Source organism: Symphalangus syndactylus, chromosome 3 (genome assembly GCF_028878055.3).
Source record: "Symphalangus syndactylus isolate Jambi chromosome 3, NHGRI_mSymSyn1-v2.1_pri, whole genome shotgun sequence".
Classification (NCBI taxonomy): Eukaryota; Metazoa; Chordata; class Mammalia; order Primates; family Hylobatidae; genus Symphalangus; species Symphalangus syndactylus.
In genome coordinates, this window is record NC_072425.2 from 127,097,991 (window position 1) to 127,242,169 (window position 144,179).

Genomic DNA, 144,179 nt, shown 5'->3' on the forward strand with positions numbered 1-144,179 from the left:
CATTGCGATCACCCTGTCAGGAGTGTAGGCAGATGGGGAAAGAGGAAGATGGCAACTGACTTTAAAAGATCCTTCTCCATCTCTCTCACAACTTAATATACAGACTTGTGATACCGTTTTCCAGATTGGTAGCAGGAAACGCCAAGCGGTGAGAGGGGTGGCGCAGGGAATATTTTAATCAAGGATTACAAGGATTGAGCAATGCCAGGCTCTGGAGGCCTAGCAGGAAGTTAGAAGGGGATTGTCAGGCCACAGCTTGTGCTCCTTGAACTCCTAAGGAGTTTGAGACCAGCCTGGGCAACATGGCAAAACCCCGTCTCTACTGAAAATACAAAACTAGCCGGGTGTGGTGGCACACACCTGTAGTCCCAGCTCCTCGGGAGGCTGAGGTGAGAGAATGGTTTAAGCCTGAGAGGTGGAGGTTGCAGTGAGCTGAGATCTTGCCACGGTACTCCAGCCAGGGTGACAGAGCCAGCCCCTGTCGCAAACAACAACAACACGACAACTTATTGAATGAATGAATAGGAGAATGGTAATTCTCTCGGGTAATCCTGTTCCTCATTGCCATGGGCTGAGGTTTCTCAGAACTTGTACCGAGTCTCTTCATTTCTGCCTTTAGGAAAACTTTTGACAACCATCCCTCAAGGCCAGGTAAGCAGGCTGTCCAGGGTAACAGGACATATGAATAGCATTGCTGCATTTAATTAAACCAGAAGGAACTGAAGATGAGTTCTGAGCATCTACAGATTCTATGTATTTGGGGAGGAATAAAATAAAATATCTATGTTACAGAGAGCAAATCATTCTTTTACAGGTTTCAGAATTAAAATCCAGGGAGGCTAAATGATTTGCCCAAAGTCATGCAGCAGAAAATGGCAGAGTTGGCCTTATAATGCGACTCATCTCAAACCAATGCTAGGCACAGCCAGACCACAGGAGTCAGCCCACTGTGAGGACAGTGAAGGGTGATAACTCAAGCTTGCTAATGTGGGTTACCCACAGCTTGGTTCAACCATCAACTAAAAAACAGGCACTGATGAAGAAATAGTGGGTACAGGGTGCAACAGGCCTGAGTGTACACCCTCAGGACCTGCTAGCTCCTCTCAGAGGTGGCGATGCAGCCCAGTGCCCAGTCTACATGGAGGGAGGAGCACTCCAGGTGAGAAGCTCTACTTGGCTTGCCATCTGCTATTAATAGATGTATATCTGTATCTATAGATACTAGAAAAGTTCTTGCTCTGTCACCCAGGCTGGAGCGCAGCGGCACAATCACAGCTCACTGCAGCTGCAAACTCCTCGACTCAAGTGATCCTCCCACCCCAGTCTCCTACATAGCTGGGACTACAGGTACATGCTACCAGCCCAGCCAATTTATTTTTCTGTAGAGAAAGTGTCCCACTATGATGCTCAGACTGGTCTCCAACTCCTAGTCTCAAGCGATCCTTCTGCCTCTGCCTCTGCCTCCCAAAGTGCTGGGATCACAGGCATAAGCCACTGCACCCAGACTATCTGCTATATTTTTAAGGCTGGTGAAGCCATTACAAATAACACTCAGATGACCTTTTTTTCTCTGCCACTGCTCTATTACCTGGTCACTTCTGTCCTGCATTTCTCCTGGAGTCATCAGGCCCACTGAAGGGGCCAGGGCAGCAGGCCACAGTCCGTCACCAAGCCTGGCTTTAGGCCACCATGATTGTTTTCCCCAGAGTTGCAATTCAGCAGGAGTAGGCAAGACCTACGCCAGGTGAAATGGCACCCTGGACTACAGGGCTCTGGCCATGCTGCTACTGATGCTTAGGACTGGGCCATGCTTTGTGTTGGGAGGGCTGTCCTGTGCATTATAGGATGTTTTCCAGCATCCCAGGCCTATCCCTGCTAGATGTCAGTGCCACACACACACCCAAATCTCAGCAATCACAAACGTCCCCAGACATGTCCCCTGGAAGACCACTGGTGTGCAAGATACAGATACCGTAGAATAACGGGAGGGAGAGGGAGCACATGAGAGCCCAAGGGCAGAGGGGATGATGGAACAATCTGGCGCTGGAGACGGAGTTAATCTGAGCACTGTGGCAGCAACAGGGATGTTCACCAAATCTTCCCTTTGCTCTCCTGCCTTTCCCATCCCCCTTGTAGCCAAGAGAACTCGCTACATGACTAGTTCTGACCATGAAATATTGGCAGAAGAGACAGGTGTCATTCCCAAGCCCAGGCGGTGAACAGCCCTGTGGGGTTCTCCAGCCTCTGTCTCCCTGACATGGTGCCTAAGAGGTCATATGTTCCTCCTGGTGTAGGGAAATCCAGGTCCCTGAGGGACTGTGCAGAGCAACATGCCCCCAAATGAACAGAGAGCAAGGCATGGGCCTCTAAGGTGTAAGCCTTGTGGGGTGGGTGGTAGAGCCTCACCTGCTCTGACTGATGGAAATGGGCAGAGGGAAGAAGGGAAACCCCTTCTGATGGGGGTGGGAGGCCTGAAGGAAGCCCCGGAGATGGGAAAGTCCTAGAGGGGACTGGCTCTACTGGAACAGCCACACTGTGCCAGGAAGTTGCAAAAACTTGTTGCAGGTGGGAGGCGGGGTGTGCAGCAGGCAGCCCACTCACAGAGGCTGGAGTGAAGGATGTGTGGTCAACAACAAGGGTGATCAGAGGAGAGACATTTTTAGGAATTCATTGCATTTGTGGAGTAAAAGAAAGCAGACATGACACATAGTACCTACTGAATGATGTCAATTATATAAAGTGCAAGCCAGATAAAACATACCTACCTATTAGAGTCTGAGACGGTGCTGACCTTGGAGGGAGGGCTAGGGCCTGAGAAAAGTACTAGGGATGTCTGCAGGGATGCACACTCTGCTCTGGCCTTTTCCTGAATCCACTGGCATTCATCACACGGTTCCCTAACCTGCAAATGTTTGTACTTTTACACTTCAATGACAAGTCATTAAAATCCACTAGCCCCATCATTATTAAAAAGTCTTTATTTGTGCACAGTGCTGTACAAGGTTTTATCCAAGGAGAACTGAGCATGTCTCAAACTCTGTTTTAAAATAGCCATTTCAGGGCTGATGTACAGCTGCCGTTGACTCATCTTGCTTTCTGCATAGAACAGAAATGAGGATAATCCATAACTATTTGTTTCTCCCCAAGGCCGTGGGCTAGAAGAGGATATTGATTTGTAAGAATTACTCATGCTGACTGAGGACTGTTTGCCAGCCCCAGGTTAGCAAAGGAGGCCCAGCTGACTCAGACAGCCTTGAGAACATTGGGTTCTTCTGGAGTTTGAGGGAACAATAACAGAACGCCTTCTCTTAGCCAAGTGTTCCTTGGGTCTTCAGTGTGGTCTCCAGTCCAGCAGCCTCGGTTTCACTTGGTAACTTGTCTGAAATGCAAATTCTTGGGCCCCACTCCTGACATGCTGAATCAGAAACTCTGGTAGCGATGCCCAGCACGTGTGTTTTCACAACTCCTGCAGGCAGTTCTGCTGCACATTCGAGTGAGAACCATGGGCTAAATCCATTGAGAAACAAAGCAAAAGAAGACGGTGAAGCTGTCAGACCACTTTCATCCTTGATAAAGCTAGCACTAGAGAATGTGGGCTTACGCCTGTGGCGACTGGGCTTTCTAATACTGAACCCCAGACTTGCCCCTCCCAGGTGGGAGCCTGGCCTCTGTGAAACTATGGCATGGAAGAGCAGACTATGGCATGGAGGTGCTTATGCTTCCTGCAGACAGCTTATTCCCCAAAGGAAAATCCGGGAACAGGACTAGGCTACAAACCCACCAGTCAAGCAACTCATTCCACCTGCCTGGAAACAAACGAGTGGACCACCAGGGAAAGGGTTTGGTGCTGATTGACAACTGTTGCATCCACACTGGAGGAGGGAAGCCCCCCCAAACCAATGCATTTCGTAAGTATTAGTGACTAGCTTCCCCGCTTTGTGTTGCTCCACCCATCAGCTTTGGGCTTACACAGTTGGGAAAAGAACTTGACCAGGACTGACATCTGATAGTTACAGAAGCACTCTTCATGGGTCACTGCCCAGCCTGATCGGTGTGGGCAATTCACGGGTGAAGAAAAGTGGGTTCTTGTTCTGAGGCTTCAGCTTCCCACCAGAGCATCCCAATGATAAACACACATTGCAGTCTTTCTGCCCTGTGCAGAAGAGAGCCAAGAAGAAACCCAGCCAACAGGGCATGAAAAGTGAGAGCTGAGTATGTTCTGTTTCCTCAGAAAGGGTTTGACTAGGTGGTGCTTTGACCTGTCATTATCTTAATGCATTTTTTGGTATCTGAATATAAGCAATCTTCATCACTCTTTTTTTTTTTTCCCCACAAGATGGTGAATTACAGGCTTCTAGCATGCCTCAGCCACTTGGAGATAGCAAAATAGTGCATAAAGATCAATTCTGTGAGCTTTAAGATGGAAAATGGGAATCCACCAGCATAACAAAACACACCCCAGATCCCAAGGAGAAGGTAGGCAGGCAGCCCCCATGATGGCACCCAGCCAATAAAAGTGAGTGACGCCCCAGAACCTAGGAGGGTCAGAGAGTCCCTCATGGCCCATCTTTCCACAGGGTTTCCATACAACCCAGGCCAAGGGAGAGCACTGCATTTCTCCCAAGCCCTGGAGCTAACTTAGGAAGCTGCCTGGACACGGAAAAGTGGCAGATATTTTCCCAGACCCGGGATCAAGAGAAGGATGCCACTTTTAATCCAGGCTCATACAAAGTCAGTCATGCTTTGGTGACCCTGGCAGTGTAGCCATGCAGTCATTTTAGTCTCAGGTTAGAGACTGGAGCGTTTGCTCTGGAGCAGGGCAGGGGCCTCCACAGCCAGCACTGGGCAGCAAATGTGGAAGGTGTCCCAGCAGTAGGCACTGGAATTGTGCTCTCCTCTGTCACAGGCCTGGAGCAGGAGGAGGGCTGCCACGGCCACAGTTTCTCGTGGGCAAAAAGATTTGTAGTCATAGCCAACTTGGCACCCTGGAACTGCCTGCATGTGTAATTGCTGGGTGCCTTAGAGATCGTGGCACAGCAGGGCCCTCTCTACTCTACCCCCAGACATATCTCCAGGCATTTGGAGCACCTGCTCACCTGAACTAACAGCCTAAGCTGCTCCACTCTTCCTGAGTGAGTCCTTGGTGTAGCAGGGCCCTCTTTGCTCCACTCAGGGAGACCTCCAGGCATTTGGAGCACCTGCTTCCATGGATTAGCAGCCTGGATCACCCCATCCTTCCTGTATGGAGTTTGTGGTGCAGGAGGCGCTCTCTTTGCTCCATGCCCAGGCAGATCTCCAGGCACATAGAGGACCTTCCTACCCAGATTGATAGCCTGAGTCACTCCACCCTTCCTGAGCAGAGATCATGGTGCAGGGGGCCATTTTTGATCCTTCAGGCAGATCTCCAGCAATCTGGAGCACCCACTCACTCTCCTGGAGTAGGAGTTTAGGATGCCCCCACTCCCTGTGCAGAGAACTTGGAGCTGAGAAGTTTCCCAGCTCCATATCTAGGCACACCTCTGGGTGCTTGGTGGCTGCCCATTGGACCTCTTCCTCTGCACTGGTGCTTATGCTTGCCATTAGGGGGCCTGTAAGCAGTCCTTCCTAGTCCAGCCCCACTTATCTTGGTCCTGTCCATCCACCCATCTTGGTCTCCCCTTCCGGGGGCTGAGCAGGGAGCTCGGACCATGGTGCACTGCACAGATCAACCCATTGCCTGAGGAAAAAAGAGAGCTTCTTCCAGTAACAAGGATCAAGTATACACCCATCTGTGCTGGCTGCAGCTGGCTTTTATGCATAAGTGCCATCCACTGGCCTGTAGGTCAAACCACACTGCCCAATATAAAACCTGCTAACAGATGTGCATAGGGCTATTCATAAAAAGAACGAAAGAATGGCATTAGCCGGGCATGGTGGCTCATGCCTGTAATCCCAGAACTTTGGGAGGCCGAGGCAGGCAGATCACTTAAGGTCAGGGGTTCAAGACCAGCCTGGCCAAGATGGCGAAACCCCATCTCTACCAAAAATACAAAAATTAACCAGGCATGATGGTGTGCCCTTGTGATACCAGCTACTCGGGAGGTTGAGGCAGGAGAATCACTTGAACCTAGGAGGCAGAGGTTGCAGTGAGCCAAGATCACACCACTGCACTCCAGCCTGGGCAACAAGAGCGAGACTCTGTCTCAAAATAATAATAATGATATAATGGCATTCACAGGAAACTGGATGGAGCTGGAGACCGTTATTTTAAGTGAAATAACTCCAGAATGGAAAAGCAAACATCGTAAGTTCTCACTTATAAGTGGGAGCTAAGCTATGAGGATGCAAAGGCCTAAGAATGATACAATGGACTTTGGGAACTTGGGGGGAAGGATGGGAGGAGGGTGGGGGATAAAAGACTACATATTGGGTAACAGTGTACACTGCTCGGGTGATGGGTGGACCTAAATCTCAGAAATCTCCACTAAAGAACTTATTCATGTAACCAAACACCACTAACAGGCTAACAGGGAACTTCTCAGCAGAAACCTTACAAGCCAGGAAAGACTGGGGGCTTTTTATGGCATTCTCAAAGAAATTCCAACAAAGATGCTATATCCTACCAAACTAAGCTTTAGAAGCAAAGAAGAAATAACCTCTTTTATAGACAAGCAATCACTAAGAGAATTTTTTTACCACCAGACCAGACTTACAAGAGATCCTTAAGGGTGTTCTAAACATGGAAATGAAGAACAATACCTATCACCACAAACCACTCGTACATACATGGCTCGCAGACCCTATAAAGCAACCGCACAATAGAAACTACAAAATAGCCAGCTAATAACTTCACGATAGGATCCAAACTTCACATATCAACATTAACATTGAATGTCAATGTTCTGAATGCCCCACATAAAAGGCACAGAGTGACAAATTAGATTTTAAAAAAACCACAAGACCCATACATATACTATCCTCAAGAGACCCACCAACATGTAATGACACCCATAGATTCAAAGCAAAGGGTTGGAGGAAGATCTATCATGCAAATGGAAAATAAACGAGAGCAGAAGTCAATAGTTTTATATCAGATAAAACAAACTTTAAATGAACAACAGTTAAAAAAAAAAAAAGACAAGGGCATTACATAATGACAAAGGGATCAATTCAATAAGAGACTTAATTATCCTGAACATATATATGCACCCAACATTGGAGCATCCAGCTTAATAAAACAAATACTTCCGGACTATGAAAAGACTTAGACAGCCACACAATAATTGTGGGGTCCTTTAACACTCCACCAACGGCATTAGATCATCAAGGCAGAAAACTAAAAAATTTTAGACTTAAATTTGACATTTGATCAATGGGGCCTAACAGACATCTACAGACTATTCTACCCATCAATCACAGAATATACGTTCTTCTCATCTACATACAGAAAATACTGTAACATTGACCACACGCTCAGCCAAAAAGCAAGTTTCAATAAATTAAAAAACCTGAAGTCATGCCAATCATACTCTAGAACTACAGTGGAAGAAAAACAGAAATCAATACAAAGAAGATCTCTCAAAACCACACAATTACATGGAAATTAAACAGCTTGCTCCTGAATGACTTTTCAGTAAACAATAAAATAAAGGCAGGAATCAAAAAAATTCTTTCGGCCAGGTGGTGGCTCATGCCTGTAATCCCACCACTTTGGGAGGCCGAGGCAGACAGATCACCTGAGTTCAGGAGTTCAAGACCAGCCTGACCGACATTGAGAAACTCCATCTCTACTAAAAATACAGAATTAGCCAGGTGTGGTGGCACATGCCTGTAATCTCAGCTACTTGGGAGGCTGAGGCAGGAGAATCGCTTGAACCCAGGAAGCAGAGGATGTGGTGAGCCGAGATCGTGCCATTGCACTCCAGCCTAGGCAACAAGAGCGAAACTCCATCTCAAAAAAATGAAAAAAGTATTTGGAATACATGAAAACAGAGACACACATACCAAAATTTCTGTGATGCAACAAAAGCAGTGTTAAGAGGAAAGTTTATAGCACTAAATGCCTACTTCTTTGGAAGGCCAAGGTGGGTGGATTACTTGAGGTCAGGAGTTCGAGACCAGCCTGGCCAACATGGTGAAACCCCGTCTCTACTAAAAATACAAAAATTAGACGGGCATTGTGGTGCATGCCTGTAATCCTAGCTACTCAGGAGGCTGAGGCAGAATTGCTTGAACCTGGGAAGCAGAGGCTGCAGTAAGCCGGAGGCTGCAGTGAGCCGAGATTTTGCCACTGTACTTCAGCCCAGGTGATAGGGAGCAAGTCTCCATCTTAAATAAATAAATAAATAAATAAATAAAAATGCTTACATCAAGAAGATGGAAATATCTCAAATTAACAATCTAACATCATACCTAGAGGAACTAGAAAAACAAGAACTAATCCCCAAACTAGCAGGAAAAAAGAAATAACTAAAATCAGAGCCGAACTGACATTGGGACCCTAAAATCCATACAAAAGATCAACAAAACCAAAAGTTGGTTGTTTGAAAGAATAAAAATGATCAATAGACCACTACCTAGATTAACAGAAAAAAAAGAGATGATCCAAATAAGCACAATCAGAAATGAGAAAGGTGACATTACAACTGATCCCACAGAAATACAAAAGATCTTCAGAGACTATTATCAACATATCTGTGAGCACAAACTAGAAAATCAAGAGGAAATGGATAAATTCTTGGACACACATAACCTCCCAAGATTGAATCAGGAAGAAATCGAAACTCTGAATAGAGCAGTATCAAGTTTCAAAATTGAATCAGTAATAAAAAACCCAGCAGCCAAGAAAAGCTCTGGACCAGATGGATTCACAGCTGAATTCTACCAGATGTACAAAGAAAAGTTAATACCAATTCTACTGAAACTATACCCAAAAATTGAGGAAGAGGGAATCCCCCCAACTCATTCTATGGAGCCAGCACAACCCTGATACTAACACCTGGCAAAGACACAACAACAAAAAAAAAACTACAGACTAATATCCCTGATGAACACAGACACAAAATCCAAAACAAAATACCAGCAAATCAAACCCAGTTAATTCACCATGATCAAGTCAGCTATATTACTGGGATGGCAAGGCTGGTTTAAGACACACAAATCAATAAGTATGATTCACCAGATAAACAGAATTAAAAACAAAAACGATATTATTATCTTAACAGATGCAGAAAAATCTTTTGATAAAATCCAATATCCCTTCATGATAAAAATCTTAAACAGAGTAGGCATTGAAGGAACATATCTCAAAATAATAAGAGCCATCTATAACAAACCCACACTGAACAGGCAAAAGCTGGAAGGATTCCCCTTATGAACAGGAACAAGACAAGGATGCCCACTCTTACCACACCTATTCAGCATAGTACTTGAAGACTTAGCAAGAGCAATCAGGTGCCAGGCGCAGTGGCTCATGCCTGTAATCCCAGCACTTTGGGAGGCCAAAGCAGGTAAATCACCTGAGGTCATGAGTTCAAGACCAGTCTGGCCAACATGGCGAAACCCCATCTCTACCAAAATTACAAAAATTAGCCAGGTGTGGTGCTGTGTGCCTGTAGTCCCAGCTACTCAGGAGGCTGAGGCAGGAGAATAGGTCGAACCTGGGAGGTGGAGGTTGTAGTGAGCCGAGATCGTGCCACTGCACTCCAGCCTGGGTGACAGAGGAGACTCTGTCTCAAAGAAAACAAAAATTAAAATAAATCGTAGATGATCCAAACAAAGGGAAAAACATTCCATGCTCATGGATAGGAAGAATCAATATTATTAAAATGGCCATACTGCCCAAAGCCATGTACAGATTCAATACTATCCTTATCAAACTACCAAGGTCATTTTTCACAGAATTAGAAAAAGCTATTCTAAAATTCATATTGAACCAAGAAAGAACCCAAATAGGCAGAGCAATCCAAAGCAAAAAGAACAAAATCAGAGGCATCACATAACCCAGCTTCAAACTATACTGTAAGGCTGCCATAACCAAAACAGCATATGAGTATAGAAACAGACACACAGACCAGTGGAACACAGTAGAGAACCCAGAAATAAAGCTACACACCTACAACCATCTGATCTTTGACAAAGTTGACAAAAATAAGCCGTGGGGAAAGCACTCCCTATTAATAAATGGTGTTGGGATAACTGGCTATCTATATGCAAAAGAATGAAACTAGACCACTACCTTTCACCATATACAAAAAGTAACTCAAGCTGGATTAAAGATTTAAATGTAAGACCTCAAATTATAAAAATTCTAGAAGAAAACCTAGCCCTAGCAAAGAATTTATGGCTAAGTCCTCAAAAGCAATTGCAGCAAAAGCAAAAATTGACAAGTGGAACCTAATTTAACTAAAGAGCTTCTGCACAGCAAGCGAAACTATCAACAGAATAAGCAGACAATCTGCAGAATGGGAGAAAATATTCCCAAACTATGCATCTGATAAAGGTTTAATATCCAGAGTCTCTGAAAAATTTAAATCATTCAAGAAGCAAAAAACAAATAACTCCATTAAAAAGTAGGTAGAGGACATGAACAGACACTTCTCAAAAGAAGACATACAAGCAACTACAAACGTACGAAAAAATGTTCCACATCACTAATTACCAGAGAAATGCAAATCAAAACCACAATGAGATACCATCTCACAGTAGTCTGAGTGGTTAGGTATTGAAAAGTCAAAAAAAAAAAAAAAAAAAAGATGCTGGTGAGGTGTGGAGAAAGGGAATGCTTATAGACTGTTGGTGGGAATGTAAATTAGTTAGCCACTGTGGAAAGCAGTTTGGAGATTTCTCAAAGAACTTAAAACAGAACTATCATTTGACCCAGTAATACCATCACTGGGTATATATTTAAAAGAAAAGAAATCACTCTACCAAAAAGACACATGCACTTATATGGTCACCACAGCAGTACGCACAATAGCAAAGATATGGAATCAACCTAGGTGCCCATCAACAGTGGACTGGATAAAAAAAATGTGGTACATACACACCATGGAATACTATGCAGCCATAAAAAAGGATGAGATCATGTCCTTTACAGCAACATGAATGCAGCTGGAGGCCATCATTCTAAGCAAATTAACATAGGAACAGAAAACCAAATACCACATATTTTCACTTCTAAGTTGGAGCTAAACATTGAGTACACATGGACATTAAGATGGGAACAATAGACATTGGGGACTACTAGAGATGGGAGAGAGGGTTGGGGGCAGGGGTTGAAAAACCACCTATTGGGTAGTATGCTCACTACCCAGGTGACAGGATCATTCATACCACAAACCTCAGCATCATGCAATAAATTCATGTAACAAACCTACACATGTACACCCTACATCTAAAATAAATCTTGAAATTATAAAACAAAACAGAATAAACTATTTTCTCCTCTCAACTGCACATTTTTGCCATCTAATGACTTCCTCTTTAACATGAAAATTATGCTACTCCTTTCCCTTTTCCAAAGAAGAGACTCTAACGACAAAAAGAACCTTAGAAATCATTTAGTCCAAACACCTCATTTTACAGCAGAGGAATCAGAGGCCCTGAGAGTTGGAGTGACTTGTCCAAATTCCAACTACTAATTAGTGGCAGAGCCGCAGCAAATGCCCAGGTTTTAACACCTACGGGCTGAAAACTCTCAATCCTTCACAGCTTCATAAACTAAACTTTTGATTATACAGCATTATTTCTAATTGGGATTCTCTCTTACTGCACTGTAAACCGAAGCAATTGGTAATTTGTCCCATATATTTTATAATAATGTCCCTTCATATCACCAGTCCTGGCTAGAAAAACCCATATGTAGAAAAGGTTTTTGCCCAGTGCATTGCACAGGAATTAGCTGTTGAAGGCAGTGGCCCATACTGTGCCCTCTTTATCTTTTGACCTGGAGCCTCAGGTTCCCTGATATATCTATTAAAAGGTGAGAGTAAGAACAGATGTGGCACAACTGTTCAGAGTTACTTGTTCAATGTTTTAAAGAGCTTGACAGATGATTTCCTCAACTCTCTTCCAGACTGTATTTTTTAATACACAAAAAGTAATCTTGCAAGAGCTGTTTGCCCCTGCCATAGGATAACAACAGGCTGGAGTGCAGTGGCGCAATCCTGACACACAGTAACCTCCGCCTCCCAGGTTCAAGCGATTCTCCTGCCTCGGTCTCGCGAGTAGCTGACTACAGGCACCTCCTACCACACCCAGCCAATTTATGTATTTTTAGTAGAGACGGGGTTTTGCCATGTTGGCCAGGCTGGTCTGGAACTCCTGACCTCAACTGATCCGCCCACCTCAGCCTCCCAAAGTGCTGGGATTACAGGGGTGAGTCACTGCACCAAGCCGGATATTATAACTTTTCATTTCGTTGCATTCCCAGGTCTTATGACTGAATGATTTTATGCCAACTTCCACTTATAATCAAGGAGAGGCCTGAGAAACCATAACTTGATAAGAAACCACAACTATGTGGTTATCCTTTAAGTTATAAAAGTGCCTGATAACCAAAGATTTCACATAAATTACAAGAGACCACTTTGGGAATAAATATTCCTTGATATTAGACAAACAATATCGTATCTGCCTAGTGAAAGGTTATTTTGTTTATATGTCCCCTGTAGGAGGAGGTTGTCTCTAAAATAACTAGACTTAATATCCTTGAAAAACATCAGTGACAGATGGAAAATTCTATGTCATGTTGGCATATTTTGTAGGGTTTTTCTGAAAATCCTTAAGGGGTACCTTTGTGCCCAGCAAATACCTGTCAAATAATCACAGCACAACATACTCTTGAAGGCTGTAAGAGTGACTTTTTTTGTTGTTTTTTGTTTTGTTTTGTTTTGTTTTGTCTGAGACAGGGTCTCACTTTGTTGCCCAGGCTGGGGCGCAGTGGTGCGATCTCAGCTCACTGCAACCTCCACCTCCCGGGTTCAAGCGATTCTCCTGCCTCAGCCTCCCGAGTAGCTGGGACTACAGGCACCCACCACCATGCCCAGCTAATTTTTGTATTTTCAAACATACAAAATTTTCACAACGGGGTTTCACCATGTTGGCCAGGATGGTCTCGCTCTCTTGACCTCGTGACCCATCCGCCTCAGCCTCCCAAAGTGCTGGGATTACAGGCATGAGCCACTGTGCCTGGCCAGAGTGACTGTTAATGCAGCTGACTCATGTCACCATCTGTCACCCAATCCTCTAAGCTTCGGTCCTTGGACATTCAAAACACCTCAAAGTGCCAGGACTAGTGCCATCTTATGAATTAATAATGCTGCTTCACGTCCCAGCTCTGCCACTGAACTCTCCTCAACCCTCTTTCTCCAAACACTGGCCAGGTCCGAAGTAACTGAAATCAGAGAAGATGGGAACCTGAGATGGGGCAGGCAAGTGATATGCACCGCCTACCACCAGGATGCAGAATCAAGTGCGCAGTAAGGCTCAGGCTGATGTTAGAATATATTTATTGCTACATTTATATACAATTATACAAACAGCCCAGACAGGAAAGAAATGTTGCATCGATTTCTGCAGATTCCACCAACATGTGCACAGAAATGGAGCTGTTCACCACTGAGTTTGCTCTTGGATTGAAGCCAAATGTAAGTCACATACATTTTTTGAAAAAGTGGGAAATTCTTGGAAATCCTCTCCACAGATTCTTCCTTACAAGCTAGTCATGCAGAAAAAAGTGGGTTATCAGAAGCTGATGCCTTCCAGCATCTGTTTGGGGGATAGAGTCTTGAAGATGGGGTACAGTAGATGCTGGCTTGGGACTGCAGGGTGCCGTGCGAAGTCCCAAGTCCTGGCCCATCTTGCTAAGGTCTGTCTTTAGGAAAAGCAATTGAGAGGGGTCTGGAGAGAAAGAGAATAGCAAGAAAGGGAAATCCAACAGTAAACTGAGAAGAGGAGAGAACCATGAGCCAGGGCCCTGGGTAAGGGAATACTGGTCCATCCAGTTCCAGCTGAGATTGCAGACTTTGGGGGATATACACATTCAGAACACCAGGTATGTCCTTATCCTAAAGCTTCCCATATGTCAGTAGCCAGGGGCCTGCATGAAGACACAGAAAGTGAATAGGAAAGTCAGGCAAGAAAGAAGAAAACTCAACTCGAACACTCGTATTATCAACATTCAGTTGAAAAGGCATGACCCTGAATGTCTTTGCACATTTTCTAAGTTAACATTTAGTCATGGTTAGTTGATGGTTGAGTGATGAAGGGGAATGGAATGCCGGTGAGGAAATGTAATGATGTACAGATTGTGTCAAAATAAAGGTGCATCCACAAACTCTACACTCTGACCTCAGCCTGGTTAGAAATACTTTTGGCCTCAAAAGGAGTCTCACATACAGATTTTGCAATGTTCTGATCCAGAATTATGATGTGGATATAAGATCACGGTATAAACACTCTCTCTTTCATGTCACAGTCACATACACCATAGTGACGTGAATCCCAAAAGAAATTGTTGAGCAGCCACAGGGCATGTGTGCTTAGGAAATGAGTTCACCTTATTTACACCAGCTCCGTCTGACCCACCTCAGGCCCCTTCCCACCTCGGGAATCCAGGAGGGAGGACCTGCAGATTGGGTTTACTCTGGCCGCCTCAGCTAAAATCAGCTCAGAGCCTCAGAGAAACGTCTGAAGGTTGAGAAAAAAAGCCCATGAGTCTAAATACACCAGACTGTGCCAGCCTTTGGGGCTGATTAGTAATTTGGGTACAGTCTGGTCCCAAGGCTGCAGGGGTTCTATTCATGAGGAAACCCATCAGTTCTATCTTGTTCATGGCTTTATTTTATTTTTGAGACAGGGTCGTGCTCTGTCACCCAGGCTGGAGTGCAGGGGTGTGATCTTGACTCACTGCAGCCTTAACCTCCTGGGCTTAAGCAATTCTCCCACCTCAGCTTCCCGTGTAGCTAGGACCACAGGCATGTGCCACTATGCTCAGATAACTTTTTGTATTTTTTGGAGAGCCAAGGTTTTGCCGTGTTGCCCAGGCTGGTCTCAAACTCCTGAGTTCATGCAACCCACCTGTCTCAGCCTCCAAATATGCTGGGATTACAGGCACAAGCCATAGCACCTGGCCTGTCCATGGCTTTAGATGTCACGTTTAATTCCTTAATGTCACCATAGTCCTACAGGCCCCTAGTCACGAGGAAGATAGGATGACAGTGCTGTGATGAAGCCCTGGGGGCAGTGGGAGAAGGACCAGAACATCACTCAAGAGTCCCTGTTCTTTCTCTTGGGTCAAAAATTTTATAATCAACTATGGAGAGGCCCAGCAGTTCTTCCAAGGCTGCCAACTATGTGACTCCTCAAGCCGGAGGATGTGGCAATCACCAACTCTGTGGATCCCTTTATAAATTCATGTCTAGATAATTCAAAATCTCTTTCTGTCATTTGATCTTGACTTTTCATTCAGAAACTTTCTTTTCCTACTTCTGACGACAATAGCTCAGAGTCAAACTCACTCAAAGGATTTGCTCTAAAAAGAACATTAACAGATGAAAATCAAGGAGGAAAAATTATAAAAGATCAGGTAGATTTTACTTTGGGGAGTTTTACTAGTTGACAAAATGGAAAGAGTTACATCAATGAATTTCTGCACTGGAAGAAATGGCTAAAAATAAATAGCTAAGAAGAGTATTGTTTGCGGCAACCTATGGCACATTAAGAATGTGCTTTAACCCAGGATTTTAGCTCAAATATCAGAAATAAGACAAGCTGGATTCTCAGCTAGACCTGTTTCAAAGAGAGTGAGAGCAAACGACGATGGATGTGTCGTAGCGTTTCAAGTGGACTTTGAAACAATGAAAGTGTTTTGGTAGCGTCATGAAATAGCAGAGAGAATCTGGCACGACCTTAAACTCATTTCAGGGCAGGCCAAATTCAAGGCCAAAGAAGCAAATTGCTTCTAAAAGTTCCCTACCCTAAATGAACACATGTGACCATTTTTTTGTCACATAAATAAGTCTAAAACATAATATTTCTATAAAGAACATTGGTTCTACATCTTTAAGTATTATCTCAAATATATTGACATTTAGCTAGAAGGAGGTTCAGAGAACTTTGGGAAGCTTAATCAGCAAGTTGGGGGAACTCAAGATTTACAACATAAACAACACTGTTGTGGTTTTATTCAGAAATGGAATGAGTCAAATAGTCTCTGCCAAAAAAAAAAAAAAAAGAATTTAAAAACAACCTGTTATCATGGTAATCATATTGAAAAATGATTTTTAAATATTACCAAATTCAGGTCAGTACATAATACTATATTAACCTAGCTTATTAACCAATTCTTTAATTCCTCTACTCCAGGAATCCCCAACCCCTGGGCCGAGGACCAGTACCGGCGTGTGGCCTGTTACGAACTGGGTGGCATAGCAGAAGCTGAGCGGTGAACAAGCATTACGGACTGAGCTCCGCCTCTTGTCAGATCTGCAGCAGCATTAGATTCTCAAAGGAGCGAACCCTATTGTGAATTGCGCATGCGAGGGTTCCACGTTGCACGCTCCTTTATGGGAATCTAATGCCTGATGATTTGAGGTGGAACAGTTTCACCCCAAAACCATCCCCTCCACCCCTCAACCCCACTCCCAGCCCGTGGAGAATTTGTCTTCCATGAAACCAGTCCTTGGTGCAAAAAGGTTGGGGGCCACTGTTCTACTCAATGTGCATGTACGAAACTTCATTTTTAAGTAAATCTGAATATGTCTTTTTTTTTTTTTGAGACGGAGTCTCGCTGTCATCCAGGATGGAGTGCAGTGGTGCCATCTCGGCTCACTGCAACCTGTGCCTCCTGGATTCAAGCAATTCTTCTGCCTCAGCCTCCGAAGTAGCTGGGACTACAGGCATGCACCACCACTCCTGGCTAATTTTTTTTTGTATTTTTAGTAGAGATGGGGTTTCACCATGTTGGCCAGGCTAGTCTCGAACTCCTGACCTCAGGTGATCCACCTGCCTCCACCTCTTAAAGTGCTGGGATTATAGGCATGAGCTACCGCACCGGGCCTGAATATGGATTTTTTAAAAAGAAGAAAAACCTCCCAGCAGAACACAAGTGTCATAAGAGAACTTGCACCATAATACTTTCATTCTCAATGCTCGAGAGGGCTCTTTCTAAAGGTAAGAGAATCCTCTGAAGTAGGAGGTCCAATCAGCTCACCAAGATTACAGGTAAAACATCATTTTAACAAATTCTAGCTCACCTCAAAATTATTAAATTGGAGGATGATGTTCTTCATTGGCAAAGAGCCCAAGAGATGCAAACTATTGGGAAAGAACCTGGAAGGGATGGAATCAGAGGCTGTAAAGATAGAGGTCGCTCTCGATCAGTTCCTTTGACTTGAAATCCACAGGTCCTGTGGATGAACAGGTTCAGATTTTATGAGGTCCCACCAGCATCCTGGCAGTGGAAGGTGTGGCAGGTCTAGTGGGCAGGTGAGCTGGCCCTGGCCACAGCTGCCAGTTGTACTTACCTAGTGAGGGAGGGAGCCTTCTTCCTAAGGGTTACATTTGCTTTATGCTGCTTTGGCAAGAGCGCATCTGGAACAATGCATACAGTTTGGGTCCCCACCTTTCAAAAGAGACATTAAGAGGTTAGAAAGCATTTAGCAAAAGAACACAGTAGGAAGCTGAATGGGCAGGTTCACTGCTTGCTCAGCACATTGCAACATCAGGGCGCCCTTGTCAGCCTGGATTATGTAGGGCTTGTTATTGTCAAACTGTCTGCCTAATCTTTAACCTCTTTTTTTTTCCAGTCCACCTTTGAAACTCCACGATTAGACTGTGGAAATAAGAATAACTTTAAACCTTCCTTTTAAATAGATGCTAGACTTCAAATAGTGCAGCAACTCTACACAAGCTAACTAGTCTCTTTCAATAATAAAACCTATAATTTAGAATAGTAGGTCTTGTCTTAAAGCCATAAAAATCAGAACTTCATGTCATTCAGTAATGCGTTCTACCAGATTTTATATTTTATTTGAAGTTGTCTTTTTTATTAACCTAGGCATTGTTAAAGTTATTTTCAGGTAGCAACCAGACTAATGGATCCAAAATACTTTGTAGTGACTACTCTGAAATCAATAGTTGCTATGCTTTTGAATAAGCAAATTCTCAGTACCTGCCTACTAAAAGACTGGATAGGTTAAGACAAACAAACCATGAAAACTACCTCCTCTGCAGACACGTTGGCATTGCCAGAATTAAAGAGGACAATTTCAGCCCTACTCTCTCTGGTCTGTCTTCCTCAGCTGACTCACCTGCCATTCTCCGATATATCCCTTAGAGATAAAACAAAGTCAGAATTAACGCAACAAAGAAACTGCTAAACCAGCCAAGCTTATCCATGAGTCAGTTCCCTGACTGGGGAGAACACTGGTTATAGTATTTTCTAACCTTGTGGGTAAAACAATTAGAAATGCAGTTACTAGCAATCTGTATCTTACGAATGAGTTATGTACCAAAAGGGCAGCTGTGGTGGGCTGTTTCCCACGGAAACCACGTCATGAAGAGTGATTTTGTTTCTAGGCAGTTTAACCCATAATGAAAAACTGAGTCTTTGCAGTAGAATACAGTAGAAACTCCAAATTTGTCAAAGATTGTAATAAAGGAATATAGAAACAATGACATTTATTAACGGTTTTATAATTCTTCTTTAATACTTGAGCTTGATGTTAACCTGGGCAGAAATAATTCGACAGTTCAATAGTACCTGAAATTTAAGAACATTTTAAAGGGAATTTTAACTATTTTCAAAGACTTTGAAGGTTAGTCTGGCTGGCACTTTATTGTATGAAATGTCATTTCAGGCTGAGTAATTCCAGCACTTTGGGAGGCCGAGGCAGAGATCACCTGAGGTCGGGAGTTCGAGATCAGCCTGACCAACATGGAGAAACCCCGTCTCTACTAAAAATAAAAAAATTAACCGGGCATGGTGGCGCATGCCTGTAATTACAACTACTCGGGAGGCTGAGGTAGGAGAATCGCTTGAACCTGGGAGATGGAGGTTGCGGTGAGCTGAGATCGGGCCATTACACTCTAGCCTGGGCAAGAAGAGCAAAACTCCCGTCTCAAAAAAAAAAAAAGAAACGTCATTTCAAAATGTATAGCTGTAGTTTTTCCATAGTCACTAGTAGTATTATTCTCACTGTGATTAACTAGTAGTACTATTCACGTAGATTTAGACTCATAAAGGAGCAGAGAGAGCAAAGGAAGAGAGTTATTTTTCATGAACATAATGAGAAAATTTAGGAGAGCATGAGAAAGGAGGATTTGGGCATAAAGTTAATAGATGAAAGGCACAAGAGAGGGAATAGAACTGAAGGAGAAAACTGCATGTATGAGTTTCCCTAATGGGGAAAGAAAGATGAAGAGACGTCTGAAATTTCCAAGCTTTGCCACCAGGTGGCGCCATGAGATTAGATGACAGTATTTTAGCTGACGGCGCAACTGAAGGGTAGTGAGGGTGAGATACATAAAAATCACATGGACTGAATATTCACAACACAGGAGGCTCAGGATTTGTGAAGCGGTAAGCCATGGGTTAGAATATATATCAAGTTATATCAAGAATATACATTAAATTATGTGTTAGAATATATAATAAGGAACACAAACCTAGTTGAACTTATTTTTTAAGATATTGTCTCACTCTGTCACCCAGGCTGGAGTGCAATGGCGCCGTCTTGGTTCACTGCAACCTCTACCTCCAGGGTTCCAGCAGTTCCTGTCTCAGCTTCCTAGGTAGCTGGGATTACAGGCACATGCCACCACACCCGGCTAATTTTTTTTTTATTATTTTTTTTTATTTTCAGTAGAGTTAAGGTTTCCCATGTTGGCTAGGCTGCTCTCAAACTCCTGACTTCAGGTGATCCGCCCGCCTTGGCCTCCCAAAGTTCTGGGATTACAGGTATGAGCCACTGCGCCCAGCCTAGTTTAACATTTTAAAGAATCTATTTATCTAGTACAGGCCATGGCTCACACCTGTAATCCCAGCACTTTGGCAGGCTGAGGCTGGGGGTGGATCACCTGAGGTTAGGAGTTTAAGACCAGCCTGGCCAACATGGGGAAACCCCATCTCTACTAAAAACACAAAAAATTACCCGGGCATGGTGGCCTGCACCTGTAGTCCCAGTTACTCTGGAGGCTGAGACAGGAATCGCTTGAATCCTGGAGGCAGAAGCTGCAGTGAGCCAAGATCATGCCACTTGCACTCCAGCCTGGGCAACAGAGCAAGACTTCATCTCAAAAAAAATAAAATCTGTCTAGTTTAGTATATTAACAATTTTTTTTTAGACAGGGTTTTGCTCTGTCCTCCAAACTGGAGTGCAGTGACATGATCACGGTTTACTGAAGCCTCAACCTCCCAGGCACAAGCAATCCTCCCACCTTAGCCTCTCGAGAAGCTGGGACCACAGGTGTGCTTCACTGCACCTGGATAATTTTTTTTTTCTTTCTATATTTTTTGTTTTTTGGTAGGGGGAGGTGGGGAGATGAGGTCTCACTATGTTGCCCAGGCTGGTCTTGATCTCCTGGGCTCAAGCAATCCTCCAGGGATTACAAGCATGAGCTGCTGCACTCAGCCAACAGTTTTTTTTTTTTTTTAAAGTAAACACACACAAATGGAGCAGACATATGAAAAGGTGCTCAACATCATTGAGCTTCAGAGAAATGCAAACCAAAACTGCAATGAGATAATCATCCTACTTCAGTTAAGATGGCTTTTATCCTATTAAGACAGGTAATAACAAATGCTGGTGAGGATGTGAAGAAAAGGGAACCTTTGTACACTGTTGGTGGGACTGTAAATTAGTACAACCACTGTAGAGAACAGTTTGGAGTCTCCTCAAAAAACTAAAAATGGAGCTACCATATGATCCAGCAACCCCACTACTGTGTATATACCCCCCAAAAAGAAAATCATTCTATCAGAAAGATACCTGCACTCCCATATTAACTGCAACACTACTCACAATAGCCAAGATTTGGAAGCAACGTAAGTGTGCATCAACAGATGAATGGATAAAGAAAATGTGGTACTTGCACACAGTGGAGTACTAGTCAGCCATTAAAAAAATGAGATCCTGTCATTTGCAACGACATGGATGGAACTGGAGATCACTAATGTTCAGTTAAATAAGCCAGGCACAGAAGGACAAAAATTGTATGTTCTCACTGATTTGTGGGATTTAAAAATCAAAATAATTAAACTCATGGAGATAGAGAGTAAAAGCATGGTTACCAGAGGGTAAGATGGGTAGTGGGGAAGCAGGAGGTTGGGAGGTGAGAATTGTTAATGGGTAAAAAAAAAAAAAAAAAAGAAAGAATGAATAAGACCTAGTATTTGATAGCACAACAAGGTGACTATAATCAATAATAATTTAATTGTACATTTAAAAATAACTAAAAGGGTATAATTAGATTATCTGTAAAACAAAGGAGAAAAGCTTGAGGGGATGGATACCCCATTTTCCATATGTGATTATTACACATTGCATCCTTGTATCAAAATTAAATATATACACTTCTGTGCCCACAAAAATTAAAAATAAATTTTTTAAATAAAATTTTAGTAGCATCATCTACAAAAAAGTTTTAAAAATTAAAGTACACACACACGGTTACATCAATATATTCAGAAATTGTGTTTAATAAATTTAAAACCCTCTAGTTAAGAAAAAACTCTTAGAAAAATATGTGTATATATATATGTAAAAGGAAGTTTCACTAATCTGATAAAAGTCATGTACTAAAAATTAGTCAGGCTGGTGCCATGCGCCTGTAGTCCCAGCTATTTAGGAGGCTGAGGTGGGAGGATCACTTGAGCCTGGGAGATGGAGGGTGCAGTGAGCCGAGATAGCGCCACTGCACTCCAGCCTGAGTGACAGAGTGAGACCCTGTCTCAAACAAGAAAAGAAATGAGACATCACTTATGTTCCATATGGGACTGAAAGTTGCAGCCAGTCAACTCAGTAAGAAACAGAATAAAAGTTTTATGGATGGAGAAGACTGAAAACTATAATTATTTGCAGCAAATGAAGAAAGTCTGTGTAGAAAGCTCAAAAGACTTCACAAATTATTAGAAACGGTGAGAATGAAACAAGGTTCCTTAATTTAAGGTCAGCAAAAAAAAAAAATCAACTGCATTCTCCACACCAGCCAGAAATAGTTTTCAAATGTAACTCTGAAAACGACAGCAAAAAATAAGATGCTTAATAATAAATCTAACAAAATAAATACATGATCTTAATGCAAAAATTTAAACAACTTTACTGAATGGCATCAAGGAAGACTTGGTGGAAAGACATTGCATATTCATGATTAGGAATGCTTAATATTGTACAGCTGTAATTACTTTTCTTTCTTTTTCTTTCTTTTTTTTTTTTTTTGAGACAGAGTTTCACTCTTGTTGCCCAGGCTAGAGTGCAATAGCACAAACTCGGCTCATTGCAACTTCTGCCTCCTGGGTTCAAGCGATTCTCCTGCCTCAGCCTCCCGAGTAGCTGCGATTACAGGCACACGCCACCATGCCCAGCTAATTTTTATATTTGTAGTAGAGACAGGGCTTCACCATGTTGGTCAGGCTGGTCTCGAACTCCTGACCTCGTGATCTGCCTGCTTTGGCCTCCCAAAGTGCTGGGATTACAGGCGTGAGCTACCGTGCCCGGCCGTACAGCTGTAATTTCTTACCAAATTAATCTGTTAATACATTTCCAAGCAAAAGTCCCCAAAGTATTTTTTTCCCGTACAGGTTACACGAATTAATGCAGAAGAACAAAGAACCAAAATTACTCAGGAGCTTATTTTACAAACAAGGTGTAGCAACTTTTTAAGAAAGCTCAACTAGATATCAAGACTTGTTAAAAGGCAAAGACTGTAGTAATTAAGACAGAATAGTATTGACACAGGGATAGAAACACTGACCAATGCAACAGATGAGAGTATAACAGAACAGAGGAAGAAATATGAAAGAAATGGCAATGGGATCAATAGGAAAAGGATGAACTGTTAAAGTATCAAGACAACTAGTCATCTAGACAAGAAAAATAAAATAAAATTGGATCCATACTTCATACCATGCACAAAAGTTATTTATAGCTGGACTAAAGATTTAAATGTAAAAATAACCAAACTTTTAGAAGAAAATATAGGAAAATATCTTCATGACATAAAGTGAGAGAATAATTTCTTAAAACAAGACACACACAGGAAAAAATCCCCACAAATTATAAGGAAAGTAATTTATAAATTAAGCTACAAGAAACTGTAAAACGTTTACCTATCCAAAAAAAAAAAATACTGGTAACAATCCAAATGTCCACCATCGGGGGAACTGATAAATTGTAGTGCACTCATAAAATAAATACAGCAGTGAAAATGAACCACAGCTATATTCATCAAAATGGATATGCATGTGTGTGTAATAAAACTATGTTTTGAGAACTTCATCATGGATTACAAAAAAAAAACTTTTTATAAAGTTCATGTGTGCACAAAACTAGGCATTATATTGTTGTAGATACAAACACAGATAGTAAAAGCAAAGAAAAGGATGACGTGATGGAGAGGAACATGCAGTGCCAGTTACTGGCAACATACTATTTTTCAAACTGATACATGAGTATCTAACATATATACATATATTCCATCATTTATATTTCTACTAGATGCATTTCATTCTCTAATACTGTTATAAATGAATCTCTAGTTTTTAAGTGTTTAAAAACAGGAAGTAATGGAGGAAAAATACTACAATAGATGGGGAAGTTATGAATTTTGTTCCAAATATCTTTGGTCTTTGGACCATTCGAATTTCAAAGGTCTCAAAGAAACTATGTAGAAGTCAATAGTTACTCTAAGAACACTGAGTAAAAGAAGCAACTGTGTTATTTCCACAGTATTGGGTTCGAGTGAGACCCAGTTGAGCAATTCTCAAAATGTGGTCCCAAAATAGCAGCATCAGACTCACCTTTAAAACATGCGCTTATTTTATTTTTTTGTGGCATGGTCTCGCTCTGTTGCCCAGGCTGGAGTGCAGTGGCATGATCTCAGCTCACTGCAACCTCCACCTCCTGAGGTTCAGCCAATTCTCATGCCTCAGCCTCCCTAGTAGCAAGGATTACAGGTGTGCACCATGATGCCCAACTAATTTTTGTATTTTTGGTAGAGACAGTGTTTCACCACATTGGCCAGGCTGGTCTCGAACTCCTGGCCTCAAGTGATCCGCCCGCCTCAGCCTTCCAACATGCTGGGATTACAGGCCTGAGCCACCACACCTGGCCATAAATGCACATTCTTGAGCAGCTGCATAGATCTACTGAATGTGAAACCTGAGGAGGGCACCCTGCAATCCTTGTTTTAACAAGCCCTCCAGGTGATTCTGATGCACGCTAGTGTGAGAACCACTGCCAAAAGTTGTTCAAATATCTAAGAAATCCCTTCATTATAACAAAATAAGACCTCCCTAGGGTCACATCAAAATATTAACAGTCATCCAGACAGAAAGACACAGCACTGGCCCTTAGGAGAACATTAGTTTTTAAAAACCTTTAACTCAGGAGGCTCATGGGCCAAACCCAACTTCCCATCTGTTTTTGTACAGAATGTGATTTAAGAACGTTTTTTACCTTTTTTTTTTTTAAACAAATCAGAGGAAGAATATTTTGTGACACATGAATTATATGAAATTCAGAGTTGTGTCCATAAATAAAATTTTATGGGAACACAAACATGCTCATTCATTTACATATAGCTGCTTATGCACTACACAACAGCAGAATTGTATAGCTGGGACAGACAACTGGCCTGCAAAGTCCAAAATGTTTAGTATCTGGGCCTTTTCATAAAGATAATTTGCCCTGTTTGCTCTAATTTGATAGAATCTACTAGTCTAAAAGCAAAATATAATTATAGTAATTTCCTGTTGAAAACGCAATTTTCATTTTTATTACACACAGGCAAAAATCTAATAAAGAATCATAAGGGCCGGGCGCGGTGGCTCACGCTTGTAATCCCAGCACTTTGGGAGGCCGAGGCAGGCGGATCACGAGGTCAGGAGATCGAGACCACGGTGAAACCCCGTCTCTACTAAAAATACAAAAAAATTAGCCGGGCGTGGTGGCGGGCGCCTGTAGTCCCAGCTACTCGGAGAGGCTGAGGCAGGAGAATGGCGTGAACCTGGGAGGCGGAGCTTGCAGTGAGCCGAGATTGCGCCACTGCACTCCAGTCTGGGCGACAGAGCGAGACTCCGTCTCAAAAAAAAAAAAAAAAAGAATCATAAGGAAGTTGAATCAGATTTTTTTTTTTAATAGAGACGGGGCACCATGTTGTCCCGGCTGGTCTCAAACTCCTGGGCTCAGGTGGTCTCCCACCTTGGCCTCTCAAAGTGCTGGGGTTACAGGCATGAGCCACCATGCCCGGCCCAGATCTATTTTTATCTACAAAGCCATTCAAATAATCCGCACAGAGCATCTGAAAAATGTTCCTAGTTATGCTTTCTCTCTTCAAATTTCTAATAAATGCCAAAGAATTGCACAAAGAATTGACTCGTACATTTCAATGAAATACTCATTCAATTCTGAAACATCGTTCTGAAAACGAATGTAGCATTCTCTTCCTGCATTTATTCAGGAGGTTAACTCAAACTATAAGCCTGTCTCAAATGCTGTCTGATAACTTCATTTTTCAGCTCTCACAGTGGCCTCCCTCCTTGCTGGCTCTCTTCCACATGCTAAAACTCACCAAGAGCCTTCTTCCCTTTGATCCTCAACCTCCTGAATTTTCTCCAGACTGAGTTCAGTTCTTATCACTGAAGACTTGCTCACTGAGCTCCTGAATTATTTTATTTAACACCTATCCACATCCATCTTCACTTCTCCAATTTCAACTTTCCTCTAGATTTCGAGTATTTATTGAGCACAGACTCTTCTTTGATTTCTAGGGCTTTAACAGTCAATTATTAATTTAAAAAAATAGACAGGCGTGGAGGCTAATGCCTATAATCCCAACACTTTGGGAGGCTGAGTCAGGCCGATCACTTGAGGCCAGGAGTTCAAGACCACCCTGGCCAACATTATGAAACCCCGTCTCTATAAAAATACAAAAATTACCTGGGGGTGGTGGCGGCCACCTGTAATCACAGCTACTCCAGAGGCTGACGCAGAAGAATCATTTGAACCCAGGAGGCACAGGTTGCAGTGAACAGAGATCGCGTCACTGCACTTTAGCTTGGGCAACAAGAGCGAAACTCTGTCTCAAAGTAATAATTTTTTTTTTTTTTTTTTTTTTTTTTTTTTTTTTTTTTTTTTTTTTGAAACGGAGTCTTGCTCTGTCACCCAGGCTGGAGTGCAGTGGCACAATCTCGGCTCACTGCAAACTCCGCCTCCCGGGTTCATGCCATTCTCCTGCCTCAGCCTCTCCGAGTAGCTGGGACTACAGGCGCCCGCCACCACGCCCGGCTAATTTTTTGTATTTTTTTTTAGTAGAGACGGGGTTTCACCGTGGTCTCGATCTCCTGACCTCGTGATCCGCCCGCCTCGGCCTCCCAAAGTGCTGGGATTACAAGCGTGAGCCACCGCGCCCGGCCTCAAAGTAATAATTTTAAAAAATATAATGCTTTCAGCTGGGCGCAGTGGCTTATGCCTGTAATCCCAGCACTTTGAGAGGCCGAGGTGGGAGGATCACGAGGTCAGGGGATTGAGACAATCCTAGCTAACATGGTGAAACCCTGCCTCTACTTAAAAAATACAAAACATTGGCCAGGCATGGTCGGCGGGCGCCTGTAGTCCCAGCTACTCGGGAGGCTGAGGCAGGAGAATGGCGTGAACCCGGGAGGTGGAGGTTGCAGTGAGCTGAGATCGTGCCACTGAACTCCAGCCTGGGCAACAGAGCGAGACTCCACCTCAAAAAATATATAAATACATAAAATAATAATAATAATGTTTTCCCTCCCCTCCAAGAGTAAATCATATATTTCAACTTTAAATCTTTAAGCTATATTGACCTCATCTTGAAAACAGGAGCACTAAACTGGATAGACTAGAGTTACAAGCCCACATGCAGTGGTTCAAGGAGGCTGGTCTTCAATCTGGTGGGTTTGATCAGGTCACTACCACTCTGTATTCAAGTCGAACTTAAGATTTAAAGCAGTCTTCTTTGGCCTATAAATCAATCGATACATTCACTTTGAGTTATGCAGACAAAATAATCCTTCCAAGAGCAAGTAAACATGTCTCAGTTGGCTTTAAACTGGAAAGGTCATGTTTTGTAATAAAAAAAGATAAGGGCTTTCCCTTCTAAGAAAACCAAAATCCAAATGCGGAGTCTGCCACTGTGGTTGTCCTTGGGCAGGTTACCTAGCTGTAAAATGGAATACCTTCAAGGACAGCTGCAGCCTTTATGATGTCTTTGTGTGGATAAGGAAACAGTGCCCCTTGCTCAGGCAGATGCAGCCATTTAGCCCCAGGGTACAGTCTGTTGAGAAGAATACAAACTACACTCACACTTCCATCCCTGCACCTCTGTTCCTCAAACTTCTCTTGAATTTACCTTTGCTTAGCTCGATTCTGGTAGCAATGTTTTTGTCCTACAGGGCCAAACTGCTCAGTGGACATTGGCCTAGATCTTGTAGGCTTCTCACCATGGCTTAGGAAGCTCCTGTGATCTGGCTCTTCCTCAACTTCCTCTCACACATCACTCTCCTCTGGGATCACTTGGCTCTGGACATGCCACCTTTCTGTCTTTTCCATGAACAAGTGAAGCTCTTTCTTGCCTCAAAGTATTTGCATATGTTGTTCCCTCTACCTGGAATTTTAAAGCAAAGCTGTAAATTGGTGTCCAGCGGGCTACTTCTGGCAAGCAGGTGTACCTAGTTTGGCTTGCAAAACTTTTTCTAGTTTTTTTTTTTTTGAAACAGGGTCTCGCTCTGTTGCTCAGGCTGGAGTGCAGTGGCACAAACACAGCTCACTGCAGCCTCAACCTCCTGGGCTGAAGTGATCCTCCCACCTCAGCCTCCCAAGTAGCTGAGACTACAGGTGCGCTACCACACCAATTTTTTTTTCTTTTTTTAAATAGAGAGGAGGTCTCACTATGTCGCCCAGACTGGTCTCACATTCCTGGCGTCAAGTGATCCTCTCACCTCAGCCTCCCAAAGTGCTGGGATCACAAGTGTCAGCCACCATACCAGGCCCTAATTTTATTTTTAATTTTTGTAGAGTTGAGATCTTGCTATGTTGCCCAGGCTGGTCTTGAGCTCCTGGACTCAAGCAATCCTCCCACCTCAGCCTCCCAAATTGCTGGGATTACAGGTGTAAACCACTGCATTGAAATAGCTGACATGTATAATCTGAAAGACTTCACATAAAAATTACATTTCAACTCAAATATAGTATATTTGAATGCTTTTCTTCTAAAAGCCATTTTCTGGCTTATCTTGGAAGATCACAAGGTATAGCAACACAGTGCCTACCTACCCCATATGTAAAGAGCTGATGCCCTCCCTCTTCCTCACTCTTCCAACAGGGCAGGAGACTCCTGACTAGACACACTCCCCACCAGGCCCAGGGCACTCTTTTCATCTGTCTGGCATTTGCATCTACCATCTTGATTTAAACAGAGGAACAAGAGGAGCTGGCCTTTTCCTCCTTCAGGTAGCAACTTACATGCCACTTGTCAGAGACTTTTTCTTACCTCCTGTCCTTGATTACATTTTCTTCTAACTCAGTCCCTTGTTTCTTTCATAGTTTTAAGTGGATATAAAATTGCTGTTTTTATAGCTCAGGGATGGTTAAATATCAGTAACTGCACATGATTCAACCTAGTAATGCAATTTGTATTAATTATTCTGTTTTCCAGTGTTCGTGTTTTCCTACTGGAATTCAGTTCATTAGGGCAGGGACTTGGCTACTATGATATTCTGAATGACTAGCACACAGCGCCTGTCAAGCGCTAACATATTTGGATGAATAAATGGAAGGACTCCTCCCACCAAAAGTCCTTAGCAGCTCCAGAACGTACACAAAGTCCATCTTCACCTCTCCTGAGGAGAGCAGCCCAAGATAGAAACAGACTTTCCTAACCGACAGCCCAAGGCAGTGCTACCAGACCTCCTCACCCTCTACTCATACAGCGGATACCTTTGGCTCTAGTGCTGGAAATTACTCCTAAAGCATGATAGATTCTGAAACTCCTCTGTGAATCAGCATCAAGACCACTATTGAACTGAACATCCACTGAGATATGCCCTTGTCCCTAAAGGCAAGGGGTAGGGAGGAGATGGTACTTGTTCCTGAGGTGACTGCTGACAATTACAATAACCTCTATACCTTGTCAATGTTAGCAAGAGGTTGGTCACTACCTAGCTCTGAGTGCCTCTTGTTACTCGTCTCATTGTCATAATTATTTCTTAACTCTTCTGTTTCTTCCTCTAGATGATGTTTTAAATTATTTATGATGTATTAAATTACTTACGAATCAGAGCCTAACTTGAGGCATCTAATAAATGTTTAATGAATGAATAACATTATTTGAATGGATGACATCACTCAAGTGCTTCGTGGAGCCTATTTACTATAGATGGCAAATACGGGAACAGATTTTCACTTTACTAGGCATAATCTCACTTACTTGAGCAGGGGTATAGAGTGGGGCTCATGCCAACATGTCAGATTTAGACATATGGAGCTGAGAGAGGACACTGTTAGAGACAGCATTTTCTTGTTCTTGTTATTCTTGGAACATAAGAATTATGTGTAGATTTGGGGAAAACACTTTGCAGAAGAAACACAGTTAAGTGACAACTATTCTAACTCAAAGAAATTGCTCTTTTCAATGATCTTCTTGTTGCTGAAACCAGTTTACATTTTAAACATTGTAATAGATTTTTCTCCCCGTGTGGCACTGGTGGTCACATGCAGTCACCTTTCTGTCCTACATGTCTGTGGGGTCCTCTCTTGCTTTGGCAGTTACTTCATGTTGGCACTCTCCAAGGTCCTATACTAAACCCACCAATTCTTTCCTTACACTTTCCCTTTGGGAAATTTCATCTGACATTCATTCCATCAGCATTCCAAACTCAAATTGTCCAAAAAGAAATGTCACAGGCACACCCAAACCTGCTATCCCTCATGATTTTCTAGTATTTCACAGCACTACCTTCTGAATCTCAAACTTTACGTTTTCAATACAAATGGACAGTCCCAGCACACTCCACATCCTTTTGTGACTTGATGTATTTGCATATGCAGTTCCTTCTTTCCAGAAACTTCCCTATCTTTGCCTCCTCGATTAAGAGTAACTCGTCCTGAAAGACTTGGCTTAGGGATCATCTCCTACAGGAAGCCTTCCCTGGAGCTCTGCAGTAAGATCAGGTGCCTTCCTTCTGAGCTCTCAGAGCTCATCTATCGATTCATTTATTAAATAGGAGCATCTATGGCATTCCAGGCACTGCTCTAGGCCCTAGGCATATACCAGTGTACACAACGGTAACATTACTGCCCTCATGGAGCTTACATTCTAGTGGGGTGAGACAGATACAATACAAATATGTAAATATATAGTATGCTAGATGGTAAGTGCTACAGAGAAAAATAAAGGCAAGAAATGGGTACGAGATACTTGGGGAAGGTATAATTTTAAATAGGGTTGTAAGAAGCGGCCTCATTGAGGCAGCATTTAAGCAGATTCCTGGAGGTGGCAAGGGAGTGAGTCATAACAATATCTGGGAAAATGTCTTCCAAGCTGAGTAAGAGGAGTTGGACCAGCTGGCTGCTTTAAAGAATAACAGGGAAGCCAGTGTGACTTCAATTTAACCAGAGAAGAGGAAATCTGCAGAGGAGGCCCAAGAGCTTTGGCAGGGACCAGAATAGATTAGGCTGCAAATGACCACTGAAAAGAACATGGCTTTTACCTGGAGATGGGAAACCTCGGAAAGATTTTGAGCACAAGTGACATGGTCTGATTTACCTGTTGTAAGATCTTAAAAGACTGTAAAATGGCAAAGAGGAAATCAAGAAAACAGAATGGAAGTCTTTTGCAATAATCCAGGCAATTCTGTGGGTGGAACACTGATGGCTGTGGAGGATGAAGTGGTCATATTCTGGATACATTATATATCCTGAATGCTGGGCCAACAGATTTGTGATTGGACTGGATGGAGATTATGAGAGAGTCATAGATGTGGTCAAGGTTTTGGCCTAATTAGCTGGAATAAGGGACTTACCATTCATCAACTGAGAAGGGGAAGACTGAGGCAGGAGCAAGTTTAAGGAGGGAAGATCTTGAGTTTAACATAAGTTTGAGATGCTTATTAGATATCAAACTGGAAATGTTATGTAGAGAGATATATACATCTGAAGTTCAGGGGAGAATTTGATTAGAGATTTAAGTCTCTCAGCCTACAGGTGGTATTTAAAGCAATGACACTGGATAAGGTCACTAAGAGATCCTAATGTAGACAGAAGGACGGAGACTTGGCACACTATAATATTAAGGGGTTGAGGAAGGAACCTCACTTATTCATAACACACAAACACATATTAATTATGTATTTTGTGTACCGGGAGAAAACCATAAACTATTTACTGCTTAGGAGCATGTCTTTCTTATCTCCATATGCTTTGCATAGGCCTGGCACACACTCAACAAACATAGGGAGTGATACCTTCTAAGAGAATCATAACTAGAATCCTTAAAAGGTAAACAAAACATATTAAAAAATGGAACCCAAAGGACTTGGCTACAAATATGAACATTCATAATACTGACAGATGAAAACCAAAATGACAGAAGTTACTATTTATTAACATTTCCAATATGCCAAGGCTGTAAACAAAGTATTTCATGTTTATTATTACAATCAACACTCACAAGATTAATAGTGTTAACTTCTGTTTGATGAGACAACTCAGGCTCAAATGGCAGAGTGGATTCCCAAGGTCTCAGAAGTGGCCAGGCCAAGATTCAAACCCGATGTGGGAATCTAAAACCCATGCAGTTACCTCAACATCATGGTGCCTCACAGCTATCCCAAAGATTTCTCTTATTTTTTTTGAAACACAGTTTTGCTCGTCACCCAAACTGCACTCGGATCACTGCAACGTCCGCCTCCTGGATTCAAGCGATTCTCCTGCCTCAACCTCCCGAGTAGCTGGGATTATAAGCGCCTGCCACCACATCTGGCTAATTTTTGTATTTTTAGTAGAGTAGGGTTCCACCATGTTGGCCAGGCTGGTGTCGAACTCCTGACCTCAGGTGATCCGCCCGCCTTGGCCTCCCAAAGGGCCGGGATTACAGGCATGAGCCACCGCGCCTGGCCCCAGAGATTCTCTTAATGCCTGTCAGACTATGTATCTAATGTGCTGTGAACTGATAAAACCTGGATCTAAACAGCCTCTGTAAAAAAAAAAAAAAAAAAAAACAAAACATTTGTTGAAAAAGCAGGAAAATTTGGTACGGGATCCCTATACCCCTAATTTGGGGATAACCATGGGCTAGAGTCTGTATTTTGACTCCTGACAGTTTCTAAGCATGCCTAGAAAAACCATGCAGAGACAGGATCAGACCTCAGTGGCAGCGACTGGCTAAAAGAGCAATGGCAAGATGGTGACCATTACAGGCTAAGCCCTTCTGAATCTCTCTGGTACACAAATGAAGAATGTAATGTGACTCTTGGGGAAAAGGACTAGGGAGAGGGAAATCACAAATTACTAAGATTGATGTTTCTTCTATGTTATTAACATGAACTATCATTAGCACTTTTGAAACAAATCCTAGGCTGTACTCCCCCAAAATACTTGTGGTGCAAGAAAATCATTTAAGAACTAAGATCAGGCTGGGTGTGGTGGCTCACGCCTGTAATCCCAGCACTTTGGGAGGCTGAGGGGGGCAGATCACTTGAAGCCAGAAGTTTGAGACCAGGCTCGCCAACATGGTGAAACCCCATCTCTACTAAAAATACAAAAATTAGCCAGGTGTGGTGGCACATGCCTGTGGTCCCAGCTATTCAGGAGGCTGAGGCAGAAGAATCGCTTGAACCCAGGAGGTGGAAGCTGCAGTGACCCGAGAGTGCACCACTGTTCTCCAGCCTGGGCAACAGAGCAAGACCCTGTCTCCAAAACACACACACACACACACACACACACACACGAACTAAGATAAAAGTTTATAGACACAAGAACAATATCTGATCTAAAACCTAAGCTCTAAAATCAAAGAACATTTCCTTAGCTTCATCAAGAAATATCATATGAATAAACACTGAATCAAAGTGACCTAAAGTTGAACTAAGTGGCCTCTCATTTCTCTATCTCCTGCACATTTTATCTCAGTTTTTCTTCTGGCACTTAACTACCATACTTTCTGTACCTCAATCTGAGTCCAGGACTCAAATCCCTGATTAACTACAATTTTCTTGGCAGAGTCGCAAAGTCTCATCTATTCATCTATCTCCCATAATTCCAACAGTGCACAAACAGCAATTGCTCTGAAAATCACTGATTGAATGACTCTGAATGCAAATGTATATTATGTCTATATATGTCTTATTTTATGGAAAAGGGAATAAACATCATGCCTTCTTTTCTCCTAATTCAGCATTCCTTTCATAGTACTATTAAACTGAAAATATTTTAAATATCTAATTTTTAAGAGCTAAAACATAATGGTTGAAAAATAAGAGGTGGCAGACAACATTTTCCTATCTGTATACATCTCATTAGTTATCTAGAAGACATACTTACTTGCAGTCTTCCCAATGCTTGAGAACATTCCAAAAATTTACATACCTTAACCGCCTGTAAAGATGCAAACCTACTTTTACAATGGATACATTTCACACAAAGCCTTTTATACAGCTTATGCCCCCCAAATTCATTTTAAATATCCTTAAGAGTACATTAGACTATATCCAGAGGATTAGGTTCTAGATTCTAATTCCAGGTCTTATATTGTCTGGCACAAAGCTTTTACAAAATGGAAGTATTATCTCAGCTTATTTTAAGAATGCATATAAATTACTAAATGGACCGGGCACGGTGGCTCATAATCACAGCACTTTGGGAGGCCAAGGCAGGCGGATCACAAGGTCAGGAAATCGAGACCATCCCGGCTAACACGGTAAAACCCCGTCTCTACTAAAAATACAAAAACTTAGCCGGGCATGGTGGCGGACGCCTGTAGTCCCAGCTACTTGAGAGGCTGAGGCAGGAGAATGGCGTGAACCCGGGAGGCGGAGCTTGCAGTGAGCCGAGATCGCGCCACTGCACTCCATCCAGCCTGGGCGACAAAGCCAGAATCCCGACTCAAATAAATGGATGAATGAATGAATGAATGAATGAATGAACGAACGAACGAACAGGGATTTATATTGTACCCATCAACAAAAACGACTACTTTTAAAAGATGTTAATATTTCTTGAAAAATGACAGGCAGTTTAACCAACCTAAAGGTTTTAAGAAACCCAAGTGAGCTACTATCAAGTACATTTGCAAATATTAATGGAATTAAAAAGTAAACTATTATTTACTTTTACATACAATGAATGATTATATGTCCTTCAACAGCAAATGCTTTAAAAATACACAAATTTTAGGCTGGGCATGGTGGCTCACACCTGTAATCCCAGCACTTTGGGAGGCCAAGCGGGACCGATCACTTGAAGTCAGGAGGTCAAAACCAGCATGGCCTGCATGGTGAAACCCTGTCTCTACCAAAAATACAAAAAATTAGCCAGGCGCAGTGGCGGGCACCTGTGGTCCCAGCTGCTCTGGAGGCTGACGCAGAAGAATGGCGTGAATCCGGGAGGCGGAGCTTGCAGGGAGCCGAGATCGCCCCACTGTACTCCAGCCTGGGCGACACAGCGAGACGCCGTCTCAAAAAATAATAATAATAATAAAAATTAAAAAATTAGCCAGGCATGGTGGCACACACCCTTATTCCCAGCTACTTGGGAGGCTAAGGCAGGAGAATCGCTTGAACCCGAGAAGTGAAAGTCGCACCGCACCAAAATCGCACCACTGCACTCCAGTCTGGGCAACAGAGCGAGACTCTGTCTCAAAAAAATGAGAACTAGGTTGTATTAGGAATTGTCTGAGAGAAACAATCAAAAGTAAGAAGGAAAAAAAAATCTAAGATGTCATTTGGGTATAAGCAGATGAATCAACTCATACCTCTAGCAAAAGCTAAATTGATGAGCACAATCAAGTAGTTTTCAACTTTTAAAAAATCTAGGCCGGGAGCAGTGGCTCACGCCTGTAATCCCAGCACTTTCGGAGGCCGAGGTGGGCGGATCACCTGAGGTCAGGAGTTTGAGACTAGCCTGACCAACATGGAGAATGGAGAAAACCCGTCTCTACTAATACAAAAATTAGCCAGGCATGGTGGCGCATGCCTGTAATCCCAGCTACTTGGGAGGCTGAGGCACAAGAATCACTTGAACCCAGGAGGCCGAGGTTGTGGTGAGCTGAGATAGCACCATTGCACTCCAGCCTGGGCAACAAGAGTGAAAATTCCATCTCAAAAAAAAAAAAAAAGAAAGAAAGAAATCTATAGAAATTTCCAAAGTGATTTGTTTAGAGTCGTCACAGCCAGGAAATAATTGTGTCTGTATATTCTGAGATAATCTCTGAGTTGTGTTTTGGTGAACATAATCCTTTCATAATGAGCTGAGTTATTTTTCTAACCCCAAACTGTTTAAAAAAAAAACCCTTTGAATTTCTTCTAAAAGCCAGTACATTATGATGGTCATCTGAGAGCAAAAAGAAGTTTGATAAACTATTGTTATAAGCATTACTCTAAGGTTAATAGTTTTCAACTATAAACTAGTATTAATAATTCAAACATACACAGATATTAAGCCTCGGTTAGGCATACATTTTTGTGAAGATAATGGATCTAGAATGGAAGTGTCCATAATCTGAATCCAGAGAAATGCTCTCAAAAAGGACAATCTGATTCAGAACTATAAAATCAGTTATAAAAGCTACAGTACGAGAGTATAAGACTTGGAATTAGAACCCAGAACCAAATTCATTTGTTCTTGCATGTCTTTAATTTCTACTTCTATTGTGCCACTAAAGAACCCATTCCCAAAAAGTCATGGATAAAAGAAAAGAAACTGAGGTTTTAAGTGTCTCAAAAGAGGTCAGCTGGAAAATAAGTTCAAAAGAAAATACATTACCACAAACATGAACAATATAGCAAACATGAGAGCAAATTACACTTAAGATATTTCCTTTATCAGAATTTCCTTTAAATTCATTCCCATGGCCACGGCCTTTCTTAGGCTAACTACAGTAGACATAGCTCTTCTATTATGCTATCTCCTCTGCACTTTCTAGTATACTTTACATCACAACACGAGTTTTCTTTTTCAAGCAAGTTTATTATTCCCTCCTGTAGCTGTGCCTTCCAAAGCTATCAGTTGTCCTCAAATCAAACTAAACCATCTAAACATAGGATTCAAGGCTCCATAAATTCCTGGGCCCAACCCACTCCAGCTTTATCATCCTACAGTCAATGCACACTGGCTCACATTTCCTATCTATTTACTTTCATTTCTACAGTCTAGAGACTAACCACTATACGTATTCTCTCTTCTGTTGTGCCTTTTTGTAACACCTTCTTCATTAAAAACTATTTTTCCTCTTCAAAAGAACACAAACACCAAAAGCACAGGCAACAACAAAAAAATTGGACTTCATCAAAATTAAAAACTTTCGTGCATCAAAGAAAACTACACTATACCAAGGGTGAAAAGGCAATTCACAATGGGAAAAAAGATTAGGAACTCATATCTGAAAAGGAATATTCCAAATCCTGGGATAATGGATTAATATTTTGAATCCCAAATATAAAGAATTCCTACAACAGAAAAATAAACAATTTTAAAAATGGGCAAAACTTGAATAGACATTTCTCCAAAAATGATATATAAATGGCCAATAAACACATGAAAAAACATCTAACTTCTTTTATGATCTGAGAAATGTATCAAAGGAAAATGCAAGTCAAAACCACAATAAGGTACTGCTTTACCATTAGGATGGCTATCATCAAAATCAAGCAAGCAAGCAAATAAGCAAACAAACAAAAAACCCAGAAAATAACAATCGTTAGTGAGGATGTGGCAAAATTAGAACCTTGTGTGCTGCTATGTGAATATAAAATGGTGCTTCTGCTGTGGAAAATATCATGACAATTCCTCAAAAAATTAAACACAGGGCCAGGTGCGGTGGCTGACACCTGTAATCCCAGCACTTTGGGAGGCCAAGGCAGGCAGATCACCTGAGGTTGGGAGTTCAAGACCAGCCTAACCAACATGGAGAAATCCTGTCTCTACTAAAAAAAGAAAAAAGAAAAAAACACAAAATTAGCAGGGCATGGTGGTGCATGCCTGTAATCCTAGCTACTCGGAAGGCTGAGGCAGGAAAATCGCTTGAACCCAGGAGGCACAGGTTGCAGTGAGCCAAAATCGCGTCATTGCACTCCAGCCTGGGCAACAAGAGCAAAACTCCATCTCAAAAAAAAAATTAAACACAGAATTAACATATGACCAAACAATTCCATTTCGGTACCCCAAAGAACTGAAAGCAGGGACTCTAAGATATTTGTACACCAATGTTCAAAGCAGCAATATTCAGAGTAGTCAAATGATAGCGGTAATTTAAGCATCCATCAATAACAGATAAAAGGATAAAATATGGTATATGCATACAACGGAATATTGCTTAGCTTTAAAAAGGAATAAAATTCTGATACATACCACAACATAAATGAACCTTGAAAACATTATGCTAAGTGAAATAAACCAGACACGAAAGGACAAATACTGTACGAGTTCACTTTTATGAGGTAATTAGAAACATCAAATTTATAGAGACAGAAAGTAGAACAGTGGTCACCAAGGACTGGGGAGGAGGGGGGAATGGGGCATTACCATTTAATGGGTGCAGGCTTCAGTCTGGGAAGATGAAAACGTCCTGGAGATGGATGGTGGTGACGGTTACACAACAATGTGAATGTACTTAATGGCACTGAACTGTACACTTAAAAAATGGTTAAAATGATCAATTTTATGTATATTTTACCACAATAAAAAAAGATTCAACTGAAAACTTTTAACTTTATTAATCTTCTCAATATTTAACACAGATATTATCAACTTATTTGACTGGTCAGTTGGGTCTGAAATGAGTCTTCCTAGGTTAGAAAAACTTTTCAAATTAGAGACTCTTAGGATAACTTTATTAACTGGTGTTTAAAATTTGGCCTATGAAATGAAAATTAAGTAATTTATCAGAAAATAAGCATACCTGAGAAACATATACTGAGTATTCATTCATATTCCCTGTCAGTTACTAATTTTCCTGCTTATTGATCTTCCTTTTATTGTGTAAGTTTCCTTCATCTCAAAACTGTTTTTACGAAAATAGCTAAAATTTAAAAGTAAATAATTAGGTTAAATGCAATGATAGCATAGAGAATTCAAATGCTAGACTTGAATTTCATAGACTTTTCAATATATATAAAAGGAAAGTGAGGGAGGAGATATATTCCCTTATTATTCTAAAAAATACATGATTCCTAAGTCTAAAACAATATAAAACATCATATTTAAGTTGAAAAAAAAAGAGATATCATAGCATATATTGTAACACAGTACAAGAAGAATTTCATATAATAAATCCATGTTTTATCAAAAGAAACTTTTCCAAAAATAGTCACATAAATAATCTCAGAAATTCTGATCGCATATTACCACTAGGAAGATGGACATTTGGCTATACTGATTTAGTAAGTAAAAAACTAAAACCAGTATCACTATTTTTAGGAGCAAACTAAATGGCATGCATAAATATAAAAATGAATCCAAATATTTAAAATAATTATTAAATAAAAGTCAAGAACAATTAGAATAGTGTGGTAAAAATAACAAGTTGCACTGATAGAAGCAACTAGCTAGCTACAAACATGGAGGAATCTGGGCATACAAATAACAGGAATCAACAATATGGCATTGCCATTTTAAAAGAAATGATATTGTAATAGATAAATGCAAATGATCTAAGGCTAAGATAAATTAATATCTGAAGTCCCTTATATAGGCCAAAACAAAGGGTCACAATCATCCTAATCTTGCTTCTAAGTCCTTGAATATAGCCAGCTCTTAATAAAAATGTATTGGCTAAATGACAACCATTAAATAAGAACCTGGAGCCATCGAGTAGTTAGGGATCTCCACAGCCAAAACATAAACCTGAATGCAAAGGATATGTCATGGGGTATCACCTTAGTCAAGATTGTTCATGTAAAAATTGTATAGGAAATACTTCAACTCCTAAAGTAGTCCATATAACCCCAAATCAGAAAACTCTTCTATCACAGAGGTTAAGGGAAGTCAAAGTATTGAGGAGATAAATGGCAATTTTAACAGATAAACGTAAATCTGAGTGTCTACTACCCAAATGGAAAGTAGCTGAACCACACAGCCATGATCTTTCCACAGGGAAAATGGTAGTTCTTATATCTTGATAGATGGACATAGTAAGAGGTAGGTCTACTAAGGAAAAATTGGGAGTTAAAATTATTTAATTGGAAAAGCTAAGGATAAGAATGTGGTAATCTTTAACATATGGAACATGATTGTGAGCCAGCTTTTCCTAGTTACTACCATAGACAGTGAGGAGTCAGGCTGCCTGAATATTTCATAAAGTTATCAAACACATTTGCAGAATCCAAAGAGCTTTTGTATGAGCTAGAATACTGTCATTCCATGTGACAGACCACATTAGAATATCTGATAGTTTAAAAAATGGAAGTGGTACAAACTAAGAAAATGCTAAAGTTCTGTTCATTTAGAACAGACTTAAGAGAGGAACCTAACAGTACAGCTCCACACTGAACTGTTTTCTCTTATTCTTACTAAGCTTTGGTTTACTCATTAGTTCAGTATGTTAATGATAAGTTAGTAATCCCTTAGACTTTAGTTTCAAGCTTTAACTTTTAAGACTAATTGTTTTTATTGTGCCTGTGTAAAATGGGACGCCTGTGAATTTAAAAAATTATTTTCATTTCTAAAAACATTAACAATCAACAAGGTGATCAATACTGGGACAGAATACAGTGGGATTAAAAAAAAAACACAATAATATTGAAACACTTCTAATGATAAGAGTGACTTCCAATAAAATCTAACATAACTTTATAAGGGGCCATTCCAGTTCTTAAAAACTCTAATTAGACATAAAGCAAAATATTATTTAAAATTCCATTTTCTGACAGGATCAGAGTAAAAAAAATCACTATGTGTCCTTGAGAACAGAAATAATAAAGTGACAGTTAAATATTACTATCAACAAAAACATCTAGCTTTTACTATTTTTATAGATTTATCACTTATTTAAGTTAAAAATTAGTAAGAAGACTTAAAAAAGGCAATTTCTAGATTTATAGTAACTGCTCTATAATATAGCTTCAAAATAACATGTACTTAAATAAATATACTTAGCATACAGTTCTTTAAAGAATGTTGAAATGTTAATAGATGAATCAATGACAAGAAACTATATCTTCCTCAGGAAAAAGAAACTAACCACTATACAATAAAGGCAATGATTGGAAACCCTAAATTACGTTTTGTTGTCAAGAAAGTCAATTTAATAATTTAACTTTTCCACAGAATTAATCACTATTACTTCCATACCAAAGAGGTATCATTTGGGGGAAAGAGTAGATCAATGAGGATTTAAAATTATTTCCTATCTACTTCTTACTTTTAAGTTGTGGTGATTTATGGCTGTGATAAAGATTGTAATTTTCAAGAAATATACAAGAAATCTATGTTAAATAACAACAGTGGACCTTGAAGGCATGAGCTTTTGTCACTTTATTGTTAACCAATGAATATTATCCAAAATTAGAGATGTAATTGTAACTTAATTGTACAACACAAAATTATGCTAATGGTAAAAGCCTACTGGGATTTACCAAATACTCATTAGTGTATTTTTACATTGACTATATGAACATGTGCTCGCGACTGCTAATAAGTTATAATTGGTTTAATCTCTAAGAAATCCATATTGCAAATGGTTCTTGTTTAGAAAAATTCACACAGCCTTAAAAATGGATTAAATCCATTTTAATCCTAATCTACAAATAGATCATAAACAGCAAAATATAACTGATAATTTTTCAATACTGTATCAAACTGATGTAGCTATGGTAGTGCACATAATTCAAAATGAGGAAAATTAACAAAAATCCAATGAAAGTTCAGGTTTTTATCTATTATGGCAATTGCTTTAAAGTGAACATTTATGTTTCAAAACATGAATAGGAGGGTCCACCATCCATTCCTTTGATGTACTGCAAGTAGGAACACTCTCTTCCATAGGATTCTGAAGCATGTGCACAACCATGGTACAACAGTCACTTCAAGATTAACCAGCTATGTTTTGTCCTACAAAGTTCAAAAAATATATTAAACGCAACCTTTCTTTTTCATGTCTGCCCAGATTAATCCTTTTTAAGTCAGCAAAATCAAAAAAGCACAAGAGATATTTTCAGACACAACTTGAATCTACTGTGCATGAAAATGTTTAATAAAATGGCAATTTTAATAGATAAATGTAAATTTGACTGTGTAATACCAAATGGAAAGTAGCTGAACCACACAGAGAAAACAAGGCTTTATGTATCTCCAAATTTAGCTGTTTTACAATAAGCAAAGTATTAGAACAGGTGAATATTAGAACTTCCTTCTAACTGGAAAGATTTATTCAGTAAGCTATAACCGAAATTAATATAAACTAAAATTATAATTTCTAAAATAAGAACAAACCAAATTTAAGTATTTTTAGTCACAGATTGAAAAAAAATAAGCACAGTGATCTAGAAACCAAATATACTGATTATGTAAGTATCGTATCAAGGTACAGACATTCTTCATACGCTACAAGGTTAGCATTTCTCTCTCTCTCTCTCTCATACACACGCAGAGTACACACACTCACACACACAGTCTCTCTCTCATTCTCTCTCTTGCTCAGCCATACGACACCCCTCCAGGATGATGGTATACCAGTAAGGAGCTTACAATTTTAATACAAATCAGAATCCCACAGTTTGACTCGACAAAAAGGCAGTTAAAAATTTAGCACTCTTAAGATATTCTGAAGGAAAATGAAATTTCGAAAGTATTTCTTGATGATCGAGGCTATGATTATGAATTATAAAACATATAGCTTACACACTACATTGTGTTTGAACAACCAGTCATCACAGGTGTAGCAGTGAGGTAGTATTGTTGTCCCCTCCTCGGGACTGATGTTTTTATATGCTGCCCTTCCAGAAAGATCCAGGTTTTAAAAAATAATTAACATTAGTTACCAACAAATGTATATTTTCTTTTTTTTATTAATCATCTGCTTTTCTAAATCAGTCTATAAAAGAACAAAACTTTTAAAATCTTGTAGAGGCTGTTTCATCAGTAAACTCTCCTAGGGAGCTACCACTGCTGTCTAAACCTCTGTGAAATGGTAGGCAAAAAAAGCCATCAAAGAATTACAGGAGATAAAACACCAATCAATGTAAGCTGTTAAAGATGACTGTGATTAAATAACCAAATATCAAATATCCAATAAGGTAATTAAATTTAGATTAAAAAAAACCCACCAGCTGTACATAATTATTAAATGTTCTAATCTCTTTCATGATTCATAGCCATATTCTACATGATGATCAAAGACTGTCCACTGTGCTACCTACCATCATTTTAAACACTGCCTGATCTGTATGATGGTGGAACTATGGCTATGGACATGGCAGATAAGAGAAGGGCATACTGAGAAAATGTGAGTGAGAGAGAATGTGGAAACACAGGTTAAATATGGAAGGGGCAAGGGAAACCCATTAAAATGTTCACCATTATCCTTTAAAATGTACACAGAACTGAAACCACACATACACATTTGTCAGACGTGATAATTAGTGTTAATCTTCAACAGAAAAAAAAAAAAAAGAAAAAAATGTGAAAGGAGGCAATGGAACACCATTCTCCATTCCCTGGACCAAAAGAAAAAAGAAAACCAAGCATGATATCATACTGCCTTAATGTTGAAGAGCTCCCCTTAAACTTGTCTTTTAGCTAGCACAGTCAAACTGGTGTAAGTGCTTTGGCAAGGTGGGATGCATTCCATCATATCTGCAAAGGCCTGCTTTTCTCTGTTGGTGGTTCAGCTTATGAAGAACATATATGCAAAATAACAGCTCTCACATTGCTTCAAACTCATCGATACGCTGCTTTGTATTGCCTTGTCGAATCTGTCGCAGAGTCTTGTACTTATCACGGCCTGCTTTAACATTCTCAGCATGAAGAACATCATTTTGTGTTTTCTTGGTTTCATCTCTGGCTTGGGCTAATTCTGAACTTAATGCCTATTTAAAAAATAAAAAGTATAACTATTATTTTTTTCTTAGATTTAAAAAAATTTATGAAAATGGCTTTAAGATGCAAAAATATATATTTCAAATCATTTCCACTGTGAAACCTTTTTCTTCAGTGTGTAAGTTTGTTTTAGTAATAGTGGTGGCAGTGGTAAGGGAGGAATACACATGACATTCCACATTTATCAACCATGGTATTTTGTACATTATTCTAAATTTCCTTAACTTTCTCATCTAATACTTGAAATGGCTAAAAAGTTCAATGTAGCCATCATAGACTAACATTACTATGAGATTTAAAATCTATACCTCAAGGGAAGCCTTCTCCAAAAGTCTTAATATATTTATTGTAGCTATCATCTCATTTTCTTTTAATATTTAAAGATTTTAACAATAAAATATTAGATAACTTACTGGGAAAAAAGAAAGCTCATAATATTAAAATCCTCTACTTTGACCTAGTTATGTCCATGTAATATACTGACCTTTTGCCAATATAAAATCTGAACAAATAATTAAGATTATGCAATGTCTTAAACATAGTATATTAACTATCATTCTTTCCAATGTACATTTTATTTTATTTTTTTGAGACAGAGTCACTTAACTACTGTCCAGACTGGAGTGCAGTGGCATGATCTCGGCTCACTGCAACCTCCACCTCCCAGGTTCCAGCAATACCTCAGCCTCCCAAGTAACTGAGATTATAGGCTCATACCGCCATACCCAGCTAATTTTTGTATTTTTGGTAGAGGCAGAGTTTCACCATGTTGGCCAGGCTGGTCTTGAACTCCTGGCCTCAAGCAATCCACCTGCCTCGGGCTCCCAGAGTGCTGGGATTACAGGTGTGAGCCACTGCACCTGGCCCTCAATGGACATATTATTGATCAAAAACTAAATTCACATGTTTTTCAACATGACATTAGAATACTTTCTACCTTTTAAAATGGGTCAAGCTGTAATTAAATAACTCACTAGTTAAGGTCTGATTATACAAAGCTAACAGATATTTGCTAATTTCTTCACAACGGAAGAAATGAAATAACATGACTATAGGCCAAACACCCACAAACCAATCACAAGGGCAGCCAGTATTAAAACTTCTATATTCTTTTTAACTAAGTTTGTCTAAGATGGGGAAAATGCAAATTATATTTCAAATGCGCATTATATTTCAAATGCGCATACAACTGCAAATTTTAAATACCTGAAGTTGTTTCTTAACACGCTCATTTTTCTGTGTTTCGGTTACACGTTCTTCCTCGCTTCTATGGTTCATTACCCCTTCATTTGATAATTCAGCACTAGCTTCAGCATTATTCTCATCGTGTTCATCATGTTCGTTTTCTGTTGGAGGAATGACTGGTGGTGGCGGAGGTGGAGCAGGGGCAGACATCACAGTTTTTAACTCTTCTTTGGTCTTTTCCAAGTCTTCCTGGGCTGCAAAAGCCTGACCATTAAAAATACATTTATGAGCAACTTACTTCAAAAATTAATAATCAAAACAATCAAGTTATACTCCCTTTTTAACAGAAACTGTATTTCAAGGTAATGAAAATAAGCCCTATTTATGAAACTTTTATTTTCATAAAAGAATGCCAACAGGTAAAAGAGAAAATCAAAAACATTATTATGCAAACCCTATTAGAATTACTAACTGTGAGCTTCAAGTCAGTGACAGGTTAAAAGAAAAATAAGCACACATGCAAAAGAACTATTAATTCTGGCAAGGATTATCAATTGTTTGCTAAAACTGTTGTACAAATAGTTGACGAGAAATGGATATTCATATAATGCCTAAGAATCTCACACCCAATAGATTTTATTTGAGCCACAAGGGGAAAATGTAACCAAATAATGGAGGAATGAGACTGTCGTTACTCAAATCCAATGATCACTAAAAAATACTAATGGTGAGTTAACAAGATATTAAGTGTCTTCTGATATGATACAACCTGAAATATCTAACATCACCAATTATTTGGGTGACCATATTATCTTGGTTTACCTGGAAAAGTCCTGTTACACTGTTGTCCTGGTGTAATTATGAACAATACCCCCTTTTCCTCAAAAGTACTCCAGTTTAGATGTTCAATTATATGGAAGTCTCACCTCTGATGCACTGTAGTCAAAAACATTTAATTTGAATTCCCCAGGTTCTAGATCTAACTTCTGGTTCAAAGGAAATACTGGAGTTAAAGGATAAGGTCGATGACACAAGGAAGTAACTAAACAAATATAGGAGGTGAGACATTCTGTAGGTCCCTTCAATAAATCAAAATAATAAAAAGACAAACTGCCCTCCATTAAAAGAGACTTACAGCAAATAGAGACAATGTAAAGTCCTCTGAACACTTGTCTGGCAAATTAGCTATGAGACTTTTTGGGAAATTCTTAATATAGTCTAATATTCTGGGACGAAAATTGACTAAAATGAAACAGTACATACCGTAAGATTTCATGTTGAATATATAAACAGGAAGTATCCTGGAAGGATATGTACTAAGGTTTTGCAGTATTGCCCCTAGTTTATGGGAATACAATTGTCTTTTGTGTGCATTTTCTAATTTTCTGTAATTCACAGACTTGATATCTGTAATATGCTAATTTTTTAAAGTTTGTGTCTCTAAATTTCACAAATCATCCCTAAAAGGGATCTAAAAAATTCTAATAACAAAGTAGAGTAACTAGGAAATTAACAGTGGCATTCCTTTTGTAGTTTTATTTATATACAACTAATTTTCAATACATCTAAAATTACCCAATGAAATTTAAACTGCTACAAAGATTTACTTAAGAGTGAAAGAAAACTGTTTTCTGTATAAGTACATTTTATTGTAGAAAAATCATCTTCTAAAACTAAATATCATCTTTGGGGGTAAAAAAATTATCTTTTCATTTAAGAGTTAATGTTGTTTGAATTAAACTCTCATTATCTTATATTCCCCCACCCTCCAACCAAAGCCTGATTTTACAATTGTGTGCTACTTTAGACAACAGTGGTTTCATCTACTTAGGACTCATATTAGAAACCTCGGTATCAGCTGCTCACAGTGGCTTACACCTAAAATCCCAGCACTTTGGGGGCTGAGATGGGAGGGCTGCTTGAGGCCAGCAGTTCGAGACCAACCTGGGTTACACAGCAAGACCTCCATTCTCAACAAAAATAAAAATGATGGTGCATGCCTGTAGTCTCAGCTACTGCAGAGGCTGAGGTGGGAGGATCCCTTGAGCCCAGGAGTTCAAGGCTGCAATGAATTATGATTGTGCCACTGCACTCCAGCCTGGGACACAGAGTAAGACCATGTCTCTAAAAAAATAAAAATAATTCAACTTCATATCCAATCACTGGTTCCCATGCCTTTTTGTGTCTACCATAAAATGTCTCTTATCTCTTCCCATTCCTCTTTATTCTCATTTCCACATCCTCAGTTTGGGTCTTTATCTCTTAAGTATCCACTATCCCAATCCTTTCTTCACACTGATCACTACATGGTTTTTATAAAATCGTATCTGATCATGTTACAATCCTGTTTTGAAATCTTCTAAGCCCCAAGTCAATCGATACTCCCACTGCCTTGCTGTAGCAGAGCATTTATTTAAAGCCTTTCACAATTCCCTATTATCAAACTTGAGGGCCACATCTCCCAACATTTCTGAACAACACTAAGCCTCAGCTGCTTATTGGTTATCCTCAAATCTATTACATACATTCATACTTCCTATACTCATTCAGTTCCCTCTGTCTAGAATGACCACTTCTTCAGTCTCTAAATATTCCCAATCTTACATCCCAATCTTTCATACCCCCAAAATTTAATTCATTATTCAAGACCCAGCTTAAACGTATATGGGTCTCCCGACAACTCCCTGGTCCCCACAGAAATTAATCAACTCTTCTGTGTTCCCAAAGTACTTGGTTTATATCCATAGATAAATATTTACAATACACATAACACAAGTATCTTTCCTACTCTAAATTATGACAGTATCTTATACTTATCTCTACATAGCATAATCCTGGGTACAAAAGCTATTCAATAAAAGCTAGTAAATGAATAAATGATTACTTTGTGTTGCCACTCAGTAGCTTCCTCTTCCTTTTTCTTCTTGGCTTCTTCTAGAAGTGCAATCTTGGCAGTGAATTCAGCAAGTTCTGCTGCCTAAAGTAAACAATATAATTCCAAGATTAAAATAACATATTTTGAATAATCTTATAAGTCAACAAAGCTTTAATGCACATGCTTAGGCTGTTTATGTTTTTCTTAGCCTTCCATTTAAAAAAATACAGTATTTCTTAAGATCTTAAATAGCTTATTTACAGTAAGTCCTTTAGGTAATGAGCTAAGGAGACAAAATTAAAAGATTACTATTATTCTACAGACTAGTTAATCCTGCTTTCAGTAGCAGGAACTTAAAATGTGTAACTTAAAAGCTTTTTAAAAAAATTTCCATCAATAAACTATCTGTTAAAGTCCACAAAAGAGAAAATATTTATCTAACGCTATATACTTTAAATGGCACTTTGTCAAATCATCTAATACCCCAATAATCCTAACAGGTAGTATCATTAACAGGTAGTATCATTCCTCCTTCTTTTTTTTCAGACAGTCTCACTCTGTTGCCCAGACTGGAGCCCAGTGGCACGATCTCAGCTCACCGCAACCTCCGCCTGCCAGGTTCAAGCAATACTCCTGCCTCAGCCTCCAAGTAGCTGGGATTACAGGCGTGCACCACTGTGCCTGGCTAATTTTGTATTTTTAGTAGACACGGTTTCGCCACGTTGGTCAGGGTGGTCTTGAATTCCTGACCTCAGGTGATCCACCTGCCTCGGCCTCCCAAAATGCTGGGATTACAGGCGTGAGCCACTGTGCCCGGCCATCATTCCTCTTTTCAAAAGGAGGGAACTGAGGCTCAGAAAGACCCAAGGACACATACATAGCAAGTACATGTGTGAACGAATATTTAAATCCAGGATCTTTTAAGTGACATGCTTACACCTAATTATTTGCAAGTCCACTAAATAAAAAAAAAGCCCAACCAATTATGGCCTGTAGTTATCTCATAGGAACTATAACATATTAATTTATCTAAAGCAAAAGACGCCAACTGACTTATTGCGGAACCTGTCCAACGTCAAAGTGAATCAGAACCTTTTGCTGACAGTAGACTCCATTTACAAATCATCTATAGAAAAATATCTTATTCTTTTGTGTTTTTAGGTTTTTGTTTAGGCAGAAATAAATTTTTTAGGTTTTTGTCCACACTTTGTTATTAAGTTACATGTTATCTTTGGCTTGCTCTCCAGAAAGCACAAAATGGTTGCTTTTTGTTTTTTCTTTTTAGAAGGTTCACTCTATGTTTTTATTTAAATTTTTTTCTCTAAGAAGACAGTTCCTTACTAGCTGCTCCTGATTCTTCATCTGGTCAGCAGCTTGTTTTGCTATGGCAGACTTCGCCTCTTCAGCAGCTCGACGCTCCTTTTCAAGCCGTTCTGCTTCTTCTTTTGCTCGTTTTCGTTCTTGATCCAGTTCTAGAGCTTTTCGAGTCTGTTCTTCTAGTTCTGTGAAATATGTGTATTCCCCCCAACAGTGATTAATTCCAATCATTCTCATTATCAAAAGAAGCTAAAATAGTAGCAAGAAATCAAATCTGTTCAATTTCTAAAAATTAGCACACATGTAAATACACATATACCTCTTTGTTTTCTTGAGACAGGGTCTCGCTCTGTTGCCCAGGCTGGAGTGCAGTGGCACGATCATAGCCCACTGCAGCCTCGAACTCATGGGCTCAAGCAATCCTCCTGCCTCAGCCTTCCAAGTAGCTAGGACTACAGGCGCTATACCTCGTTTCCAACTTGGCAAAAGCCTAATAATTTTTAAAGAGAAATGAAAATCTTTTGCAATTCAAGTTATGTAAAAAGGCTACAAGCACGTAACTATTCTATTTTTAAAAAATAATCTCTCCATCTAAAGTTTTGACCTCAGTAAACAAATTGCCATGTTTTAGAAATCTATAATACATTTTAAAACTTCCATTAAGCTTTTACTTATCTAAACTAATAAGTAAATCCAAGAAATTAAGATTGAAAACAGTATTTACTGACCCCAAAATAGGAATTTTGATGTGAATTATATGAATTATTGAAAAATGTGAGTTATTGGTATATATTCATTCCTACAGCATGAAGATAAGTAATATTGGGAGATAAATAACATGAATTTTAATCCTAGGTGTATAGATCGCTAAATCAACTCTCTTTTCTTATTCCAATGAGTTGAACAGGAAAGGAAAATAAATTTTTAAGACAGTTTAACAGTACTAACTTTAAATATTATTTTGACAATTATTTAAGCCCTGTGACAGAAGACAACAGAATGCCACCTACTAAGACAGTACAAGGTCCTACAAAGAATGATTCTCCCTTACTGTATACTAAGAAAATCTATATGTCATGAAATTTGAAAGCTAACTGTAACTTACAAGCTTTTACTTACTGTTCTTAATTTTGTTGGTCTTGATCAGAACTAGTTAATTGCAGTTAAGACTTGGAAGGTTTTAGGCCAGGTGTTGTGGCTCATGACTGTAATCCCAGCACTTTGGGAGACTGAGGTGGGTGGATCATTTGAGGTCAGGAGTTTGAGACCAGACTGGTCAACCTGGTGAAATCCCATCTCTATTAAAAATACAAAAATTAGCCAGGCATGGTGGTGGGCGCCTGTAATCCTAGCTACTTGGGGAGGCTGAGGCAGAAGAATCGCTTGAACCCAGGAGGCGGAGGCTGCAGTGAGCCAAGATTGCAGCACTGCACTCCAGCCTGGGTGAGGGAGCAAGACTCTGTCTTAAAAAAAAAAAAAAAAAAAAAAAACACTTGGAAGGTTTTGAGAGGGTTGTAGAAGAATGACTCTTTGGTTAGGCTCACGCCTGTAATCCCAGCACTTTTGCAGGGAAAGGTGGGAAGACTGCCTGAGACCAGGAGCTTGAGACCAGTCTGGTCAACAGCGTGAGACACCATCTCTTCTTAAAAACTAAAATTAAAAAGAAAAATCAGTAGCCACTTATATATACCAACAGTAAACAATCTGAAAAATAAACCAAGAAAGCAATTCCATTTACAATAGCCACAAAAAAAAAAAAAAAAAGAAAAGGAAAACACCTAGGAATCAATCTAACCAAAGAAGTGAAACAAGGACATTGGTCTAGGCAAAGATTTTTTGTGTAAGACCTCAAAGACACAGGCAAAGAGAGATAATGGGTATTACATCAAGCTAAAAAGCTCTGTACAGCAAAAGAAACAACCAACAAGGTGAAGAGACAAACAAAGAACAGAAGAAAGTGTCTACAAACTGTCCATCTAAAAAAAGACGAATAACCAGAATATATAAAGAGCTCAAACTCGATAGCAGAAAACCAAATAATCTCATTTACAAACGGGCAAAACATCTGAACTGACATTTCTCAAAAGACGTACAAATGGCCAAAAGCTATATGAAAAAAATGTTAATCACTATAATCACAGAAATATAAATCAAAACCACAATGAGCTATCATCTCACCCCAGTCAAAATGGCTTGTATCAAAAAGACAGGCAAGGCTGGGCAAGGTGGCTGACGCCTGTAAATCTCAGGACTTTGGGATTTACAAAAATCAGCTGGGCATGGTGGCACATGTAATCCCAGTTACTTGGGTGGCAGAGGCTAAGAATCACTTGAACCTGGGAGGTGGAGGTTGCCTGGGTGATAGAGGAAGACTCTGTTTAAAAAAAAAAAAAAAAGAAGGCAGTAACAGATGCTGGCGGGGATGTAGAGAAAAGGAACACTCATACACTGTTGGTGGGAATGCAAATTAGTAAGGCCGCTATGTAGAACAATATAGACAGTCCTCAAAAAACTGAAACTACGGAATTACCATAGTATCCAGCAATATCACTACTGCGTGTATATATCCAAAACAAAGGAAATCAATATATTGGAGATAGCTGTACTCCTATGTTTATTGCAGCACTATTCACAATGGCCAAAACATGAAGTCAACCTAAGTACCCATCAATAAATGAATGGATAAAGAAAATGTGGTATATACACTATGGAATATTATTCAGCCATAAAAATAAATGAAATCCTGTCATCTGCAGCAGTATGGATGGAACTGGAAGCCACTATGTTAAGTGAAATAAACCAAGCACAGAAAGACAACTATTGCATGTTCTCACTCATATGTCAGAGCTAAATCTCATAAAGATAAATAAACTAGTGGTTACCAAAGGCCAGGAAGTGGGTGGGGGGAGTTGAGGGGAGGAAAAAAAGAATATAAATGTATTTATTACTACTGAACTGTACACTTAAAAACAGTAAAGATGGCCAGGCACGGTGGTTCATGCCTGTACTCCTAGCACTTTGGGAGGCCGAGGTGGGCAGATCATCTCAGGTCAGGAGTTCGAGACCAGCCTGGCCAACATGGCAAAACCGCGTATCTACTAAAAATACAAAAAATTAGATGGGTGTGGTGGCGAGCGCCTGTAACCCCAGCTACTCAGGAGGCTGAGGCAGCAGAATCACTTAAACCCAGGAGGCAGAGGTTGCAGTGAGCCGAGATCACACCACTGCACTCCAGCCTAGGTGACAGAGTGAGACTGTCTCTAAAAAAAAAAAAAAAAAAAAAAAAAAAGGTAAAGATGTGTACATTCTGTATTATATGTGTATATTTTACCTCAATAAAAAATAAATAATATAAAAATTCTATGTGGCTATTTGGCTATAAAGACAAAATGTATACAGCACTGGAGGTTACCATAGCGATATTCTACGATTACTCATTTTAGTATCTGCCTTCTAAAATTTTGATAATCAAGCTGGCCTATCAAACTTTTCTTTCTTTCTCTTTTTTTATTTGAGATGGAGCCTCATTCTATTGCCCAGGCTGGAGTGCAGTGGCACGATCTCAGCTCACTGCAACCTCTGCCTCCCGGGTTCAAGCAATTCTCCTGCCTCAGCCTCCGGAGTAGCTGGGATTACAGACGTGTGTCACCATGCCCAGCTAATTTTTGTATTTTTAGTAGAGACGGGGTTTCACAATGTTTGCCAGGCTGGTCTCGAACTCCCGACCTCAGGTGATCCACCCGCCTTGGCCTCCCAAAGTGCTGGGATTACAGGTGTGAGCTACTGCACCCAGCCTCAAACTTTAATGATTAATTATTTTCATCTGATTGATATATAAAACACCCACAAAGCTCATGGTTTTATCTTCCATCTAAACAAGCAAACAAATCACTAAAGAATTGAAAGTAGGGTCTCAAAGCAATACCTGAACATCCATGTTCATAACAGCATTATTCACAATAACTAAAACACAAAAGCAACCTGATAACAGATAAGCAAAATGTGGTATACAAATAGGATATCATTCAGCCTTAAAGGAAATCCTGACATATGCTACAACGTGGATGAACCTTGCAGACATTATGTTAAGTGAAATAGGCCAGTCACAAAAAAACAAATACTGTATGATACCAGTTATACAGGTAGAATACTCAAAATCACAAAGACAAAAAGTAGAATTGTGGTTGCCAGGGGTTGTGGGGAGGGGGGAAATGGGGATTGTTTAATGGGTGCAGAGTTTTAGTTTTACAAGATGAAAAGAATTATGTAGCTGGATAGTGGTGATGGCTGCACAACATTCCCAAAATATTTTGCATCAGTGAACTACATTACTTAAAAAGGCAAAAAACTGGCCGGGCACGGTGGCTCATGCCTGTAATCCCAGCACTTTGGGAAGCCGAGGCGGGCGGATCACATGAGGTCAGGAGTTCAAGATCAGGCTGGCCAACATGGTGAAACCCCGTTTCTAATAAAAATACCAAATAAGCCGGACGTGGTGGCAGGCACCTGTAATCAGGCAGGAGAATCGCTTGAACCCGGGACGCGGAGGTTGCAGTGACCTGAGATTGCACAATCGCACTCCAGCCTAGGGGACAAGAGCAAGACTTTGTCTCAAAAAATTAAAAAAAAAAAAAAAAAAAAGCCAAAAACTTCAATGCTTTATTTTCTCTCATAATAAAAATTGTTTCTGTATTATGAGATAAAAAAGAGAAATAAGTCTGGGTTACAAAGTTAAATTCTGAAACATTCCCCAATATTCATTTTACCAGCTTTTTGTAATAAATGACAGATAAGGCAACAGGTATTTTGTGATATATGAAGAATTGTATAAAAGTGTAAGTTTTAAAAAATGTTTAAAATGAACTCTGAAAACATCAGGTCTCCTCCAGTCCCTTCTAAAAAAGGAAGGTTTTTAACAGTCATATATCCCATAAATGGTTTCTGCTCTTTCCTCTCCAATTAACTGAGTTAATACAGGAGTTAGCCAACTATGGCTCATGGAGCAAACCCAATCCAATGGTTTTTTTTTGTTTTTTGTTTTGGTAAATTAAGTTTGACTGGAACATAGCCACCCTCATTTGTTTAGGTATTATATTACACAGCTGCTTTCACACTGCAATAGCAGAGCTGAATAGCTGGGACAGAGACCATGTGGTCTGTAAAGCATGAAATATTTATCATCATTGGTAATCAAGAAAATAAACTACAGACAGAGTATCCTAATCCAAAAATCTGAACTCCAAATTACTCCAAAATCCTAAATTTTTTCAGCATTTGCATGACACTCAAGGGGAATGCTTACTGACAGCAGTTCAGATTTTGGAATTTTGAATGAGGGATGCTCAACCAGTAAGTATAATGCAAATATTCCAAAATTTAAAAAAAAGAAAAAAACCAAAAACCAAAAACCTGAAATCTAAAACACTCTGGTCCCCAAGTATTTAAGATAAGGGATACTCAACCTGTATATTCACTATATACTCACCAGAATGGCTAACAAAACCAAACCCTAACAATAAAAACTAGTGGAAGAAGTGGTAAGGACATAGAGCAAATGTACTTTCAATCACTAGTAACAGGAATAAAACTGATCCATGGCTGGGCGCAGTGGCTCAAGCCTGTAATCCAGCAATTTGGGAGGCCAGGCAGATCACTTGAGGCCAGGAGTTGGAGACCAGCCTGGCCAACAAGTGTATAACCCTGTCTCTACTGAAAATATAAAAATTAGCTGAGCGTGGTGGTGCACATCTGTAATCCCAGCTACTCAGGAGGCTGAGGTATGAGAATCGCTTGAAGCTCAGAGACTGAGGCTGCAGTGAACTGGGATCATGCCACTGCACTCCAGCCTGCGTGACAGAGCAAGATCTTGACTCAAGAAAAAAAAAAAAAAAAAAGAAAAGAATAGATGCAATATGCATGTCCAAAAAGCACAAAGACACTCAACATCACCAGGTATTAGAGATATGCAATAAAAACTATAAAATACCACTTCACACCCATTAAGATCACTATAATCCAAAAGACAAACATTAACAAGTACTGGTGAAATGTGGAGAAATCAAACTTGCTGGTGGGAATGTAATATGGTACAGTCACTTTAGAAACCAATGTGGCAGCTCCTCAAAAAGTTAAATACAGTTACCACATGACCCAGCAATTCCACTCCTTAGGTTACACCCAAAAGAAATGAGGACATAGGAAGAACAAAAACCCACATAACAAATGTTCATAACAGCATTAGTCACCTTAGTTAAATAGTGGAAACAATAAAAAACATCAGATTTCAAACAAATAAATAAAATATACCATATCCATAAAATGAGTTCAAGACCAGACTGACCAACATGGTGAAACCCCGTCTCTACTAAAAACATAAAAATTAGCTGGGTGTGGTGGTGGATGCCTGTAATCCCAGCTACTCAGGAGGCTGAGACAGAAGAATTGCCTGAACCTGGAAGGCGGGGGTTGCAGCAAGCCAAGATCATGCCATTTGCACTCCAACCTGGGGCAACAGAGTGAGACTCTGGCTCAAAAAAAAAAAGAGTGGAGTGCTGATAAATGCCACAATATAAACGAACCTTTAAAATATTATATTTAAAAAAAGAAGCCAGTCACAAAAGAGCACATTTTGCATGATTTCCATTCATATGATTGTCTAGAACAGACAAATCTTTAGAGAAAGATTCATGGTTGTCTACGGCAGAGAGAAGGGGTACTGAGAAGAAATGGGAGTGACCACTAATGGGTATGGCATTTCTTTTTGGGATAATGAAAATGTTCTAAAATTGATTATGATGATAGCTGTACAACTTTGTGAATATACTAAAAACCCTTAAACTGTATACTTCAAATGGGTAATTACATGGTATGTAAATTGTAAGCTATATCTCAACAAAGCTATTAGAAAACAACAAACAAAACTAATCTCTATATGATGGTATAAGTCAGAATGACAGAAATCACATTTGAAGTTAAAAGAAAAAGAGAAAAGGAGACTGTGTGAGGGCACATAATTTTCTCTATCATGTTCGGGGCACTTATGGGAGTAAATTCACTTTGTAAAAATTGAGCCTCATACTTGAGAAATACGTATATTACTGTATCTGTACTTCAAAGATTTTTTTTTTTTTTCTTGAGACAGTCTTGCTCTGTCATCCAGGCAGAAGCGCAGTAGTGCAGTCTTGGCTCATTGCCAACTCTGCCTCCTGGGTTCAAGTGATTCTCCTGCCTTGGCCTCCCTAGTAGCTGGGATTACAGGCACCTGCTAATTTTGTAATTTTAGTAGAGATTTACACTCCACCGTGTTAGCCAGGCTGGTCTTAAACTCCTGACTTCAAGTGATCTGCCCGCCTCAGCCTCCCAAAGTGCTGGGATTACAGGCATGAGCCACCACGCCCGGCCAAATTTTTTGTTTTTTAAAAAATACAACTATAAGGCTGGGTGCAATGGCTCATGCCTATAATCCCAGCACTTTGGGAGGCCAAATGCGGGAGAATCACTTTGAGCCCAGGAGTTTGAGGCTACAGTAAACCTTGATCACACCCACTGCACTCCAGCCTGTGCAACAGAGTGAGAATCTGTCTCACCAAAAGAACCCAACTAGAAATTTTCTTTTTAATCTCAGAATGCTAAATTAGGGATTATTTCCATTTTAGAAATTAGGATCCTAAGGAAGTTAAGATATTAAAATGACTTGCTTATAGTCATATTCTAAGTTAATGACAGAAGTAAAGCTTTTTAAAATTGTAAACAATATATATCTAAATTAGACGCTCCCCTCCTACCCACAACTACTGCTTTCATCACATTATCATGTTTCCTTTCCTTGTAACACTTAAAACTATGTAAAATAATTGTATTATTTAATATATTGCTTTGTCTTCCCCCAATAAAATGTAAACTCTAAGAGAATAGGAACTGTTTTTGTCCAGTACTATAATCTCAATACTTTTAGAAAGGTGCCTAGTACACACAAGGTGTATCCAAAATGAATGAAATCATTATACCAACTCTTTTCTGTGGTTTGTCTTCTTGAAGATGGAATTCACTTTGATATTTGCTGGGACAGTAACTGAATGCAGGTCTGGTGCTCTATATACAGATATTTCATTTTTTTTGAGACAGGGTCTCACTCTGTTGCTCAGGCTGGAGTGATCCTCCCACCTCTCAGCCTCCTGAGTAGCTAATATGACAGGCATATGCCACCACACCTAGCTCACTTTTATTTTTTGGAGAGATAAGATCTCACTATGTTGCCCAGGCTGGCCTTAAACTCCTGGATTTTAGCAATCCTCCTGCCTCAACCTCCTAAAGTGCTGGGATTACAGGCATGAGCCACCGCACCCAGCCTAGGTTATTGCTATTTATTCTCCTAGAAGTATTATTTCTAATCCTCTTGGAATTGAAATGATCAATCAGCTTGAGCATTTATAGCAATCTTTGTGGCTTTCCCCTCTAGCTACTCTCCCTTACAATTATTCTACTCATTGCTCAAGAGTACGTCTCCACCACAGCAGGCTGGTGTGAGAAATTAAAATATATCTTAAATAAGACTGAGTATCCCTAATCCAAAAAACATGAAATCTGAAATGCTACAAAATCCAAAACTTTTTAAGCACCAACATGACATTCAAAGAAAATGCCCAGGGCCAGGCATGGTGGCTCACGCCTGTAATCCCAGCACTTTAGGAGGCCGAGGCGGGTGGATCACTTGAAGTCAGGAGGTCAAGACCAGTCTGGCCAACATGGCAAAACCCTCTCTCTACTAAAAACACAAAAATTAGCTGGGCCTGGTGAAGTACGCCTGTAATCCCAGCTACTTGAGAGGTTCAGGCAGGAGAATAGCTTGAGCTGAGATCATGCCACTGTACTCCAGCACGGATGACAGAGTAAGACTGTGTCTCAAAAAAAAAAAAAAAAAAGCTCCGATTTTGGATTTTCAGATTTGAAATGCTCAGTAGGACAATGCAAATATCCCAAACTCGGAATATTTCTGTTTCCAAGCATTTTCAACAAGGGATATTCAACCTGTGTTGGCTATTTCCAACAGAAATGAATAGCTTGTTTTACCAATTGTAAGAAAGCAGGTTATTAAATAGAGCTTTTATAAAGAGTGTAGACTTTATGTTACCCCTGAGAGCCTGCTGCTTAGAGGAGAAAAACATTTTATTCATGCAATACTTTTTTTTTCTTGCTTTCTCCACTATTTGCTGAGTGAAAGTAGTATATCCTAAAGTTACTTAATATAAACCACATATTATAAATCTAGTGTATCCTTTCTATATACAGTAGCACTTTGGTTATATATTGCCTAAGAAGTAAGTTCTTCCAAACGTATTACCAAAAACAAACAAAAAACATTATAACATGTCTATGTGTTATTTTCTAGTAGAATGAAGTAAAATATTTTTAGGAATTGAGTTCCAAAAAAGTTCATATAGTCAGAATAGCTTAAATTACTTTAAATTACTTAAATGCCTTACTCATACAGCCATAAAGCACTGCACACTTTTGTTTAAATGCCATAATGTATTGGATATGTTTTTTGTTTATAAAGCCCATATATACATTTACAATTATTTAAGAATACATATGAAAAATAATTTGCATGTTTAAAATAAAAAACTAAAAAAAGAAAAATATCTGCATGTTTAAGAGAAACATCAGCACTGTATAAATGAATGTGCCTTAGTGAAACATGTTTATGATGTGATTCCACTAAGTATTAATTTGGCAATTAAATATACAATTGTCCTATATAACAAATAAGGTTTAAGAGTAGTAAAAAATAAATACCACTATCTGACAAAAGAGCAATAATAATTTTTAATACATTTTCAAAAAGAAACTTTTACCTTTCTGGGCTTTAATTGTTTGCTCTTCAATTTGTTTTAGACGTTCCATTAGCTCTTCCTTTTCACGTTCTATTCTTTCCTTTTCCTTTTCTGCTATTTCTCTTTTCTTCTTTTCATTCTCTAATTGTGCCCTTAAAAGGAATTGCAATTGCTGTTACAAATTAATAAACAGAAACATTATTCATGTGATGGAATACTACTCTGCCATAAAAAGGAACAAAATAATGTCTTTTGCAGCAACTTGGATGAAGCTGGAGGCCATGATTCTAAGTGAAGTAACTCAGAACATATAAATGCCATATGTTCTCACTTATAAGTGTGAGCTAAGCTATGAGGACGCAAAGACAGAGTAATATAATCAACTTTGGTGACTTGAGAGGCAATGGTTGGGAATGGGGTGAGGGACAAAAGACTACATATTGGGTATAGCGTACATTGCTCATGTGACAGGTGCACTAAAATCTCAGAATTCACCATGATAGAACCCATTCATGTAACCAAAAACCACCTATATTCCAAAAACTATTGAAATAAAATAATAATAATTGGAAATAGTATTCATGTGAAACCTAAGAACTGAATCAACTAAGAAGAAACGACAGCATAAATATTTTAACAGGGTTTTCACTGTATTACACTTGTGTTCAAAATAGCATATGTAGTTAAAATTACAGGACTATGACATACATACGCTCACGTATGTACATACATGTGCTAGGTTCCAATGTATTACTTACTGTGGGTTCACAATAAAGACCACTGAGACTATTTTTAAAAAATATTAAAAACTTAGACATTTAGGAACATCTTTGAAGGATGAGTTTACAAAACTGCTAGTAAAGTATAACTGTTGAATATATATTCCTGTGTACAGAACATGCTTATAAGGCACACTTTAATGTGGGAAAAATCAGATTTACCATTTGCATACGGGAAGAACTCTGACAACAAATTAAATGTCAGCACCAAAAGAGTTAACCACACAGTTGCCATGCCCCAAGAAAATGTCTTCTTTAGATTAACCGGAGACCTCCACTGGGGAAATAATAAAGGACTGAAGGGAGCAAACAACTTTGCTTTGTTTGTTTAAGATACATAAGGCATGTATCTTAAAACATACATACATCTTTGTATGTTTAAGATACATAAGGCATGTATCTTAAAACAGGGAGGGCAACAATTTTCAATCCTTAAAAATGAATTAATCCAAGTTTAATTTCTTGGGTAGTACCCATTTATGCCTAGATACAAGATGACAAATCAATTTCACCTCCTTTCACAATTCCATTAGAATGCTAGTAGATGGCTAATGATCTTAAAAAATATCATCAGAGCTCAGTGGGAAAAAATGCCTTGATCATTTAGCTGCATCTGCCATGGGCCTGATGAGAGTGTTTCTTTTAAATACTGCCAAATTCATTCACCAAACATCTACCAAGAGCCTACCATGCGTCAGAATCTATGTTAGGGGCAAAAATGTAAAGAGAAATAAAAGTCACATGGAGAAACTCTATTATCAGACAATATTGTTTACTTAAGTTGAATCAATATTCAAATCACTAATAACTTAAAACATCAGTTATGATTTCATCTCTGAAATTTATCTGAGTATGCTTTAATGTTCCACAAAAAGAGCACTGCCACCTGCTGTCAATTCTGAATTTCAAGCACAAAACCCTGTAGTTTCTCAACTTGCAGTCTCTGATAAACTTATCAGCAAAGTTTTGCTATCAAAGATTTCGCCCTCATTTATAAACCTAAATTTTAAAATTCCTGCAGCTCCTAGATACCCATTTGCCCCTAAAACAGAAAAGAGAGCTTACCTTTGGGACAAACAGGTAGAGGTGTCACAAGTCAGTAAGAGGTCAAACACTGATGGTGACCTCCTAGTGCATGCACCAAGCCAAAACATAAAGGGTCACCACACCTTACTGCTGGTTGAATGAATCCTCCCACCATTTAATAATCTAGAGAAGCTGGGCATGGTGGCTCATGCCTGAGATCCCACCACATTGGGAGGCAAAGGCGGGAAGACTGCCTGAGGTTAGGAGTCCAAGACCAGGGCAACATAGCGAGACCTCACCTCTTCTAAAAATAAGAATAAAAAATTAGCCAGGCATGGTGGTGTGTACCAATAGTCCTGGTTACTCAGGAGGCTAAGGTGCGAGGATCACTTGTGCCCAGGTCAACACTGCAGTGAGCTATGATCATGCCACTGTGCTCCAGCCTGGCAGGCAACTGAGCAAGACCCTGTCAAATAAAAAACAAAAAAACTAGGGCCTGGTGGTCACTCATGCAAGGGAAGCTCCATCTCTGTTCTGGAGTTCCCTATGCCTATGGGGTACTTTCACAACAGCAAGGAGGAAGAGCCAATAACTATTCCTAACCCCAGTACTTGGGCTCACTCTGCAGGACATTCACCTCTTTCTCTTTATCCTATTTCAATTTATAAAGCATATACAGGCAGAGAGATTTAAGGAGATACAAGCTTCCACACTTCTAGAAGATGTGAGTTTAAGGGAAAGTTTGTGTTTCCCAATCTCTCCGAGCAAAAGAAAGGCCTGGTGGCCCCCGCAGTGGCTGCTGACCTTTCTGTGTTCTTTAGATAGCTAAAACATCAGGCTTTGTGTGAAAGCAAAAGAAGCAAAAGCACAGTACTTTTCAAGTAATTGCTAGTAAGGCCAAAAGCTATTCTTTTCCATGCCAGGTTGTCTGCCACCCTAGGATGTTGATTAGACTACCCAATCACTCCCCAGCCTCTATGCAATCACAGCCAGTTCTGCCACAGTTCCCAAGCCAACTACCTCCCTCCCTCCTTTCCCAAGGTCCCAAGACAATTCTCGAGGACTTACACTGCAAACCAGATCTCAACCAGAAGGCTACCATCATATTCCACCAACTAAGAGCCTTTCAGACCCAGCTCTGGCATATATGGCCCTTTCTGCAGATGGATGTGCTGGTTTTATTTAGCTTTTCCCTACTGATGTTTCATTTGTTCTTCAAGGATGGAGGTGAAGGAGATATGGAAGCAGAAAAAAAGAATCAAGATAATCTGGCCATATGCAAGTTGGGAGGGGGTGGAGAATGGTCTTCCTACAGAAAAATGGAATAAGTATACAGCAGATATTTAACCTGATTATAATATTTAAAACATGTTGTAGTTTACTGTACTCTGTGAGGCTCGTATCTCACATTTTACAAGAATCCTACCCTGACGACAGCCATCTCCAGCCAACACTTCATTCAAATAATACAAATGCCTTCAGCCCTTAACATCACTCAGTGATACCTAGTTTTTGTAGGCCTGTCTTGTCTCCTTTATGAAACCAGATCTTGCTGCTCCCCTAAATGCTGTTCATTTTAGAGGATCTCACTGGCCCATAGGCACACCACACATTTTTATCTCTACATATTCATCTATGTTGGCTTCTTCTTCTTATCTCTTGCTCTCTCTAACCTTCAAGCCTCAGTCCCACTTTCCTCATGAAGTCTTTTGTGATTACTGTAACAATAGATGCAGATATTTTTATTTGGAGTTTGGGTTTGAAAACACTCATTTCAACGCAGTTGTTCTATTTCAAGGACATAAATCACATTAATAAACTATTATTCCTTGTATTAATATGCAAAAAATTACTTTAGAATATCTTACTTTTTAAAGATCAGATGGGTCCAATTACATTTTTCTTCCATGAATATTAAAAACATATCCAACTTAGTTTATAATAATATTAGGAATTATTATAATGGCTATTGTTTATTAAGTACCGGGTTCTTTGCTAAATGCCTGTATACCACTGTCGTGATTTCTTACAAAAAGGTAAGAATATTATTTTCATAGTAAGAGCAAGGAAACACAGGCTCAAAATTATCTGTTTGGTTGAGTGTTAGAAAAGGAGCCAAGCCCAGATTTATCTAGTTCCAAAACCTGTGTTCTTTGTATGACACTAGCCAGCCTTGGTGCAGAATCTCCCACAGCTAACCTACAATTGGTACACGGGTATGCAACTCTAAAATGTAAACTTGGGGCTTTCAGTTTTCACATGTGGAAACAATTTTAGCCATACAAAAATGAGCAAAAATTATGAGTCATAATTCGATTTGGATGCCAATAATTTAAGACCTTCAAAAACTACATGGAATGTAACCACTCATAGTGTATAAGGTCATTTTCATTGCCAAAAAACCCCAAGGTTATAAAAATTATAGTGAGTAAATATAGCCAAATATACCAAAGTATTGTAGGGAAAGAAGTCTCTTTGCTACTCTCTCCCAACTACTGTTCTTGCCCAAGAGAGTCCAGCAGCACAGGCAGCATACCTCTGAGCATTCTCCCAGGTATGTCTGCTGGCTACTTTGCCAATGGGCCTAATCAAAATTGTTTCCACACAGACAGCTGCCATTTCTCTGTCTCTGACCTGTAAAGCAGGGAATAAATGACTCAGCATGCCATTTCTGAAAGACTGCCAATTCCTAGATGACTAGAATAATGTATCTCCTAGGCATTCAAACTGAATAAAAGTTACTGAATTCCAACTGATTATAAAGCAGTCAATAAATGCTTACTGATGAAGAGCTCTAATATTTATCCAGGAGAACTACGGATTACTGTGCCAAAAAAGAAACTTAAGTCTTCCACTTCCATCTAAGCCTTAGAGTAACTAAAATATAGCAAATCCAAATGATACTAAGTAAACATACTACCTGTACTAGAAGCAATACAGTACTCCTCTATAAGCCATGAAATAAAGGACATATAGATAAATATAGTAAGTTGAGAATGTAAATAATATATCAACATTATGAATGAGCAGAACAGTTAGGCATACTATAGAGTGATGAGTATGAGATACAGGAACTGTATATAAAATAGTTCCTCATTTATCTCATGCTAGAAGACCTTTAAGAGACAGTGAAATCTTTAAGACGATTTAAAAAAATTAAGCAGAAACTAAAAGAAGTCTTCTCTTTGACAGAGGCAAATACAAGGCTATGTGGATAAGAACGTACTGTATAGAAAGTAAAGCCCAATAAAGAGTATTTTTAAAAAGCATTTAAGATTAGAACCACAATGTAATGCTAAAGCACATGACCACAATAAAAAAGGACAGAGCCCATCAAAGTAACAATCCAACTCATTACTCTTTTTTTTTTTTTAAGAGAAAGGGTTTTACTATGTTGCACGTTGCCTGTTGCCCCGATTGTCTTCAAACTCCTGTGCTCAAGCAATCCTCCTGCCTCAGTCTCCCAAGTAGCTGAGACTATAGGCACATGCCACCATGCTCAGCTCACCAACTCAGTATCTTTAATGAAGGGATTAGTAATTACTGACAAGCTTCATACCCATATAAAAAATGTTTTTGTTATGTGGTTAACTTCTCTAAGGAAGATAATTTGACTTAATATTACAAAATAGGTAAAAATCAATAAAATCTCTTACACAGAACAGTTGCTGAATAAGAAAAAAAATCATTCAATATAAAACCTAAAACTATAGCAGCAAAATGGTATCTTGCAGATGGCTTCCTTCTAGATACAAAGTACCTTATATCCAATATTTAAAATATATATATTTAGGGCTCTTCAATTTTTTTTTAAGGACTTACTCTATTTCTTAGACTATCACGTTGTTCCATAAAGATTTATTCAATAAAGGTTAACTTTAGTTGGCCTCTAAATTTTTTCAAGTAAAGCACAAAGTTGAAATTAATCTAAAACCAGATTTGGGAATTAATGTCACTGGACCCAGTAATCTGATTCCAGGGTTGATATAAATTTTATTCACTATCATTCAATTTTAAAAATTATCAATTTAATATATTTAACAGTTTCTTTTTTAAGTCTAAGAGAAACAGAGTTAAAAAGATTAGGGTCTTTGGCAGGGAGTACTGATGTTACCCTACTTGGCACAGTGACATTTCAGTTGTGTTCTACAATGTCACTGACATTGTTTCAAAGTTAAATATTCAGCACATTCTTACCCTGAAAAAATTAAGAAATAAAAGTCACAAGCAAAACAATTTTGAAAGTTTCAAACTACTATATCTAAAACAATGTCTATCAGTGAAAAGCAAGAAATGAGTCACAAAAAGCTATTTTCTTCGAGACATCTGTCGAAGATTTCTAAATTGAAAATTATACATACTAGTTTTAAAGGATAGAGTGATAATACTGTCTTTGAATTTTAATATAATGAAAATATTAATAAATACAAATTTAAGGTACATTTAAAAAACTGAGCAGTCTTAAATTTTAGATAGCCTACTCCTATCAATTAAAAGTGAAAGGTCATAAACTCCATACCTTTCCAACTGCTTCTGATGTTTCTCCTCCCTAGCCTGAGCTTTCATCTGTTGTACTTCAATAGTATCAGGCTTCCTTCTTCGCATGTACAGTTCATGGTTTCCCATACATAAGGCCAAAATCCGCTTATTGATTCTCAGACGAGGTGCATAAAAAACAAAATCCTAAACATAAAGTATTCTGAATTTAAAATCTTCCTGAAGGATACTGTCTCTCATAACAATCTGTACTAAATTTTAATGTGAGGTACGAATTTTAATGTCATATTACACATAGTTTAGAAATAAGAAATCATACAATTTCATAACTCCCAGTGAGGATGACATACTTTCACATAACTGGTTCCTCACCTTTTCATATCCTACCAGTTTTGTAAAGAGGCTAATATTCTTATCCTTGCAATACATTAAATGTCATTTATTCCTTTTTGTTCTCCAAAGTAACTATGAGCACCTGTTCCTTATACACCATTTGCCATTAATGTCAAAATTGGTTCTTCTTTCATGGCTGTAGAGTTTTTTTTAACCTAGAATTGTTCTTTTTTTTTTTTTTTGAGACAGAGTCTCGCTGTCATCCAGGCTGGAGTGCAGTGTGCCATCTCAGTGCACTCCAACCTCTGTCTCCAGGGTTCAAGAAATTCTCATGCCTCAGCCTCCCTAGTAGCTGGGATTACAGGCACGCACCACCACATCTGACTAATATTTGTATTTTCAGTAGAGATGAGGTTTCACCACGTTGGCCAGGCTGGTCATGAACTCCTCATCTCAGGTGATCTGCTCCTCTCCAGCCTCCCAAAGTGCTGGGATTATGGTCCTGAACCATCGCACCCAGCCTGTTCTCCTTACTTTTTTACCTTTTCAGTAACTAACAGGGTTAGGATACTAGAGTATACTTGACATTAGAGGAACTTTAAAAATCTATTTAAATAAAAAGATTTCTTAAGTTCAAGGCTTCAAGTTACAAAAATACAAAGTTTATAAAGCAAAACTGCATAAATGAAGTTAATTTAGAATAGGGCTACCTCTACTACATTCTAGCCACCAATGAAGAAACACTTTAAAATTGTTTCTTAGGAATGGTGATTGTTTTCATTAGCCTCCTAATAAATATTATCTATTTATAACTGAATCTCAAATAAAATAAAATTCTAATATTTACATCTTACTTTAAAAAATTAAAGCTTTGGATTTTTATTAACATATATTATTTCATCACTGGGAAAGCTGACCTATGGAAAGAGAATGGTCCTCAGAAGCAATTTAATAAATGAACACTGTTATTCTTCAAGTGATATCATGGGAAACTAGCAGATATTAAACAGTTAACACACAAAATATTAAAGAAATTACTTACAGGTGCCTTTTTGTCGATTGGCTTTATAACAAATTTTTTGTCATTAAATGAAATATTTCTGATTTCACTCCAGGGAAAACCAATTTTAGGTGTTAACCTTAAAAAATGAGAGCATCTCCTTAATTAAAGGCAGGAAACAATGAATAAAATTCCTGTTTAGGACCTAAACTGACTGAATGACCAATCTTAAGAGTTCCAGATTTTCAAAATGTATTAACTTATTCATAACTACAGTTGACCTTATCTTTTAAGGGGAAAACTGATAAATCACATAAAACAAATAACTGTCCAAAGATTTCATAAATGTGTCATGAACCTTAAAAGCAGTATATTTTCCTAAAATTACCTAGAAAAACTACCTAGTGACCCGAGTGTAGAACTAAGCCACCTGGGGTTTGAACTAGCTGTTCAGTTTTTATTCTGTTTGGATTCAAGCTACAACTACAGTTTAAATATGTGTAAGAAGGGGGAAGAAAAAAAAAGGCCTTTATAACGTCCATGTGAATTATGGGCAAGTTACTGCAGATAAAAAAACAGTACTTCCTTCCTGCGTTTAATTTGAAAATGTCTGGATATTCATGAATATACTAAAAATACTTAATTTTCAGTATATTTTGAAAGAATCTTATGGTATATGAATTATATCTCAACTTAATTTTAAACACATACATAAATATTTGGATAAATAATAGAGATGGAATTCAAACTCTTGAGACTATACACAGCAGTTGCCTCCTTTTTACCACCCTACAAACAAAGATATAGCGAATCATATTGGAATAAGTGATTTTGTTTCTGCCTTTTCATGTATTTTACTGTTTCAAACTACCTATCAAATGCATCACTATTGTCCTATTGTCCTAATAACTAAGAGTGAGAAATGATTTTGACACCTATACTGGCCAGAAGACATCTTTTAGCCAGGCTTCTGACAACACAGCATGAATTTTTACCTATTTATATTCCTTTTAGTTCTCAAGCAGAGTAGGTACTGCAGCACAGCAGAGTCTTTTCTACATAAAACATTCTTTACTCAATAAGCATATTAGAGGGCCCTCTAATGGCCCCTGATATAAGTCAAAGTAACATGCTTAAAACGGAGACTGCAGGAATGCAACACAGTATTTCAGAGAACACTATGTTACGTTTATATGCTACTTTGAAAAATTCTAAAGCAATTGCCTCATATAATTCTCACAACACTCTTGTGAGGTAAGCCTGGAAGCTAATACAGTAACTTTTTTAACATTTAAAAAAATTGCTCCAATATGTGCCAGAACAACAATAACCAAAAAAATTAAGAAGCCAGGCACAGTGGCTCACGCCTGTAATCTCAGCACTGGAGAAGGCAGAGGCGTGAGAATTGCTAGAGGCCAGGAGTTCGAGACCAGCCTGGGCAACATAGCAAGATCCCAACAAAAAAAAAAGATTCAGTTTACAAAAATTAGTCTTGAAGTCATTTTTGCTTTTCAAAAATTTCTCTTCTGAATGATGTAACGTTCTAACTTGCTTTGTAATAAAAACATGAGAAGATATTAGGGTAAAAATAGTAAAATGCACTTGTTTGGAATCACATATGCTTTGAAATTAATATTTTATTAGGTATCTGTAGTAATAAAAATTAAAATTCTGGAGCCAACCTAGAATAAAGAATAATGCCTTAGGAAAAGGCATTAATTACTGGCATAGACTTGCATGCTTATGTGGTATGGTAAATAAATTAAAGTCTAAGACAATCATAGTTATTAATCCTGAAAAGAGTCTGATGTATTTTATATCGCATGTGTATGTGTATAATATACCACCTCTATATAGTATTTACCCATGTATTTGTATAGTATATATATGTATATGTAAAATACATATATTATACATATAATAAAATATTGATGAATTATATATGTATAATAAAAAAGATTTGGTCAATTTCAAGATATAATTACAGTGTTCAGTATGTGTAATACAGGGATATTCTATTGTATTAATGTCCAAACATATTCAAAACAATTCCTATATATAAATGTTCAAAAAAATCCTCTAAGATATAATAGACATATTTATTAAATCCATTCTCTCATTGCTCCTGATTTCTTATGTATGTTCAATTTCAATCTATTTGTCAAGCATAATAGCATTTTAAAGAATTATTTCTCACCTATCGAGAAATAATTTTAATTTTAATTAAGTTACTAGACATAACTCACAAGAGCTAAAGCAGCACAATTCAAACAAAAGTCAATCATCTCATTTGATAAATACACTGAAAAGTAAAACTCTGAAACTGCAAGGTGATAAGAAAATGGAGGTAAAATATCTACAAGTCTATGTGTCATTAACTAATCTTTTAGTTTGAAAATAGTAAGGGTAATCAAGACAAGAAACTACTCTGAAAAACAGGACATAAGATTAAAGTCATTTGGACCACTGAACAATGACTAGTTCACTATGCAACTAATTTACTTACTTGTCATCATGCTCATAAATATTCAGACCCAAAGCATCAACACCTAGCCACAATTCAGTTCCTTTTTTATTTTTTATTTCAAAATAGTTGACTCCATACATTTCTAGATCTTGTGCAATCTTCAGGTATTCCATCATAGAATCCTCCCTGTTGAAATAAAACTAAATGTAATATATTTAAGTAGGAGCATATCAAACTAAAGTTGCAAAATACCTGAAATTAAAAATTAGTACTTTACATAAGTCAAATAACCTTTTGGAAATAATGTAATAGTAAATGTTACGACATGAAACTACTTTGAAGGAAAAAAGAAAACACAGAAAATAGCTACCCAAATACCTTAACATTCCTCTATGTTCTTCATGCCAGTTCTGTATTCTTTCTTCCCACTGTTCTTTTGTTAGTTTGTGTTGTTCCAATACACTGAGGACCAAAAAAAAAAAAAAAAAATTATAATGCCTTGATGATTCAAAAGCATACACTTTAAAAGTAGAGAATCCTTTCAGTAACTTGACTGTGGTAGTTGTCAGACAAATTAATACACATGATGAAACTGCATAGAACTAAATTCCATACACACAGAAATGAGTGCAGGTAAAACTGATGCAATCTGAATAAGGTGGCTACACTGTACCAATGTCAGTATCTTGTCTGTAATATTGTACTGTAGTTACACAAGATGTTACCATCAGGGAATGCTGGGAGAAGGATACCAGGGATCTCTCTTATTTTTTACAATTGCATCACAATAATCAGTAATTATCTCAAAGTTAAAAGTGTCTAGGATCCTTACATTCCTTGAAATAATACTTGCTCCATAAAGTGATTATCAAGATAGCTTATAGGAACCCAAATAGTTCAAAGGAATAAAATATTAGATTAAAAAGTGGCTCATTGTTAATAGAAAAAGACCTGACTGAAAACCAGAATTCTTGGGCCCTAATTCTTCCTTTATGTATTTACTTTTTTGCTACTAATTTTGTTGTTTTATGTAAGCAATACTTTCAATTAAAAAGTAGAGTGAAGGCTGGGCGCGGTGGCTCACGCTTGTAATCCCAGCACTTTGGGAGGCCGAGGCAGGCGGATCACGAGGTCAGGAGATCGAGACCACGATGAAACCCCGTTTCTACTAAAAATACAAAAAAAAAATTAGCCGGGCATGGTGGCGGGCGCCTGTAGTCCCAGCTACTCGGAGAGGCTGAGGCAGGAGAATGGCGTGAACCCGGGAGGCGGGGCTTGCAGTGAGCCGAGATTGCGCCACTGCACTCCAGCCTGGGCGACAGAGCAAGACTCCGTCTCAAAAAAAAAAAAAAAAAGTAGAGTGAAAAGTCATACTCCAGTCCAATACTCCCCAAATAACTTGTTTTTGTATCCTTCCAGTGTTCTTAATTCAAGTGTGAGCAAATACATTTTTTTTTTTTTTAGATGGCGTCTCGCTCTGTTGCCCAGGCTGGAGTGCAGTGGCACAATCTTGGCTCACTGCAACCTCTGCTTCCTGGGTTCAAGTGATTCTCCTGTCTCAACCTCCCAAGTAGCTGGGATTATAGGTGTGTGCCACGATGCTCTCGGCCTCCCGCGTAGCTGGGATTACAGGTGTCCGCCATAATGCCTGGCTAATTTTTCTTTTTTGTGTTTTTTTGGTATTTTTAGTAGAGACGGGGTTTCGCCATGTTGGCCAGGTTGGTCTGGAACTCCTGACCTCAAGTGATCCACCTGCCTCGGCCTCCTCAAGTGCTGGGATTACAGACATGAACCACTACGCCCAGCCAAATACAAACATTATATTCTACTGCTACTATTTTAACACCAAATCAGCAAAGTCAACATGATAAGTTACCTACTATGCACACTACAGTTTATGATTTCTATTCTCTTTGGCTCATATGATAATTATTCACCTTTATTTACCAGATCCTACTTTACTGAGAGCAGAAGCAGTGATGTTAAAATATTACTGTTTTACTATATAAAAAATCTTGCATGAAACCCAAGGATTTCTTGGCAGTATAAAGGAATGATAAAATCTCCCCCTGGATAAGTTACCTACTACTTAGAGTAGATTCCTTAAAGGGGTCTCAGACATACTGTTATGTTCTTATTATATACTCTGCTCCTTTCTATACGCATCTTTTCCAAGCTCTTGCTTTTGGGGAGAAGAGTTTTATTTTCCTTCTTAGAGAGCTTAGGTTTCCATAGTTTCTTGTCTTTCTTGCTGTCTGGCCTCTGGGCTCACAGACAGGCATGCAATCAGCCTTGGAGACATCACCCAGTGCAGTCGATTGCTTACCATAATTATATGCCCAATGCCAGTACTAAAGAGGGCCTCAAAAATTTGTAGAGTGAATAAATGAATTAATCAATTTTTCCCAACCCCTAGTTTTTCTTCTTTTTCAGAGACAACTTTCCTTTATGGGCTGTCCATTATACACTAACCTCAATTTCCATACGTGACATCCACTGCCCCCAGTCTACCATAATCTGGCTCAAACACCCAATACTCTATGGAAACTGCTCCTCTTCTTTTTTTTTTTTTTTCTTAAGACAGAGTTACACTCTTGTTGCCTAGGCTGGAGTGCAATGGCATGATCTCGGCTCACTGCAAACTCCACCTCTCGGGTTCAAGCGATTCTCCTGCCTCAGCCTCCCAAGTAGCTAGGATTACAGGCATGCACCACCATGCCCAGCTAATTTTGTATTTTTAGTAGAGACGGGGTTTCTCCATTTTGGTTAGGCTGGTCTCGAACTCCCAGCCTCAGGTGATCCGCCCACCTCGGCCTCCCAAAGTGCTGAAATTACAGGTGTGAGCCACCACGCCCAGCCGGAAACTGCTCTTCTAAGGTCACTACCAATCTCCTTATTCCAACAGATACATTAGTTCTCCTCATATTTGACCTCTTGATACTATTTGGCAGTGCTGACCATTCTCTCCATTAAAGTATTCTTTTACCTTGGCTTCCATGATATAACACTCTTCTGGTATTATTCTTGTTTTCTGAGACGGAGTCTCACTCTGTCGCCCAGGCTGGAGTGCAGTGGCGCCATCTTGGCTCACTGCAACCTCTGCCTCCCGGGTTCCAGTGATTCTCATGTCTCAGATTCCTGAGTAGCTGGGATTACAAGCATGTGCCACCATGCCCAGCCATCTTCTAGTATAGAATTATTCTTGAATCTCTGGCCATTTTGTCTCAGTACAGTTGTCCCTCCATATCCATAAAGGATTGGTTCCAAGACTCCCCGTGGATACCAAAAACTGTGGATGCTCAAGTCCCTGATATAAAATGGTGCAATATTTGCATATAACCTATGCACATCCTCTTGTATACTTTCAATCATCTCTAGGCTAATAATACTAATACACCATATTATTACTACTATGTAGGATAATAATACACTAATACACTACAAATGCTATGTATTGTTATCCTGTATTTTTAAGATTTTGTACCTTTTCATTGCTGTGTTATTTTATTTTTTTTCAAATATTTTCAAACTGTGGTTGGTTGGCTCTGTGAATGCAGAACCCAAAGACAAAAGCTGAGGTTCAACAAGATCTGTCCTAGGTCTTTTTCTCATTTTGTATGTACTTGGTAGGTTGATCTCTTTCATTCTCATGGTTTAATTACCATCTATTCACTGATTACTCCCAAAACTGTATCTATAGTCCAAGACTGTTCTAAAAGGTCTGTACCCACATATGCAAATAAATACTAGATATCTCTCTTGGTTATACTGCACATATTTCAAACTCAATAGGTTCAAAACTGAATTCATCTTCCCCCTCAAATGTATTTTTTCTTCCACTCATTTTGATAAAAAGTATTACCAAATACCCAGCCACCCAAGTCAGAAACCTGGTAAGTAAAAGTTTATGTATATCCAGCTCTTTTCAAAGGGAAGCAATACTATCTGGTGGAGCTAATTATCTATACCACAAGAGCTAAACTTTTCTACAGTAAGAACAGATTGCTGATTTGGGTTTTTCAATACAAGAAATCAGAATGTATCAGAATCACTAAATTATTTTATTTGATTTGTTATCACCAAATAACCTAATTACTCATTTCCTCCCCAGATTGTACTTAGATACTGAGAAATAGCGTCCTATATACCATACTGGAATAAGCCAATCACTGTGAAAATATCCTCTCTGTTCTAAACAGAAAATAAAAAAAAAATGGTATTCTAACTTTATGACTAAGTCTCATTTAAGTTTAGATGGCTTGAATTAGTCCTCCATGGAATATCAACTCTGAAGGAACAAATGACCTACGAAATTAAGGAATAAATCTTGAAATGGGCATTTGCACTAGCAACCACAAGCAACCCTATCTAAAGCATTTAGCCACCTTCCTTCTTTTTAAACAGAGTAGATTAGAGCACACATGTATTTAAAATAAACTGTGCTTGTGTGTTATTGTAGTGTTTAAGAATTTTTTTAATTACATGAGTTATGAAATGTAAGCCAATTACTTCATCTGCTGCTCAATCAAACAGCAATCTGGCTTAACAATGAAAGATCAATGCTGTACTTGTTTAGATAAAGCATTCCTATTTAACATTTAAAAAAAATTTTTAAGTAATTCTGATTATAAAACAAAAGGTAATGCTTATATGAAATGAAATTCCACCATAACAGTCTGATTACTCAATTCAGTAGTCTAAGATGAAGAATGTTAGGTTAGAATAACATTCAAAACCAAAAGAATATAAACAGACTATCAAATATCTCATATTCCTGACTGTCTTGGTGAACAACTTACATAATTCTATCCTTTTCCAAGGTGACCACTATTGCTACAAAATTAAAGGGCGGAACACTGTAACATTTAATAATTAAATTTTGGCCAAGCATGGTGACTCACACATATAATCCCAGCACTTTGGGAGGCCGAGGCAGGTGGATCGTTTGAGATCAGGAGTTTGAGACCAGCCTGACCAACATGGTGAAACCCCATCTCCACTAAAAATGCAAAAATTAGCCGGGTGTGGTTGTGCGTGCCTGTAATCCCAGCTGCTCAGGAGACTGAGGCAGGAGAATCGCTTGAATCCGGGAGGCAGAGATAGCAGTGAGCTGAGATCGTGCCACTGCACTCCAGCCTGGGCGACAGAGCAAGACTCTGTCTCAAAGAAAAAAAAAAATTAAAAAGTAATATTTGACGTTTCATTTTCTAGATTCCATCAATAATACTGCCAAATAACACTTGTATCACACCTGACAATTAAAACTGTAAATCATACAGTTCATTAATTATAATCATAAGCTAGAAGGTAGCCAGAGCAGGATTATTATCCCCACTTTGCAGATTTAGATACTGAGCTCAGAGATTTTAGGTCACGTACCTAAGGTCACATATATAGCAAAGGGTGGAATCAGTACTCAAAATGTAGGTCTTCTGGTAATTTTTTCCTATGCCATATTATTTTAAAGTAGCCATTATAGAAGCAGCAGTACACTGTAGATAAGAACAATGCACCAGCCTAGGAGTCTGAAAACCTAGTTTAATAAGCCTTTTCAGAAAGTCAGAAAATTCAGCCAGGAGCAGTGGCTCACGCCTGTAATCCCAGCACTTTCGGAGACCAAGGAGGGAGGACCACTTGAGGTCAGGAGTTCGAGACCAGCCTGGCCAACACAGTGATACCCTGTCTCTACTAAAAATACAAAAATTAGCTAGGCATGGTGGTGGATGCCTGTAATCCCAGCTACTCGGGAGGCTGAGGCAGGAGAATCACTTGAACCTGAGGGGCAGACTCCAATCTCAGCGAGCTGAGACTGCACTGCTGCACTCCAGCCTGGGTGACAGAGTGAGGCTCTATCTCGGCGGGGGCGGTGGGGGGGGGGGACGTCAGGGAATTCTATGAAGAAAACACAGCCTGCCACTTACTCTCACTTACTTATTAAGCACCTGCCTGTGTTAGAATTTGTACCAAGCAGCAACAGTCACATCCTTTCCTCAAGTCCAGATTATCACTGCCTCCATTTATTACTTATAAGGAAAGAAGAGATAGATCAACCTTAGGTAATTATAGAGCATATAAATCTATGGAGGTGCTAGGTAATGATTTTTATAAGTATACCCCATGATCCAGCTGGCAACTTAAAAATCTGAAGAAAAAAAAAAAAGGCCAAGTGCGGTGGCTCATGCCTGTAATCCCAGCACTTTGGGAGGCTGAGGCGGGCAGATCACTTGAGCTCAGCAGTTTGAGACCAGCCTGGGCAACATGATGAAACCCCATCTCAATGAAAAACACATTAAAAAAAAAATTAGCAGGTATAATGGCATGTGCCTATAGACCCAGCTACTCAGGAGGCTGAGGTGGAAGGATGGCTTGAACCCAGGAGGCAGAGGTTGCAGTGGGCTGAGATCACGCCACTGCACTCCAGCATGGGTGACAGGTCCAAACCCTGTCTCCAAAACAAAAAAAAAAAAACCTGAAAAACATTTTATTTATAGACTTCTAGAATATAATTTTCAGACAATATAATGCAAACGCATGTTTCACTTACCGCTGGGGTAGCAGTCTATCATTAGCCAGGTAGCCTGGCTTATGAATCTCTTTATTATAATCTCCATACTTGGCTTGGACAGCATAGGAAGCCAAAAGAACTGCAGTTTCTGGAGGGCAATATATCTCATCATTTAAGATGGCTTCTTTAACTTGCAAGAAGAAAAGTCTCTGGGTTATTTCTTGAATTAATTCCTCAGAAACATCTTCAGGAAAGAATTTAGCTCTAAACTTGAACTGTAAAGGATTCTCTTTTTTAACATCCTGCTGTGTCACCTGGAAAAGTAATTTCAAGTATAATCAACAAAAATCTTAAGTTTACAATAATTAGACCTAGTCACATCAAATTCTTTTTGGAAGAAAATGAAAAGTGAAATAGATTCTAAATCTATGAAGATTTTAGTGTGTAATATTCTAAATCTGTAAACAAATATATGTGATAAAAGATTCTATGCTCGTGAATGTGACCTATAACTCAGATTCTAATAACCAAATTGAAAACTTTTTTCCATATTATTGAGAAGCTTATCCTACAGATATTTACATCAAAATTGAAGTACTCAGTATGCCATTTGTAATACCTGCTTTAATATTTGTTATAGGCTAAGTTTTCAAATAGGAAAAGTAAGCATTTTTTTCTTTTTTTTTTTTGAGATGGTAAGCTGATGGTGCCTGACTGAATTAAAAAAAACATGGTACCTCATAATGATTAACAGATAACTACAAAAGGAAGCCTGGAATCAGTCAGACTTAGCTTTTCCAGCACAAATTCATGATAACTTCAACTTAACATAATTATTAGTTTAATGTTATCGTACATATTTTACCTTTTTATTTAGTTTAAGCCACGTAGAATAACCTTTGCTGTCTACATACTGCAGCCCAAAAAACCAGACCTCACGCAAACCGACTGTTTTCACCACCTAAAACACAACAACAACAACAACAAAAAAACAATTTCAGTCCAACATACACATTGTGTCTAGATGATACACTTCCGAAGGAGAACAAAACTACATAAGTATACGTATATTCCTTTGCCATAGAAAAGGCTTTTCCTAAATTTAAGATACTAAAGGAACATTTTTGAAAACTCAAATTCAAGTTTTCTATACTCAATTTTTCTTTTTTTTTTGAGAAGAAGTTTTTGTTTTTTTTTTTTTGTTCTTGTCACCCAGGCTGGAGTGCAATGGCACAATCTCGGCTCACTGCAACTTCCGTCTCCATTCAAGTGATTCTCCCCCCTCAGCCTCCAAAGTAGCTGTGATTACAGGCATGCACCACCACGCCTAACTAATTTTTTGTATTTTTAGTAGAGATGGGGTTTCACCATGTTGGCCAGGTTGGTCTCGAACTCCTGACCTCAGGTGATCTGCCTGCCTTGGCCTCCCAAAGTCTTGGGATTATAGGTGTAAGCCACTGCACCTGGCCTCTAATCCTCAATTTTGTAGTGTCACTTCAATCCTCTTAATTGATCCACTTTTTCATACCTCCTTTTCCTTATCTATCATGACCTCAACAATAACAAGAGTCTCAAAAAAAAAAAAATATATATATATATATATATATATATATATATATAGTTTTCATAATCATACGTTCCAATTTCTATTTACCCCCACAAGTACCCTATTGGTATATTTAGGGCAAATGGTATCATTTTGGTGATAAGAAAAGTGTCTGATATATTCCATGTTCTACCTTCACTGAGCAAGAAACCATTCTTAGAACATACCATAAATTCCACCCTTCTACATTTTTGCTGATGTTTTTTCCTCTGCCTAGAATGGGTCTTCTGTATTTTTATGACTTATTGAACAATTTATTCTTTAAGGACCAGCTCAACTAACGTGCCTTCTGTGAATAAAGCTCTCCTACCATCTAGATAAAATTAATCACTTGTTCCCTGATATTCCCATAGGACTTTATCTATCCTGCTATTAGAAAATTTATTCTATCATAATTGTGTTATAGCAGTGTGTCTATTTAACCTCCTTGACTGCTTATGGACAGAGATTATTGATTTATGTGTCTTAAAATCCATAGCATCTCACAGGATGATTAGCCTGTGGTAGACAGTCAAAAGTAAGACTAAGTAGGCCAGTCGTGGTGGCTCATGTCTGTAATCCCAGCACTTTGGGAGGCCGAGGCGGACGGATCACAAGGTCAGGAGATCAAGACCATCCTGACTAACACAGTGAAACTTCATTGCTACTAAAAATACAAACAAAAAAAAAAATTAGCCGGGCATGGTGGCATGCACCTGTAGTCCCAGTCACTTGGGAGGCAGAGGCAGGAGAATGGCGTGAACCCGGGAGGCGGAGCTTGCAGTGAGCCGAGATCGTGCCACTGCACTCCAGCCTGGACGACAGAGCAAGACTCCATCTCAAAAAAAAAAAAGAAAAGAAAGTAAGAGTAAATAAAGTGGTGGAGTTAGGATACACACCCAGGACTTACCCACACCTAACAAAAGCGTATGTTTTTTAAAAAAATCTATATTTAAAATAAAATGAGGAAAATGATCCAGGGGAGGTAAAAGTTCATCAACATTTTAAAAGCTTTACAGAAAGATTCAATATCAGTTCTTAAATAATAAACATTCTTGGTTTTTTGTGGGATTTTTTTGCTTATTTTTTTTTAAAGACAGGGTCTCACTCTGTACCCATAATGGAGTACAGTGGTGTGATTCACGGCTCACTGGAGCCTTGACCTCCTGGGCTGAAGCAATCCTCCTGCCTCAGCCTCCTGAATGGCTGGGACCACAGGCGCATTCCACCACACCTAGTTAATGTTTTTTTTGTTTTGTTTTGTTTTGTTTTGTTTTCTGTAGAGGCAGGGGTCTTGCTATGTCTAAGACTAATCTTAAACTCCTGGCCTCAAGTGATCCTCCCACTTCAGCCTCTCAAAATGCTGGGATTATAGATGCAAGCCACTGTGCTTGGCCCTTGGTTTGTTGGTTTGTTTGTTTGTTTTGAGACAGGGTCTCACTCTGTCACCCAGGCTGGAGTGCAGTGGTGCAATCTCAGTTCACTGCAACCTCCACCCCCACCCCGGGCTCAAGTGATCCTCCCACGTCAGCCTCCCGAGTAGCTGGGACCACAGGCATGCACCACCAAACCTAGCTAATTTTTTATACTTTCAGTAGAGATAGGGTCTCACTATGTTGCCCAGGCTGGTCTTGATCTCCTGAGCTCAAGCGATCTGCCCACCTCAGCCTCCCAAAGTGTTGGGATTATAGGCATGAGCCATCATGCCCAGCCTGTTTTTTAAAAAATAATCTTAAAACATTTGGTGGGGCAGGGTGGCTCACACCTATACCAGCACTTTGGGAGGCCAAGGCGGCTAGATCACTTGAGGCTAAGAGTTCAAGACCAGCCTGGTAAACATGGTGAAACCCCATCTCTACTAAAAATACAAAAATTAGCCAGGTATGGTGGTGCACACCCATAATCCCAGTTACTCAGGAGGCTGAGACAGGAGAATCGCTTGAGCCCAGGAGGTGGAGGCTGCAGTGAGCCGAGTTTGCGCCATTGCACTCCAGCCTGGGTGCCAGATCAAGACTCCATCTCAAAACACACACACACACACACACACGCACACACACACACACAATAATCTGAAAACATTCCAGGCTTTTGGTTTCAAGACAGCAAACTAAACCCTTCCATTTACTTTCCCACTCTTGAAAATTTTCACTGAAATGACAGAAAAAAAGAAAAAAAACACTGGCTGGGCACAGTGGCTCACATCTGTGATCCCAACACTTTAGGAGGCCAAGGCAGGAGGAGCTCAGGAGTTTCAGAACAGCCTGGGCAACGTAAGGAGACCTTGTCTCTTTAAAAAAAAAAAAAAAAAAAAATTAGCTGAGTAGTCAGGCAAATCTGTAGTTTTAGCTAATCAGGAGGCTGAGGTGGTAGGATCACTTGAGTTCAGGAGGTCAAGGCTGCAGTGAGCTGTGATTATGCCACTGCACTCCAGCCTCAGTGACAGAGCAAGACCCTGTCTAAAAAAAAAAAAAAAAATTAAAAATAAGAAAAAAGCATTCAGAAAATGTTACCATCAAAAAAGCAAAAAGTGGGCCAGGCATGGTGGCTCATGCCTGTAATCTCAGCACTTTGGGAGGCTGAGGTAGGTGGATCACAAGGTCAAGAGTTCAAAACCAGCCTGGCCAACATGGTGACACTCCATCTCTACTAAAAACACAAAAATTAGCCAGGCGTGGTGGCAAGCGCCTGTAATCCCAGCTACTCAGGAGGCTGACGTAGAGAACGCCTGAACCTGGGAGGTGGAGGCTGCATTGCATTGAGCTGAGATCGCGCCACTGTACTCCAGCCTGGGTGACAAAGTAAGACTCTGCCTCGAAAAAAAAAAAAGTAAAAAGTGAGACATTTCTAGAAGATGTGGAATATAAAGTCTCATACTGATAATGTAAAAGCTGATCAATGTCAAACAATGAAAAATTCAATGTGGACAAAAGGAGATTCCAAATAATCTGACTTTGGTAAAAGATAGGTTGCCCCAGCAGTGCCATGGAAAACATTCAAGCTTGGAATGGCAGGAGTAGTAATGTACAGGTCAAAAGCAGCAGAGAGAAGTATAACAAAGCAGCTGGACTCAGCTTCTGCCTCCACACTCTGTGAGATTCACAATGCTAAGTAAAAGGGAGATGCTCCACAGTGGGCACAAGGGATAATAGCTTAACTAACTTTAGACTATTACACAAATACGAGGAACAAGAAAGCTCAGCTGTGAAATTCCCTAAAAGGCCCTATCCCCCCAGTGGTTCTCTACTTCTTCAGAAGGTGCTCCTAGAATGCTTTTTTTTAATTAATATATTTTAGTGAGGCTGTCCTTTGAGCTCCCATAAACTTTTGATCACATACTTTTAGAAGTGAATCTGCTTGGGCACACAACTATAACATATGTATATTTATTTACAAGTTACATACTATCATGCTAATACACTATAAAGCATATATTTTTAAAAATTTTTTAAAATACATATTATACATACATATATATATATTTTTAATTTATTTATTTATTTTTTTGCCCAAACTGAAGTGCAGACCGCAACCTCCACCTTCTGGGTTTCAGCAGTTCTCCCACCTCAGCCTCCTGAGTAGCTGGGATTACAAGTGTGCACCACCACACCCAGCTAATGTTTGTATTTCTAGTAGAGACAGAGTTTTGCAATATTGGACACAAAAAGGTACAGCAAAAATACGGTATTACACTCTTGAACTCCTGACCTCAAGTAATCCTCCCGCCTTGGCCTCCCAAAGTGCTGGGATTACAGGCGTGGGCCACCAAGTCTAGCCTAAAAATATATTTTAATACTTCTTTCACCCTAACAGATGTTCTTGCACACTCTTTGGGGGTATGAACACTCTGTACACTAATCCCACAAGAAGCAGCTAAAGGAGGAGGCTAGTCAAGAAAAAAGTCAGCAAGAAGCAAACCAAAGGACTTCAAGCACTCAGAGATCGCACCAAACACAGAGCAGCTGGCCTCGATCTAACATCATAATTAGACGTGGGGCTTTACTACACATGGACTCATGTAGCTATGTGCTCTCATTTCAGAGGACCCAGTTTACCCTTGGCTTGACCTGAACCTGCCAGCTTATCCCACACACACTACATACAAAAGTAAAGTCTGCATTTTTTGATCCGTGCATTTGAGTTCAAGGTAAGTTCATCATTGCATTTGAGTTCAAGGAAAGCAGTCAGGACATAGAACAGGGACTAAAGAACTGCTGAGAAGAGTCCATAACAGATAACAATACTCAATAATCTAGACCAGGCTGGACGGTGGCTCACGCCTGTACTCCAGGCACTGTGGGAGGCCGAGGCAGGCGGATCACTTGAGCTCAGAAGTTCAAGACCAGCCTGGGAAACATGACGAAATCCCATCTCTACCAAAAATACAAAAAAAAAATTAGCCGGGCATGGTGGAGCACACTTGTAGTCCCAGCTACTCAAGAGGCTGAGGTGGGGGGATCGCTTCAGCCTGGGAGGCAGAGGTTGCAGTGAGCCAAGATCACACCACTGCATTCCAGCCTGGGGCGACAGGAGTGAGAGCCTATCTAAACAAAAAAATTTTTTTAATAAAGAAATAAGTAATAATCTGGACCATTTACAATATGAATTGGGTGTGCGTGCGTGTGTGTGTGTGTGTGTGTGTGTGTGCGTGTAGTCAGGGTTGCTTAACAAAGGGGTTACATTCTGAGAAACATATCGTTAGACAATTGCATCATCGTATGAACATCATAGAGTATACTTAAACAAACCTAAATGGTATAGCCTACTACGCACCTAGACTAAATGGTAGCCTGTTGCTCCTAGGCTACAAACCTGTACAGCATGTTACTATATTGAATACTATAGGCAACTCTAACACAACTGTTAAGTATTTGTGTATTTAAACGTATCTAAACATAGAAAAGGTATACTAAAAATATGGTATTACACTCTTACGGGACCACTGTTGCATAAGTGGCCCGTCATTGATCGAAATGTCATTATGCGGCACAGGACACTGTATTTATCTACATAAATAGAAAGAGATACACACAAAACTATCAAATACTGTTCTACGCACTTTACATAGATTTTCATTTAACTCTCACAATAAACCTCTGAAGAAGTAATGTTACCATCATCCTAATTGTACAAACGAGAAAAATAAGGCAAAGAGATTAATTTGTCCAAAGTCAAACAGCTACAACTACAACTACTGCAGGCAGTGTGACTCCAGTGCCCACACTTCTAAACCACTATACATCACTGCCCTATAATAAATGAGGTTTCATTTTCCTATATCCAAGTGAAAGTAATTCTACTTAATAAAAAACAAGTTTTATTTCTTAGTATCCAATACCAAAAAGGATAACTTGCTGATTAGTTTTTGGCTGCCACAAACATTTCACTTACTATAAATAACATTTCAATTTGCTATGAAGTACAATAAATGCTAACTCTATTCACATTTTTTTCAAATAAGATAGACTATATATTGACAAACAGGAGGCACAGAAGAATCAACAGAAGTGGATATTATATCAGAACAAAAGTGATTTGGAAAAAAGAAAAAACTGGAGATTGGTTCACAAGGTATGGTGAACTTAGCTCTTTATGATTTTGCTTTAAAATTTTGCACATCCACACAAAAAGCTTTGCATCATCCAAAACGACCTTATCAGGACTTTTAAATTTATGAATTACCAAATCAGGAGATTAAGTATATTATTTGTCAGGAGAATAAACAACTTTACAGAATTTAGAATTTTTATTTCATCAGATTCGAATCTGTATTTGACAGAATAACAACTAACAAAACCAAGGTATCTAGTGTTACTTACTGCTGAAATGCTAGAAACTCTTTCATTCTTTAAGATCAAGTTATTCTGACTACAGGCTATTGCTCTCCTGCTCCTAAGAAAAGGTGTATGTAAAGTTTATGTAAAAGTTATCCTCCTCTAAGTTTCATGCCATGCATGATATATAACACCTTCCTCTCTCTTGGCAACAGTTTCTTCATGTTCTTACTTAATCCCTGGGGCCAATCTCTTACCTCGTTTTCTCAGCAAAACTTGCTTACATTGCAATACAACATTATCTGGGAAGCTTAAATTTTAAAATACTGATGATTTAGAGTAGGCCCAGACAATTAAATCAGCATCTCTGGAAGGGGTTTCCAAGCACTGTCTCCTCTCCCTTTTTTTAAAGCTCCACAGGTGACTAATGCGCACTCAAGACTGAGAAGAAAGATAAGATCAGTAGTCCCAGTTCCTTAACATACCGGATACCTGACCTCCATATCCCAACCTTTGCCTCATACATTATGAACCTATGACACCAAATTGTTGTTAGTGATCTCTGTATAGCCTATACAGGTTGAGCATCCCTAATCCAAAAATCCAAAATCCGAAATGCTGCAAAATCTGAAACCTCTTCAGTACAAACATGACTCTACAAGTGGAAAGTTCCACACCTAACCTAACATGATGGGTCACAGTCAAAACTCAGTATAAATTTTATTTCATGCACAAAATTATTTAAAGTATTTTATAAAATTACCTTCAGCCTATGTGTATAAGTTGTACACAAAACATAAATGAATTTTGTGTTTAGACTTGGGTCCCATCCCCAAGATATCTCATTATACATATGCAAATATTCCAAAATCTGAAAACATCCAAAATCTTCTGGTCCCAAGCATTTTGGATAAGGGATGCTTTCAACCTGTAATTCCCTATGCCTTTTGCTCCTGCTGTTCCTTCTGCCCAGGATTCCTACTCATTTCACTCAACAACTTTGTGGATTATCCTTGAATCCCTTTTAGTCACCATCACAATGATTCTCATAGATGTTAAATAAATGCCTGCTGAAAATTATTTTCAAGAAGTCCTCTCCCACAAATGTAGGAATGTGAAAGAATAAAGAATATCCCTACTGCTGTAGTAGGGATATCTGAATAGCTACTATGAAAAATTCCAAGTGGTACACTGTTGGATTATCAGCAAAAGTACAGAAAAACAGAGAAAGAGGTATGCAACAACATTCACACTATGGTGTCAAAAGTTGCATATTTCATGCAGTTTAATAATACCTGGTCAAAAAGTTGTTTGCCAGTTGTATTGGGCTGAATGGCAAATTCCAGCTCAGCATCCATTGTGGTTACTCTTACATTGATCTGTAATAAAAATAAAAGGAATAATAAGTAGAAGAGAAGTTATTAGGCATGAGAAAACTTTTATGATTTTCTTTATTAAAGTAATAAAGTTTTATTTTAATCACAAGAAATCTTAAATCTATTTGAAAAACAAAGAGCTTATAAAGTTCTCATTTAGGAACATCTATTGAATATTTAACATATACTGGGCACTAAGCTATGGGCTTTCCATACTCTCATTTAGCCCTTGCTATAATACTAGGAGATACTACCTTTATTTCTACAGAAACGCAAAGAGTTTCCATTATTCACCTAAGGACACATGGATATTAAAAGGCAGAGCAAGAGCTGGACATGGTGCCTCACACCTTTAGTCCCAGCACTTTGGAAGGCCAAGGTGGGAGGATCTCTTGAAGCCAGGAGTTTGAGACCAGCCTGGGGAACACAGTAAGACTATGAAAAATTTAAAAATTAGTTGGGTGTGGTGGCATGTGCCTATTATTTCCAGGAAGCTGAGGTGGGAGGATCACTTGAGCCTAGGAGTTTGAGGGCTGCCGTGAGCTATGATTGTACTACTGAACTTCAGCCTGCACAACAGAGCAAGACCCTGCCTCCAAAAACAAAACAAAACAAAAAAGGCAAAGTAGGTATTTAAATTGAGGTCTAACTCCAAATTCTTTGAATGTGATTCATTATCCCATATTTCTTTCAACATGAAAATCAGATTTCATTTTATTCATACTTTAAATACATTCTTCACTTTAGGAAAGCATTTATCTACAGTGCTTTATTTGCTAGATTCTATTTTTTGTTGTTTTTAGAGACAGGATCTCACTATGCTGTGCTCAGGCTGGAGGGCAGTGGCCATTCATGGGTGCAATCACGGCACGTTGCAACCTTGATCTCCTGGACGCAAGTCTATACTCCCACCTCAATCTACCAAGCAGCTAGGAGCACAGGCGTGTGCCGCCATGCCTAGCTCCAAACTCTATTTTAAATAATAATTTTATTGTGTAAATACCTTTCTAATATCTCAAAAACTTAACATGCCTTACCAAAATAATTTTACCACAGAATAGCATCTTCACCTAGAATTCTTCACGTGATCCAAATATATCTTTTTAGCTTTTTAAATTATTTTATCTTTTATTAACTTATTTCTCCTTTAATTTTCCCACCCTTCATTTGCTGTTTCTGTATCTATTCTCTAACAATCTTTACTTTTCCCTTAACCAGTATAAACCTGTAGCGATTTCTACTAACATTGTTTCTGTAACAACTGTATTTAAAATTTTATATTAATATGTATTACTGCATTTGTTTTTATGTATCTTTTTCCATCAGCCTGTTGGTTTACTGAGGACACAGCTTGTGCCATTTTATCTTTCTAACTTTAACTCACACTATAAAAACTCTAAATCAGACTTATTTCCCCATATGTCTAACAATCACAACCTCAGCACGTTATAGCTTTCACCTGGAATAACTTCTGTAATCAAATCTTAGATTCATCCTTCTTTAAAACAATCCTATTTTTTTCTTTTCTAAAACTGTATCTTATCAAGAAATGATATATACAAAACATCTGTCATATGTAAACAATGAAGAATAATAAAACGAAACCCATAAATCTACCATCCAACTGAATAACAACAAATGGTAAATAATGTTGCATATACCACTGTATTTGTGCTTTGTAAATACCAACAGGTAATCACTAACCTAAATTTTGTTATTCTCTTGCTTTTAAAAAAAAATGGTTCTAACATAAAAATACGTATCTGTATGTAAAATAGCTTCATTTTTCTTGATTTTTAGCTGTATTATAACTGCACGATATTTGTTGATCAAGTTTTCCTTCTTGATATGGGCAATGCTTACACGGGTATATTCACTTTACGAAAATTCATCAACTACATACTTTTTTTTCCCTGTTGCCTAGGTTGGAGCACAGTGGCACAATCCCAGCTCACTGCAGCCTCAACCTCCCGGGCTCAAGCGATCCTACCGCCTCAGCCTCTTGAGTGGCTGGGACTACTGTACTACACACTTCTCATATATTCTGTTTGGTATGTATATTCTACTTCAATAAATTCTTTAAAATTGCACTATAGTAGTTTAATTTTTCACAGTGTGTTTCTAAGATTCATTGATGTTTTTGTAATTAGAATTTTCACTGCTATGCAACATTCTGCATGTGGCCAGACAAAAATTTACTCACCCATTTTCCTGTCAATGAACACTGTCTCCAATTTTTTGGCTATTAAGAACAATACTGCTATGAACATTCTTGTACATGTCTCCGAGTGTCAGAATTTCTCCAAAATATACTCAGAATTCTTGAGTAATGAAGTGTGAGCACACCTTCTACTTTTATCACATAATGCTGAATTGTACAGTGTAACTGTGTCAACGTATACTCCCGTCAGCATTGTATAAGAATTCTTGCTGTTCTATATTTCCAGGAACAGTGGGCATTATCAGATTTATTAATATCCGACAATTCAGTTAGCAGAAAATGGTATCTCAATATGGTATTAAAGTGGGATCCTCGATGCTGATGACGTCCACATTTCTATACATGGCATGTGCATACAGAATTCTAAGATGGCCCCTGGTGTCATGCTCATGATTACGTTGCATTACATGATTAAAGAGATTTTGCCGAAGTACTTAAGATTACTAATCAGCTGACTTTAGAACAGGAAGATTATCTAGGAGGGCCTAAGCTAATCAATTTATCTGGCTACCTGCAGAATAAGTTACACCTTGATTTCAGCCTTATAAGACTTTGCAGCAGGGAACTCAGTCACAGCATCCCAGATTTCTAACCTATAAAACTGTGGGATAATACATGGGTGCTGTTTTATAACACTAAATTTGTGGTAATTGGTCATAGACCAATGGAAAACTAATACAATATGTTTAACTGACCACTCATTCTCATCTGCGAATGTTCACACATATGGCTTATTTTTCTACTGGGTTGTTTTTTCTTACTTTAACGTGGGAAGTCTTTATATATTCTTGATACTGATCCTTTGTCAGTTATTTCTTACAAGAGAACCTCCCATATTGTGGCTCGTCATTTTACTTTCTCCATAGTGTCCTTTATGATAAATTGACATTCTTAATTTTAATGTTGAATTTATAAATATTTTACACACAGATACCAATTTTTTACCATCCTTTTTTTTTTTTTTTTTTTTGAGAAAGCATCTCACTCTGTCGCCCAGGCTAGTGTGCAGTGACGCGATCTCAGCTCACTGCAACCTCCGCCTTCCAGGTTCAAGTGATTCTCTTGCCACAGCCTCCCAAGTAGCTGGGATTACAGGTATGTACCACCATGCCTGACTATTTTTTGTATTTTTAGTATAAACGGGGTTTCACAATGTTGGCCAGGCTGGTCTCGAACTCCTGACCTCAAGTGAGCCACCTGCCTCAGCCTCCCAAAGTGTTGAGATTACAGGCATCAGCCACTGCACCCAGCCAATTTTTTGCTGTCCTTAAGAAATCCTTCCACACTATGGAGTCATAAGGATATTCATATATTTCCTATTTTGATTTTCATAATTTTCAATGATTTTTGCTTATGATGTTAGAGGTCCAATTTCTTTTTTTAATCTCCATATGAATGAAAATAATACAGGGTTTTTTTTTTAAATCCCCACATAATTTATTAGTTCATTTATTCTCCAAAGTCTGTGCTGTCACAAATCAAGTATCTGCATAAGGGTGGATCTCATTTTGTTCCATGGTCAATTAAACTACTCTTAATATCATATTGTCTTAATTAGTATTTCTTTAAATAAGTCTTAATATCTGGTAGGGCAAATCTCCATTATTCTTCAGAACTATTTTGACTAGTCTTGGATCATTATCTTTGCTCTTGGCTCCATATAAAACTGTGAACTTTACAAAATACACCATTTATGATTTAGTATTGGAACGACACGAAATTCTTTGGTATCTTTGGGTAAGAATTAACATTTTTATTAATATAGACTCTATACATGACTATGGTTTTCTCACTGTACATTGACTTAGATCTCCTTTAATGACTCAAAATCTTTTGAAAGAAGTGCTTATAATTTGCTCCATATAAATCACTTTGCTTATAATTTACTCCACATAAATCACTTTACTCATTTGTTAGATATTTTCTCCTAGATCATTATGGCTTTGTGGGTATTGTAAATATGGATCCACAGTTCCTATTCCATAATTTTAACATCCTAAAAGCACGGAAACCTGAAGATGAGTTAATTTTCAGGAAAAATCTGACATGAAGTGATACAAGACTATCTCTTGTAGTGAATTAATTTATTCCACTTCACGTGACTATTCACTCATTAAACTATAGAAATACTAATGTTTTAGAGGTGATGCCATAGTCCTTGATGGGAGTTTCATGATAGAATGACATATGCACATAATATATTATATATTCATCTTTCTAAACTCCAAAAACTTCCACATTCTGAAACTTATCTAGCTTCAAGAGTTGTTTTCTCCACAAGGCAAGTTCTATACTTCCAGAATCTTCAATAAATCAACAACACACAATTGATATCCAACTGCATATAATTTTGATTTTTTTAAGGAACAATAAACACTCTCCACTAAATTATACTGGCAAAGAGTTTTCCAAAGTAGCTGTAAACATTCACATTCCTAACAAAAACACAATAAAGTCGCAGATGCTCCACATCCGTATCTACACTAGATTATTACCAGTCTTCTTTTGTTATTTTTTTGTTTTGCTTTTTTTGAGACGAGTCTCACTGTGTCACCCAGGTTGAAGTGCAGTGGTGCGATCTTGGCTCACTGCAACCTTCGCCTCCTGGATTCAAGTGATTCTCCTGCCTCAGCCTCCCAAGTAGCTGGGATTACAGGAATGTGCCACAATGCCTGGCTAATTTTTGTACTTTCAGTAAGATGGGGTTTCACCATGTTGGCCAGGCTGGTCTTGAACTCCTGACTTCAAGTGATCCTCCCGCCTTAGCCTCCCAAAGTGCTGGGATTACAGGCATGATCTACCATGCCCAGCCAATCAGTCTTCAACATAGCTTCTTTTGTGAAATACCTGCTCAAATATTTTGTTCACTAAAAAAAAAAATTCCAGTTGTGTTATTATTGAACTGTAAAAGAACTTTATATGGCAATTATTTTCTCCCATTGTCTTGCCGTTCCATATTCTTATTGCTGTCTTTCAAGAGCAATTTTGATTAAGTCCAACTTTTTTTTTTTTTTTGAGACGGAGTCTTGCTCTGTCTCCCAGGCTGGAGTGCAGTGGCACAATTTCGGCTCACTCTAGCTCTGCTTCCTGGGTTCACTCCATTCTCATGTCTCACCCTCCCGAGTAGCTGGGACTACAGGTGTCTGCCACCATGCCTGGCTAATTTTTTGTATTTTTAGTAGAGACGGGGTTTCACCGTGTTAGCCAGGATGGTCTCAATCTCCTGACCTCGTGATCCGCCCGCCTCGGCCTCTCAAAGTGCTGGGATTACAGGCATAAGCCACCGTGCCCGGCCCCAACTTTTTCTTAATGGTTCAAATTTTCTGTGTATTATATTAAAAATTTTCACCTACTCCAAGGTCACAAAAATTTTTTCCTATGTTTTCTTCTAGATGTTTTATAGTTTGAGCTTTTTGCATGTAGGTCTATAATCCATTGAGTTTATGTTTGTAAACTGTGAGACAACAGTCAATGTTCATGTTTTTCTGTATGGATAACCCTTTGTGCCAATACCATTTGTTGAAAATAATTATAGTTCTCCATTAAATTGTGTGACACCCTTGTCAAAAATCTAATGAATACATATGTGTATATGTGTGTTGGTGTATTTTCGTTTCACCAGTCCTATTAATCTATTTATTCTTTCATCAATACCTCAATGTCTTATTTTAGTGACTTAGGAATAAACCTTGAAATCCAGGAGTGTAAGTTTTCTTTTTTAAATTGCTTTAGCTACCCTGTACACATTTTGGCATATCCATATATTAATATATTTTAGAATCAGCTATTTTGATTTTAATTTTAATCAAAGAAGACTGCCTGGATTTTAATCAATTTTAATCAAAGAAGACTACCTGGATTCAACTGACTGGAAATGAATTTCATTTACGAACACTTTTATGGAGAACTGACATCTTATAAAGATCTCTATACATATTTTATAGTTCTCTATGTATTTAAATCTTTAATTTCTTATAGCTAGTTTTCAGTGTAGAGACCTTGTACAGCATTTGTACATTTATTACTAAGTATGTCATGTTTTTTGATAACTTAATAACCAAACTAGTTTTATATAAAAAAGGCCATTGATTTTTTTTAACACAATCTTGTATCTGGCAATCTTGCTAAATTCAGTTATTGGTTCTAGTAATTGTTTTGTAGATTTATGAGGATTTTCTACAGAAACAATCATGTCATCTGCAAATAGGAAATTTTCATTTTGATCTTTATGCCTTTTTTTAATTCTTCTCTCCCTCTAACAATGCATACTTTGTGACCTGCTGAGTCTTTAAGTCATTCTAAAGTGTTATCCATGCTAGAAAATCCCAAAAATGATAACTAATGACTTTCTTTAAAATTATAATTGGCCAAAAGAACCATTTAAGAAAAAAAAAAAACTCATTTTATTAGATTAAGAAAAGAACATTTACACCTTAAGAATAAAGGAATAAACCTTAGTCAAGAAGAACCAAATAACTATAAAACTAAGTAAAATAATCACACGTGTACCCTTAAATAAAAAAATCTAAGACTATATAATATCAGTATGGGTAACACTTGCATCTTAACTAGAATTATGAGAACACTAAAATGCACAGATCTTCCTGACCTCTCATTATTTCCTCCCATTTAACAATGTTACCATTTACTGGGCACTAAATATGTATCAGATTCTTCTAACTCTTACCATACTCCGTTGGGTAACTAATTACATTCCCATTTTATATGCAAGGAAATTAAAAATTGGACAGATTGAGCTAAATTAACAAAGGTCACCCAGATTGGTGGCAGAACCAAGGTAAAAACTAAGACAGTTTGACCTTAGAACTCATGACCACATAATACTGTGCTCTGGCCACATTAATCTAAAAACAAATAGTATCAGTGCCTTTTTCTTCCAACAACTCTACCAACATTCTTTGCCTTGTTCCAAAACGAATTTAATGATATCTTATTATTGAGACACTGTCAAATGTAATAAAATACACTTACTGGTTTCGGCATTTTCTTTCTCTTTTCGTTACCTTCTTTAAAAATCTTCAATGAATTCTGTTGTCACTTTCTGTTAAAAAAAGAAAAAAGCATTATCTATTATCTTTTTATATAAGGTTTCTATTTTAACTATAATTTGTATAAGACATAAATTAAAATATTTGAAAAGGTGGATTTAAAGTAACAAGGAGTGATTTCATTCTAATTTTCATTATCTTCTACTAGCATTGCACATTCCCTAAAAAGATTGAAATCTGAGATTAAAAATACCACACATCTCAAATAACATGGTATAAACACACTGATCTACCAGAAGTTTTAATTTAATTACAGACAACAAAGAACAAGGAAACATCATTGCTTAGAGCCCAAAAGCTTGCTCTCTGAGTCAGGTTCACCTCTGTTTCCCAGATGTTAGAGAAAGGAACAATAAAAGTGAGGACACATGGATTCAGATTCTGAAGAGCTTAAGAATACTTTTTCAATGTTTTTTTTCTGTACTGCCAAAAACAAAAGGAAATTCTGATGAACGTAATCTACAAAAAAATGGAAGAAACTAATTTTTATTTTTTTTATTTTTTTAAAGACAGGGTCTCATTCTGACATTCAGGCTGGAGTACAGTGGTAACATCACAACTCACTGCAGCCTAAACCTCCCAGGTTCAAGTGATCCTCCTGCCTTGGGCTCCCAAGCAGCTAGGATCACGAGCATGTGCCACCATGCCCAAGCTAGTTTTTTTATTTTATTTTTTTGTAGAGGCAAGGTTGCCCTATGTTGCTCAGGCTGTCTCAAACTCCTGGCCTCAAGCAATCCTCCCAACTGTGCCTCCCAAAGTGCTAGGATTACAGGCATGCACCACCACGCCTGGCTTATTTTTTTTTCTTTTCAGTTTGAAAATATGAATAGGGGAAAATATGAATAGCTTATTCACCCAATGTGTATGAAACAGGCAAAGCTCTGCACACTAACAACCTGCATTCAGCTAGCACAGCGGCTCACATCTGTAATCCCAACACTTTAGGACCTGTAATCCCAGCTCTTTGGGAGGCCAAGGTGAGAGGACTGCTTAAGCCCAGGTGACTGAAGCTGCAGTGAGCAGTGATCATACTACTGCACTCCAGCCTGGGCAACAGAGCAAGACCCTGTCTCAAAAACAAACAAAAAAATGTTATTGATTGCTGTTTAAGATGCCATAACTAAGGCTGGGCATGGTGGCTCATGCCTGTAATCCTAGCCCTTTGGGAGGCTGGGGCAGGAGGATCATTTGAGGTCAGGAGTTTGAGACCAGCCTGGCCAACATGGTGAAAACCCATCTATACCAGAAATACAAAAATTAGCCGGGCATGGTGGCAGGTGCCTGTAATCCCAGCTACTCAGGAGGCTGAGGCAGGAGAATCAGCTGAACCCGGAAAGCAGAGGTTGCAGTGAGCCGACATCATCCCACTGCACTCCAGCCTGGGCGACAGAGCAAGACTGTGTTTCTAAAAAAAAAAAAAAAAAAAAAGAAAAGATGCTATAACTAATAAAAGAGAAATTCTCTAAGTTGTAATAAAAATAAAATTTAGGTAGGGCCATTTCCCTAAATTCTACTCAATCACAAGTAATTGATTACCAATAAGCCTCTTCAGGGGAAATTTCCTCCTGAGATTTTTTTTTTTTTTTTTTTTTTTTTGAGATGGAGTCTCGCTCTGTCGCCCAGGCTGGAGTGCAGTGGTCGCAGTGGTGCAATCTTAGCTCACTGCAACCTCTGCCTCCTGGGTCCAAGCGATTCTCCTGCTTCTGCCTCCGTAGCTGGAATTACAAGCGTCCACCACCACACCCAGCTAATACTTCTATTTTTAGTAGAGAAAGGGTTTCGTCATGTTGGCCAGGCTGGTCTCAAACTCCTGAGCTCAAGTGATCCGCAGGCCTTGGCCTCCCAAAGTGCTGGGATTATAAGAATGAACCATTAGGCAATGAAATTCTGTTGGAGGTATAAACCCCTCATTTCTTAATTCTTCTCATTTCCTAGCTTATTCCCATCTACACTCACCTACCTTCATGAACCTAAACGTATTTCAGTCCAGTTTTTAAATTCTATACCCTCTTTTCATCTCAACTACTATTACTGCCTTAGTTCAGGTCTTCTCATCTCAGGTCTTGATTACAACAGCCTCCAGGCCAGGCGCGATAGCTCACGTGTGTAATTCCAGCAATTTGAGAAGTGGGAGGATCACTTGAGCCCAGGAGTTTGAGACCAGCCTAGGCAACATGGCAAAACCCCATTTCTATCAAAAAAAAAAAAAAAAAAACCAAACAAACAAACAAAAAAAAACAAGCCAGGCATGGTGATGGAAGGAATGCTTGAGCCTGGGAAGTGCAGGTTGAAGTGAGCTGAGATCACCAATGCACTCCAGCCTGGGTGACAGAGCAAGACCCCATCTCAAAAAACAAACAAAAACTGATCTATAACCTACTGGTTCAGAAAAATGGCTTCATCTCACATTTCACAGAACAATTTTATTCAAATTCTTCACACATATAAAAGACATGTGTCTGCATCAAAACTTTGGCCATTTTTTGAATCATAATAGTTGTTTAGATTACATAAGCAATTTTTTGAATCAGTAATACAATCACTGAAGGTTTTATCCTAAGTCAAAATGGCTTGTCCTAAGTTACGTGGGCAATAAATGGCCAAACTACAAGCCTTTTGACACCTAGCATCCAGAGTTCTACAACATACCAGCCTGTCTTCCTTTTTTTTGATATGAAAAAACTGCTAACTAATTTCATTTGTGGAAATATACCTGAAGAAAATATTAACAAATATGTATAATGATACAACTACAAAGACTCTACAGTACAATTTATAAAAGTATATGTAAAACTGACAGTTTAGCTAAGTCAATCATGGTATATCTAAGGATCCACCAGATCACAATGCAGCCCAACAAAATATTATAGAAAAATACTAAATGACATAGGAAGATATTCACAAACCACTAAGTACAAAGGCAGGTATTAAAACCATCCATAGTAGCCAGGCATGGTGGCTCACACCTGTAATTCCAGCACTTTGGGAGGCCAAGGCAGGAGGATCACTTGAGGGCAGGAGTTCAAGACCAGCCTGGGCAACACAGAGGGACCATGTCTCTACAAATAATAAAAATAAACCAGGCATAGTAGAGTGCACATGTAGTCCTAGCTACTCAAGAGGCTAAGGCAGGAAGATCACTTGAGCACAGAAGTTTGAGGCTGCAGTGAGTTATGATCACACCACTACAATCCAGTCTGGGCAACAGGGCAAGACTCTGACTAAAATGTAAAAAATAAAACATTTAAAAAAAAAAAAATCCATAGAATATCACTTTAAAAAAAAAAAAAAGGAATGAATGAAAAGACCAGAATGATTATATTCTAAAATATTAAGAGGCTCAAATAATTAAAATGAAATCTGTAAACTTGTAAAATGAAAATGTAGAGGTTTTGTAATAAACTAATTTTCTTTTTGTTTGTTTTTTGTTTTTTGGAGATGGAGTCTCGCTCTGTCACCCAGGCTAGAGTGCAGTGGCGTGATCTTGGCTCACTGCAACCTCCGCCTCCCAGGTTCAAGCGATTCTCCTGCCTCAGCCTCCCAAGTAGCTGGGATTACAGGCGTGCACCACCATGTCTGACTAATTTTTGAATTTTTAGTAGAGACAGGGTTTCACTATGTTGCCCAGGCTGGTCTCGAACTCTTGACATCAGGTAATCTGCCTGCCTCGGCCTCCAAAAGTGCTCACAGATGTGAGCCACCATGCCCAGCCTAAAAAACTAATTTCTTACAATGAAAAAACAGAATTATTCTAAATAAGTAAACTAAAGTTGGACTCATAACTTCACAATACCATTTAATAAGATGTAAGCAAGTTAATATTTTTTTCAAAAAGAAAGGAGGAGCAGTGGCTCATACTTGTAAACCCAGCACTTTGAAAGCCCGGGACAGGTGGGCTGCTTGAGCTCAGGAGTTCAAGACCAGCCTGGAAAACATAGCAAGACCCCGTCTCTATGTTTTTTAAAAAATAATTTGAAACAAAAAAAAGAGACTTGAAAAAAATTATAGTTTTGGAAGAATAACATAATATGACTAAGAAAGATATATAGATTAATAAAAACATAAATATATTTTATTTTAAATCTCTACATAGGTAAAATAAATACCAAAATAAAAGAGTAGAAAAATTTGCAACAGTAGAATAAAGCTGTTATGCAAAGTAATCAAATGGTTAAATATATAAAGATATTGCTCAGATTCCACTCAGTAAACACTTCAATAAGAAACTTCGCCAACAAATCTTATGTTAAAAAAACACACAAATGTTCTACTGATTAAAACTACAAATGTTTTACCAATGATATACTCATTAAACTAGCAAAATAATTATCAATTATGCATGCTAAGGTTGACGAACAATGTTGGTAAACAAGTAGGTAAGTATTGTAGGTATCACCAGATATTGGCTCCACATTTCCAGAAAGTAGAGAATACATAACAAAAGCTACACAGCTTTTTTGAATGTGAAATTCTGCTTTTGTAATAAATCCCCCAGAAGATATTTCTCCCCCCAAACTAAATATAAAAGAAAGTAATCTGTATCAAGATATTCACAGCAGCATTCTTTACAACAGCCAATGATTACAATCACCAAAGTAATGTTGATACTATGTGATAACATGGACTACTCCAGGGTTGTGGGGGGTTTTTATTTGTTTTTTGGTATTATTAAAACAAACTGTGTCAACATTTAGGTAAGGTTAAGTGGAAAGGCAGAATATGTAACTACCCATCCATCAACACAGAAAAACACAGGTTTTTTTTTTTTTTTTTTTTTTTGAGATGGAGTCTCCCTCTGTCGCCCAGGCTGGAGTGCAGTGGCGCGACCTCCGCTCACTGCAAGCTCTGCCTCCCAGGTTTACACCATTCTCCTGCCTCAGCCCCCTGAGTAGCTGGGACTACAGGCACCCGCCACCACGCCCGGCTAATTTTTTTTTTTTTTGTATTTTTAGTAGAGACGGGGTATCACCATGTTAGCCAGGATGGTCTCAATCTCCTGACCTCGTGATCCACCCGCCTCAGCCTCCCAAAATTCTGGGATTACAGGCGTGAGCCACCATGCCCGGCCAACACAGGTGTTATTAAAAAGGACGTCTGAATACACAGAAACTTAGTACTTCACAGAATTTTGTTAAGTTTCTAATTTTAAAAATCAGAGATAAGAATTTCAAAAACGTATTTCATGAAATTGCTTATACATATCTTTCATTAGCTTCTATAACACACAGATGTAAAAATTCTACCTTAAATTTTTCAGGACAAAGCTACGTATAAATGCTACTAAAACCTACGTTTTTACACCAATTTAGTGATTAATGGAAAATATTTATATCAAGAGAATATTGTTGCCGGGCACGGTGGCTCATGCCTGTAATCCCAGCACTTTGGGAGGCCGAGGCGGGTGGATCACGAGGTCAGGAGTTTGAGACCAGTCTGGCCAACACAGTGAAACCCGGTCTCTACTAAAAATACAAAAAATTAGCTGGGTGTGGTGTGTGCCTGTAATCTCAGCTACTGGGGAGGCTGAGATAGCAGAATTGCACGAACCTGGGAGGCAGGGGCTGCAATGAGCCAAGATCGCGCCACTGCACTCCAGCCGGGGTGACAGTGTGAGACCTCATCTCAAAAGAAAATAAAAGAGAATATTGTTTAACCTCAATGAGACATTTCTGGCTAGGCATGGTGGCTCACGCCTATAATCCCAGCACTTTGGGAGGCTGAGGCAGGCGGATCACTTGAGGTCAGGAGTTTGAGACCAGCCTGGGCAACATGGTGAAACCCTGTCTCTAGTAAAAATAAAAAATTAGCCAAACATGATGGCGCATGCCTGTAGTCCCTGCAACTCAGGAGGGTGAGGCATGAGAATCGCTTGAATCCAGGAGGCAGAGGCTGCAATGAGCTGAGATCACACCACTACACTCCAGCCTGGGCGACAGAGTGAGACTTTGTCTCAAAAAAAAAAAAAAAAAAAAAAAAAGGACATTTCTAGTCTATGAATATATTAGTATGTTTTTAATTGAAACTGGCATCTATCAGTAGCAGAATAGATAATTTCATAATATGTCACATGGAAAACAAAGAAACCTAGATGCATATCCTGGGGTTCCATCTCTAACTTGAAACAAAACGTGGTCTTTCAAGTCTTTCCTTTCCTCTATTAAAAAAATGTATAAAAATAATAATAAAAAATAAGTTGCCTAAACCATTATATATCAGACACATATTTATATATCAAATATTTGTATATTTCCACTCTTCCCTCATAAAAATATTTACTCCCTCCTCCCCACTCTTCTCTTAATTTTAATCTGCAAGTTTATTGGTTTAAACTTAATTAAACCAATTAAATTCTTAATTTTCTCCCACTCTTAAATGTCTTAAAAGTGGTCTTGCCCTGCCTCTTTTCCATACCTACTCCTCCAAAATAAAAGAGCAGTCATGGCAGCAACATACCCAGCAGGTCGTCTGGAGAGATGCTGCCAGTCAGCAAACGTCTCCTATCTCGAGAAAACCACTCATATGAATATGTACTCAAACACAGTGCCACATGTTAGAGACAAAATAGCCATAATAAACATTCTCTCCTTTGTCTTTTAACTCTGAGGGTAACCCTCAGTCTCCTTTCTACCTAATACAATGGAAAAATAGCCTCACGCTCAACACATTGAGCTCTGTTAAGTCAGTGGCACAAGACTCCCACCTGTCAGGTGGTAAAACAGGTGTTATAAAGTCTAGTCCATGCAGGGCCTGCACTGAAGCATCAATAATTCATAGCAGATTGCCTGATTTTACTTTTGAGATACTCTTTTCCCTAAGCCTATTTTAATTATTTTAATTTCTTTCTGCCTTTTCGGACTTAGAAATGACCTCTGAACATAATTGTGGTCTCTCCAGAAACCAAAATATTCCAAGAAAACTCCTCTGCCAATTTACTGGGAGAAAGCAGCACAACAAAGAACAGTATAAACTGAATAAGGCAACTCTGGCAGTCCAATCAACACAATAATGGAATCTACTAAAGAAGTTCTTAATCATTTTGTTTTTCCTGCATGGGCCCTGCTGGTGAAGCCTATGAACTCTTTCCAAGAAAAGTATTTTTTAATGCATAAAATACAGGCACAAAATACAGAAAATTACAAAAGAAACCAATTACACTGGAATATAATTATCAAAACATAAAAAACACAAACTTTGAGTGATATATATGCTTCTTTTTTAATACTTTAAGTAACAGTAAGTTATTTTGAGACAGCTTTAATGTATTAAAAAAAGTATCTACCACTTCTATTAGAAACAGTCTCTGGGCTGGTTATGGTGGCTCATGCCTGTAATCTCAATACTTTGGGAGACCAAGGCAGGAGGATGGCTTGGGGCCGGGAGTTCAAAACCAGTCTGGGCAATCTACAAAAAATAAAAAAAAATAGCTGTGTGTGGTGATGTACACCTGTAGTCCCAGCTATTCCAAAGGGTCACTTGAACCCAGGAGTGATGGTGCCACTGCACTCCAGCCTGGGCAACAGACTGAGATCCCATCTCCATAAAAAATAAAAATTAAATTAAAAAATAGACGACACAGTCTCTGGTACTGTACTGCTAATGCTAATGTTGTCTATATTCATAACAGAAGAAAAAGTAAAAATAAAGATGTAACTTTTTCCCCATTCAAGGTCATATGTCCCCAGGTTTAAAACCTTTAATATACAAAGAACTATGCTTATTATGCTGTTAGCTCAGTGTTAATAAATTTAATGGCAATAATAATGCACTTTTACCTATATAATGCCATGTCATCCTGTCATCCCTAAGTGAAGCAAAGAGGACAAGAATTTTTAGCTCCATTTTGCAAGTAAAGAAATAAGGCCAAAAGCAAGAAGGGTAGTGAATACAGGGAGCATCTGTAGAATGCTCACTCTCCACTCTGCCTACATTTCCTAATCTTCACAATAACTGCCCTCCCCCTTCCTGCCCAAGATAGGTGTTACAATCTCTCATTCTTCTAAAAAAGAAATTAAGATTCAGATAAATGACTTGCTCAGTGTCAGGGGGCTACTTAACAAAGACAGAAGTCCTTTTAAATCCTAGTCTTGGGCTTTTTTGATTATCTTATTCTACTTTTCTCAGATACCATTCTAGACAAGTTCATTCCAAACAATTACTAGGGCTTTTCAAGAAGTAGGCTATTAAAGCTCTCTTCTCTATTGTTAGCAGGTCAAGAGACTACCTCTAAAGATGTTTTAAGTGCACATTAATAACTGGTATGATCATCTCTGTAAGTGGATTTCCTGTAAGGGTGAGAGGCAGTTTTAAATAAGATATTAAGTCTTGCTCATGTAGAAATGATTTCTGGTTTAATGATATTTTCAAGGAAATGAAATATTCAACATTTGAGTAATATACATGTTACTGAAAATGCAAAGCAAATTTCTAAAATTTATAAAGCTGAACTGCAATATTAACACCAAAGTTTTACACTGAGTTTAGGATCTCTTCTAAGAGTTTTGTAAATTTAAAAAGGAAAATCATATCTGTATTGTTCCTAAGGTGAGCAGAAAACAAAATAATACACTATCATTTGCAATTATTAAATACTAAAAGGTAAGAAAGCTGGCCGGGCGCGGTGGCTCACGCTTGTAATGCCAGCACTTTGGGAGGCCGAGGAGGGCGGATCACGAGGTCAGGAGATCGAGACCACAGTGAAACCCCGTCTCTACTAAAAATATTAAAAAAATTAGCCGGGCGTGGTGGCGGGCGCCTGTAGTCCCAGCTACTCGGAGAGGCTGAGGCAGGAGAATGGCGTGAACCCGGCAGGTGGAGCTTGCAGTGAGCCGAGATCGCGCCACTGCACTCCAGCCTGGGTGACAGAGCGAGACTCCGTCTCAAAAAAAATAAAAATAAAAATAAAAATAAAAGGTAAGAAAGCTAAATCCAGTTCAACTTCCTCATTTCACTCTTAAGAAAACATTAAACATTCACATAAAAATGTTTAGAAATGGGAAAACAAAGATAGGTTCATGCACGTCACTTATATAACAGGAAAGAAGCAAACACAAAATAATTCTCACAAATAATTCTACCCTTGATGTGCTTTGAAACATCAGATATTATGGCTTATTTTCAAAACAGAACAAAGTCAATGTTTCTTAAATGTCTTTATAATTAGACAATATTCTCTAACACAGTCAATGAGGCTATATGGCAGTTCTATTACTATAAAAAAAATTAAGCTTCTAATTTTCTAGATATTAACTCCCTTTTTTGAAAAACTGATACAATGCCTGGTTCACAGTTGGGCCTCAAAATGTCTGTTGATTTTGTTGGTGAATTAATCTTACACATAATACTAATTTTAATTTTTCTGTTGATTAGTGTCAAGGGCAATAGTTTCCTCTCTTTTTATATTGTAAAATGACCAAACTAATAAGCATCACTAAGAAGAGAGAACCAACATGAACATGGGAAACAAAAAAAGCTCTTTACAGCTGGGCGCAGTGGGTCACACCTGCAATCCCAGCACTTTGGGAGGCCGAGGTGAGCGGATCACCTGAGGTCGGGAGTTCGAGACCAGCCTGACCAACATGGAGAAACCCCGTCTCTACTAAAAATAAAAAAATAGCCAAGCGTGGTGGCACATGCCTGTAATCCCAGCTACTTGAGAAGCTGAGGCAGGAGAATCACTTGAACCTGGGAGGCCAAGGTTGTGGTGAGCCAAGATTGCGCCATTGCACTCCAGCCTGGGCAACAAGAGCAAAACTCTATCTCAAAAAAAAAAAAAAAAAAAAAAAAAAAAAAAAAACTTTTTACAACTAGGCCTCTGAAATTCAAGCCTTAACCATCTCTACCCAAAAATATTTTAATAATTTCAATTAAGTTGACAATCAAATTAAAGGCCAGATAATTTGACACACTTAATGATAACTGTAATTACCATGCTGCTTGTTGACTAGATATAAGTAGTAACCTTTCTGGTGATATATACTACCTTTGCTAAATAGCCAAACTAAGTTTTTATAGTTTTTCTAAGTCTAGAACCTATAAACAGCTTAAGTATCAGGAGTCCTCACAGTGGCTAAGAAAATTTAATCCAAGCCAAAGGGATCTAAAGTCAATTAACCACAGCTGAGATTTTCTATGTTCCCATTCTCCCTTTCACTCAGTCCTTATGTTGGCTGGGGGCGGTAGCTCACACCAGAAATCTCAGCACTTGGGGAAGCCAAGGCGGGTGAATCACTTGAGGTCAGGAGTTCAAGACCAGCCTAGCCAAAATGGCGAAACTCCGTCTCTACTAAAAATATAAAAATTAGTCAGATGTGGTGACCGGCTTGGTGGTGTGCATCTATAGTCCCAACTACTCGGGATGCTGAGGCAGTTGAATCGCATGAACCCAGGAGGCAGAGGCTGCAATGAGCTGAGATCATGCCACTGCACTCCAGCCTGGGTGACAAAGTGAGACTCTGTCTCAAAAAAAAAAGAAGAGTCCTTATGTTGCATAATGTATCCACATTATTCCACGTACATTATTCCAGGATTTTTTGTTATAAACATACTCACTCTGGTTAACTTATTAAAAGATTATCGGTCAATTTACAAAAACGACAGGAAGATTTAACAAAGAAAAAAAAAAACAAACGAAGCAAGAAACATCCAGAACTCACAGCACAGAAGACTGTGCTTAAAACGCTGCTGCAATGAGTATTAATTAACTTATACACACTACTGTGACAACACTTAACAGGCCGGGTGTGGTGGCTCACGCCTGTAATCCCAGCACTTTGGGAGGCTGAGGCAGGAGGATCACTTGAACCCAGGACAGCCTGGGCAACATGGTGAGACCCCATGTCTACAAAAAATAAAAAAGCCGAGAGCGGTGGCAAGCTCCTATAGTTCCAGCTACTTGGGAGACTGAGGTGGAGGGATCACTTCAGCCTGGGAGGTCAAGGTCACAGTGAGCTATAATCAAGCCACTGCACTCTGGCCTGGGCAACAGACACTGTCTCAAAAAGAAAAAAAAAGCATTTAACACACTTTATGAATACAATATGGCACATCTATCTGCCCATTAGAGTGAGAACTCCTCAGTATTTTACTCATCTTTCCATTCTCAAATGCAAAGAGTATGTGGCATATAATAACTGTCTGAATGTACGACTGACACCTTAAAGCAGTGGTCGGCAAACTTTTTCTGTAAAGGGCCAGGTAAGTAAACATTATAGGCTTTGTAAGGCACACAATCTCTGTTGAAACCATTCTACTGTTGTAGCAGGAAAGCAGCCATAGATAATATGTAAACAAGTAAGCTACGATGTGTTCAAATAAAACTTTATTTACAAAAATAGGCAGTAGGCTGGGTTTTACCCATGGACCACAATTTGCCAAGTATTTTAACAGGAATCAACACTTTTCCTTTCATAATTTAACTGAAGTCGGTACCTACAAAGATATGAGCTCACTACATATGACTATATGTAATGGATCAATTTCGGGTATGACTTTGGGAGGCGGTAAAAAAAGAACCAAAGAAATGTAATATAGATGAATAATGAAAATAACAGGACTGGGTGCAGTTGCTTGCACTTTAGGAGGCTGAAGCAGGAGGATCACTTGAGGCCAGAAGTTTGAGACTAGCCTGGGCAACATAGCGAAACTGTATCTCTAAAAAAAAATAAAAATCAGCCAAGCATGGTGGTGTGCCCATGTAGTCTTAGCTACTCCAGAGGCTGAGGTGGGAGGACTGCCTGAGCCCCGGAGTCCAAGGCTGAGCCCTGGAGTTCAAAGCCCTGGAGTTCGTGGCATGGAGCTATGATCATGCCACTGCACTCCAGCAGCAGAGAGGTGACAGTGAGGGAGAGAAGGAGGGAGACAGGGAAAGAGGGAGGGACGGAGGGAGGAAGGAAAAAGAAAAAAGTAGAGAATCTACTGGGAACAGAGTTGGAAGAAAGGGCAATTCCATTACCCTTGCCAGTTGACTGGTTAGGTATAGAATGTGCCCGAATCCTGGCCAATGAAGCTTAAAAGACATCTGCTTGGGGGTTTCTGGAAACAGTTCCTCTTATTCCTTTGGATATTGCCCTGTCTGGATGGGATGCAGCAGCCAAATTGGGACAAGGGGCTCACTACAGGCTTGACCCCCCCAGGCTCAAGTGATCTCCCAACCTCAGCATTCTGAGTAGCTGGGACTGCAGGTCCACACCACCGCTCCTGGTTCCTTTGCAGCAGCCAAATTGAGATGGGGAAGGGCAGTCTTAGTATGAAGTTAATGGGGAAAATCACAGGGAAGAGAGTTGGAAAGAGAAGGAGTCCTTGATGTCATCACTGAATCATTCTTGAGCCTCTGGACTTTCAGTATGTAAGACATTAAATTTTGGCCAGGCATGGTGGCTCACACCTGTAATCCCAACACTTTGGGAGGCCGAGGCAGAAAGTCCGAGGCAGGAAGTCTGAGGCAGGATGATCATTTGAGACCAGCCTGGGCAACATAGGGATACCCCATCTGTACAAAAAAGTTTTTTAAAAAATTAGTTGTTGGCCAGGCACAGTGGTTCACACCTGTAATCCCAGCAATTTGGGAGGCCACGGCGGGCAGATCACTTGAGGTCAAGAGTTTGAGACCAGCCAGGCCAACATGGTAACACCCTGTCTCTACTAAAAATACAAAAATTAGCCGGGCCTGGTGGCATGTGCCTTAAATCCCAGCTACTAGGGAAGCTGAGGCAGGAGAATCGCTTGAACCCTGGAGGCAGAGGCTGTAGTGAGCTAAGATCATGCCACTGCATTCCAGCCTGGGCAACAGAGCGAGACCCTGTCTCGAAAAAAAAAAAAATTAGCTGGGCATGGTGGCACACACCTGTGGTGGCAGCTACTAGGGAGGCTGATGTGGGAGGAACTTAAAGGATCACTTGAGCCCAGGAGGTCAAGGCTGCAGTGAGCTGTATTAGTGCCACTGCACTCCAGCTTGGGTGACAGAGAAAGACTCTGTTTCCAAAAAAAAATTAAGAAAAAATGACATTAAATTTCCTCATTGTTTAAACCAGTTGGAGAATTTTCTGTTATTTGATGCCAAAGCATCTTAAATGACCTAAGGGCTCAAAACTGAAGAGTGCTCACTTCAAAAATTTACCTGCAGTCAGCCCTAGTTAACTTAAACTTTTCACAAATAAATTAAAAAAAAAAAACATTTAAAGTCCTGAAAGCCATAGAGATTATCTACAACTCAGAAGAAAACAGTCCATTATCTCAATTACTAATAGCTTTATAAATTCCATAATCTTAGAGAAAATAAACGATGCAGTACCTGTTTCTTCAATACTATATCTAAAATATCCTTTCAACAGGATGTTTTTTCTAAGGAGCTGGCAAACTTTTTTCATGAAGAGCAAGATGTGGATATTTCCCATACCAAATTATAAACCTCCTTTTTTAAAAGACACCATTTCTCATTGTCAACTATATGCCATATGCTAGAAAACAAAAAGTAAACTTCATCTTCAATCATTAATCAAGAAAATCTGTACACAAACAAATGTGCACATATACACACTTGAGAATTAGCATAGGGAATTCTATTGTGTGCTTTTATTCAAACGATGAAAACATGAGAAATATGATTTACTCAATGTTTCACACAAGTTAATAAGCATCCTTTCAATGTCTGTTACAATATAACCCTATTTTAACAAGACTTTAAAATCACAAATAAGGGATATAAAGTATATGTTTATCCCTGCATACCTACTAGCATTTTCTATAAACAAGGAATTGCCAACAGCAGCTACCTATGGAAAACAGGACTGGGAAAGGGGCTGGGGTGTTCTAGGGAGTAAGGAGGACTTTGACCTTTTCCTTGACATTTTTCTGAGTTTTTAAACTTTGCCATAAAATATATCACTTTTATAGTTTTTTTAAAATGGCTTAAACTATACATTCAATATAAAGATATATAACAGGAACTTAAAGTAGGAAAAGCAAGATTTCTCTAAAATAGGCTAGAAATTGAGGAACTCTCTGGGGCCAGATTGGACACCTCTATCATCAAAGCGGTACGCACACCCTGGCTGCAGCAGTCAAGGAAGTTACCAGAACAGCCTTTAGTTAGATCAGTAATGCCATGAGACTTAAAATAATCTTTTAAGGGTAGAGTCCATAGCAACCCACTCCAGCTCCACTGAATCTTGTACCCCAAGGGTAGTATCAGTTAAGTACCACCTGCCAGCTCGTGGTCTGCAGGAAGGTTCCTGCCACCCAAGAGTGACTTGCTTGACTTCCCCGATTCACAGAAGTAACATGAAATTATATTTAGCTACACCTTACAGATAAACTCCACCAGCATATAGCTCAGTCTTCACAACCTTAATAAAACATATTTTTTTAGACTCTGGCCTAGAGGAAATATTGGTTAAAATTTGACCCCGTTTTTAAACATTAGTAGCATAAATTAAAATGCATTAAATTAAAAATGGATGAAAAAACAAGACTCTCACCATCATTCACCATTTCAGACTATTATATCAGATCACAGATAGCAGGTTAAAAGATTGAGAACTGAAAGCAAAATAAAAATATATAAAGACTTTCACTTCAACAGCCTGCCAAAGATAAAAAATGAATAATAAAATCCAATTCTGGCCAGGCACAGTGGCTTATGCCTGTAATCCCAGCACTTTGGGAGGCCGAGGCGGGCAGAACACCTGAGGTCCAGGAGTTCCAGACCAGCCTGGCCAACATGGCAAAACCCCGTCTCTACTAAAAATGCAAAAATTAGCCGCGCATGGTGGTGCACGCCTGTAGTCCCCAGCTACGCGGGTGGCTGAGGTACAAGAATCACTTGACCCGGGAGGTGGAGGTGCAGTGAGCCAAGATCATGCCACTGCATATCACCCTGGGCGACAGAGTGAGATGGGCTAACTGGATTAAAAATAAGCATCAGTTTCATTAAAAAGGACTAACTTGAAGATAAATCTTTTGACTCTAGCTCTTTAGAGGATCTAAAGTGACCCTGATGGACAGTGGAAGAAATCACAACATGGAATTCCTTGAGTAAAAATTTATCGACTTAAAACAAAAATCCAATTCTGCTCTTGGGAACAGTGAACCAATAAATAAAAAACAACGCGTTCCCCATCCCGGAGACTAATGAGACTCAGCAAGGGAGGGAAAGAACAGCAAAGTCTGTCATTTCTTACTATCAACAGGAAAGTAATCAATTTGACTTTCAGTTAATTAATCACAATTTCCAAAAAAAAAAAAAAAAAAAAACAAAAGGACAGACTCAACGTATTTTCCCTACACCCAAATTAATTACATCTATTCTACAGCTACTTCTGAGCCTCTCCTACATAATCTTCCATGTGTGGGGATACAGGAGTGAACAAAACATTGTATGTGATTCCTAAGGTCAAGAACTCAACGTTTTTTCAATGCCATAATCAAATTCTGTCTCATTTAAATAAAACTGTAAAGAATGCCAATGTCTATTCATTCCTTGCTAATAATATACCAACTGTTTATTAAATTCCATCATATATAAAAAAGCGATTAAGCAAAGAAAGTCACTGCAATCGTCTTTACAGCATACGATTAACTTCAAAAGGAGTGTTTTACATGTTGCTGTATTTGAAGGAAAGTATTAGTCTCTGGAAGATAAAGCACACTGGGGAAAGCAAAGAAATTCTGAAAATAAAAAACTGCAATCCTGAATATTAGTCTCCTTTCTCAAATCCAGTGATGCTGTTTTGGCAAATGGATCAAACCATTATTTATCCAGCAACATGAACGGGGTAATTGTTCTTTCTTAGCTCCATCAGTCATATAAAAGAGTATTTAGTGTTCTAAAAAAAAAAAAAAAAAAAAAAGAAGTATGCTCCTTAAACAATAGATTACAATGTCTATGTCAAAGTACTCGTTTATCAAATAAACCCTTATTATCTTAGGCTTTTATATTTACATCCTGCCAGTCTCAGTACCACAGGAATGCCATCGAGCTCCTCAGCAACGTGTCTTCCACCAAAATCTCAACTGTATTTTAAAATATATTTTTATGAAGTTGACTTTTAACACATTTCCAACCTAATAATTACTCTTTAAAGAAAAAAAAAACACCAAATATTGGGAATGTCTGAAGAAACATGACATCTGTCTAGGAAGTGATGTAGTCTGTTTAAACTGAAAAAAAAAAAAAAAAAAAAAAACAATGCACTGCCCCCTTTCAAAGTTAGTCCGAGAATTGAGTTTAGAATCCTTTAAAGCAAAAGAGGGATCTCATGTACTGAACTTGTCTGGTGGGGTCTGAGACACTAAAACTGAGCGGCCTCAAGGACCCGAGAAAGTTACAGGGCTCCGAGAGCTGCAACAGCAGCAGGTAGAGCTGCGGCCGGGAACCGCGACCCTGGCCTGGCGGGTGCGAGCAGCGGGAGCGGCTGGCGCCCCAAAGCCTGTCATGCAACATCCCCTTTGCCACTGGGGCGGAACGCACGCTCTCTAGTAATTCAACACCCCTCCTTTCAAACTGGAGGCCGGGGAACAAGTTCTAATAAATGCAAAATCGAATTCTACCTACGCTGAATATCTGGATTTTCAAACAACCCTTGGGACCATGCCAGCCCGGGCCCGGGTCCCAGTCCAGGCGCGGGAGCCCACCGTCCCCAGGGCGCTGGGGGTCCGAGGCCGGCGCTGAAGGCAGACCCCGCGCCCCAAGGAGAGGAGAATCCCGCGGCGGCGAAGGTCGACTTTGGCCCGGCCAGGCACGTTCGGGCCGCGGCTCAGCCACAACTCGGGCAGGGCCTCGCGGCCCCTGCCAGCCCCGGGAGGAGCCTGGCCGGCAGGGCCGTTACCACAGTGGCGCCTCGGCCAGCGGGGCGCGAGCGGAGGCGCGCCAGGGCCTGGCGGCGGCGCCACGGCCGGGCAGCGCGGGCCCCGCAACTTCTCGCCACCACCTCAGCGTCTCCGAAGGAACCCGGAGCGGGGAGTGGGGGAAGGGAGAGCGCCGCGGCTTACCCGGAGAGCGGGCGGCTTCTGCCCGCCGGCGTGTGGCTGGGGCGCTGCGCGGCGGCGCGGTTGCGGCAGGGAGGGAGAAGCGGTGGTGCGAGCGCTGGGCCGCGGGAGACGAGAGACGCCGCCGCCACCGCAGACAGCTCCGCAATATGGCCGCTCGGCGCCTCCGCGGGGAAAAGGCGGGGCTGCCCGGCGCCCCCCGCCTCCCCCTCCCGGCCGGCCGGCCGTCCTCGCGCCGCGGCCTGAGCGCCAACGCTGCCGCCGGAGGCCGCCCGCGCCCCGCCCCTCCCGCAGGCTCGCAGTCGCAGGCCTGGCTCCGGGCGTGGCCGGGGGTCGCGGTCTGGGGCGGGCCAACGCGAGGGTGGAGGCTGCCGGCTTGGGAGCGCCCAGGGAAATAGGGCGAACGGGCCGGAGGGTCGAACCCTTCCAGAGAGCGCTGGGCTCGAGCTAAGCCTGCGGTCGAGGGAAGCGGAGCCGCCCAGCCCAAAGCTCGGAGTGTGCCCGCCGCCTCCCCAACGAGTGGAAACTTGAAACTCCCGCTGGTGCCAGCAAACTCACTGAGGGCGTTGCCGTCGCCCCCAGAAGAGGAATTCTTCCCAGAGGGAGCCGGGGACCAAATGGAGCGTGAGACTTGGCTGTTAGGTTTGAAGATCCTGGACTGGGAGAGAGAAAAGGGCCTACCTGAGCGGAATTTAGATTTGCAACAAAGAACGTTTACATTATTTTGGCAGGTATTAACCAACTAGAAAAACTTAATTTTTCAGCGACAATTTTTAAACTTCACCAAAACCTCAGTGGATAAGACCCCAAATCAGGAGTGCAAATTTTAATCCAAGCGAGGATGTGTGATAATTTTTTATTACCAACGACATGCATTGGCAGTTGGAAGGAGTGGGTTAGCAAGAAAAAGTTGGAAGTAGGGCCCCAAAGAGCCGCCAAACCTACATAATTCTAGATTTAGAGAAAGTTAGGCATTCGATCTTAAGACTTAAGTCTAGCCCACTCACTTTGGTTAGTGGCTGGGATGAGACAGGAAGCTCCTGACTTCTGGATCGGTCTTCTGTCATCTAATCCATGCTGAGTCCCCTCAGTATTGTCTGCTGGGATGATTCAGGGAGCAAAACTTGCTATGAGTATACAAACAGCAAGTGCACAAAATCAGATTCGCCTGGCTTGCCCTGTTTGCAGTACTTTTTTTAGCTTATCTTTTGTGAACAAACTTTAGATTCAAATAACAAAACTCCTGAGTATACTTACTTTTGTAGGACAAATAACTCCTATACTTCCTGCCTTAGCATTTACCTTAGGTGAGACAGTAGCTTTTCCAGGAAATATCTGCAAATCACTTTCACTAGTTCTGCCTCTTCAGTGAGTTTCCACTATTGCCCCTTGAGACCTCTCTGAACAATTAAAAGCCCCCAAGAGACTCAAGGGTTAAACTCAAGGGCCTTTAGATAGCAAATTCCTCAAGGATGGGAACCAGGTGTGTGCTTTGCAACCAAATAGGTTCTTGTGGTTCTTAGGGACCACCGCAAGATCACTCCTTACCTTCTCCCTAGGGTGCAAGAATTATCCTGGTTATTGTTCAGCCTACCACATCAGGTTGCAGGCATAATCAAAGTATTATGTAATACTTCCCATGAAGTAGGTAAGAAAAAATGTATTATGTAAATTCGTACATAGTACACTAATCAAGTGAAATTATATAACACATTTTTGCAACTGAAAGTGAAGGATTTACTGTTGTTGGTCAGGTGCCAGACACTAGTGTGAAATTCTTTTACATGACTGTGTCTTTTAATGGTTACAAAAACCCTCTGGGATAAATACAATTGTTGACCCTTTTAAAAAACAATCGATGAATAAAGACAGCTTAAAAAGAGGTAAGTAATTTCCGCAATGTAACAAAACTAGGAACTGGCAGAGCAGCGACCAAACCCAAATATATATTTGACTCCAAAAGCCTTGATTTTATCCTATCCTCTGCAACAGCAAACAGACCAAAAATTGCAACATTTTAGTTGGGTATCGTATTAGTAAATATTTAAGTGAAAGATAACATTCAAGGCTGGTGAGATAAAAAGGGTACTCTCAGACATTGTGAGTGGGAGTGTAAACTGAAATAATCTCTTTATAAAGCTGTTTGGCACTGTGATTCAACCCTTAAGAATTTTCATGGCAGGGCACAGTGGCTCATGCCTGTAATCCTCGCGCTTCCTGAGAGGCTGAGGCGGGCAGAGCATGAGGTCAGGAGATCGAGACTATCCTGGCCAACATGGTGAAACCCCGTCTCTACTGAAAATACAAAAATCAGCTGGGTGTGGTGGCACGCGCCTGTAATCCCAGCTACTAGAGAGGCTGAGGCAGGAGAATGACTTGAACCCGGGAGGCAGAGATTGCAGTGAGCCGAGATCATGCCACTGCACTTCAGCCTGGCGACAGAGCGAGACTCCTTCTCAAAAAAAAACAAAGCAAAAAAACAAAAAGAATGTTCATAATTGGCCAGTGCTGCTGAAGCTCACACCAGTAATCCCAACACTTTGGGAGGCTGGGGCGGGAAGGTCGCTTGAGCCCAGGATTTTCGAGACCAGCCTGATCAAAATAGTGAAACCCCATCTCTACAAAAAAAAATTATAAAAATTAGCCAGGCGTGGTGGCATGTACCTATAGTCCTAGCTACTCAGGAGGCTGAAGAGTCAGAAGAATCCCTTGAGCCCAGGAATTTGAGGCTGCAGTGAGCTATGATTGTCAAAGGCGTTGACCACAGAGCGACTCCATCTTGAATAGGGGCTGGGTAAAATAAGGCTTAGACCTGCTGGGCTGCATTCCCAGGAGGTTTGGCATTGTAAGTCACAGGATGAGATAGGAGGTCAGCACAAGATACAGGTCATAACGACCTTGCTGATAAAACAAGTTGCAGTAAAGAAGCTGGCCAAAATCCACCAAAACCAAGATGGCAATGATAGTGATGTCTGGTCATCCTCACTGCTCATTTTATGCTAATTATAATACAGGAGCATGCTAAAAGACACTCAACAGCACCATGACAGTTTACAGATGCCGTGGCAACATCAGGAAGTTACCCTATATGGTTTAAAAGGGGGAGGAACACTCAGTTCTGGGAATTGCCCACCCCTTTCCCAGAAAACTCATGAATAACCCAATACTTGGTTAGCACATGATCAATAAATAACTATAGGTAGTTTTAGTCCAGCAGCCCAAGCTGCTGCTTTGCCTATGGAGTAGCCATTCTTTTATTCCTTTACTTTTTTTGTTTGTTTGTTTTTTGAGACAAGAGTCTCACTCTGTTGCCCAGGTTGGGGTACAGTGGCCCGATCTTGGCTCACTGCAACCTCTGCCTCCTGGGCTCAAACGATTATCCTGCCTCAGCCTCCCAAGTAGCTGGGATTATAGGTGGCTGAGACCACGCTCACCTAATTTTTTTTTTACTTTTAATAGAGACAGGGTTTCAACCTGTCAGCCAAGCTGGTCTGGGTGGGGACTCCTTTCCAGTAACATTGTGCCCAGAATTGGTGGGTTCTTGGTCTCACTGACTTCAAGAATGAAGCCGCGGACCCTCGCGGTAAGTGTTACAGCTCTTAAGGTGGCGCGTCTGGAGTTTGTTCCTTCTGATGTTCGGATGTGTTTGGAGTTTCTTCCTTCTGGTGGGTTCGTGGTCTCGCTGGCTCAGGAGTGAAGCTGCAGACCTTCGTGGTGAGTGTTACAGCTCATAAAGGCATTGTGGACCCAAAGAGTGAGCAGCAGCAAGATTTATTGCAAAGAGTGAAAGAACAAAGCTTCCACATCGTGGAAGGGGACCTGAGCGGGTTGCCACTGCTGGCTCGAGCAGCCTGCTTTTATTCTCTTATCTGGCGCCACCCACATCCTGCTGATTGGTCCATTTTACAGAGAACCCAGTGGTCTGTTTTGATAGGGCGCTGATTGGTGCGTTTACAATCGCTGAGCTAGACACAAAGGTTCTCCACGTCCCCACTGGATTAGCTAGCTACAGAGTGTCGACACAAAGGTTCTCCAAGTCCCCACCAGAGTAGCTAGATACAGAGTGTGGATTGGTGCATTCACAAACCCTGAGCTAGACACAGGGTGCTGACTGGTGTGTTTACAAACCTTGAGCTAGATACAGAGTGCCGATTGGTGTATTTACAATCCGTTAGCTAGACATAAAGGTTCTCCAAGGCCCCACCAGACTCAGTAGCCCAGCTGGCTTCACCCAGTGGATCCCGCACTGCAGCACAGGTGGAGCTGCCTGCCAGTCCCGCACCATGCGCCCGCACTCCTCAGCCCTTGGGTGGTGGATGGGACTGGGCGCCCGTGGAGCAGGGGGTGGCGCTCGTGGGGAGGCTCGGGCCACGCAGGAGCCCACAGAGACCGGGGGGAAGCTCAGGCATGGCGGGCTGCTGGTCCCCAGCCCTGCCCCATGGGAAGGCAGCTAAGGTCCTGCAAGAAATTGAGCACAGCAGCTGCTGGCCCAGGTGCTAAGCCCCTCACTGTCCGGGCCGGTGGGGTCGACAGGCAGCTCTGAGTGTGGGGCCTGCTGAGCCCATGCCTACCCGGAACTCGCGCTGGCCCACGAGCATGGTGTGCAGCCCCAGTTCCCTCCCGCCCCTCTCCCTCCACACCTCCCCTCAAGCTGAGGGAGCTGGCTCCGGCCTTGGCTAGCCCAGAAAGGGGCTCCCACAGTGCAGCAGTGGGCTGAAGGGCTCCTCGAGTGCCGCCGAAGTGGGAGCCCAGGCAGAGGAGGCATGGAGAGCGAGTGAGGGCTGTGAGGACTGCCAGCATGCTGTCACCTCTCAACATGATGGCACCACTGCACTCCAGCCTGGGCAACAGAGTGAGACCCTGTCTCAAACAAAAGAATGTTCATAACTCTTGGAACCCGTAATCACATATCTGGGATTCTTTCTGAAGGAAATAATCTGAAATACAGCCAAAGCTTTCTTCATAAATGCACAATATTATTTATAAAATGCAAAAATTGAAAACATGAAAACACCATGGGTGTGGTGGCTCACACCTATAATCCTAGCACTTAGGGAGGTGGGATGATTGCTCAAACCCAGGAGTTCAAGACCAGCCTGGGCAACATAGTGAGACGCCCATCTCTACCAAAAAAAAAAAAAAAATTGTCTGGGCATGGTGGCATACACCTGTGGTCCCAGCTACTTGAGAGGCTGAAGTGAGAGGATCACTTAATCTCAAGAAATCAAGGCTGCAGTGAGCCATGATCAAGCCACTGCACTCCAGTCTGGGCAACAGAGCAAGACCCGTGTCTCCAAAAAGACCAAAAACAAAACGAAACAAAACCTTTTTTTTTTTTTTTTGAAATGGAGTATCGCTGTTGCCTAGGCTGGAGGACAGTGGTGCGATCTCAGCTCACTGCAACCTCCGCCTCCCAGGTTCAAGCAATTCTCCAGCCTCAGCCTCCCGAGTAGCTGGGATTACAGTCGTGCACCACCATGCCCGGGCTAATTTTTTTGTGTTTTTAGTAGACATGGGGTTTCACCGTATTGGCCAGGCTGGTCTCGAACTCCTGACCTTGTGATCCGCCCACCTTGGCCTCCCAAAGTGCTGGGATTACAGGCGTGAGCCACCGCACCCAGCCCAAAATCTTCTAAGTTGAGTTTTACTCCAATATGGATTGCCAATTATGCAAAAGCAGTAAAGCCACTCTTTCCTAAGAATAATTGTGGTAAGCTGAGCTGACAGAATTTTATGGTCAGGGGCCAGGTTTACTATTGATTGTAGTACCTACACACATGCAGAAATATTTTGTTTCTTACATCAGATACATGAACTTTTAAATGAAATGTTAGAGATTTAATTAATAATTTTCTTTCTTATTTTTATCCCAACACCTCAGATTTCGAGGGTTAAAACCATACACACTTGCTAAAACTACTTTTTTTAAGAAAAAATAATATTAATCAGTAGTTACAAGAAATTTTCCAGTCTCGCATATAATATGCTTAAGAAATGCTCGGCTGGGCACAGTGGCTCTCATACCTGTAATCCCAGCACTTTGAAAGGCTGAGGTGGGCGGATCACAAGGTCAGGAGTTCGAGACCAGCCTGGACAACATGGCAAAACCTTGTCTCTACAAAAATAAATAAATATGTAAGTCAGGTGGGGCGGGGGCATGCACCTATAGTCCCAGCTACTTGGGAGGGTGATGTGGGAGGATTGCTTGAGACCAGGAGGTTGAAGCTGCAGTGAGCCAAAATGGGGCTACTGCACTTAAGACTGGGTGACAGGGCAAGACCCTGTCTCAAAAAAAAAAAAAATGGGTGCGGTGGCTCAAGCCTATAATCCAGCACTTTGGGAGGCCGAGGCGGGGGGATCACCTGAGGTCAGGAGTTCTAGACCAGCCTGGCCAATGTGGTAAAACCCCATCTCTACTAAAAATATAAAAATTAGCTGGGCGTGGTGGCAGGCGCCTGTAATCCCAGCTACTCGGGGGCCAAGGCAGGAGAATCGCTTGAACCCGGGAGGCGGAGGTTGCAGTGAGCTGACATCGCACCATCACGCTCCAGCCTGGGGGACAAGAGCCAGACTAAGTCTAAAAAAAAAAAAAAAATTAAAATTAAGATACCCCACTCAAACCAATCCGTTACTAACACTTCTATGCTACAGTCCTAATCTACTTCATCACAATATATTGTCTAATTCTGAATTCTGGAATTCTAATGATAGTTAACAAAGCATTTGTCTCACTAGCACATATGAAAGTACGTCTTGAAAGTGGAAAAAAATCATTTTTACGAGAATGGTTTATACATAACAGGTTTTTTTTAAATCTAGAACAAACATTGACTTGCAGGCCCCTTGCTAGTTTGAATAAAACCTGGTTCCTGCCCTTTCGTTTAGTAATGGGAAAAGCAAACAATGCTGTGCAATAGGAGCTATAATAAAGATAGACACATAGTGTCAAGGGAGACAGGGAGGAGAGCAATTCACTCTGCTTAGAGACGACAACACCGTGTGGAGGAAGGGACACTAGAAGTTATCTAAGACAGGGGTCGCCGACCCCTGGACTATGAACCTGTCCCGTAGCCTCATCTCAGCAGGAGGTGAGAGGTGGGCAAGGGAGTGAGGCTTCATCTGTATTTACAGCCACTCCCCATCGCTTGCATTACTGCTGGAGCTCTTCCTCCTGTCAGATCAGTGTGGCATTAGATCCTCAGAGAAGCACGAACCCTATTATGAGCCGTGCTTGTGAGGGATCAAGGTTGCATGCTCCTTATGAGAATCTAATGCCTGATGATCTGCCGCTGTCTCCCATCACCCCCAGATGGGACCATCTAGTTGCAGGAAAACAAGCTCAGGGCTCCCACTGCTTCTACATTATGGTGAGTTGAATAATTATTTAATTATGTATTACAATGTAATAATAATAGAAATAAAGTGTGCAGTATATGTGCTTGAATAATTTTAATCATCCCCAAACCATCTCCTGCTGCACCCACCCCCCAAACCCCTGGTGCCAGTCTGTGGAAAAATTGTCTTCCACGAAACCAGTCCCTGATGCCAACAAGTTTAGGGACTGCTGCTCTCAGAGGAGAAGCAGAGGAAAGACAACCAGCTTTGGAGACTGCGTAGGAAGATGGGGTTGATGTTTAGATATGAAGATGTGTATAACCAGAGGCTTCAGAAAGGTAAGTTGAGATCCATTCGTGTACTACAGAGTTTGTCCTTCACCCTTGAGGAAATAGGAATGCACCCGTAAGAGGTATTAAGAAGAGGAATAATGTGATCTGACTTATATTTTAGTAAGGTAACTTGGCAGCCATATATTGCCTGGTTCAGTGGCAGTGAGAATAGATGGTGAGATCAAAACTGTCTGCCTTAGATAGACTTTTGCTATAAAGGCCCAAGCAAGACAGGATGAGGGTCTGAACTTGGGAGTTTGTGAGGATGAAGAAGAGAAAATAGAATCTGTTCAAAGATTTGGAAATAGACTTTGAGGGGTAAGAGAAAATGAGATATGAAAATGACTTCAAGGTTTCCAGAAGTAACATTAAGATAAATGAGGAATATAGAAGAAGTAGAACTAAGAAATCAAGATCATTAGGCAGGTTGGGAACATACTGAATTTGAAACATCTATGGACAATCTAGAAACAAGTGTGTATTCAGTAACTGGAAATATATGAACTATTAATATGAAAAACTATGGCAAATGAGACATGCAATAAATACTTGTGACATAACATAGCATGCTAAAACAGACCTTTCATTTCCAACTATTTCTTTGGAAAATACAGTTTTGTATAAGCCAAGAATTTTACAACAGTATCAGATATTAAATTAACTGAAAGCATCAAAATATACTAAGATGCTTTTCCATCAAAAATTTTATTCACTTTTTTTCTCTTTTATTTTGAGAGAAGGCCTCACTCTGCAACCCAGGCTGGAGTGCAGTGGCACAATCATAGTTCACCTGCAGCCTCAACCTCCTGGGTTCAAGAGATCCTCCTACCTCTGCCTCCAAATGTGCTGGCATCACAGGCATGAGCCATCACATCCAGCACTATTTTTAAAAAGCTATAATTATGCAAAATTACAACTACTTTTTAAAACCTATACATACAGGCTAGGTGTGGTGCTCACATCTGTAATCCCAGCACTTTGGGAGGCTGAGGTGGGAGGATTGCTTGAGCCCAGGGTTACAGTAAGCTATGACTGTGCCACTATACTTCAGCCTGGGCAATAGAGGGATACCCTGTCACTTAAGCAAACAAACAAACCTCTACACAGAAAGAAATGCAAGAGAATTTTCAATTATAAACCAAGATATTTCATACTATGCACATTATCTTGCACATTTAATTAAGTACATATTCACAATGTGTTCACCAATATAATGGCTCTCAATTTAAAAATAGACAAAGTAAATAAAACTATCTTATCATTTACTTTGTGTGCCTAGTTAAGTCATACAAATTTAATTGCTGATAAAAGCTATAAAATTTCATTGCAGTAGATAGAATTTTGATGGCTAATGTACCTAAAGTAAGAGTCAGGAAACCACAGGTCTATTCCTGCCTTTATTCTCTCCCTATCTAAGATCAAATTACATAAGTACATAATTCATCATGTGTTCGCAGATATGAGTCTATCGGTCTTCCACAAAGACAAGGTAAAGCTATTACCTAATCCTCTCTGCATATGTAATAAAGCCAATTTAGTTTGTGATAAATGGCAGTAACATTTCAGAGGTAAGTAATAAATGAGTGGAAAGAATCTAAACAAAGGAATCTATAACCTTGGCTTCATTCCCAATTCCCACAAACAAGTTACTAACTGACCTTGAAAGATCCAATGGACTGTTCTATAACTTACTTGCAAACAATGTTGAAATAGGGAGAATGTTATGCCTTTTATGCCTTTCCTGAAAGTTGTTTTAAGACAACATAGATTTTCAGGACTGGAAAAAACAAAGATCTCAAAAGACCACTGAATCCCAACTCTAACATTATTACCAAAAGACCCTCTGTGGTTTTCTGCCACAGACTGAGTGAGAACTCTAGGGGGGAAAAATTGTTTGTTTATTACAGACTCAAGTTTTTTCATCTTTTTTTTTCTTTTTTTGAGATGGAGCTTCACTCTTGTTGCCCAGGCTGGAGTGCAATGGTGCCATCTCAGCTCACTGCAACCTCCGCCTCCCAGGTTCAAGAGATTCTCCTGCTTCAGCCTCCTGAGTAGCTGCAATTACAGGCGTCCACCACACTGCCTGGCTAATTTTTTTGTATTTTTGGTAGAGATGGGGTTTCACCATGTTGGCCAGGCTGGTCTCAACCTCGTGACCTCAGGTGATCCACCTGCCTCAGCCTCCCAGAGTGCTGGGATTACAGGCGTGAGCCACCGCACACGGCTGTTTTTTCATCTATTAAATGAGAAAGTTGGACTTGACGATCTGTAAGCTTTCTTCAAGCTGTAAAATTCTTCAGCTCTGACTCTGATTCGCATAAAAAATATTTGATTCTCATACAAAACAATATGTAATTTACAGAATTCATTATGTATTTTACGACATAGGCAGAAAGCATATGCACAGATAATCACTTATTATAGTATTTTGTAATTATAGATACAAACATCCACTAGTGGCCGGGTGTGGTGGCTCATGCCTGTAATCCCAGCACTTTGGGAGGCCAAGGCAGGTGGATCACTTGAGGTCAGGAGTTCGAGACCAGCCTAGACAACATGGTGAAACCCTGTCTCCACTAAAAATACAAAAATTAGGCAGGTGTGGTGATGCATGTCTATAGTCCCAGCTACTCATGAGGCTGAGGCAGGAGAATCCGTTAAACTCAGGAGGCAGAGGTTGCAGTGAGCTGAGATTGCACCACTGCACTCCAGCCTGGGTGACAGAGCAAGACCTTCTCTCAAAAAAAAAAAAAAAATCCACTAGTTTATGACTCAATAGCTTTGTACATTCGTAGACTGCCCTTACCTCATAACAGAGATAGAGAGAAATCTAAATGTAAATATATAAATGAATAAATATTCATCCAGAATATTGGCACTAAGTATTCTAGGCAGCTGTTTTCTAGAAGTTCATCACACTTTAGTTTTATTTAACAGTGTTATTTACTATCAAGAAAAGTTGCCCAGCACTTTCTGAAGTGTCGAGCATATGAGATTTATTTTTTTTTTTTTGAGATGGAGTTTCGCTCTTGTTGTCCAGGCTGGAAGTGCAATGGTGCAATCTCGGCTCACTGCAATCTTCACCTTCTGGTTTCAAGCAATTCTCCTGCCTCAGCCTCCCAAGTAGCTGGGATTACAGGTGCCCGCCACCATGCCCGTCTAAATTTTTGTATTTTTACTAAAGATGGGGTTTCACCATGTTGGCCAGGCTGGTCTCGAACTCCTGACCTCAGGTGATCCACCCGCCTCGGCCTCCCAAAGTGCTGGGATTACAGGTATGAGGCACTGTACCCAGTCTCTGTGGTGGTTTCAAAATACGTCCACAAATTGTTTGATACTCCTCCTGTCAAATGACAGAGCCTGATTCCCCTCTCCTTGGTGTGGGCTGGATTTAGTGACTTGCTTCTAACAAATAGAATAAAATGGAATTGACAGTATGTTCTATAGTCTGAATGTGTGCCCCCAAAATTCAAATATGAAAACTTAATCACCAATGTGATAGCATTAAGAAGTGGGGGCTTTAGGAGGTGATGAAGTCACTCAGGAATGGGATTAATGCCCTTATAAAACAGCCTTCACCCTGCATTTCCCCCTTTTCCCTCTTCCACCCATCTACCATGTAAGGACAATAGCAACAAGGTGCTATATCTGAAGCAGAGAGAGCCAGCTCTCACCAGACACGAAATCTGCCAGCATCTGGATCTTGGAATCCCCACCCTCCAGAACTGTGAGAAGTAAATTTCTATTATTTATAAATCACCCAGTCTAAGATATGTGACTTGTGACTTCTGACACCAGATCATCAAAGGCACTGCCGCGTCCTCCTTGTTACCTCTTTCTGAGATCACTTGCTTTGGGGCAAGCCAGATGCCATTGTCATGAGGACATTCAAGGAGCCTGTGGAGACGCCCATGGGGTAAGAAATGGAAACCTCCTGCCACCCGTAAGGATCTGAGGCCTTCTGCAAACAGCCTGTGAGTGAGCCATTGTGAAAGCGGCTAGATGTGGCCTCAGTCAAGCTTTCAAATGCCTGCAGCCCCTGCCAACATCCTGAATGCTCCCCCTAGGAAACTCTGAACCAGAACCACTCGGCCAAGCTGCTCCTAAATTCCTGACCCACAGAAATTGTGAGATAATGAATGGTTATCTCACATTGTTTTAAGTCACTAACGTTTGGGGGTATTTTTGAAATGTAGCAATAAATAAACAATACATTTACCTATAAGCAATTCCCACTCAAGATAGGCCACTTGATTTTTGAAAAATGATGGAATTATATAATACAAGCATACAATTTTAAAACTAGACAGAACTTCAAAATAAAGTTTTACTCATATTTTGCAGAAACAGAAATTAAGACCTCCAGAGTCTGTCTTGCTCGAATCTGGTCATCTATCATTGTTCTCTATCATCTCAACTAGAGATACAGGACTTATCCTTAACACCCACTGCCTCTTTCATGAATCCTATACCCAACTTATTACTTGATGCTATTATTAATTACTTAATGCTATTAATCCTTTTGCCTCTGCCTACCTCTTTTTTTTTTTAATCCACCAAGCCACACACTGTTATCTTTTCTGGACTCCAGCAATAACCTCCTAGCTGGTCTCATGTGGATTTGTGCCCCTACAATTAGTTCTCAAGACTGCATACAGAGTTAATGTATTGAAATACAATTGCAGTGATCTCATCTCTTCTCCAATCTCCCTCACTCTCCAGACCCATTTGTTGACTTCCGATCACTGGTCATTGATTTGCCCTTGTCCTAAGCTCAAGTCATTCTGGCCTTCTATAATTCCTAGAATACGATGATTCTGCATCCAAGCCACTAGGACTTTGCATGTGCAGTTCCTGCAGCCCCATTCACCTAGTTGACACCTAATTATCCTGCAGATCTAAATCACAGTTCAAGTCTATACTAACTTCCCTGCTTCAATCTCCAGGTTAACTTTTCTTTGTAGCACTAAATCGCAGTTACATTGTTAATGGTTGGATTTTCAAAAATTGGTATCTGTCCTCTGTAATAGAATACAAGTCTTTAAATGCAAGGACAATGTACATTTTATCTGTGTGCTTTAGCACTTAGCACAGTGCCCAGGGCATTATAAAATGTCTGATAACTATTTGTTAAGTGGCTGGATGAATGCATAAATGCATGAAATCATCCAAGAAGTTAATGAGGGACTAAAATCTAGGTTTTCTGACTCCACATTTAATGTTACTTACAACCCATCTGCTGTTCTCAATTTGATGTACTCTGAGTATCAACATAATGCATTTATCAAGTGCAAAGAAATCACTGATATTCCTCAAATATTGTATTTGGCAATACTAGTGGAATACAATATCTAGATAAGGTTACTGTATTGAAATGACAAGGTTGTACTGTGGACCTGTTTACTTTGTGACTTTGCCACTTATTTCCTAAAATATCACCATTACTTAAAACAATTCAAGAGCAGCCTACTCTTCCAAAATAAATTGCTTTATACAAGTTGAGGTTCAATAAGTTAGTAATTGAATGACCTGGGTGAGGTGGTGTGGACTTGTAGTCCCAGCTACTCAGGAGGCTGAGGTGCAAGGATCACGTGAGCTTACGAATTTGAGTCCAGCCTGAATATAGCAAGACCTGTCTAAAACAACAACAACAACAAAACCCCCCCCAAAAAAAAACAAAAAAAACCAGTTAGTAAATATATGAATGTCTTTTAATATAATAAGTTAATATAGAAATGTAATGATTACAGTTAAATTTGGAGGGACTGTCTGAGTCACAGTTGGCTGTTATTGGTAAGTATTTAGGAGCTATGGTGAAAAAGAGTGGCAAGATCTAGGCTTTTTGTAAATCTACTTGGGTCCTTGACCTAGTCCAACTATTAGTCTCTGGAGTCCTTTTCAAGCCACTGGGCTATGCCTCTGTTCCCTGTCTCAAGAAGCTTTCTCTGGTCTGTGTAATGATCTGATTCCAAAAGAGTGAACAAGATGGCACTGAAGCATTGAGATGGTAGCCACCCAATGCTCTGCACCCCTTTGGTGGCTTACTGTCAGTTGTACTGTAGCCCTGATGGCTTCCAGGACATACATGCAGGTGTTACAGTAAGTTATTCAGAGGAAACAGAAGAGTGACATTCTCAACTAGTGAAGGGCCTTTTGGTCCAAAGATACAGTATAAGCCAGGCACAGTGGCTCACACTTGTAATCCCAGCACGTTGAGAGGCCAAGATGTGTGGATCACCTGATGCCAGGAGTTCAAGACCAGCCTGGCTAATATGGTGAAACCCCACCTCTACTAAAATACAAAGTTAACTGGGCGTGGCGGTGGGTGCCTGTAATCCCAGCTACTTGGGAGGCTGGGGCAGGAGAATGGCTTGAACCTGGGAGGTGGAGGTTGCAGTGAACCGAGATCATGCCATTGCACTCCAACCTGGGTGACAAGAGCAAAACTCCATCTCAAAAACAAAACAAAACAACAAAAAAGATATGGTATAAACTACTTTGGAACTCAAAAGGTGTTTTTCCCCAACTATGGAAATGAATTTGAAGGGTGGTTCAGTTCTGAGGCTGGCCTAGATATAGCTGACCAATATACTCTGCAACCAGCAAGGCCTGTCTGTTCAGATCCTTCTTGGCATTCCTGTGGAGCAACCCTTCTTCCTGGATACACGACAGACAAGGTAGGTCAGATAATGTCTTTATGGCCAACTCTTTTTTTTTTTTTTTTTTTTTTTTTTTTTTTTTTTTTTTTTTTTTTTTTGAGACGGAGTCTCGCTCTGTCACCCAGGCTGGAGTGCAGTGGCGCGATCTCGACTCACTGCAAGCTCCGCCTCCCGGGTTCACGCCATTCTCCTGCCTCAGCCTCTCCGAGTAGCTGGGACTACAGGTGCCCGCCACCACGCCCGGCTAATTTTTTGTATTTTTAGTAGAGACGGGGTTTCACCGTGGTCTCGATCTCCTGACTTCGTGATCCGCCCGCCTCGGCCTCCCAAAGTGCTGGGATTACAAGCGTGAGCCACCGCGCCCGGCGGCCAACTCTTATACAGAAAGTCATGGGGGGGTTAGAGGAATTTTTCCAGGTTTTATGACTGGCTTTGGTAGAGAGGGGTGCTAGTTTCTCTGACCAGACTCAGGAAAAGGGAATTTAATTTCTATGGCTTATGTCACTGGAGGAAGAGCATGGGAGACAGGAACGCAAGGGAAGGTCAGAGAGAGACTGCTTCTAAAGCTGCTTCTGAGGCCTTTCAAATTATGTTATTTCAAAGTGTTCAGCATGCCAAAGCACCATATTTTGGGGTATCATTTTCTGGACCCCGATAGCTGACAGAGGCTCAAGTGTGATTTATTTAAATTTCAAAGGTAACTCAAACTACTAATCTTCACATTCATGTCTTCATTCTTCACACAAATAATCATCTAAGGTTATTCTGTAACATCCAAATCCAAGGTATCTCTCCTTTGTAGAGTTCTTTTATTCTCTACTTTTTTTCTGGATTTCAAGATAACAACCATTTGTTATCTTTGGTTGATAACAGAAGTTTGCTATGTAAACAAATGCTATCAACCATTTGTTCACCTAGCAAACTTTTATTAAGACCTGCAAAGGAACAAGCACCATGAAAGCACCAGGGTTAAGATACTTGCACATATTATTTCAATATACTCTCCATCATTTTAGTACATTTGTATAACATACTGCAATTGCTAATGCATATGCACAAGCTTTACTTCTAAATCACATTTTAGATAATTTCTTTCTGCGCAAGTTCTTGTAGACCTAATCCAAAGTATACTTACTCACTCTTTGGCTTCAAATAATATAACGTGTCTGCTTTTTAACCATTTTTCTTTCTGAATATCCCACTGAAAGCTGATCTAACATGGGGCCTACGGACCTTGGCTCTGCCTGAATTCTCTTGAGGGCCAAGGGCCCTCCAGCATCACGGACTGTCTGAGACAAAATAATTCATTTGTGCTAGCCCAGGAGGGACATATGAATCACTTGGGTAAAGGTCAGAATCATCACACACACACAAAAAAGACCCAGATGACTCAGCATTTCATATTATAGAATGCACAAAAATGAAAATCCACTTGATCTGTGTCTTGTTTTTTTTCCAGGGCATAACACAACAATTAGAAACCAGAAAATCTACTTAGACTGTAGGCCCTAGAGTGATTCCTTACAGTTTTAATTATTCATAGTCTATAAAACTATACCTCATATTTGTAGCTAAGTGTATTAGTCAGTTCACACATTGCTATGAAGAAATACCCAAGACTGGGTAATTTATAAAGAAAAGAGGTTTAATTGACTTACAGCTCCACATGGCTAGGGAGGCCTCAGGAAACTTACAATCATGGCAGAAGGGGAAGCACAAACATCTTTCTTCAGATGGTGGCAGAAATGAGAAGTGCCGAGCAAAGGGGGGAAAGTCCCTTATAAAACCATCAGATCTTGTGAGGACTCACTCATTATCGTAACAGCAGTATGGGGGTAACCATCCTCATGATTCAGTTACTTCCCATGGGGTCTCTTCCACAACGTTTGGGGATTATGGAAGCTACAATTCAAGATGGCATTAGCAAACCAGATTGCTAAGTAATCACTGTTTTTCACCAGGTGACAATTTCTACCAAAAATCTATAATAAAACATTAAGCTAAAAAGAAAAGTGAACTCATCATTTCACAAGCTATGCCTTAAAAGTCTTACAAAATTTTTACTTGCTTGTATATTAGAATCAGACACTATTTATTGCAGAGAATTTGTATATTAGCAAAAGAGAAATAAAATTATTAACATGCTTTTTAGAATAAGAAATATATGACTTGCAGTTTAATGCAATGTTAATGAATATGACACTGCTCATCTCATAAAAGTAATTCTCTGATTTTTACTTTTCCATAAAGCTGAGTCATATATTTTAAATAGGATGTCAAAATAATAATTTCCTTCAAAGAATTTCCTTGTTTCCTTAAATGCAGGGGAAAAAAATGGTGTTAAAATGTAAGAGCTCCATGACATTCAATGCTTTGAAGAATATGGTAAGACAGGCTATCATATATATTTTTATATACTTTCAATAGAAGTGTAAATTGGTACAAAATTTCTAAAAATCAATTTGGCATTTTGCATCAGAAGTCTTAATATATTTATACTCTTTGGTCATTTATCAATTTCTAATAATCTGAACTAAAAATAAGAACATGGCTTAACACAAACATACAAAGATGTTCAACACAGCATTATATATAATAGTGAGAAGAACATACTAAGCATTATATATAATAGTGAAAACTTGAGAACATACTAAGTGTTCCCCCCAAAAAAGTTAAATATATTATACAATGTATGCCATAATATAATAATGTATATAATAAACAATGTAATGTTTCTTATGCAAAAGAAAAATTGCATTAAAAATTATGTCATTACATGTAAAAATGCTTATAATGTAATGTTAAATTAAAATCAAAATACAGGCTGGGTGCAGTGGGCTGACACCTGTAATCTCGGCACTTTGGGAGGCCACGGTGGCCAGATCACTTGAGGTCGGGAATTCAAGAATAGCCTGGCGAACATAGTGAAACCCTGTCTCTACTAAAAATACAAAAATTAGCCAGGTGTGGTGGCATGTGCCTTAATCCCAGCTACTCAAGAGGCTGAGGTGGGCCAAGCATGATGGCTCACCCATGTAATCCTAGCACTTTGGGAGACCAAGATGGGCAGATCACCTGAGGTTGGGAGTTCCAGACCAGCCTGACCAACATGGAGAAACTCCATTTCTACTAAAAATACAAAATTAGCTGGGCGTGGTGGTGCATGCCTGTAATCCCAGCTACTTGGGAGGCTGAGGCAGGAGAATCACTTGAACCCTGGAGGTGGAGGTTGCAGTGAGCCGAGATCGTGCCATTGCACCACAGCCTGGGCAACAAGAGAGAAACTCCGACTCAAAAAAAAGAGGCTGAGATGGGAGAATGGCTTGAACCTGGGAGGCAGAGATTGCAGTGAGCCGAGATCATACCACTGCACTCCAGCCTGGGTGACAGTGACACTCCGTCTCAAAAATATATACAAAATAAAAAATAAAAATAAAATAAAGATACAAAATATTACATGCAATATAATCCCAATTTCAACAAATTACTGTTTATGTGTTCATTAAAAAGTTGCCTTCTTATTAATTCAGAAGAGATATTTTTATTTTCTAGATAAAGTCTTTGTCTGATAAAAGTTTTGTCAAGATTTTCTCCTAGTTGTGGTTTGCTGTTTCATTTTCATAGCAATGTCTTTTAAAAAGCAAATATTTTTAATTTTGATGAAGTGAAATTTATTTTTCTCTTTTATTTCATGATTTTTTGTGAACTCTTTAACAAACTAAACATCTATAAAATTTTCTTCTAAGACCAGGCAGTGGTGGCTCATGCCTGTAATCTCAGCGTTTTGGAAAGCCAAGGCAGGTAGATGGCTTGAGCCCAGGAATTCGAGACCAGCCTGGGAAACATGGAGAAATCTCATCTCTACAAAAAATACAAAAATTAGCTCGGAGTAGTGGCACTTGCCTGTAGTCCCAGCTACTCAGGAGGCTGCTGTGAGAGAATCACTTCAGTCCAGGAGGTGGCAGTTGCAGTGAGCCCAGATCTCACCACTGCACTCCAGCCTGCACAACAGTGAGACCTTGTATAAAAAAATAAATAAATAAATCTTTTTTCTTCTATGTATTTCTTCTAGATCTAATAGTTTTGACTTCTACAGTGAGGTCTGCAATGCATTTCTTTTTTTTTTTTTTTATACAGTGTCTCGCTCTGTCACCCAGACTGGAGTACAATGGTGCGATCCCAGCTCACTGCAAACTCTACCTCCCAGGTTCAAGTGACTCTCCTGTCTCAGCCTCCTGAGTAGCTGGGATTACAGGCACATGCCACCACACCCGGCTAATTTTTGTATTTTTAGTAGAGATGGGGTTTCAGCATGTTGGCCAAGCTGGTCTAGAACTCCTGACCTCATGATCCACCCACCTCTGCCTCCCAAAGTGTTGGGATTACAGCTGTGAGCCACTGTGCCCGGCCAGTAATGCATTTCACGTTAATTTTTTGCATATCATGTGAATCAAGTGTTGAGAATCATGGGGGATGGATAATGACTAATTTTTCTGGCACCATTTATTAAAAAGATTTTTTCCCCTTTGAATTGACCTGGTACATTTGTGGAAACCAGTTGAGTCTCTTTCTGGACTCTGTCTTCCATTCTGTTGCTCAAAATGTCTCATTTATGCCAATTCCCCATACCTTTGATACTGTAGATTTATAATAATTTTGAATATAATAATTTTGAAACGAGGTAGTATATGTCTATCAACTGTTCTTTCAAATGTGTTTTGACTATTCCAGGTAATTTCCATTTTTATATGAATTTTGGAATCAGCTTTTTAATTACTACAGAAAAAAAGAACGCTACAATTTCTATTGAAATTTTATTGAATGTAAAGTTCAATTTGGGAAGAACTGATATTTTAACACTATTGAGTCCGCTAATTCATCAACATGCTGCATGTCTCCATTACTATGTCTTCTTTAATTTTTCTCAGCAATGTTGTCATTTTCAAAGTTTATCCTTAAATGTTTTCTATTTTTATTTTACTGTAAATGGTGTTGCTTTTAAAATTATCAAGTTTGGTTTGTTCATCACTAGTTTGTAGGAATATAATTTATTTTTGTATATTGGCCTTGTATTCCACAACATTGCTAAACTCAATTTTTAGTCCTAGTAGCTTTTTCGGCAATTCCATAGAATATTCTATAGGTGATCATATTGTCTGCAAATAAAGACAATTTGCAATTGTCCTTAATTTTTGCAATTGCAAATAAAGAAAATTCTTTCCAATCTGTATGTCTTTTATTTCTTTTTCTCACTTTTCTGTACAGCCTAAGATATCCAGTACAATCTCAAATAGAGGTTGTAAGAATGGATATCCTTTGGTCATTCCCAATGCCAAGGGAAAAGCATTAGGTCTTTACCATTAAATGTGAAGTTAGCTGTAGGTTTTTCGCAGGTGCGTTAGTCCATTTTGTGCTACTATAACAAAATACCTGAGACTGGGTAATATGTAAAAAACAGAAATGTATTTTCTTTTTCTTTTTTGAGATGAAGTCTCGCTCTGTCACCCAGGCTGGAGTGCAGCGGTGTGATGTCGGCTCACTGCAACCTCCACCTCCCAGGTTCAAGCAATTGTCCTGCCTCAGCCTCCTGGGTAGCTGGGATTACAAGCATGGGCCACCATGCCCGGCTAGTTTTTGTATTTTTAGTAGAGACAGGTTTTGCCATATTGGCCAGGCTGGTCTTGAACTCCTGACCTCAGGTGATCCATCCGCCTCGGCCTCCCAGAATGCTGGGATTACGGGCATGAGCCACCATGCCCAGCCCAGAAATGTATTTTCTTACAGTCCTGGAGGCTGGGAAGTACAAGATCAAGGTTCTGGCACCTGGTGAGGACTCCTCTCTTCTTCCAAGGTGGCATTGTGAACTTGGCATGCTCTGGTCAGGAGGAATGCTGTGTCCTCACATGACAGAAGATGGAAGGGCAAAAGGGGTGAACTCAGATAAGCCCTTTTATAAGGGCAACCAATCCCATTGATGAGGGTGGAGTCCTCATAACTCAATCACCTCCCAAAAGCCACGCCTTCAAATACTGGTGTGTTGGGATTGAGTTTTAACATGAATTTTGGTTGAGACAAAAACATTCAAACCCTAGTAGTGCCCTTTATCAGATTGAGGGCGTTCCCTACTATTCATATTTTGCTGAGAGTTTTTGTTAATAGATGTTGGATTTTTGAACATTTTAATCATTATTTGAAATTTCAGCAATTACTTTAATACAATTTTTAAATTTGCACCAAATACAGACAAGAGCAAGTCATGTTTTAATTTTGCTAGGAAATGTATTAATGGATATAATATGTCTCCAGCTACTAAAAATTAAGAATGTCCCTATTAATATTTAAAACACAAATGTTTGACTTCTTTATGACAGCTTACTAATAAAACCTTTAATGATTTGAGTTTGAGGACTATTTTCTCTTCACAACCAACAATTTAGATTTTAGTTATAATATGACAAGGCAGTTAAAATTGGAGGTGTGTTAATGAAGCAGCAATTGCTGCCATGTGCTAATGAATACAGATATTTGGTTACAAAGATATATATGTATAAGCCTTGAGTTGTACATTGTAGATGATGTTTGAGTATCAGGTTACCTTTGCTCCTCTCTCTTCTTTGAACGAATGGAGATCAGGCTGCTGCATGGGCAATGTGTCTCTCCTTATTTAATACAGTGCAGCCTCACAAGCATGTATTTTAGGAGATTTGGACTAAGGTAAAGTCAGCTTTGATACAGACTAACAAAGTCAAAAGAGAACCGCCAAAAATAAAATTCCCCAAACACCCCCAAATCAAAAAGCTGATACCAAAGACTCATTGTTTATCATAGGTGCATAATGTACCATTTTATGAAAATATACAAAGATATTATTGTAACTTCTACACAGATTGTCAGGAAATCCTTTTTTAAAAAAAGAAAGAAAAGACCCACACCTAATTTACTATTACTTGGAAAAATCCATTGGTTTGTGTGATAAACACTAAAATACACTGATTATACATCTGGCTAGGTGCCAAGCTGTTCTTCTGTGAACTCTAAGATAATGGCCCTTCATTGTTCTGTGTGTTATCGTTGCCAATTCCTGTCAGACTGGTCCTCAGCAGTTAGTGGGCTTCTGTCATTTATCAAAAGTCTGAAGCTTAAAAGTCTCTCTCTGCTTGTCTGAAGCAACAACTCATTTGTTTATTAAACGTGCATTTGATGAAATTTCCAAGGTTCCCATGTGATAAAGTAAACTTCCACTATTTGTAAATTGAGGAAATATGTAAAACCATATTGCCTTAGGAAAAATTATACAATCAGCTACAGTTATCTTAGGGATGGCCATCTTCTTTAGTTTAACATTGAATCCTTCTAGATTTTATTAAAATAAGAATTTTCTGTAATTTGAAGGGAGTCGTATTTGATAAAATATAAGCGAACTCCAGCAGACTGTGTTAGTAATAGTGTTATAAAATTATACAACCTTAAAGACCTGATTTTATCCAAGAATACATTCTCAAAAAATTCCTGTGCTGGCTTTGTTCCTCTGGAGATAAAGATTTCGCTGTGTCTTTCAGTCTTCTTCACACTATTTAACTTCTTTTTTTTTTTTTTTTTTTTTTTGAGGCGGAGTCTCGCTTAGCTGCCTAGGCTGGAGTGCAGTGGCGTGATCTTGGCTCACTGCAACAACTGTCTCCCAGGTTCTAGCAATTCTCCCATCTCAGCCTCCTGAATAGCTGAGATTACAGGCACCTGCCATCATGACCGGCTAGTTTTTGTATTTTAGTAGAGACAGGGTTTCATCATGTTGGCCAGGCTGATCTTAAACTCCTGACCTCAATTGATCCGCCCGCCTCAGCCTCCCAAAGTGCTAGGATTACAGGCGTGAGCCACCGCACCCAGCCCCACTATTTAACTTCAATGCTACAGAAGCTAAAAAATTTGTTTGCCAAAAATCCTTCTTGCATGTTAATTACATAGTCCTTCAGTTCTATCTTTTGTAGCACTGAGAACTATTTCGTTATTTGGACTCTAAACCTTTTAAACTGCATTTTTTACAACTCTCCAAATGTAGGTTAATATCAAAGATAATATCAACTCAGACATTATCTCACAAACTTACGAGTGTGCTCTCTTTTGGTAGGTGCATGAGTGTCATATAGACAAGACTGCAAAGGAGACCAGTGAAAATAGAGAGACAAAGACATAAATGATGCATTTTCTTCCTAAATTCACTTTGGAAAGCTATGTTGGAAAGTAAGCATCAGAAACAGAAAAGAAAGAAGGGAAAGATAAGAAGGAGGATTGTAAAATACTTAATGGACACAGAAAATAATAAAAGAGTTTGTTAATTTTACACTTTATTTGCAAAGATTCTGTAGAAGAGATTAAGGAAAGACAACGTATAAATCTTAACTCGAAGGAGGAAAGTGTATTTAAGAAAATAGAAAGTTTTTCTGGGGGCGGGGATAGATTTTTTAAAATCCCTCAATCTGGGCCACTTCAGAGTTCTGAAAGCAGCTGGGTGTCCCATAAGGGTATCCGGGCACTTTCTGTCAGCAAGATAGAGTGAGCTAGAGAACAAGGCTGATTGCTTGCACAGGCCTTTCCTGGCTTCCTCAAAGCTCTTAGATGTACTAGGGGTTCCCTGCACAATCAGCCCATGAGTTCATTTCTCATCTCTGGTATTGACCTCTGTTGCTCTACTCAAGGTTGTAGCCATTCTGTTCTGTGGAAAGGGTGAAGTAAGGAGGAAAGGACAAGGCAGGAAGCTAGGCAGGGATCAGGTAGAGGGTTTGATTTTAAGGTCATTTTAATGGTCTGAGCAGTTGTAGGGGTTGATTTTGAACTTAAGTCACTGCCCCTGGATGGGTACCTTGGTTAGGGCCTGCACTCCTGGTTTCCCCTTATATTAAAGGCAGTGGAGACTACTTATTTCAGAAGCAGTGCTAAGATAAGATGACAGGATTTCCCCTGTAAGAGAAGACAAATGCTTTTCTTTAGGATAACAAACATTCCACAATTCCACAGAGGCAATCCTTTATTTGCTTCTCTTGCCCAGACAATGGGAAATCACAAAACCTCTTTCACCTTATGCCCAAGGCCACTGTGCAAGCACAAACCTCAAGGAAAAGCATAAAGATAAGGTAAGAATCTCTAGGAAGGAAGGTATTAGTGTGCCCTGCTGTTCAGAACTCTGCCCCATCCTACTTCCTCACTCTTCTCCCAGCCTCAGATTCTCTGGCTCTCACCCACCTTATCTGCTTCTGGAGCATTTCCATTATTTATCCCAATGTAGGTGTAGGAAATCAGTTTTCCTTTTGGTTCATCTGGGACTTGGTTGGAATTAAAAGAGAAAAACAAACTCCAAAATAAATAAACTGAAGGAAAAGAGAGAAACTATCAGAGCACAGAAATGGATAGGTTTATAAAACTCAGATTTTTTTTCTTTTATCCTAATCTTCCCGAGGTCTAGTGATAGCCTGGTTGGATTGGCAGTTTGTAAAGTTCACAGCTCCGATTATTTCTGGCCTCCACCCTGTCTGGGTTGACAGGGTGGAGGCTAGACTGAGCTCCTTGGATTTCTGGTCCAATGTTACTTTAAACAAATCATCTCTGGTGGAATCTCAGGAAAAATGTTTGAGTCTTTTTGGAACTCAGTTCTGTGTCTATTCTCTGGGATTAGCCTTTAGATTATCTGTCATTCCCAGGTTGGGACTCAACTGATTTTCCTTCAAATAGGAAGGAAAATCTGGGCCCACTTTCCTTCTTCTTTCTAAATTAAAAAAAAAAAAAAAAAAAAAAAATTCCCTCTCTGCCCTGCAAGGAATCTGCCCTCAATCCCAAGGCCTTCATATTCAGCACTGGCAGTCCAGTTAGTCTTTGTGGCCTTGATACTTGGAAATACTGCTCTTGCTCTAATCCTGCGTTTACGAATTGGTTAGTCTGATAGATACTTTTTTTTTTCCTTTTCTTTTCTGTTTTTGAGGTAGGATCTCACTCTATCACCCAGGCTGCAGTGCAATGGTACTATCATGGCTTACTGCAGCCTCCGCCTCCTGAGCTGATCCTCCCACCTCAGCCTCCTGAGTAGCTGGGACTACAGGCCTGCACCCCCATTCCCAGATAATCTTTTTGTGGGATTTTTTTTTTTTTTTTTGAGATGTGGTCTCACTCTGTCACCCAGGCTGGAGTGCAATGGTGTGATCTCCACTCACTGCAATCTCCACTCCCCCGGGGTTCAAGCGATTCTCCTGCCTCAGCCTCCCGAGTAGCTGGGATTACAGGCGCCCGCCATCACACCTGGCTAACTTTTGTATTTTTAGTAGAGACAGGGTTTCTCCATGTTGGCCAGGCTGGTCTCGAATTCCTGACCCCAGGTGATCTGCCCGCCTCGGCCTCCCAAATTGCTGGGATTATAGGCATGAGCCACTGTGCCCAGCCGATTTTTTCGTGTTTTATACAGACAGGGTATCGCCATGTTGCCCAGGCCAGTCTCAAATTCCTGGCCTCAAGCAATCCTCCTGCCTTGGCCTCCCAAAGTGTTGGGATTACAGGCATGAGTCACCACGCCTGGCCCTAATGGATCCTCTTGAGTATCAGATTCTCTGAGACAACTCATCACTCAGAGATCTCCCCCTTCATGGGAGTAGGCTCACTGGAGCTGACCACTTTCATTACACAATTTAAAAACACAAAAACAAACACACATATATACAGCCCTGCTTGCCGCCAAGGAAACAGGAGGGATGTTTTTACCACAATTCTTAGATTTCTCAACCCCCAGCTTCTTTTCTACAAAGGTGTAAAACCCCTGACCAAAGAATTATGGGGCCCTGGCTGGGCGCGGTGGCTCACGCCTGTAATCCCAGCACTTGGGGGGCCGAGGCAGGCAGATCACGAGGTCAGGAGATCAAGACCATCCTGGCTAATGCGGTGAAACTCCATCTCTACTAAATATACAAAAAATTAGCCAGGCATGGTGGTGGGAGTCTGTGGTCCCAGCTACTCGAGAGGCTGAGGCAGGAGAAAGGTGTGAACCCAGGAGGCGGAGCTTGCAGTGAACCAACATTGTGCCACTGCATTCCAGCCTGCGTGTCAGTGAAAGGGATGCCAGCAAACTCAAACCACACGAAGTACAGCCAAGAGATCTTTATTGGAGAGGCTGAGGTCAGGTCGCGCAGGAGAGAGAAAGAGAGCTGTTGGGTGGAGTAATTTATAGCCCCCAGGGCTATGTGGGCACTGATGATTGGATGGGGGCGGGCCTGAAGGGAGGAGTAGGAGGTGCCTTCTTTTACTGGGTCTCATTTAGCGGGCCGACGTAGTGCTGGGTGAAGAAGAACTCAGAACCAGCGCCATCTTTTGGCGCCTTGCATCACCTAACATTCCTCCCTTTTGTTTCTCTTAGAGGTGGGTGAAGGGGCGTCGTATCTCATCTGGCTACTTCTGCCGAGTGGGGGCGTTGAGGGGGAGTAAAGGGAGAACTGTTAGGGGCATCTATTAGTAGAATAAGCCCGAGTAGTGTGGCGGCGTATGTAAACACCTCTTGGGGTGTGAAGTCCGTGAAGGTTCCTTGAAGGTATAAATCCTCTAACATTGTGATCCATTTGAAGGGTAGCGATGGATTGGCTATGAGCCAGCTGTCAGCATGGAGATCATTGAGAAACTTGTGGAATCGGTTGGCGGTTGTCATGACTGGCTTGGGTTAGCAGGTTGTGAGCCCGTCTGTGGAATCTGTCCCGTCCTCGCTGGTGGCTAAAAGTTGGTAGTTTCTGAGGAGAAGCTGGTTAAATGTTTGGTTAGATATGGAAGAGATTTGGTTTTTCATAAACTTAATGAGGCAGGAGGGTAGTGCGCAGAAAGCGAGGATACCCATTAGGGGGCCTAAAAAGGGAAGGAGCCAAGCTAAGAGGGGGGTTTTGAGGGTTTCCCAAAGGGAGGGAGTAGTGCTAGCATTTATCAGTTTACGTTTTATCTGATGTAGGTTTTTAATGCTAGTTTCGATTACTTGGGACTCATTAATGTAATAACAACAGTTCTCCTGTAAGAAGATGCAAGTACCGCCTTTTTCGGCTGTGAGTAGGTCGATGGCGTGGCGGTTTTGAAGGGTGACACCAGCTAGAGATGTGATTTGTCGTTGGAGGGCGGCTAGAGACTGAGCCATTTCCTCAATGGCCATCTGCAGCTGGGTTTGGAAATCTGAAAATTGGGATACGTTGTATCCCAAAGAGGTGGCTGTTAGTCCTGTACCTATGAGAGAGGTTGTTAGAGAGATTCCAAGCATGATAGGTAGGAAGATTGCTCTCTTTTTCCGACGGTCCTCAGGAGAGTTGGGCTTAGGGTGATCAAACTGATAGGCTTGAAGGCCTTCGGAGAAGGAGAGCAATGTGAGTTGAGGGACTAGTGTGGTGGGTATGCAGGGATAGAGGAATTAATGGATTTGCATAAGGAGCCGTTACACAAAAGAAAGAGGCCGTCTGGAGCTGGAAAGTTGGGGGGGTGACAGTTTGTTTGCATGTTACATTGTGGGGCGATAGGGGGTGGTAGCTGGTGTTGTAACAGGTAGGGATAGGGATGCTGAGGTTGGCAAGGAGGGGGACATGGGAGATTACAAAGCCAGTGGTCGGTGGGGAGGAGTTGCTTGTGTTTATGGAGCTAGATAGTGGAACCGCAGCAAGAGGGGGTTTGTTGATGTTTGCGCATAAGAAACAATCGGAAGTAGGGACCTGAGAGGTGTTTAAAAGTAGTAATCCCTGATTGAGGAACAGAAGCCAGGAAGCCTGTATGGAGGTTGTGTCAGCCTGTGGGTGTAACTGGGATTGTAGTTCAGTCTCTCCTTGAGAAATATGTGTGTTAATTTCGGCTAGAACCTGTTGGGAGTCAGTTTTTAGGGTACGGGTGATGGTTATAGTTTGTGCTGGATAAGACCAGGCATTGCTTGGGTATATTCCCCCTGTGGCTGCCTGGCCCCAGATTGCGTTGGCTGGGTCGGTGATGTGAATTGCTCGAGATGAGGCATTGTTTTTGGTGACATATGAATGGGGTCTCTCTGTCTGTTTTTTTTGGTCATCCAATTCATAACACAGCTGGTCCAGGGACACCTATAGTTTTGGGGCCATTCAGTTTTACAGGCACTGCAGGATTGTTAGTGTGGAAAGCAAATGGCAAAGTGGAACATGTGGAAATAAGGGTCCTAACTGCTATCTATCATGGTGAGTTTAGGGAGGGGAAGGTCTACCGAGGATGCGTCGATGGAGCATCGGGTGTAACTGATGACATTGGTGTGTGACCTCCGGTTAGCGTTGTAGGTTTCTTTGAGGGTGAACAGGTAGTAGGGTTGTGAAGGGGGCCTGTTGGCAGAGGAGGGTCCTTAGAAGAAGACGTAAGAGGTGGAGAGCCAGAAGAGCGGGCTTGGAGCAGGCATGAGGGCAGCAGCTTACGCCTCAGGAATAGTAGGAAGGGAGGACGTTTTAGAAATGCGAACTTTGAGAGGGTTGTGGGGTACGGACGTGCAAGTGTATTTGGTAGGAGCAGGTGGATTCTTTGTTTGATCCAGGTGGGTGGCCGGCTTCAACCTAGAAATGTGAAGCCAGGGAGTTAGTTGTCCTGGAGATTCTTGGAGTCTGGCAGCGGTGGGTGTGCAAAGGACGATTTGAAGGGGACCTCTCCATTTGGGGGTTAAAGACACCGACTGTGCATGGCCGGGTGGTGAATAATATACCTACTCGCCTAGCATGAGTGGAAAGGTGGTTTGTGCATTCTTGGTATTGGGCAAGAGGCACTCCTGTTTTTTCCATAGCTCACAGCGGATAAAGGACAGGAGAGGGTAACTTAGGTGTTGTGGGATACGGGGGAGGAGGGAAGAATGCCAGGTGGGAGCGCAGGGCGGCCATACATGATTTCAAAAGGGGATGTATGGGTGGGCTTTTTTGGGAGGACCCAGAGCTTAAAAAGGGCTGTAGGAAGTAATTTTATCCAATCTAGCTGTAACTCTAGGGAGAGTTTAGTGAGGGTTTCCTTGAGTGTGCAGTTTGTGTGTTCAACTTTTCTGGAGGACTGGGGGTGATAGGGGATGTGGAAGTGCCATGGGATGTTGAGAGCGGCTGCTATGTTTTGTGAGATATGGGATGTGAACTTGGGGCCGTTGTCAGTTTGCAGGGATGTGGGGATTCCGAACCGCAGAATTATCTCAGACAAGAGGATTGAGGCGACTGTGTACTCCTAGATAGGTGACTTGAATGAGGGAGAGCTGGACCTTTTGGGGGAATACTCGGTAGCCTCGGTCAGCGAGGAAGTTGAGAAGAGAGGTGGTGTCAGTTTGTGAGACAGTTAGAGAGGGACTGCATAGGAGGAGGTTATTAACATATTGTAGGATGATGGACTGGGGAAAGTGTAATTTTTGTAGGTCTGAGGCAAGAGTTTGACCAAAGATATGGGGGCTATCTCTGAACCCTTGGGGAAGCACTGTCCCTGTGAGCTGTTGTGACTGTTTAGTGTCTGGGTCAGTCCAAATGAAGGTGAACAGGTCTTGTGACTGAGGGGAGAGGGGAATGGTGAAAAAGGCATCTTTAAGATATATGACTGAGAAATGTGTGGCACTAAGAGGAATAGAGGATAAGAGAATATAGGGGTTGGGGACTGTGGGATGAATGGGCTTGACAGCCTCGTTAATGAGTCTGAGGTCTTGGATGAGGTGGAACGTACCATTGGGTTTTTTTACTGCTAGAATAGGGGTGTTAAATGGAGAATGGGTTGGCCTGAGGAACCCTTTTCTTAAGAGGTCTAAAATAATTGGTTGTAATCCTTTCAGGCTGGAGACGGGGAGAGGATATTGGGGTTGGCTGGGGAAGTGGTGTGGGTTTTCAAGGAATATTTGTATGGGAGGACAGAGTGCTAATGAGGGGGTGGTGGTGTCCCATACTATGGGGTTGACGCTGGCTGGGAGCGAAGGCAGAGTAGGAGCAGGAGTTTGATCTATGGAACTCGCCACCAAGGCAATGAGTGAGGTGGATTGCGGGAGGGTGATTGGGTTGAAGGTGATGGAGGTTTTAAATTTAGAGAGAATTTCTCTTCCTAGCAAAGGTAGTGGGCATTGTGGAATTGATGGGAAAAGATGTGGCTGGAGATAGTGCAGGAGAGGGGAGGAGTGGCTCTTGGACGTATGGTTTGGCCTCCGACCCTGACTATGGGAGATCCAAAAAGGGAAGTGGCACCCGAAAATTCTCTTAAAACCGAGAAAGTAGCTCTGGTGTCTAGGAGGAAGGTGATGGGACGTGTATCCACAGTTAAAGAGACCCTGGGCTCCTGTGTGGTGATGATTTGTGTCGGGAATGAAGTCCCAAGGCCCCGTAAGTCTTGAATGGCCAATCCTAGAAGATCAGGAGTTGGGATGGTGGCCGGCCCGGCCCCTCTTTGGGAGCTAGGGCAGTCTACACCCCAGTGGCCAGATTGGTGGCAATTAGGACATGGCCAGTTGGGGGGCCTGGGATTTGGGCACTCTCGGACCCAGTGCCCTTCCTTTCCACATTTGAAACAGGGCCCTGTGGGCTGTCGTTGGGATGGATGGGCAGACGAAAACTTATGGTCGTGTGATCGAGGGGAGGCTTGAAGGGCTTGTGCCAGTAACTGGTACTTTTGCCTCTTTGCCTTCTCATCTCGATTGTGATACACCTTAAATGCCGTCGCTAAGATCTTTGTTTGAGGGGTGAGGGGGCCTTTATCCAGTTTTTTTTAGTTTACCTTTGATATCAGGAAAACTCTGAGCAAAAAAATGGGACATGAGGAGTTGCCTACCGTCTGGGGTTTCAGGATCTATGTTGGTGTATTGTTGGAGTGCCTGTGTAAGGCGATCTAGAAAAGCAGACGGGTTTTAAGTTTTTCAAAGGTAACTGCCTTTTGAGCTGCCCTCAGTAGACCGGCTATGATGCAAGTAGTGAAATGGTCTCGGGCTGATACTCCATTTTGGGTGTTATAATCCTAATTGGGCTCATGCTCAGGTACTGCCTGCGCTCCCAGCGGTAGGGCTGGGGTTGTTTGAGGAACCTCATCTGCATAAGTTCGAGCTTGTTCCCAGACTCGCCTACACTCCTCGGGGAGGAGGGTGTTAGAGAGAATCATAAGAATTGGAAGTGTAGGAGCCTAGGCGTTTTTCTATTTGTGGTAAGTCAGCCATAGAAAAGGGGATGTGGACTCGGACAATACCTTCAGCTCCCCCCACCTCTCTAAGGGGGGTAAGGGAGGGGAGTGTGACTTTGAGCGAGTAGTTGGGGGCGGCTGAAGGCCAGGGCTGACGGGATAGGCGGTTGAGGGTGTGGAGGTGGGGGGGCAGCGGGAGGCTGGGCGACTTCCGGTTGGGTGGCAGCCGGAGGGCACGGTGGAGGGTGGTGGTATGGGGGAGGTTCGTCGGCTGGGTCGAAGTCAGGGGCAGAGGGAGAGGTTGGCGGTTTAAGAGTGGCAAGGAGCTGCTGTGGTTTGCAAAGGAGACAAAGGTTAGGTCTATCCCGTAGAAGAAAGAAGCCATGGATATATGGGATCTCTACCCATTTTCCTGTTCACTCGCAATAATTGTAGAGATCCTAGAGAATGTTAGGATCGAGAGATCCATAAGTGGGCCATTTGCTTTGGTTGTCTAGGGGATATGTGGGCCAGTTTTGAGTGCAAAATTTGACTAAGCGTTTAAGTTTAATATCGGCAGCGAGGCCTAGGGCAGATAAATTGTTTAAGAGGCAGGCTAAAGGGGAGTTGGCCGGCAGGGATGCAGAGCCTCCTATGGTGAGAGAGGAAGGGGTATATGTATACGGCGGCTGGCTGAACAGGGTGTCCCCTATTGGCCAATGGCCGTGTTGCGAGTCAGAACCTTCGAGCCGGTCATCGCCGAAACGAAAGAACTGATGGGCCTCTGTAAGGCTGAGGGCCGTGGGTTACCTGGTACCAGGAATTTTGAGCGAGAGGAGGGAAGAAACCCAGGCCAGACGAGTGAGGAGGGAAAGGAGAAAACTCAGTTCCCTGCAGGCCAAGTTCGCTCTCAGCTATTTGGGGTCTACCGTGGCCTTAGGGGCTTGAGGCGAGGTGCTTCGTGGGGTCTCTTGCCTGCCTAGAGAGGTAGACCCCGGAGGGGAAGACTTACTGAGACGAGGCCAGTGTTGGGCGAACAGGAGAATGGGTGAAGGCCGGTTGGGGGTTTGGGTTGAGTCTAAGAAGAGATCAGGATCCCACTAAAAGTGGGGAGTCCCGATCCGAGTCACGGCACCAAATGAAAGGATGCCGGCAAACTCAAACCACACTGAGTACGGCCAAGAGATCTTTATTGGAGAGGTTGAGGTCAGATCACACAGGAGAGAGAGAGAGAGAGAGCTGTTGGGTGGAGTAATTTATAGCCTACAGGGCTATGTGGGCACTGATGATTGGATGGGGGGCGGGCCTGAAGGGAGGAGTAGGAGATGCCTTCTTTTATTGGGTCTCATTTGGCGGGCTGACGTAGTGCTGGGTGAAGAAGAACCCAGAAACAGCGCCATCTTTTGGCGCCTTGCGTCACCTAACAGTCAGAGGGTGAGTCAGTCTCAAAAAAAAAAAAAAGAAGAATTATGGGGCCCTGGCTATAGTTTTCACATTAAACAGCTGAGCTTCGAGGGGCAGGTCAAGTACATAGGCTCCGGGGTAGATCATTGGATTTGAATCCTAGCTTTGCTGGTTATTAGCTGGTTTACGATTGGCAAATTACTTATTAAGTCCTTGCCTTAGTTTTCCCATCTGGAATATGGAGGGAAATAGTAGTGACTACTTTTATGGCTATTGTAGCAATTTAATTAATACATATAAAGAACATAGAACAGGGCCTGGTACATTGTAAGTACTCTGTAAATATCAGCCACCATCATTATCACGGTACAGGTCTCTTGGACAGTCAGATTTTAAATAGTAATGGTTGGTGTAGTGGTGTTAGCAGTAGGATTGAAACTAAAATTTAGAGATTAGTTAAGGGTAACTGCAATGTTCCCTACAATCATAGTTGAGTTAAAACAATGAACAAGATGGACTATGAAACAGTTCATTGAAATGTTAAACAACATTGTTTCTGTTGCAGGGTTCAGGAACCATCTAAGAGGTCTGCAGCCTTTTGTATTTGTGCCAGTGTTCACCTTTTCTGGAAAGTATCCACCAAAGTCATTTCTTTTTATGACTAACTCTTCTTGTTTCTTGATTTTCTTGTCCAACTCTCCAAGCTCACTATGTATCTAGATTCTATCTAACGTGGATTTTAGGGTGAAAACATTCAACCTTTTGCCATTAAGTCTCACGTTAGCTGTATGTATTTTATAAAATGCCATTCATCAATTTAAGTTCCCTTCTAGTCCTAGTTTGTTGGGAGTTTCTATCATGAAAGGGTGTTGAATTTACTTGATTGTTTTTTCTATTGAAATAATCCCATAGACTTTTGAAACAAAATTTTTGTAAGACAAGGTCTTGCTATGTTGCCCAGGCTGGTCTCAAACTCCTGGTCTCAAGTGATACTCCCACCTTAGCCACCCACTCTGCTGGGATTACAGGCATGAGCCACTGTGCCTGACCATCGTTTCAATTTCTACTGGGTGTACGGTGTGTCCTCTTTCTCATTCCTGACTTAGGTAATTTGTGTATTCTCTTTTATTCTTGGTCAGTCTAGCTGAAGATTTATCAATTTTGTTGATCTTTTCAAAGAAACTACTCTTCATTTTATTAATTTTTTTCTGTTGTTTCCCTGTTTTCTATTTCGTATGTTTCTGCTCTGATCTGTTTTTTCCTTCCTTCTATATACTATGGGTTTGCTTTTCTTCTTTTTTCTTTTTCTAGCTTCTTAAGATGAAAACTTACATTGTTGATTTTGGATTTTTCTTCCTTTTTAATAGAAGCATACAAAGCTTTAAATTTTCCTCTAAGCCTACCTTAGCTACATCCCATAAATTTTGACATGTTGTGTATTCATTTTTACTCAGTTTAATGTATTTTAAATTTTTCCTTGCGATTTATCCTTTGACAAGATTATTTAGAAGTGTGTTGCTTAATTCCCTAAACTTCTATCTGTTATTGATTTATAATTTGATTCCATTGTGGTTAGAGAACATAGGATGTATGATTTCAATAATTTTCATTTTATCAGGACTTGCTGTATATACTAGTATATTATCTCTACTATAAAAAATGTTCTGTGTGTGCTTTAAGCTAGCTCTGGTAGAGAGTGAGATTCAGCTTATATCCTCATCTCCCTTCACACACCAAAATAAATATTTGATACATAAAAAATGAAATTTTACAAAGTACAGAAAAAGATAAGAGAGATTTGAAGTAAATAAGATAGACTGAACACATACATTTTCTTTTTTTTTTCTTAAATCCTATCTCAAAAACTAACCTAAGCACCTCCAAGGAGAAGGTAAAACAAGAAAATAAAATTATTTTTGCCCATGAATTCCAGAAAGACTTAGGCATGTAGTCCCCAGTAACCTTTGAAAATAGGGGCATAAGATTGGGCTGAAAATAGAAGGGTTGGTTGAAAGGAGCAGTTAGTCCACTCAGACCTCCTCTTCTGTCCTATGACCTGTCCCTCACTTCTATAGAAAACTGGAGCAAAGTTTACTCTCTGGAGAAGTTGAACCAGAGAGGCTTTGAACTCTGGAAGACTAAACACGGTGGGGGTTAGCCATCACCATACTGAAAAGTGAGAGTGTCAAATTAAACTTTTTTTTTTTTTTGAGATGGAGTTTCACTCTTGTTCCCCAGGCTAGAGTGCAATGGCACGATCTCGAATCACCACAACCTCTGCCTCCCAGGTTCAAGCGATTCTCCTGCCTCAGCCCCCTGAGTAGCTGGGATTACAGGCATGTGCCACCATGCCTGGCTAATTTTTCATATTTTTAGTTGAGATGGGGTTTCTCCATGTTGGTCAGGCTGGTCTCGAACTCCCAACCTCAGGTGATCCGCCTGCCTTGGCCTCGCAAAGTGCTGGGATTACAGGCATGAGCCACTGTGCCTGGCCTTAAAGTCTTAATAATAAACAGTGGGATCTCCCAGAGGTCTTACAGGCAGGCTTATATTATAGACCTCCAAAGTTTGGAGGATGTCTTGCTTGTGAAACTGACCAGCCCAAAACAAAGGCCCTTTATATGCTGATACATAGAGGAGGTTGCCCAAAGAAACAGCTGCATCTCTGCTCAAGTAATTTATTGTGAGGCCCCTTCATTCAAAACCCCCTCTGCACATAGGACTTTCTGTCAGCTATTTGTTTCCTTTGGGAATTATTCTTCAGTAAGTCTTAACAATTTATTGCAAAATATTATTTATTTTAGTGATGACTTAAAGCCTGGGCTCTGGGGCATTGCTCAGCCTTTCTCATCCATTGAAAGGGTTAGTGAAGGAACATCATTTATTAAGACTGGGTCTATGATCAGCCCAATGTTGGCAGATCCACACCTCCACCTTTGCACAGGCTGATACAAATTTTGTTAGCTGAAAAGAGCCAATGCTTCAGAAGAATCTAATAGCTAATTTGACTTTGCATTATAGATCATGCTCTTCTTATCAACTCTAAGGTGCCTCACTTGTAATCTAAGAATTTTCAAGATATAATTTAGTTTTTAAAATAACCCATTCCTCATGCAGAAATATAATCAACTGGTGCAAAAAAAGTATCCTCAAACTTGAGCAGCCTCATCTTCTTGGAAGAAAGAAACAGAAGTTATCCTGCGCTTCCATTATTCAGGGAAAAAACAGACAATAGACAATGAAGGTTGCGGAGATGACAGCGGAGGATGATGGTGGGCCAGCACTGGTGGGGGCTGTGGCTGCTACTAAGGAGACGGAGGTGGAGAAGATGACATTCGAGACAATGACTAAGGAGATGACGGCAGATGTGATCTCAATAGACCCGATGGCTGCTGAGGCAGAGGGAGCAGAGACAACCTATATGATAGGTGGTATAACATGGTGTCTCCTCTGTGGTGTATCTGAAACGGGAAAAGTTCCCTCACTTCCCTCGAAGAGCAAGCTATGGGAGTGTGGCTCACTTCTTCTGTGCCACATTCCTCAAACTTCTAGGGGGAGCATGCAGACGGGCAGGTCGTGGGGATTGCATCCCACGGCAGCAGCGTCTAGGGTTGAATATTTACAGCTCCTGAAGCCCCAGTGGGCGTTATGTCACAGTGCGTTCTTCCAGTTTAGCCATCCGCAGGCTGCTTGTGTTACTTAGCTCAGTTAGACCCCGTCTTATCGCAAGGACAGAGGGCTTTCTGTATCCCAGGATTCTTGCCTTAGTGTACCGGAAAAATCGGATGACACCTGGGCTTGGGGGACGAGTGCAAGGTTTTGTATTGAGTGATGGTAGCTCTCAGTGAGGTGCTTGGGGAGGCCAGAAGGGGGATAGAGTGGGAAGGTACTTTTCCCCTGGAGTCGGCCACTCGGAGTCTGGGCTCTCCTCCCACCAACCTGGCCAAACTCCGCATGGTTCTGCCGCTCAATGGCCTGCCGGCGTCTGCTAGTACTTGTTGATGTGCTCTTCCGCAGGTGTGTTCCTCTTGATGTCCAGCCGCTTGTGTCTCTGCCC

The 144,179-nt window shown here is 40.3% G+C and overlaps 1 protein-coding gene and 1 pseudogene across 9 annotated transcripts; one reads left to right on the forward strand and one right to left on the reverse strand.

Annotated features, from left to right (window-relative positions):
- Positions 1-2,960: 2,960 nt before the first annotated feature.
- RDX (radixin) lies at positions 2,961-108,537 on the reverse strand. Of its 9 annotated transcripts, none has more exons than XR_010120102.1 (17): positions 108,301-108,506; positions 91,238-91,307; positions 83,944-84,027; positions 76,158-76,253; positions 75,332-75,606; positions 69,166-69,249; positions 68,827-68,973; positions 66,363-66,459; positions 65,010-65,173; positions 58,707-58,837; positions 48,877-49,037; positions 47,545-47,637; positions 44,682-44,924; positions 43,305-43,465; positions 17,508-17,605; positions 17,238-17,313; positions 2,961-3,507 (listed from the first exon to the last, which is right to left on the reverse strand). XR_010120102.1 is itself a non-coding variant. In XM_055273039.2 (16 exons), the coding sequence occupies exons 2-15, from the start codon at positions 91,247-91,249 to the stop codon at positions 17,539-17,541; spliced, it is 1,815 nt and encodes a 604-aa protein (XP_055129014.1). In that variant the 5' UTR covers positions 91,250-91,307; positions 108,301-108,506; the 3' UTR covers positions 2,961-3,507; positions 17,508-17,538. The 9 variants fall into 9 exon arrangements, 7 of the variants coding, with proteins under 7 accessions (XP_055129014.1, XP_055129013.1, XP_055129015.1 ...); XR_010120101.1 differs by lacking the exon at positions 2,961-3,507 and adding an exon at positions 13,474-14,080; XM_055273039.2 differs by lacking the exon at positions 17,238-17,313.
- On the forward strand, positions 95,654-102,217 carry LOC129478570 (uncharacterized; annotated as a pseudogene).
- Positions 108,538-144,179: the final 35,642 nt, after the last annotated feature.

Bases quoted from the DNA above. Each gene is read 5' to 3' on its own strand.
- RDX (XM_055273037.2), bottom strand. The intron at 68,974-69,165 runs GTATTTGGGTAG...TTATTTCAACAG, and splicing joins GAACATAGAGGAATGTTAAG to GGAGGATTCTATGATGGAAT. The intron at 47,638-48,876 runs GTAAGGAACTGT...TGTTTACTTTAG, and splicing joins TGAAGAATCAGGAGCAGCTA to GCAGCAGAACTTGCTGAATT.